Consider the following 144179-nt stretch of genomic DNA (forward strand, 5'->3'; position numbering starts at 1 on the left):
CTTTTATTTTCCCCTTGTTTCGCGAACCCGCCGAATGAACAGGAGCCGAAAATGAAATAAAAATAAAATTTTATTTTATTTTATAGAAATAGAATTATTCGGACAGTCAGTCAGCAATATATCTTGAAACTTTGCAAAACACTTGGGTTTTTTCCAATCTAGACTTGATGACGGCGTTGTATTGGCATGCCCACAATTGGGATCATTCCATTATTTTGCTAGATGCGGGTAAAACGCTGTTTTCAAAACGACACGCGTTGGTTGCCATACATTAACAGGTTATACTAATATTGTATATGCATTCAAAATGCATTCAAAGTGTTATTATAAATTGGTATAACCATCTGAGTACACTGACATAGCGCAATTTACAAAACAACTCTAGAGCCTGAGTAACCCCAGGTATTAATGAACTCGTCGTTAGTGGGAAGGCTCAAAGTAAAGTTTCTTAGCATTGGACGCGCTGCAGTTTCGCGACAGTTTTTTGAGTCAAACTAAAAGGTGTTTTTACATTACTGGTGCATTATGTATCAAATTCAGATTTTATACTGAGGTGGATACACGGACGGACAACTTGATTATAAAGGTTTGATGGACTATGTCAAATCAAAAGTGCATTCCTTGAGTCACGGTCACCGTGGCCACTTTGAGGGACGGTGCTTGAACGAATCGCTTTTTCAACTGCAGTTTGAAAATGATGTGGGTATGATGACCGTTATTCATCTTCGCTTGCCAAGGTCTTAGTTTATTCGGCCAAGCCTCTATCTAAACAGACCTTGGCAGAACGACCATCAAATATGCGTATTCTAACAGCGCCCCCAGTAGTCAGTTGCGGCTAATCATTATCCAATCAGTTTGCGTGTTACAAATCTCTCTTTGTCGTTTAATTTTAAACAAAATGGCGGCGCCCATGAGTCGTGATATTTGTGATGATAAAATTGTTCGGTGTTGGTGCCCTCGAGCCTCATCAGGTACAGGCAATAGACGCAGTTTTTTGTGGGAAGGATGTCTTCATTGCGACAAAAACAGGAAGTGGAATTTTGTTTTATAATTTGGTACGTCCAAGCTGATTGGGCGCCTGGTTTCGAGGCGCTCCCAATCAGATCTCACTGCTTAAGATACGCAATTAGCCTATGCGATCCCGCGCGGTATTGTGTACAGGCCTATAGGTCGAACTATTCATACATCACACATGTTTTTTCATTGTTTTAAATTTCAAGACTTTTAATGACTCATTGAGGAAGACCGAGAATTGGTCATTATATTGTCCAACCAATGATGGAATCGCTATCAATAACACGAAATATGTAACAAACTCTTCCGTGATGCCAATTCGGAACACTAATTTATTTGAATAAAAGGAACCAATCCTTACTACAACACAAGTACACGTGTAGGCGATATAGGCATTTCTGTGATATTCTTATATTGCGTCACAGTATCTTTGTTGCTGATAAATATTACCCAGCATCATCCAGAGCAAAGTCAGTCTCCACTGACAAGTACCACGCTTGTAGTGATATGGTAATTGCAAAAATTATGGAAAGAAGCATTCCAGGCCAGGATTGTTTGTCTGTATTTCTAACCCAATCGTTTATAACTGCTGATATGTAAATGACATCATTATAATAATAAAGAAGATTGATCCTAAAAATGTCAGATGCGTGGTAATAACTCTGATATTACAGAGCTACAAATCCAATGTCCTGTTTTTCCTTGCATCATTCATTTTATGGTATTGTGAACACACACCAAAAATGAAATTGTAATTTTCGAACGTGTATCCAAGACATGTGCGTGTTTCGTCTTATATACATTCTTTGAACACAATTTGCTGATAATTTAACATCCATGAAATTGAATCCGTCGACATATGTACGACATGTATACATCGGTTACCAACTTCGGAGGCAATCCAGTTAGTGGCATTTGCATAATCCGCAACTTGACGAAATCACCAAACCTACATGAGAAAAGAGATCGTGCATGCGTTGCAAAGTTACTTATGGAAGAGTTACGAATATTGGAGGTTGTAAAGAAAATACTCGAATTATTCAGATTTATTATACTCGCAAATACTTCTTGGAGAAATATATTGTAAACTACTCCCAGGAGGAGGAGTGTATTGGAGTGATTTCTATAACTCCACCCGTGTTCTATTCTTATTTGTTGCCCCCCCCCCCCCGATGATCATAGTATAAATTTAAAACGTTGAAATTTGATTGTTGAAAGAAACTTTTATCCTCGTAGCAATTATAGTAATCGAACACCGTTTTCTTTGTCTAGTCTAGTCTAGGACTCCTACGGACTCAGAAAGGCAGATGACTATTGCGAGATTGCAGGAAATATTCTGTGGTTTTAATGAATGTATATCGGTGTCGGTTTTTTTCTTTCTTCATTCTCTACATCAAAACGTTATTTGATAATTGTGATCTCCTTAATACATGTAATAACCTGTTTATCTGACTCTCAGACAGGAGCTGGCAACCTGCAATCTATATTTGACTGTGGCACGATGACGATGGAGTGTACTTTAACACGTCAAAATAAACTTGAAGATTCGGAGAATTCATTCTTTGATTTAACCGCTGCGAGTATTACTTGTCGGTGGCAAGAGGATTAAGACTTGATATTAATCCACGTATGTATATTTTAACACCTACTGTATATATTTTCGTTTTTGTTATTCGCAACAATTCGACGCCGGAGTATGTAAGCTTTGGTAACTCGCTAACTGCACGTTATTTTTAACTGTATTTATCTAATTTTCTGTAGCTGGTAAATTGCGTAAACTCTAACAGCATAAAGCAATCTATCTGATATATGTTATGTAATTTACTTGTTTAATTTTCCGATTAACAACATTGTTGTATATATCTATTTACATGTAATGGAGAACCGAATTAAATGATGTCATGCCCGAATTAAATGATGTCATACTCGAATGATATTCTGACTCAATGTATCGTATAATCGGGGTTGTAGGAATGGTCAAACACGATACTTGCGTTGTTCAGTAGCATGCATGCCCAGGCATCAGTATCAAACTGGGAGAACGGAAATCAATCAATAATAAAATTAATATACCATGGTAAAATACACTATTATTTGAACTATTTGTATCCATTTTATATTAATTAATGTATTTTCCATGAAATTCGGTCAGTATACGTTGCTCGCAAACAATCAATGCCAGTGTCTCCATTGAATGGTAAAAAACAAACGTATAAAATTTGATATACAGTAAGATCTTCACAAGGGGAACACTAACCATCTTCTTATTGTATGTAAATAGCAATATAATGCTCCGTTTCTAAAAACTTTCCTAAAAGCCTGAATTCAGTAGTATCGGCGTATGTACCTTTGTGCCACGTAATCAATACGTCACAATCGGCTGTCTCGCAGTACGGGGGATCCTGGAAGCAGCTTTTTGTATCACCACATCCGTCGCTGTCCACAAACGCCAGTGCCTACCATTGTGAATGTGTATTAACGTGAATGTATATGACATTAGATTGACACTCATTCATTCATTCATTCATTCATTCATTCATTCACAGAATCACAGGCAGTCAGTAATCAGCAACATACAGCATTCCAGAAATTGGTGCAGATTTGCTAAAAAAAATTACAAACCTCTGAAATATTATGATGTTACAATAAGTAAATTTACAACAAGGGGTTGTCAATTTGAAAACCTGAATAGCCTGAATAATTTTGTGAAAAATAAGTTGAAGGTAAAAAAGCTGAATAAAAAATAATTAGCATAATTTCTTTCGTCCAGGTTATATAATAGATTCTCTTGCTATCATTAAATGATATCGTACATGTGTGTACTGTACATCTACAGTACGCATTGCAAAACAAATTCCGAGTAATTTCGGATTTGTTAAAAACTGACTGTCACACTGTGACGTCATATGTTTACATTTTCGCCAGCTAGCATGCTCACTGATCAACACTGAATCGCAATCTGCGGCGACAACATTACATATAAGTTGTTTTATTAACAGGAACACGTACATGTATATTCAACATATTTTATCTTTGGAGCGAATGACTGGTTCTTGCCAATCATTCACTGCGCGCGCATGCGCACAAAACATAAACAAGTGCAAGGGTATACAATTGTTGGTGGAATTATAAAGTCAGTTATAAAAGATCTAAAAACTGTAAACTAATGTTTTCGCGAGCAGCGGTGATCGCAAATGACACCGATTACGAAATACCTTCTAATATCGTAACAAATAACTATCAACTTGAATATTTGATTTTACTGTCTCACCTCAAAAACCGAGAAGAACAAAAGAGAGAATCACAGCATAGTCGCAATAGGTGAAACATCTGCAAGACAAAGGAAATGAACAACTACTAACGTGTTTTCATGCGTAGTCATGCAATATTACCATGAAGCACTTTGAATATATTCCTGTTTTCAGCAAAATTAGACCACGATGACACGTGAATTCATGAACTGAATAAACTTAATTACACGGTCGATATTGTGACCTCTAAAACATGTTATTATTAAAGTTATGAGGCAGTTGTTTGCACAATTGTAAAATGGTTATAGATGACCTTGTTAAAGAGATATGTCTAATTGTTTTAAGTTGTCGTTTTTTTAATTTTGAATTATTTTTGGACTTGTATATCATATATATATAATGCTGAGATAGTACTTGATTAAAAACAGTTTATCACAGCTCTTTCATATATTTTCAAAGATCGCATTATATTTTCACCAAAAACCTGAGAGATATCAAAAGTGCATATTTGATAATTGTCTACAAGTGAGACCTCCATCGAGTAAACCGAAAAAACGGAATGAGAAATGACCGAGTTATTTTAACTTTTCGTAACAAAAACAATGCTGTATACAATGTAGTTATGATATTACCTGTACACCTAATGGAATGGCTGACTAACCGTGTATACCAATAGATAATAAAGTGATATGCGGTCGTTCACCCTGTTTGGTTTCTCAATCATCCGAATGTTGTCTGTTTGTTCACAATAAAGAAAACCTCATTGCAACTTTGCGCAATATCATATGGCTATTCGTGTTGTACATTTGTGCTCATGGTGGAAATATAATCCGATAGTTTTTGAAAGTTGCAACAACTATTATTTATCTCTGTATGCAATGTATGTGACAATCCAATGCCAAATTAATTTGAAACAATTCGATAATATCCTCCTTACAAAAGAGAGGCTCTGTGACAGAACAAACGTTCTTTATAAGATGGTAATAAACGTAAGTAAATAAGTTCCACTCATTATCGGCAATCTTTGCTTGGCCAATGTTACCTTACACAGTTGACTTTGGACACAACGCATATGCAAATAGAAGATCACGGGAATCCCATGTCGAGGACAGTGACCCTATGATATGATATGACCCTAAACCACACTATCATACTATCAGGTGGCAATGTCCGACTTTGGAACCCTGTGTACTTTAAGATAGCCGTGTAGTGGGGCCGCTCCACTGATACAGATATACAGACAGTCCGGACTGTGAGTGAATGCCATGAGTGACACGTCATAAATAAAGTGGTGCATCAGGTTTGCCATATCATGTACATCCGGGTATTTTTGTTACACTGGTCATCCATTATTTATCTCCACACAAATGTATCATAACACATACCGTGTATGCAGACCAATATCATAAGGAGTATCGATTATTATTACTGTTAAAATAAAATGGCTAAGTATCAAGTGAGTAACTCATTGTTTAGTTTATGTATACGCATGGTTTAAGAACGAAGTACCACGTGCACCCTCCTCGAACATTCTGGCCTAACAATCCATGGGTTACATACCATATACATTTATTTACCTTGCCCGTACTATCAAAGATGAAAGGGAAATGTATATTAAGGGGAAATGTTTCTGTCCGGCGTTGTCATTGTTGTTGTCGTCGTCGCTGTTGTCGTCTTTAATAATTGTTATTGTGTGCAAAATAACTTTACTAATTCTATTCCAAACGTAATCAAACTTGGTCACCTTTTTCATCAGTATAAAGTCCTGTATGAAAATATCATGCAAAAATTGAGAAACTCCGATAAATTATTTTGATTGTTTCTACTTGACTGATCACTGGTGATACACATTCAAAAGTCACTGATCTCAGTGGAAATATGCATTGTTGTATGTGTTCAATGAAGCTAATCTTTTATCTTGTAATAATATCGGTGGTAATGTATCTCCCAAATCTCATAGGAATACTAGACTGGGTTTCAAAACCAACTCATAGAGTGAGTTTTTGCAAAGTCTGATACACATTTGCAAACCCACCTATAACATCTTTACATCAAGATCTGTACCAAATAGAAAATCTGTTTAGTTCAAAGATATTAAATAAAAAACAATACATAAAATATACATAATAAGTAAAACGTTGCATCCACATTTTGAAAAGAATTTGTACTAAAAATATGTATTCTGTATTTGACAAACAGTTCATTCGACAAATGAAAATTCACAGAAATTTTTTCACCTATTAGAACATAATGATAGAGCTTTTATAATACTAAAACAAAGATTGTAGTGTTTGAAGATGTAGATTCTCAGGAAGCAACAGTACTGTTGACTTCTCTCTCCACTACACACCAACTATTTAAGTTGATTTGCATACAAAGCAGCGCTTGCAACAAGATAGCTATTCATAGAGGGCGTTTTTTCTTTTCATATAATACAGTAGTCACACAAAATATAATAAGGCAGTTCATATTTGTCTCAGTAAATCATAAATTTTTGACAGACACCTGGACAAAGGCCAGCTAAGATTTTCTGCTATATTGCATGTTTTATGAATCTATTCACGTTTAAATGCGGCACTTATTTTTCTGAGATGAGACATTTGTTTTTATACTAAAATATCTTTGAAAATTACTTTGAATAAAGCTGGAAATTATGTCCCTTAAAATAATTAAACAAATTAGGCACCAATGTTTTTGTAAGATATTTACAAGAACATTCAGTAGATTGATTCCCCACTGTTGTTTCAACCCCGAAACTTGTTTGTATTCAAAATTAATTATGACAGTGCATATTCATATTGAAACAAACTATGATAAAGAGAATAATATTATATAACAAAGGGCAAGGTCACCAGAGTTCAGCTATGTATTGTATTTGGGACAACCACACCGTAGATTGGCTTCAATCACTTGTTAAATTGACACGACCAAGTATCTATACTGTGTTTTCGAATATTTTCTCTCAATGTCATTTTGTAGTATGAAGTTTTAGGAGATGTTTTCGTATTCAGGTAGACGTTTCTTCAGTTTGTGATTGATAACGATGGTAACAATTTCGTATATTTTTTGTGTACATATCACTGTGTAATGACCATAGTAAAATCCTACGAAATATAGTATAGGCTTCGTTTTTTAAATTTTTATATATTACTTATTGTTTTTTTTTCGATACTCAACACCACGCTGTCCCGTGTGATGATACCTGTCCGGGGTGTTGTTACCTGTACTAATACAACAATCCACATACAACTAATTGAGTAATAAGGTAGCAGCTTCACCTTTTTCTTACAAAGTTGTGAAATAATCAAAATACAGTTGTGCTGAAAGTGGCTACACATGCTATCATTTTAGAACATAAAAAAGTCAACTGCAAAATTCATGACAGAAGCGGTGATTTTTCCTGTTGTCACTGGCAATGTTTGAAACGGTGAACTGGACGATAAAACCTTGCACTATCAGCACCACTATATTTGATAACACACCATGTGCCATCTCGCTTAATTCAACGATAGCCTCATATTCCTCATTTCGTCATTTATTCAATGCAATCAGATACACAAATTGTTATTTTGTAATTATTGATACATACAAATTACATCGATAACAACAGTAGAGTTATCACTCAATGATGACCAAGGACATCAGTTGGTAATAGTCATTATTATATCATGTGCGTTCATATATTCAGTTCAACTTTTAACACGGCTGTATCAATACATACAAGCAATGAATGCAAGACAAATCAGTGAACAGAACAACACAACTCCATGGATAGCTGCTACTGGAGCGCCACTGTATATATTACTTGTAAAGTCGATGAGACCTGGAGATACTATTGGTGTCACTGTGTGCTTGTCCAGCTTAGCTGTATAATATAAAGCAAATACAATTAAACATGCAATAATCATTGAAAACAAAATTTTGAATACACGTAAATAATTTGCGTGGTTGATTCTAAATAATAGTGCAACGGCGTGGGATTGGAAAGTGCGAATGTGAGGTCGCTATCATAACAATAAACTACACGTTGCATTCAACCACAAATCACTTACTAAACTTTTTCAGTATGACCAGTGTATCCACCTAGCTAGTGGATCTGAAAGTCGATGTTATGAATTCAGACAACAGAGACACAGATGCTTTGAAAGGCCCATTTTCTGCGCAATAGGGCTTAACTTATTTAGTGGCGAAACATAACCCTTGACCTCGCAGTGTACTTTATTAATCTTATTTATTGAGACATTTGTAAAATTGTTTTCTGCCGAGAATATGTCAGAAAAACAGACAAATCAAAATCAATGTTCTCATTAAAAGTTCTACTTACGTGGATCGCTATCCAATCTTGGTCCTCTTGCGACTTGTAGATAATACGAGTTTCCAGCTAAATCGGCGAAAGGGTCTGTGCCTGGATTGCTATGAAGTCTACTGAACGTGCACTCTAGAGTATTATCAGCAAACGTAGATACTAAATTGCCGGCACCTGCCTTTTTGGAGAGATAAACTTACTTAATGAAGTATATTAGCATATTTTGGTACATTATTTTGGCTAGCAAATCGCATGAATGAAGAATTTTTGAATAATCAGTATATGCTTCCCATCCCAGCTTTTCTTGAAATATTTGGGCAAGTTTCGTACAACAAGCAGTGTGCCGCCCTTTATTTACTGCATAGTCAATATCATCATCATTTATCAAACCCCCTCGCGGGGTATACTAATATATAATAAAGCCGTGTTTTAAAACACAGGAACAAATGACTCGCGATATTTGATAGATATGCTTACTGTAGATAATTGCTCGTTGTAGTAAAAGGGGTTGTAGGAATGGTCCAGGACAATACTTGAATCACTGAGACCCATGCATGCCCATACATCGGTTCCAGGCTGCAAATAATCAAAACTAGGTATATAGAAGAACATTATACATCGTAACATTCAATACAGCGAAGGTAAGACATGCGAAGCCTAAGCTGAGTTTAACATATGCAAATATATTCATGTCCACTTACCATTGATGCATCAATTGAGAATCCAATAGCAAGGTAATGTTCTAAATCTGCCAGTTTTCCGAAAAGTCCAAATTCAGTACTATTCGATGATTCTTCAGACTGCCATGTAATCAAGAAATCACAGTCTGGTACCACGCATCCTGTAGGGTTTTCCCAGCAGTTTTTCGTTACACCGCATCCATCTTGGTCAACAAGTGCCTGGAATAATCTCCGCACAGTAAATATCTTTACTGATTCCTGACAATACTTTATTTATTTATTTATTTATTTATTTATTTATTTATTTATTTATTTATTTATTTATTTATTTATTTATTTATTTATTTATTTATTTATTTATGTGTGTCTGTCTATTCGTCCCTCCGTCTAACTATGCAAAATGTTTGATATAAGTCTTGTTGGACCTCATAATTTGAAAACTTATAGTATTGATTTTCAAAAAGTCAGCAAATCTATAAGAGATGCTTAAGATCTTTAGTAACATCATATTCGTTATGATATAAGTGTTTGTTTAATGTTTATTCAGTTCTTCCTTCTTTTCTTTCTTTTTTAATCTTCAATTTGGAGATCGAATCTACCTACTGTAAAACATGTCTTTTTCGCGAGGATGTATTTTCAGCAAATTTAGCGAGAGAACTGATTCGCTAATTCAAGAAGTCGCTAATGACTTTATTATAAATTCAAAATGGCCGCCAAAAAACGTATATTTTCTCCACACACACTTTGTAAACATAAAAGAAAACGTACCGACATGATAGATACACTTTATTGAAATGTAAATTAACATACAAAAATAAACGTATTCATTGTGGTCATTATTTCAATGAAAATAAATAATTAAAGTGATACTTACGGAAATTATTAGTACTTAGTAGTTTTTGAGTCCCAATATAAAAGGTCATATTCTGAATGAAACGCAGCAACAATACAAGCTTTTTCAAATCCCTGTTGAATCAGTTTTTTTTATGATTGCGAACAGAATCAAATTACACTTTTTCATTGTTTTTAAGGAGGTGATAACTGCGCATTTGTTTTGGCGCGCGACAGACAAGTATTGTGAGAACAGGAAATCAACCATATGACAAGAAATATTCGCTAAATCATTTCAATAGCATGTCCCTTTTTCAATATGTTTTACAGTATCTAAACTATTAGATGAGTGTTCGTTGCTGTGATATCTGATACTAATATTTGTTGCTCACCTGACAAGTGGAGAGGCACAGGACAGACATTATTAGTGTGGGTAGGTGGCAAAGTGTATACATCTGTAACAAAAGACATAATGATGTAACAGTTGCGACATTGGGTGTCTCAAACAAGGCATCGATACCCGAAATGATGTAACCAGTGTGACTGTAGTAACATAATGCATGATAATAATATCATAACAACATGTGGTAATTCATTTTGTGATTTGGTTTACAAAATGGTCTGTGAATTAAAGGATTACAATTTGCTTGAAGTCGAGAGTTGTAAATCTATAACGTAATCATCATCACTGTCATAGCGAACCTTGGTTACATAGGAGCAAGGAACTCTGTCATAAGAGTTGTGTGTGGGGATAAAAAATAAAAGTCGTGTATAAAATATTATTCATGAAAATATATTCCCTGTAATTATATGAATCAATTTAATCTAAGAAAATGTGTATGTATCAGTCACATTTTTAAAATTTATTATAACTATTTCTAAAATGCATTATAAACAGATATATTATATAGAGATATTGTCTCATATTACATTGATTCATATAATGAAAAATATGTGTACACAATATCATTGACAGTAATTCATTAATTCGAAGTTAACAAGGGATCAATACATTGATTTGACTCACTGTTATAGTGTATGAATTCACACATACCAACATAAAAATAAAATTTAGTTACAATCGACAATAATATGCACACCACATCATGTTTGTCTAAGCATGAAAGTGATTAAATATGCATGAGCTTGAATGACCATTATAAGCGAAATTAATCCACGTGTTTAACTTTAACTGTTTACTATTAGAGACTGCTTCTAGACAGTCTAATTGTGTATTGGTCACTGCTCATTCCTTATACTTTTTAACTATAGTTACATAGTTGTCTAACTTTGACAAGAGCGGGAATCATTCGACATTACAAGATTTTTTTCATTCATCGCCCGACCCTCGATGCTAGGCATGGGGGGGGGGTGCCGAGTAGAACATGCATTCACATTAGTTAGCTCCAATTTCTCGCACAGAGGGTACCAGGTGATGCGAAAATAGTAGTCTAATAGCCAGTGTCTGGAAACTTGAAGGTAGTGCATGTAATAGCCAGTGACTAATAAACAAATGCCCCACACTGCAATACTACCGATAGTGGTGAGAACTGAATTTTAATATTTTCCGAGTTACTAGTACGAATCTGTAGTCGCGTGGCTGAGAATGGTTCAAGGACAAAGATGACAACCTGGCTGGCATCCTGTAAACCTACGTCAGATTAAAACATGCTCAGAAGGCCAAAGTAGCCAAAGAATCAATGTTGGTGTGAGTTTGTAGCCTTCTGCCTAGCTACAACCGGTCTCAGTATAGGCATGGAGGTCTTTTCTATCTCCATGGTATAGGGTAACTGGCGCTGTCGGTGAACAATAAATGTGCTATGAGATTTCCAATACCGTGCTGAGTCAGACCTTGCTCGATGGCGATTCCACCATATAATACCGGGGAGTTAGTTATAGCTTGCAAATAGTGCATCTGAACAGAATAAGTCTCCTGAGAGGAGCGGTGCACATTTGATTATTTCAAGGTTTCATATGGATAGTTTGGCGCAGATGTCTGACAACTGTTGTTTACTCACTGGTTGTCAATGGCGTATTTGAAGCTGAGTACCTTCGTGGACGTGTGCATGGTAATGGCAGACTGTGCACATATGATGTGTTGCTTATTAACAGGGGTAACATCATGCTAGTACCATGTATATGTCGAGATTGTAAAAAACCATGGATACCGCATTTCGTGCAAGGGGCTGGTTGGCATGTGTACGATGTCACAAACACTGGTATTCTTGTGTTCAGTGGTGTGGGGTTCTTGCAGAGATAAAACTATTTCGTTCTATTCTGTGAAAATTCTTCGTGGTGTTAAACTTGTTAATGTGCTTGCATTCTATATCTTATGTACAAATTCAAGGTTCTTGTACGCAAAATGGGTGTTAATTCCCCATAAAAACGTGCTGAATGATGGTATTTTCACGGTTGCACGAGATCTAGCTGAATGCCGCGGAATTGAGATTTGGTCATATGAAATTAGTTATGCATGTAGTTAGGGTAATAGAACTATACAGCAGTCCGTATATGATTAAGTTCATTATCTATCTAATTTGAATACATGCAGCCATAGTATACTATGACACTTTCCCAATTCATAATTGACTATATATGTGATAGTGCGTCATAAAAAGTACAGAATAACTCAATTCGAGTGCACGCTGACAATAAACATACTCAACAGTAACACTCACCTTGATTCAGTGTGTCGCTCTGTGTGCAGACTGGCAAAATCTTACCATTTACTGGCGATATCAATCTGTGCATAGATTAAAATAACCATTAATCATAATTACGTCAGTCCCTTTTTTAAAACAAGTAACCTATTGTGTGATTATCTATCTAGGGTGGTCATAGTTCGGACAAGTATTGAGTGATTAGGATGACAAAGTTATGTTATACCCCAAACCTCGTCGTCATGATAACCAATTGCAATGAACATTTATGAATAAATGAATAACTAGAAGGGTACGTTATTACGGTAGATACACACTGGGTGGTGTATACTCTAGTCTGCCTGTCTGTCTGTCTGTCTGTCTGTCTGTCTGTCTGTCTGTCTGTCTGTCTGTCTGTCTGTCTGTCTGTCTGTCTGTCTGTCTGACCTTAGTACGTGACGTAGTAACGTTCGATTACCTGATATTTTATTTGAAGGTAATGTCGAATGACCGAATGTATGTGCTCTGTGTTGCTTTGTTTTTGTGTGTAGATGAGTGTTCGTTGCTGTGATACTTGATACTAATATTTGTTGCTCACCTGACAAGAGGAGAGGCACTGGACAGACACAATAAGAGTGGGTAGTGGGCAAAGTACTATTACCTGATATCTTATCTAGGGGGTAATGTCGAATGACCGAATGAATATCCTGATTGTATGTGCTTTGTGTTGCTTTATTTTCGTTTGTTCGAATGTCATTTGTAGCCATTTTATTCAACGCGAACTATATCAATGAATGTCATTTCCATGAAGGTCAGTCGCTCGTTCACTATCATGAATAATAACGCATAGTTTGTCGCAATTGAGACACACATGTATTAAAGCTACTAATAAGGGGGTACCCAATTGATGGTATTGCGGGTCAAGCCAATATTTTAAAATGCAATAATTGTTATAACAAATTTTAATTTTTATATTGTTTAAGTTCTCAATAGTATAAAAACACCACACAATGGCACACATGTTTTTGTGTATTATGTTATCTGTAATTTCTGTTTTTAGGATATGATTTTTTAAATATAGTCTTAAATAAAGTCTTAAACTAAAAAAAAATCTGTTTTGAGTTAATTATATCGCACGCAACTAGACACACTGTTTATCATTTCAGGGTTTCCCAATATTTGTCTAAATTAATAAAAATATCACATTCCCATAAACCTGGCGATAAATCTGTTCCCATTCTCGGTTCATCACAGCAGATGTCATAACAAAATATCAGTTACCGAGCTATGTATATCAAAAGCGGTTTATATTGTGAGTTCATATTGTCATGTGTAAAATGAATCACACAACTGTAACAACTTCATCAATATGTCACCCGATTCACGTGCACACATACTACGTATGAGGGCGTGAATCTGGTTATGCGTCAATTGCGCAACTGATTTGAATGACAATGACAAAGGAATCGCGCAACGGATTGGAATCCCGGTTTGGTGGGATAAAGGAGGAGACGGACGGAAGAGGGTGGAGTGGAAGGAACGAACTGGAAGAGGAGACTGGAAGAGAACACAGCGAACGAAGAGCTCCCCTAGCCCACTTTTTAGTTATTTTGAATAGGGAACTTAGTAGTAATGGTGATTTATTGATCTTATTTACTAAATGTTTGAAACGTCATAATTCGATGTATTCACTGTCTTGCGTGATTGGAGTGTATGTATATATCCAAAAATACCTTTTGCAAGCGAGTTTAATACCCGAATTATCCCCACATAGTATTCCCCAATCATTTTTTTTTTCTTCATATGGCATATCTAATAACAACATAAAGCGATCGGTTTCATAATTTAAACAAATTTAATCTGCTTAATAACACGCCCCTTTTCATGATTTTTATTTCAATTTCGTGGGTATGAATATTGTATAGGTGGATTGAACATGAACATGTATCCGGGTGAAACAAACATACGATGACGCATTGTTTTATTCTTAGTAACCATCTTCAATGATTCATAGGTGTATATGAAAGCTGCCCATGCTACCATTTTAGAACATAACAAATCAACTGCGAAATTCATGACAAAAGCGGTGACACTTCCCATTGTTACTGACAATGTTTGAACAGCTGACTGGTCGATAAACCCTTCCACTATCAGCATCATTATATTTTATAAGACACCATGTATCGTTCCGCTCCTCTCACAGAATTCGAAACACTATTTAAGCAGTATACAACACTTCAACAATAGCCTCATATCCTCATTTCGTCATTTATTCAATGCAATCAGATACACAAATTGTTATTTTGTAATTATTGATACATACAAATTACATCGATAACAACAGTAGAGTTATCACTCAATGATGACCAAGGACATCAGTTGGTAATAGTCATTATTATATCATGTGCGTTCATATATTCAGTTCAACTTTTAACACGGCTGTATCAATACATACAAGCAATGAATGCAAGACAAATCAGTGAACAGAACAACACAACTCCATGGATAGCTGGTACTGGAGAGCCACTGTATATATCACTTGTAAAGTCGATGAGACCTGGAGATACTATCGGTGTCAATATGTGCTTGGCCAGCTTAGCTGTATAATAAAAAGCAAATACAATTAAAAATGCAAGAATCATTGAAAACAAAATCTTGAATACACGTGAATAATTTGCGAGGTTATTAGGGCTCGACATTCTATGAAACGGCTAATCTTTCGGGGCCGATGTCTGGTAAGAACCCGATGCTCCAAAACTGTCCGTTAATTACCAATAGCGGCATGGCAGGAGTACTTTGACATACTGCAAATTTGGCGTGTTTTTCCTTCAGCTCTATCACGAGTTGGATGTTGTCACAACGTACGTGTGTTACGTAACTCGTTTTGTCTAGAAAGACAATGGGCCATTGTCCTGACTCAAGTACGTATCATAATAATGTTGTGAACACTAGCGTTGTGTTCAATGAACAGGGAACTTCGTCTCGCTTCGTCTGATGTCACTTACACGTAGAGATACCGGATTCGACCCAAATGAATACACATTAATTCATTACAGATAGTCCAGCTTTATTCACACAAGCAGTCAGCCAAGGTAAGCCCTAGCGGCGCCGTTCTCTCGTTCTCTTTCGCCTTACAAAAGTTTACAAGCTCTATATTAAAGGTAAAGTCTCTAAGGCGTGGCAGAATAATCATGCGACCAGCCAATCGCTGCAGTCGTTGGCACGATCACGTGATTACCAGGGATGTGTCTCACTGTCAAAGTCCTGCAAAGTTGCCACTACTAAATACAATAACTAAACTATCTATTTATAACATTTCTGTAATATATGTTTATAATCTCCACCCTAAACATGCAAGTTGTTGATTCTAGACAATAGTGCAACGGCGTGGGATTGGAATGTGCGAACGTGAGGTCGTTATCATAACAATAAACTACACAGTGCATTCAACCACAAATCACCTACTAAGCTTATTCAGTATGACCAGACCATGCATCCACCCAGCTAGTCGATCTGGAAATCGTTGTTACGAATTCAGACAACAGAGACACAGATGCTTTGAAAGCCCCATTTTCTGCGCAATAGAGCTAAACTTATATAGGATAGACGTACTGTGATCGATAAATACCGCACTTCCAGTTTTAAGATGTTTAAGATGCAGACATGATATTTATTGTCGGCGGCGTCAACAAAAATCACATGGACCAACAAGAGAAAATCATGCTATCACTTATGCACACCATTTAGTGACGAAACATAGCCTTTGACCTCATAGTGTCAGAAAAACAGACAAATCAAATCATTGTTCCTCATTAAAAGTTTTACTTACGTGGATCGCTATCCAATCTTGGCCCTCTTGCGACGACTAGATAATACGAGTTTGCAGCCAAATCGGCGAAAGGGTCTGTGCCTGGATTGCTATGAAGTCTACTGAACGTGCACTCCAGAGTATTATCAGCAAACGAAGATACTAAATTGCCGGCACCTACCTTTTTGGAGAGATAAACTTACTTAATGAAGTAAATTAGCACATTTCAGAACATTATATTAGCTAGTAAATCGCATGAATAAAGAATTTTCGAATAATCAGTATATGTTTCCTACAGTCAATCGACCATAGGCGTGAGGCAGTTAGGAATGTAAGAGCTGTCTAGCACCAAGTTCCACACAGTGTGAGTAACAAATTCGTAGATATTTCAGTATAATATAGTTTGAATAAAGCATCTCAGTTTATACTATTGTCCGAGTTTTGCTTAAAATATTTGGGCAAGTTTCGTACAAAAGGCAGTGTGCCGCCCTTTATTTACTGCATAGTCAATATCATCATCATTTACCAAACTCTCCTCGCGGGGTATACTAATATATAATAAAGCCGTGTTTTAAAACACAGGAACAAATGACTCGCGATATTTGATAGATATGCTTACTGTAGATAATTGCTCGTTGCTGTAAGAGGGGTTGTAGGAATGGTCCAGGACAATACTTGAATTACTTAGACCCATGCATGCCCATACATCGGTTTCAGGCTGCAAAGAATCAAAACTACTTATATAGAAGAACATTATACATCGTAACATTCAATACAGCGAAGGTAAAACATGCGAAGCATAAGCTGAGTTTAACATATGCAAATATATTCATATCCACTTACCATATATTGATCAAACGAGAATCCAATAGCAAGGTAGTGTTCTGAATCTGTCAGTTTTCCGAAAAGTCCAAATTCAGTACTATTCGATGATTCTTCAGACTGCCATGTAATCAAGAAATCACAGTCTGGTACCACGCATCCTGTAGGGTTTTCCCAGCAGTTTTTCGTTACACCGCATCCATTTTGGTCAACAAGTGCCTGGAAGAATATCAGCACAGTAAATATGTTTACTGATTCCTGATAATACTGTATTTATTCTATTTATTTATGTGTTTCTGTCTATTTGTCCCTCCGACCGTCCATCCGTCTAAATATGCAAAATGTTTGATATAAGCCTTGTTGGACCTCATAATTTGAAAACTTATAGTATTGTTTTTCAAAAAGTCAGTGTCTGTTATTTTCCATGTAATGACAGTGTCAGCTATCATTAATGTGCATATGTTTAGAAATGCCTTAAAATGTGTCAGAAAATCTATAAGAGATGCTTAAGAACTTTGGTAACATCATATTTGTTATGATATGTTATGTTTTGATATATATGTGTGCTTGTTTAATGTTTACTCAGTTCTTCCTTTTTTTCTTTCTTTTTTAATCTTCAATTAGGAGATCGAATCTACCTACTGTAAAACATGTCTTTTTCGCGAGGATGTCGTTTTAGCAAATTTAGCGAGAGAACTGATTCGCTAATTCAAGATGTCGCTATTGACTTTATTATAAATTCAAAATGGCCGCCAAACAACGTCTTTTTTCTCCACACTTGTAAACAACACAAAAGAAAAACGTACTGACATGATAGATACACTTTATTGAAAAGTAAATTAACACAAAAAGATAAACGTATTCATTGTGGTCATTATTTCAATGAAAATAAATAAATGAAGTGATACTTATATATTATTACGGAAATTAGTAGTACTTTTTGAGTCCCAATATAAAAGGTCATATTCTGGATGTAACGCAGCAACAATACAAGCTTTTTCAAATCCCTGTTGAATCAGTTTGTTATGATTGCGAACAGCATCCAAATACACTTGACAGTTTTTCATTGTTTTTATGGAGGTGACAACTGTGCATTTGTTTTGGTGCGCGACAGACAAGTATTGTGAGAACAGGAAATCAACAATGACAAGAAAAAATCGCTAAATCAACATTTCGCTATTACGTCATTTTACCACAATTCGCTAAAATAGCATGTCGCAGTATCTAAACTAGTAGATGAGTGTTCGTTGCTGTGATATCTGAGAGTGATATTTGTTACTCACCTGACAAGTGGAGAGGCACAGGACAGACACAATTATAGTGGGTAGATGGCAAAGCGTATTCATCTGTAACAAAAGACATAATAATGTAACAGTTGCAGTTGCGACATTGGGTGTCTCAAACAAGTCATCGATACCCGAATAGATGTTACCAGTGTGATTGTACTAATATCATAATACTAGTATATGATAATAATATAATAATAACATGTGATAATTCATATTGTGATATGGTTTACAAAATGGTCTGAATTAAAGGATTAAAATTTGCTTGAAGTCAAGAGTTGTAAATCTATAACGTAATCACCAAATAAGCTGTCATAGCGAACCTTGGTTACATAGGAGCAAGGAACTCTGTGACACGAGTTGGGTGAGGGGATAGAAAGGAAAAGTCGTTCATAAAATAGTTTTCATGAAAATATATTCCAACTCCCTGTTATTATATGAATCAATTAGAAAATGTGTATGTATCAGTCACATTTTTAAATTTATTATAACTACAACTGTATATCTAAAAGCTTTATCAACAAATATATTATATAGAGATATTGTCTCACATTATATTGATTCATATAATGAAAGATGTGTGTACACAAAATCATTGGTAGTAATTCATTAATTTGAAGTTAACAAGGGATCAATACATTGATTTGACTCACTGTTATATTGTATGAATTCACATATACCGACATAAAAATAAAATTTAGTTACAATCTACAATAATATGCACACCACATCATGTTGGGTCAAGCATGGAAGTGATAAACTATGCGTGAGCTCGACCTTAAAAAGCGAAATTAATCTACGTGTTCAACTTTAACTGTTTACTATACAGTCTAATTGTTTATTGTGCACATAGGATGTGCTGCTTATTAACAGGGGTAACATCATGCTAGTATCATGTATATGTCGAGATTGTAAAAAAAACCATGGATACCGCATTCCATGTAAGCGCTGGTTGGCATGGGTACAATGTCACAAACACTAGTATTCTAGTGTTCAGTGGTGTGGGGTTCTTGCAGAGATAAAACTATTTCGTTCTATTCTGCGAAAATGTGTTCATCATGGTGCAAATCTTGTTAATGTGCTTGCATTCTATATCTTATGTACAAATTCAAGGTTCTTGTACGCAAAATGGGTGTTAATTCCCCATAAAAACGTGCTGAAGGATGGTATTTTCACGGTTGCACGAGATCTAGCTGAATGCCGCGGAATTGAGATTTGGTCATATGAAATTAGTTATGCATGTAGTTAGGGTAATAGAACTATACAGCAGTCCGTATATGATTATGTTCATTATCAATCTAATTTGAATACATGCAGCCGTAGTATACTATGACACTTTCCCAATTCATAATTGACTATATATGTGATGGTGCGTCATAAAAAGTACAGAATAACTCAATTCGAGTGCACGCTGACAATAAACATACTCAACAGTAACACTCACCTTGATTAAGTGTGTCGCTCTGTGTGCAGACTGGCAAATTTTACCATTTACTGGCGATATCAATCTGTGCATAGATTAAAATAACCATTAATCGTAAATACGTCAGTTCCTATTGTAACCTATTGTGTGATTATCTATCTAGGGTGGTCATAGTTCGGACAAGTATTGAGTGATTAGGATGACTAAGCTATGTAATACCACAAACCTCGTCGTCATGATAACCAATTGCAATGAACATTTATGAATAAATGAATAACTAGAAGGGTACGTTATTACGGTAGATACACACTGGGTGGTGTATACTCTAGTCTGTCTGTCTGTCTGTCTGTCTGTCTGTCTGTCTGTCTGTCTGTCTGTCTGTCTGTCTGTCTGTCTGTCTGTCTGTCTGTCTGTCTGTCTGACCTTAGTACGTGACGTAGTAACGTTCGATTACCTGATATTTTATTTGAAGGTAATGTCGAATGACCGAATGTATGTGCTCTGTGTTGCTTTGTTTTTGTGTGTAGATGAGTGTTCGTTGCTGTGATACTTGATACTAATATTTGTTGCTCACCTGACAAGAGGAGAGGCATTGGACAGACACAATAAGATATCTTATCTAGGGGTAATGTCGAATGACCGAATGAATATCCTGATTGTATATGCTTTGTGTTGCTTTATTTTTGTTTGTTCGAATTTCATTTGTAGCCATTTTATTCAACGCGAACTATATCAATGAACGTCATTTCCATGAAGGTCAGTCGCTCGTTCACTATCATGAATAATAACGCATAGTTTGTCGCACTTGAGACACACATGTATTAAAGCTACTAATAAGGGGGTACCCAATTGATGGTATTGCGGGTCAAGCCAATATTTTAAAATGCAATAATTGTTATAACAAATTTTAATTTTTATATTGTTTAAGTTCTCAATAGTTTAAAAACACCACACAATGGCACACATGTTTTTGTGTATTATGTTATCTGTAATTTCTGTTTTTAGGATATGATTTTTTAAATATAGTCTTAAATAAAGTCTTAAACTAAAAAAATCTGTTTTGGGTTAATTATATCGCACACAACTAGACACACTGTTTATCATTTCAGGGTTTCCCAATATTTGTCTAAATTAATAAAAATATCACATTCCCATAAACCTGACGATAAATCTGTTCCCATTCTCGGTTCATCACAGCAGATGTCATAACAAAATATCAGTTACCGAGCTATGTATATCAAAAGCGGTTTATATTGTGAGTTCATATTGTCATGTGTAAAATGAATCACACAACTGTAACAACTTCATCAATATGTCACCCGATTCACGTGCACACATACTACGCATGAGGGCGTAAATCTGGTTATGCGTCAATTGCGCAACTGATTTGAATGACAATGACAAAGGAATCGCGCAACGGATTGGAATCCCGGTTTGGGGGGATAAAGGAGGAGACGGACGGAAGAAGTTGGAGTGGAAGGAACGAACTGGAAGAGGAGACTGGAAGAGAACACAGCGAACGAAGAGCTCCCCTAGCCCACTTTTTAGTTATTTTGAATAGGGAACTTAGTAGTAATGGTGATTTATTGATCTTATTTACTAAATGTTTGAAACGTCATAATTCGATGTACTCACTGTCTTGCGTGATTGGAGTGTATGTATATATCCCAAAATACCTTTTGCAAGCGAGTTTAATACCCGAATTATCCCCACATAGTATTCCCCAATCATTTTTTTTCTTCATATGGCATATCTAATAACAACATAAAGCGATCGGTTTCATAATTTAATCTGCTTAATAACACGTCCCTTTTCATGATTTTTATTTCAATTTCGTGGGTATGAATATTGTATAGGTGGATTGAACATGAACATGTATCCGGGTGAAACAAACATACGATGACGCATTGTTTTATTCTTAGTAACCATCTTCAATGATTCATAGGTGTATATGAAAGCTGCCCATGCTACCATTTTAGAACATAACAAATCAACTGCGAAATTCATGACAAAAGCGGTGACATTTCCCATTGTTACTGACAATGTTTGAACAGCTGACTGGTCGATAAACCCTTCCACTATCAGCATCATTATATTTTATAACACATCATGTATCGTTCCGCTCCTCTCACAGAATTCGAAACACTATTTAAGCAGTATACAACACTTCAACAATAGCCTCATATTCCTCATTTCGTCATTTATTCAATGCAATAAGATACACAAATTGTTATTTTGTAATTATTGATACATACAAATTACATCGATAACAACAGTAGAGTTATCACTCAATGATGACCAAGGACATCAGTTGGTAATAGTCATTATTATACCATGTGCGTTCATATATTCAGTTCAACTTTTAACACGGCTGTATCAATACATACAAGCAATGAATGCAAGACAAATCAGTGAACAGAACAACACAACTCCATGGATAGCTGGTAGTTGGGCGCCACTGTATATAATACTGGATGGTGCACTTGTAAAGTCGATCAGACCTGAAGATACTATTGGTATCAATGTGTGCTTGGCCAGCTTAGCTGTATAATAAAAAACAAATACAATTAAACATGCAAGAATCATTGAAAACTAAATCTTGAATACACGTGAATAATTTGCGAGGTTATTAGGGCTCGACATTCTATGAAACGGCTAATCTTTCGGAACCGATGTTTGGTAAGAACCCGAGGCTCCAAAACTGTCCGTTAATTAACAATAGCGGCATGGCAGGAGTACTTTGATATACTGCCAATTTGGCGAGTTTTTTGTAGTTTTTCCTTCAGCTCAAACATACATCCAGCGAACTCGTCGATCTGGAAATCGTTGTTTCGAATTCAGTGCTTACGAATTCAGACAACATAGACACAGATGTTTTGAATAGACCTTTTTGTCCGCAATAGAGCTAAACTTATATAGGATATGCGTACGTACTGTGATCTATAAATACCGAACTTCCAGTTTTAAGAAGTTTAAGATGTAGACATACTGATATACTTATTGTATGGCGTCAAGAAAATCGCATGGAACACCAAATTGAGATGCAGCTAGATGATTGGTCATCCCGTTAGATGTAAAAATATGTTAAATAAAATATTATGATCTATGTTCCATTTACACAGAGAAATCATGCTGTAACATATGCACACTATTTAGTGGCGAGGTGATATATTAGTTTTGACCATTTTTGTACATAGCACTCTTTTATATTGAATGACAATGTAAAACATAAGCTTTGACCTCGTAGTGTGCTTTATTAATTATAAGTGACATGGAACACAAACGAAAACAAACTTTCATTTATTTGTAAAATCGTTTTCTGCCGAGAATTTGTCAGATAAAGAGACAAATCAAATCATTGTTCCTCATTAAAAGTTTTACTTACGTGGATCGCTATCCAATCTTGGCCCTCTTGCGACGACTAGATAATACGAGTTTGCAGCCAAATCGGCGAAAGGGTCTGTGCCTGGATTGCTATGAAGTCTACTGAACGTGCACTCTAGAGTATTATCAGCAAACGTAGATACTAAATTGCCGGCACCTACCTTTTTGGAGAGATAAACTTACTTAATGAAGTATATTAGCAGATTTTGGAACATTATATTAGCTAGTAAATTGCATGAATGAAGAATTTTCGAATAATCAGTATATGCTTGCGATAGTTAATCGACCATAGGTGCGAGGTAGTTAGGGATGTAAGAGTTGTCTAGCGCAATACTAAAGTTTCACACAGTGCGAATATCTAATTCGTTGATATTTAGGTATAATAAAGTTTAAATAAAGCACCCCAGTTTATACTATTGCCCGAGTGTGCCGCCCTTTATTTACTGCATAGTCAATATCATCATCATTTACTAAACCCTCTCGTGGAGTATACTAATATATAATAAAGCTGGAACAAATACTTGATAGATATGCTTACTGTAGAATATTGCTCGTTATAGTACGCGGGGTTCTAGGAGTGGTCCAAGACAATACTTGAATCACTGAGACCCATGCATGCCCATACATCGGTTCCAGGCTGCAAAGAATCAAAACTAGGTATATAGAAGAGCATTATACATCGTAACATTCAATACAGCGAAGGTAAGACATGCGAAGGTTATTGGGTTTAAGGTAGAGATGCAGCTTACTTGACAGGTATTTTAATTAGTTAATTAGGAAACCAAGATGACCTCCCTTGTCCACACAACTATATATTTTCGGAAAGCTTATTGTATGAATTTTAATTTTGTTATGGTCACTGTAGTTTGAAATATGCACAAAAATGTGCTTTTTTATTCAAAAGTGATTTTAAAAAATTAGCTCCTACACGATGCTTCTGTTTCCTGTCAAAATTGGTTCATGGGTACATCTATTTACTATGAAGAAAGTGCCGTCTTGAAAACTGTCTACCAGTTGTCAATTTTGCAGGGCAGCAGCCCAAATTTCACTACTTCAAGTTTATGCATATATTAACACCCAGGCTAGTTGTCTGTACGATTGTTGTAAAACTGTTCAACCAAAAACAATGCCCCGACGGCGTTTTGAAGATAAACACATTGTCAATCATTTGTGAAAATTTCAAAAGAAAAGGTTAAAGAATCTAGGAGCTTTTTTTTTTTAAGTTATGGGATGTGCACTAAAAAGAAGCTGAGATAATTGCTAATTTGCATAACAATTCACTCAGTAGAAGTTTGCTAATGCTCATAATTAAAATGGCTGTAATAGGTCCAAATTCAAATGTATTATCGTTTTGTTAAAAGTTAAATATAGTGCATAATATGGAAATCTCGTCATTTCTTTTTTTCACCATGTTTCTTTTTTATTATTTATGTACAGCCTTGCTAAATCTTGCTAAGCATTCAAAAGAGAGAATGTTTGCACCTTTTTTGAGTATTTGAGTATGTTCCACTATTCACAATTCTACCAAATTTTAACAGTCTATAGCCAAGACTGTTTGGATAATAAAAAGCAAAAAAAATCACTCCCAAGTGCCCACGAACCTGCATCTCTACCTTAACATATGCAAATATATTCACGTCCACTTACCATATATTGATCAAATGAGAATCCAATAGCAAGATAATGTTCTGAATCTGTCAGTTTTCCGAAAAGTTCAAATTCAGTACTATCCGATAATTCTTTAGACTCCCATGTAATCAAGAAATCACAGTCTGGTACTACGCATCCTGTAGGGTTTTCCCAGCAGTTTTTCGTTAGACCGCATCCATCTTGGTCAACAAGTGCCTGGAAGTAAATACGCAAGTAAATAATTTCTGATAATATTGTATTTAGTTTATTTATTTATTTGTATCTGTAACGTATTTTTGTCTATTTGTCCCTCCGACCGTCCATCCGTCTAAATATGCAAAATGTTTGATATTAGCCTTGTTGGATATCATAATTCAAAAACTTATAGTATTGTTTTTTCAAAAAGTCAGTGTCTGTTATTTTCCATGTAATGACAGTGTCACATTGTCAACTATCATTATTGCCTTAAAATGTGTCAGCAAATCTATAAGAGATGCTTAAGATCTTTGGTAACATCATATTTGTTATGATATATTATGTTTGATATGTATATGTGCTTGTTTAATGTTTACTCAGTTTTTACTTCCTTTCCTTTCTTTTTTAATCTTCAATTTGGAGATCGAATCTAACTATCTAAACTAGTAGATGAGTGTTCGTTGCTGTGATATGTGATAATACATAATATTTGTTGCTCACCTGACAAGTGGAGAGGCACAGGACAGACATTATTAGTGTGGGTAGGTGGCAAAGTGTATACATCTGTAACAAAAGACATAATGATGTAATAGTTGCAGTTGCGACATTGGGTGTCTCAAACAAGGCATCGATACCCGAAATGATGTAATCAGTGTGACTGTAATAATATCATAACATACTAGTATATGATAATAATATCATAATAACAATTTATTTTGTGGTATGGTTTACGAAATGGTCTGCGGATTAAAAATACTGAATGTGCATAAAGTCGAGAGTTGTAAATCTATAACGTAATCACCAAATAAGCTGTGATAGCGAACCTTGGTTACATAGGAGCAAGGAACTTGGTTACAAGGAGTTGGGTAAGGGGATAGAAAGTCGTTTATAAAATAGTTTTCATGAAAATATACGCCAACTCCCTGTGATTATATGAATCAATTTAATCTAAGAAAATGTGTATGTATCAGTCACATTTTTAAATTTATCATAACTATTTTTAAAAAGCATTATCAACAAATACATTATATAGAGATATTGTCTCACATTATATTGATTCATATAATGAAGAAAGTGTGTACATAATATCATTGATAGCAATTCATTAATTCGAAGTTCACAAGGAATTAATACATTGATTCGACTCACTGTTATTTTATGAATTTACACATACCAAAATAAAAAGTAAAATTTAGTTACAACCTACAATAATATGCACACCATATTATGTTGGGTTAAGCATGGAAGTGATAAACTATGCGTGAGCTCGACCTTAAAAAGCGAAATTAATCTACGTGTTCAACTTTAACTGTTTACTATACAGTCTAATTGTTTATTGGTCACTGCTCAGTCCTTATACTTTGTAACTATAGTTACATAATTGTCTAACTTTGACAAGAGCGAGAATCATTCGACATTACTAGATTTTTTTCATTCATGGCCCGACCCTCGATTGCTAGGCATGGCGGGAAATGTCGAGTAGAACATGCAATTAAATAAGTTAGCTCCAATTTCTCGCACAGAAGGTACAAGCCCCAGGCTGGTGATGCGAAAATAGTAGTGTAATAGCCAGTGATTGGAAAGGTATAGTGCATGTAATAGCCAGTGTCTAATAAACAAATGCCCCACACTGCAATACTGCCAATAGTGGTGAGAACTGAGTTTTAATATTTTCCGAGTTACTAGTACGAATCTATAGTCGCGTGGCTGAGAATGGTCCAAGGAAAAAGATGACAACCTGACTGGCATACTGTAAACCTCCTACGTCAGATTAAAACATGCTCAGAAGGTCAAAGTAGCCAAAGAATCAATGTTGGTGTGAGTTTGTAGCCTTCTGCCTAGCTACGACCGGTCTCAGTATAAGGTAACCGGCGCTGTCGGTGAATAATAAATGTGTTGTGAGATGTCCAATGCCCTGCTGAGTCATACCTTGCTCGATGGCGATTCCACCATATAATACCGGGGAGTTAGTTATAGCTTTCAAATCGTGCATCTGCACTAAATATTAAAGTCTCCTGAGATGGGCGGTGCACATTTGATTGTTTCAAGGTTTCTTATAGATAGTTTGGCGCAGATGTCTGACAACTGTTGTTTACTCACTGCGCGTCAATGGCATATTTGAAGCTGAGTACTCCCTTGTACGTGTGCATGGTAATGGCACACTGCGCACATAGGATGTGTTGCTTATTAACAGGGGTAACATCAGTGGTGTTGCTAGTATCATGTATTTGTCGAGATTGTAAAAAACGATGGATACCGCATTCCATGCAAGCGCTGGCTGGCATGGGGGTACAATGTCACAAACACTGATATTCAGTGGTGTTGGGGTTCTTGACAGAGATAAAACTGTATCGTTCTATTTTGCGACAGTGTGTTCATCGGGGTGTTGTAAATCTTGCTTACATTCTATATCTTATGTACAAATTCAAAATGAATGTTAATTCCCCATAAAAACGTGCCGAGGGATGGTATTTTCACGGTTGCACGAGATCTAGCTAAATGCCGCGGAATGGGAATTTGGTCATATGAAATTAGTCATGCATGTAGTTAGGGTAATAGAACTATACAGTAGTCCGTATGTGATCATGTTCATTGCCATTCTAATTTGAATAACACAAATACATGCAGCCGTAGTATACTATGACACTTTCCCAATTCATAATTGACTATACATATGATGGCGCGTCGTACAAAACAGAGTAACTCAATTCGAGTGCACACTGACAATATACATACTCAACAGTAACACTCACCTTGATCAAGTGTGTCGCTCTGTGTGCAGACTGGCAAATTTTACCATTTACTGGCGATATCAATCTGTGGTTGGCTTAAAATAACCATTAGTCGTAAATATGTCAGTTCCTATTCGACAACAAGTAACTTATTGCGTGATTATCTATTAGGGTGGTCTTAGTTCAGACAAGTATTAGGTGATAGGGATGACCTAGTTCTCTTATACCACCAATATCTTCTTCATGGTAACCAATTGCAATGAACAGTTACGAATAAATGACTAGAAGGGGTACGTTATTATGGTAGATATACTGGGCGGTGTATACTCTAGTCACTGATAAAACAGCTACATATCTAATACGCGAATAAATATGGTATCTACTCGACTGAACAGTGTACAGGGCTGTGTCTCCCTAAAAAGTATTTTTTTTCTGCTTAGAATCGATCTAAATTATTGAAATATACTGCACGTAATGATTGCGATGTCTTTCTAATTAAACAAGCTACAGTTATCAGTATGATAAACTGGTAAAAACATATTATCAGGAGTACGTATACATCGGCTGATATGTGACATTGAATAGACATTGCGTGTGTAATGTCTGTCTGAACTTAACACGTGACGTAGTAAAGTTCGATTACCTGATATCTCAATCTGGGGGAAATGTCGAATGAGCAAATGAACATCCTGATTGTATGTGTTTGTTCGAATTTCATTTGTAGCCATTTTTATTCAACGCGAATTATATCAATGAACGTCATTTTCATAAAGGTCAGTCGCCCGTTCACTATCATGAATAATCACGCATATTCTATCGCAGTTGGTTCCAGTTGAGACACACAGGTATTAGAGCTATTAATCAGGGGATGACCAATCGATGGTCTTGAGGGTCCTGCCAATCAATGTGTTTGAGTGAATTATGTCACACGAAACTAGACACAGTGAGATAACATTTTAGGGTTTCCCATTATTTGTCTAAATTAATAAGATATATCACATTCCCATAAACCTGACGATAAATCTGTTCCCCTTCTCGGTTCAACACAGAACGACATTATGTTTAACAGAATAAGTAAAGTAATAGGTATACCGCCAGATGTCATAAGAAATTTAAAATATCAGTTACCGAGCTATGTATATCAAAAGAAGTGGATTATATTGTGAGTTCATGTTGCAATGTGGAAAACGAATCACACAAATATAACAATTTCATCAATAGACGCAACTGTTTGTAACTGTTTCAAAACATGGTGGCGTTTTTCGAGATGTATTTGGGAGGTGGTTGTAATCTGTAGAATAAGAGTCAATACAATAGTCATTTCACTAGATATGTGGTTATATTTATTATCGATGTAAATAAAAGTCTCTGGTGAAATTGTTATTTGGCAAGACGATTAGAAAAGACAAATACAAAAGCGAGGTTTGTTTTTTTTAGGTTAGCAACGTCGTGTTATCTATGTTTTAGGTATATTCTGTGCAGTGCGGTGTCAAGCACGTAAGCTCGTCGAGACGAGACAATTGATACAGATACGATTTAAGACAGTGTACAATTATCCAAACTTAATCCATTCAAATCGCCCATGTTTTTCTTGAAAACTTAATACGATGATGATATGATGGCCAAACACTGTAATATGGATCAATTAGTTATTTTATTTGATGATATTGGATGTATACATTGTTGACAAGGCAACGAATTTAAGAAACGTGACTGATTAAAACCAGTATCCACCATCGTCCTTTCAGCTTCAAGTGTTTTCCCACATTAAACATGCGCAGTTCGCTCATAAACCATATTATTTTACTGGTAGAGTTATAATGTTTGAGCGGTTGACGACATTTTATGTGTATATTTGATTAGATATATATAATCTATTATATTTTTAACCACAAAGACAGATAGATAGCACAAAGGCAAGCTGAACAATACCTGGTCTCACTAAAACCAAAGACACTAGAAAAAGAGGGACGTGCAACTGTGGTGTTTTCATTGATCTCACGTATGTTGGTGACCGTTAGAAGGATTAAAATAACGGGTTGAAAATCCCGATGTTGGACATCCTGTCGCTATTCAATCCGGCCCTGTCTTTGCAATGACGTCAGGAAAAAGTCCTTGAAATCCCGCGGTAATCCTTGTTTTCACAGCGTGATTATGCAAATGACACACTTATTTACAAAATGGCGTGTTGTATTTTTGTTTTTTTGGAACGTTTTTTTTTTAGTGCGATGATGTATTACTAGTAATGTTGCAATGGAATGGCCGAGCACGATTTACCTCTCAATTGAAAAGATTTTGTTTTTGTCAAAGGTGTACTTAAAGTGTGGGGTGTTAATGGATTGTGACTAAACAGGACACAGTGTGCTTCTAAATGTATGAACTAGATTTTATTAAGCGAAACATGGAGAGAAGTTTTCCTGCTTCTATGTACTTTCGTGTATGCAGATTGTGTATAATTAATCGACATGATTAATGTTATAGTATATTATTATTAACCTTATTCACTAATTGGTACTAATTTTTGTTGTAAAGCACGTCCTTTGTCTTTGCTAAAACCAACATTCTTTTCCACATATGATAGAGGGCGCTGTTTTCACTGCAGTAGAAATTATACAAATCCTGGTTGTCAAGCAGTTCCTAATAACATTAACTAAACTTTGCCATGATTGGTCCGTCAACCAGCCTCACAGTAACTACAAGTCGCATCATTTTTTTTTAATTTAAACCAATACATTTCGCCATATTATATCACGCCGTAGCTCAACTTCGCATTCGATTACACATGGAAACTCCTACACTACAGGCGACTTCGTGTTCAATTTACCGTTAAAACGCATCACATCACGTGTCATTGTGTTTGAGAGTGAGGACAGGTTTACGGTAGGCATTCTGCAAAGGAATAATGGTGAAGCGATGGCCGAAGTAATGAACCTTGGCTTGGGAAGATGAGGAATGTATCATGCAATGACTTCTCAAATTCGATTGCTCACGGGGGAAGCGTAATGCAGTTACATGCCAAATAAAATGTATTGATCATAAAGAAGTATCGGGAACTGAAAAAGGTAATATATAATGCTAGTCGAGGTGTTAGGAGAGTTTACCCTGCTTAGACTCAGTTATTACAACCTTAGGTTCTCTGATATCTAAACCTGTGCGCGTCATTTTGTTGTGTGATTTGTATTCCAAGAATTCCCTATCTCCATGCTGTATTTGGAATTTGTTTCATTCATTGTTTACTATGAGTGGCTACTTTATTTTGCAATGACTTATATTTGCATTTCTGGTTATACAGCAACTTCATAAAAAATAAGCTACTTACATTGACACAATTTATGTACATACATTTAAAAAAAATATTCGTTAAATATGCATACAAAAATATCCAGATATTTGAGAGAAATTGGTGTGATGAGTCTAAAGAAAGAAATTAGTAATAATTTGACAACATAGTAAAAAGTATAAAAATGTTAGTTGACACAATTATTTGAATAATAATGTAATCACTTGCATGCATTTGTGTCGGCTAAATAGAAAAACATTTAGGGCATTGATAAAATAATATATATTAGTGTATTAATTACCGTATTGCTCAAATTCTGTGGTTTTAAACACCGTCGTGGCATAGTGTATTAAAATTGGTTTACAATAAAAACATTTGTATAATTAAAAACATTATAATTGCGACAGTGATGGTGGTGTACAGAACAAACAGGAACGTTCTTCCTCTGGAAGCCTGGAAAAGGAAAAACATAGTAGATGAAATATAACAATCATTGTTATTTTTACGATACACTGACAATATTATACATTATTGTGTTACGCGTTTATTGTAATGTTGTGTGTTCGTCGTCATAGTAATCTGTCAGGGTGTAAACAATGCAACAATGATTCAAATCGACTAGGAAACGCACCGGAGGCCGTGGTTTTTCGTCTGGGTTCAGTCCAGGTTCAGAAATCTTCATTCCGTCTGAAATATTAACAAATCAAAGTCACGGGGATATATATGATAATAAATACATATAGCTTGTGATTTGAACTAAAAACTACGGCAAATGTTCCTCGCTACTGTAAATGGACTCACTCCCCGCTCGCCATAACACATTGCCCCCACAAGAGAGAGCTCGAAAAAGCGTGTATGGAAAGCGAACTTGCAGTTACAAGTTACTAGATGGAAATGCGCAATGCGATTTTCTGACGTCACAAAAAACATGCAAAATAGATTTCTGCACACAAATACAGCCTTGACAACAAGGCAGAAGCCGTGGTTCGATTCATGGGCGAGAACCAGACCGAGACGAGAACTAATTTACAGAACAAAATTTCCGTGACGAGAGCAACAGAAAACAATATATACTATACTGTACATATATAGTACGCACAGTCCACCCACGCCATACCTTTAATGCACTGACAACATTCAAGGACAAGAGCAAGACACGTAACATTTGTGAAACACCATGGCACGATTACGTCCTCATTTGCATATATGTAGCTTGGTATTTGCATGGAAGGTACTAATGGAAGGAGCCACTAACTTTATCCCATGATCGTTTGTCAATGTTTGTTCACAAACATTGGTTCTTGTTAGCTCTTGGCACTTTCTTACAATCAAATATTATGCAAATAGTTGTTCAAATATTTCAGGAAACAACGCTTACCGGGATGGCTACTGTCTGGATTATCCGATTGTCCTGGAATGTATAAAGTACATGTTGCATTAATCTTTCAAAGTCAACTTTTTCCACCTTTTTCATAACTTTTTTAATATTTTCCCGAAAATTGTGAATAAGAACTGTAGTCAATAGAATAATATGTCTAGTTGGTTCAAAATTAACAAGAAAATTGAAGAAACATTTATAAAAAAATGCGCAAAATGTTGCGGGGCAGTGTTTCTTATCTGGTCAGTATTTATACGTCACTGGTGCAGCACAGGGAAAAATTACCATAACGCGATACAATATACTAATATGTTCAATACATGTTACATTTCTACAATAATCGAAAAAAAGGTTGTTTGCAAATAAGACTTAACATCAAAGATTTCACATGTTATGGTACTTTGACGTTGTTCTGAATTTGTAAGTATCGTCTTCATAACCTTCAAAAGTTGAGTGTGCTCTATAGTTGAACTGATGCCTTGAAATTGGAATCGGATGACGAGTTGATATGATAGCACAAACAACGCCGTGTTGATTTATATGGTTGGTGAGAGGGTTTGAAGTGAGGTGTAATTAAGCGAGTGATTGTAACTGTGATGCAGTAGTGTTGTGCGAAACGTGACTAGGAAACTTACTTGGGGTAGATAACTTCGAGTACATTTTGTAAGATAGAAATCCGTCTGCAAAATAAGAACGTGTTTATAACTTTTCAAGTGAAACTTTTTCCTTTACGTTGAAAAACCTGTAGGAATTGTATGCATGACAACCTTGTCACAGAGAAAGATAAACTCCGTTCGGGATGTACGTTATAGGATACAAACACAGATTTGTAATGCAATGTTACTGAGAGACCTGTTTGTGTATTTGAACGGGTGAAACGAATAAAAATGCATATTATCTGTCAGGTATGAGAACGAGTATTTAAGTCGGTTACTATATTCCCAAAGATTTACAGCAGTTTTAGCACCACTATAAAAACTGTCTTTTGCCAGACTTTAAAGTAAATTTAGCTTTCCGAGCACAGAATGCAAAACTTAATTTTAAAAACAAATATACAGCAGACCCATTAGGAGTTTATTATTAAGTCCCAGAATGGCACCAATGGTACAAATCATAGTAAATTATGGGTAATTTATATTGCTGTGTCACCCGACTCAACTCAATTGATGAACTCTCGTTTTTCAAATATGGCAAAAGGAAAATGATACCACGGGATATCTCGTGAGTTTTGAAAAAGAGGTAAATATTCAATCGAAGCGTACTTACCGAACTCCCGATTAACACAGTTGACAAGTTCTAGGCATATTTGCACGCTAAAATGGAATACGATCCAAACGATGAAAACCCATAGGCAGTAGTCTGGCATGCCTAATAGATCGATACCAATGGCGATGTCAACCACTACAATTTAGCAAAGATCATCAAGTATTGTCAGTTTACAATAATGAGCCAAATATTATGCTTAAAAAGTTATTTAGGTAAACATTTCTTTTTTACAAACTGTATCATGTCAGTCACGATTTCAAAAGTGTTCACCGTATTCCTTCACACAGATATTCCACATATAAGGAGATGCCGTCACTATAGCAACCAAGAATACACATTCTGAACCACCTTTTCAAAATTGACAGCGTGACTGCCAGTACTGTATTCTGAACCAATATTTCAAAATTAGAAACGTGACCCTCATCATTGTATTCTGAACCGCTATGTTATCTGGGCATGTTGATGAAAAATAACGTCTTAAATATGAACTTACCGGCTAAAATATGCCCGGATGTACCAACCGACCAATGAGCCCAATTAAAAATTACGCGGCTGCGAAATAAATAAATAAAAACACGTCAACTACTAGTATCGTATTTGGCTCGTCATCAAATTCTACAGTTTGCTCACTAAGCACAGAAAAAAACAAGATCGAAGATAGAGGGGGCAGTACTTACTTAGGCGTGCCAGGCCCAGGTCTGAATAGAGCCATGATTGGATTGATCAGCGCAAGCGCAGTTACGATTATACCAATGACAGCATGCACATTTTCCAACTGAAACAGAGCACATATCCATACTTAGGTAAAGTCATCGTACATTTGAACGTATTTTTCAAGTAACTATCGTATAACTATGGAAGACATGACTCACCCTGAGACTGTTTTGCAGCATATGGTGCGTTGTGTTTTAGTAAACTAAAAACATATGAATTCTAAAATTATGAATGGTTAGGGGACTAAATTAAACGAAACTTACAATAGATGTGACCCATCCTCCGACAGTGATAAATATAGCGATAAATCCGGCGCATGTACAAATCGTGGCACTGACCATGAGGGCGCGATGCACCTGGAAGATAGTGATATAAGTGGGTAGACAATAACTTGTAACAAGTAAATATTAACTGTTGTCGTTAACTATGACAGACGAATGAATGAAAGTTGATATAAAAAAAGGGAAAAGAAATTAAACAACAAGGTAAACAAGTTAATTTCGAAGAAATGCGACAATATTAAAAACTGGGCGTACCTGGAACCATATTGGTTTGCCAAATATCTTTGTATTTGGCCACATGGGTTTGTAGTATCGAGCCAATATGAGAGCACTGCTGGCACAAATCACCCAACCAAGCATCATGAATAGACCTTAATAGACCAAAATAATAGTATGATATGTACGTGAAGGTGTATACAAGTTTAGAGTTGGCGCATATATATCTCTGTTATATATTAGGAAATAAAGACTACATGTGTACGTCGACCAGTCACGTGTACGAAAAGTGTTGGCATTTGTCTACATTAATTAAATTTCCAAAATACTAAGCCAACTTATTCACAGAAACATGGGTTAAGATATACATGTCGTGTGAGACCGGGTCTTGTTGACAACAGGATAGCGCAGCAATTGGCGATGAATGTCAACAACAAAATAAATCAACATACCGTGAATCTTCTTGCCGGGATTCCGGGTGCCAGCACTGACTATTGTCGTCTGCGTTAAATCAATTTTGCTCTTAGATGCGACTGGAATGTCGATATGTTCACCAAGTACATGTATGTCTGACGAAAATGGAATATCATGTTAAAAGTAAGCAGCAGCGTAAATTAATATAAGTAATTACATAAATTAACAACATAAATGCATAATCAAAGATTGTGAAATCAATTAGTAGTTGGGTGTAAAACAAGTCAATTTCTGGACGTCACAATCGTTGAATGCAATATTACGTTGCTAAAACGTTTAAAGTGTAAAAGTACATCCACAGGCCTGACACATAACGGTTTTATTCAGACTCACTATATTGTGCGAGGAAACTCGTGGTAAGTTTGACGGAAAAAGATTTCTCTATTGCTTCCCTAGTTTGCTGTCACAGTAACGTACATGTTTTGCCATTCACATATATTGTGCTCAATAGCCAACAAAATGTGTTTTTGTTTGTTTTGTTTTGTTTTCGCGTATTTGCGCTCGTGTTATCCTTTTACATGTGTATAAATCTAAATATATGCTATAGACACTTGCTATTCGCAAGGTAACGTACATTTCACCACACAAATTAACCACCAAATAATGTTAAATGACGTTAGTTTCTGGAGCAAATTTGGTTGGATACCCAAATTATGACTTGATTGACATTGATCATATTTATGGAGCATACATTTCACTTAACCTTGGGATAGCGATATGTCTACGACTAGTAATAACAAATTGCAATGTCGTAGTAAATTGGTCCCATAAATTAGAAGGTTATGTATTCTTGATTATATCAAAAAAACATTTATTTTTTTCCTTGTAATTAAAATGCTTTTTAAGGGTTGTTTAGTTGCAATGTATTTTGTAATAGTATTATATCATTACTGTGTGTACCGCCAATGAGATACACGAGTTATATAGTATATGTGGCATCAATCTGATTAAAATGTGATGTAATGTACGGGCTTTAATTATTTTGGCTATAAACTTATTTTAATTTTATTTTTTTATTACTTTTGTTATTAATGCCCTTTTATTTTATTTTATTATTTTACTTTGATTTTGTGATTTTTTTTTAATTCCGCCCTACCTACATCTGACCCGATGCCTATGTAACGAGATTTCAACGAGACCCACTATCGACGATTTTAGTCAACGAACCACAGACCTCCTTCTATAGCGCACATGATGACGTCACCGGGCGGAGTCGGGTGGCAAACACACTCAAATAAAATGGCGGATTATACCGACGTTAGCGACCGAGAATAACACGGCTTTTCGGTAAGTTTATCATTGTCAAATGCAACGAAAGTCATTTTTATGTTAATGTTGTGGCTCGAATGGTTCGACTTTAGATCGTTATTTTGCATAGTTATTCTGGGAGTGACGATTTTGTTTCCACCATTTCGACCGAACACCAGTGTCTTTTTCAAGTTCCAGTCGCCAGCCCTGGAGACGGGTGATGTTTTGTTGACGATCGGGCTGTAAATATTCATCAAATTGTATCAACATTTTGTACATTATACAATAACTCTTTATTAAAGTAATTGAGCTGATTTGGACTGGAATAAAATATTGTTTATTGGAACACATCGCAATTGATCAGGAAATATTGTTTTGCTCCAACTTTCTGCGTCGATGCCGTGGGCCGGTGACCGTTATACAATTTAAAATCAGTTTCATTGCATTGTTTACTATAGCTGTTTACAGTGTTCTAATCATTACGATTTACTTATTTTTTTGCTTCCATTCTAGATAATTATGCTCAGTGATGTAAAATTGAAGCGATGACTGAATGAACGAACGAACCTTGGCTGGCGAAGATGTATCTGGAAGTGTACACATTTGTTGAAAGTGAAAAAAATATTCAATGTAATGACAAAAATTGTAAAATGCTGTGGAATTTCTTTTGCAAATAAGAAATATACTAGCAATTTTCTATTAATGGTTTATTCAAGTGGGCAAAATATAATGTACAGAAAGATTGCCCGTAGAGTATCGCTACACTGAAAAGTAAGCAACCGACAGCCTGTATAAAAGGGGGGGCTGTGATTGGCTGTTACTTACGCGAGATTTGAACGGGACTTACATAGGCGTCGGATCAGATGTAGGTAGGGCGGAATTAAAATAAAATCACAAAATCAAAGTAAAGTAAAATAATAAAATAAAAGGGCATTAATAACAAAAGTAATAAAAAATAAAATTAAAATAAGTTTATAGCCAAAATAATTAAAGCCCGTACACTACATCAAATTTTAATCAGATTGATGTGGCATTAGCAATGTCTGGAGCATGGATAGTGCGCGTGTATTAGTTGTTTGGGTTACTTAGATTGCAGATTAGACTAGGGGTTATATCTACCATGCATGGCTTTTGTTATATGACATAGGAGTTGTAGTTAATAATGATGGTATCACTGATTAATGCGACATGACATGATTACCCATCGTTTAACACTACCGATGTGGCAAATATTATAAATAATAATTATTGTATAGTTACTCACCAGATATAGAGATTCTTGGGCCAAAACCAATCAATAGGTAATAACTTGATGTTGTTAAATCATAGAATCTATCTTCTGATCCGGGCATACTGTTGTCCCGAGTGAAGCTACATTCCAATACTCCATTAGAGTATGAAGACGAGAACCCGGATGTCCCAGTCTGAAAAAAAGGCAAGTGTGTAGCTTACACAAATAATGATGATTCCTCCATAATGATGTAGAAAGAATGTGGTACAAGAATGTGAAATAAATCTCGGTCACAAATTGCCGATGAAATCTCGTTGAGAGTGAGAGAGTGTGCGTTCACTGTTCCCCGATATAACAATGGATGACGGGAGCACTATTTCGGGGCAAAAGAAAGTCTTGCAGCTCTCTCGCCTTCAGTGAGATCTCGTCGCAGGTCTATTTGCAATCGTAATCAGACAAAAATTGATAATCGTAGACAATAATTCCAATGGATCGTTCATGTTATTGAACGTTTTACAGTGATAAGGAAGTTGGCTGCATTAAGGAGCTGGCTTACCGTATCCCCCTGTGAGTTTTGCTGTCCTATGTTCAGTGAATGGTCCAAGACAATGCTGGAATCTTGGAGCATGAGGCATCCCCATACGTCATCATCGCCCTGCAATGTTGTAGAATATTTGCAGTTCAAAGCGATATTGTACGAATTAACTACAGCATGGGTTTAGGTAAATATCGGTGAGAACCCGGATGGGAACACGTTAAAGCTGCTGTTTGTGCTGTATATAGATGTATAAATATCATCATGAAAAACAGATCTAGCTCAAGTAAATTCGCAGTCGCCCATCCCACAGCTTCTAAGACAGCGAATAACAATGACAATATTACTGTGTTTTCAAAATTCCAAATTTGTGAATCGCACTAGAATAATTCATGTTTCTTTAATAAACAGCAATTTGAAGTTGTCGGATAATCTGCATAAATAAAAATGGACACACTGAACACAGAATGGAGCATGCGCACAAAGCAAATGCACTACGCATTGTGAATAGATCAACACATAGAATAAATATATGCAAATTACGAACGGTTGAAAATCGCGAATAGAAACAATATTCCGCCCACCCCGTGCTCTGAAAAAGAGCTGCGTACGAATGTGTCGCCAGCGTCGACGGCGTTTCTCAAATCATTCTTACCATTCTCGTATCGTGCGAGAGTGCGAATACCATGTAATCCTCTCCATTCTTAAGTTTGCCGAGAATTCCGAAATCTGTCGTGTCGCCAGTGTCTGATGGCTGCCAGGTGATCAATGCGTCGCATGACGTAGTACAGCCGACTGGGTCCATGTAACACCCTTTTGTGACACCGCATCCAGTGGTGTCTACTGATGTCACCTGGAAGAGAAAACAAACTTCTCATGAATTGAAATTTATTAATTAATTGCAATCTTTCACAGTATCGCATTGTCAAATGGGTTGTCTGAAATTAACTTAACCGGGGGTCCTCAGAGTGAGATTGCCTTCTGGAATCATTTAAGCTAAGTGAGGAAATAAACTGAAAATTAATTCAATATGTTTATTGAATTAGTTTATTGAATTAACCCAGCGTTTTGACTTGAACATCGGGATATTTTGATGGTTTCACAAAATGAGGCAAAAATTAGAACACGTTGTTCACCAAATGCCTGTCGTCAATTATCGTAATTACTCGTTGTTTCCGTGCAACCATAGATTGTATAGAAGATAAACATGCAGCTGGGGTAATTTTTCTCCGTTCAGGCACAGCCTAAAACGGTGACTATTAATTTGGCCTCCGTCTTCCGGATGTTCATCTACGTCTTCAACATTTTCTCAGAAATTCTGCAGCCAGGTATCCTAAATAATGTAACAATCGAATTTTTTTAAAACAATTAATTCTTGCTTCTGTTACTCAACAATTCTAAGCTGTTCCACAAATACTAATCTCAAGAACCACTTATATTGGAATTATTCCTCGTTTTATATTTACATATTCCACGAGTTCAAAAATATCTTTGATAGTTCTTATTTTTAATTATCAACTATTTTTACAGGCAGCAATAATGTTATAAACTGCTTTAATTTCGCAAAAGACGGGCTCGAATTTTCGCTAATTACACGAGGCTGAAAATTGAGGAATTTTGTAAACAGTGAAAAATCAGAGGATCCTTTGACATGTAACAAATGCCATCAAATCTTGCATTGAAAATTAAATAATTTTATAACCTTTGATATTGATTGAATTTTAGTAATATCACTGCACTAAAAGGACTTCAAACAATTACTCTTCCTACTCTATTCAATGGCGGTTATGAGCCGACCTACCCTTATCGATACTGGCTTCCTTGATTATTACTTGCTCAGAAAACTTTGCTTTGTGTTTACAACAGTTTATTAACAGATGTTGCTGTATATACAGTGATTAGATTGTAAATAATAAACCATACTGTGTTACTAAGAAATTGTATTTGTGCTTTGTAAGAATGACTATGTTGCTTAGTGGTGATATTGAAACAAACCCAGGTCCTGTTAATGTACAAAGACCTGAATTAACAAAGGGGTCAAAGAGGATATTAAAAGAACATCAAGGTTCAGATTTATGATTGGAGTTCCTTTAGCAAGTACATGTTTGAAAAAAAAAGTTTTGTTGCACTTGTCTACTCTGGAATTCTGGACAATGGAAATCTGCAGCTATGAGTCAATACTAGATTATGGGAAAATCACTTTATGGTGAGTTGTGCCCTCACAGAGTACATATCGTGGTTATTGCGGTGTATGTGCTATATACAGCCAATCGGATGGTTTGGCAACCAAGTACATTGTTGAGTAAGGACGCAACGGTAGACACCAAATAAAACCAGATTTGCATAACAACATGCTAACATATTTATTCCCTTGAAAGATGACTTTAATAAGAAGGCAAAGACACTATTAAATCAATAGTTATTATACTAGATCAGTGGAAAACATAGAGGATAACGCTGAAACTTGTAAATTAAACCTATGAACCAACTTGTAATTAAGGTAGTAAAGGGGGAAAAGAAACTAGAGGGCGTCAGGAAAAAAAACTAGAAAAAAAAATATTTTTAAAAAATGTCGGATTATGAAACATTATATTATGTACTTTCTTTATCTTTGGACCAAATTTACTGTGCGCGATGCATTTGGTGCGTAATTTCAGTTTATTCCAAAAATCTAGTATAAGTAAATATATCGAAGACCAGTAACATTTCATCTCAGTACTTTTCACCAGAATATTATTGATATATTTTAGCGCCCTTTTCTCTCGGAATATTTTCTAAACTGTAATGGGTTTATACATTCTAAAGGAAACGATCTCTTTTCGGTCATATACCGGTGTAGCGGAGATTAATCTTGATATACAGAACAATTTGAATTTCGTGAAAATTATTTTGATGAATTGTACCTGGATATACGTAGTTGTTTTACCTTGGGAAGGGTACCTGCTTCACGCAAGATCTGTCTATACGTATCTGCTTCATACCCAGTTATTGTTGCGTGTTCGTGTTGTGTCGGGAACCGTGGTACAACTGTAACAGGTATCTGCTTTCACGTTCCCTATACATTACGTGTGAATGGCCTGGCATGACCTCTTTCGGTTTCGTTGAATGGGCAAACGTCATTAATTGTCTTTGTCGCGTGAATTGGTGCATGGCACTACAGCACGACATTGCGTAAAATAATATTACTCCCACTTGATATGGTCGCGTCAACTCGAAAATTTCGCTAATATCTTAGGTGTCGAGTATATTGTTTACTGTGGATCCACACACTGTGAGAAAGTCACTGATAACAGTACACTAAGCCAAGTGCATGTCAGTTAAAGTTACCCGTATTATAGTGAATGTGTATATATGAAAGTATGGTATACGCACATCATACTCACTAGAACTAGATGATTGGACAAGGTAATCAGGGCCACAGACTAGTCATGTAATTTAGTATCAGTGGCGATATGAGCGAACGCCGCGACAACGAAGAACCAAACAAATAACAAATCCCAAACTTACCGTGTTAATACTGCAAGTGAGCACAATGACCCCGATTAAGAACACGCTTATAGACATCTTGAACACCATCAAGTCGCCGAGTTTACTACGAGAAAGACCGTGTTCGCTTTTCGATGACAATCCCGCACTGTCACGAGTCTATAAAAGTGTCAGTGTTGACAGTCGTTCACGCGTTTAGGTGACTAATCCGGGCGCTAAGAAGGGTGGTACATATCGTGTGAGTCACGGTGTAATGTAATGTCACGTGACCTTGAATTGCATCTTCGACTCACGTGATCTTGAGAACAAAATACTTGTGCTAGACGAGCTAAGAGGTTAAAGGGCGGCAGTCGTCGCGTCGCGTTCTGTTCGATATAGGACTCATAGCGACGTATACAGCGCGCGTAAAATACATTGTTTATTTACATGAAATTCGAACACGCACTGCGCGACGACCACCGCTCTTTAAACACGTTAGCTCGTGCTGAAAGAAATGTACGCGAACGCTTTGTATCAGGTATAAAGTACCAACAAAAATGAGCTTCATCTAGACCACCCGGGCCATAGAATGTGGCACTAGGAGTCGTGCCCGGGCTAACGATGTGAGGATGGACGCTTAGCCAACGCTGAGATGAAATGTGCCAACAAAACACCACTGTAATCAATCCACTTGAAAGATTTACTATTATAGTTACATTTTTTCGTTTCCTTTTGTTATTTTCTGACGTTGGGCATTCACATTATTCTCAAGAAAAACTACAGACGGTGATCCTCTGTACTACTACTCCCTATTCTTGCATAGTTAATGCTTTATATTGCATTTATGTGCAAACAAAGTCTACACTGCCGTAGTGTTTGGACTTATCACAGTCCCTCTATCATAGAGGGACTGTGGACTTATATACGTTGCACACATCGCGCTATGACAAATGGGCGTTTTAGTGGCTGACTCATGGGGTCACATAGCTGCAGCTAGGGGTCACAGCGAGAGCCTAACTTGTCAATGTTCTTTCAATTGTAGTTGTAGTTATTGAAAAGAAATGTTTGTTTGGCGTGAACTTGGGTCAGTTGCAGTTGCAGTTGTACTACTTTAGTACAATACATACAAAAAGTTGAACATACAATTTTGATAGTGTTTAACAAACAAAACGTTTGTTTGTATACATATATATTATGACGTTGCCATGGACACAAATATAGTCTTTAACCAATACAGTCAGGAATTGTACCTGTCTTAATAAATGACCTTGTCGACAATGCTAACATTCTAATCAAGTGACCCACAATGCCATACAATTTACTGCTTTCGGGGCCTTGTAATATTGACACTGGACGAAACAACATTCCATGCACAGAGTTCAAAACGAGACGAAACTAACCACGTGTGAATACTAATGTAATGGGCACACACCCAAACAATTCTAACAAAGACTCCTTCGTTTGCCAAACTGTTGATCGAATGAAAAAAACTCGTGTACTTAAGTACTCCAGGAGTTTTCCATTATTTCTGGGGGGTGCAATGGGAGTGGACGGAGGTAGATCAGTCATTCGGCTGATTTGTGTTTTCGTTCATCCTGTAATGTAGATTTTGTTTCATTGTCAGACAAACATATCTTCACCTTACCTCGTGTTCATGCGGAGTTTTCTTTCTAAAATTACTTGCTTTCCATTGAAGCCTAACTCTTACCATTGTCAGCATAGCGAGTACACTGCTGGTATATTTCAACTTAGAATACTCGAAATATAATTTGCAAGAAATTAAAGTATTAAATCCCAATTCATAAAGCCATGATTTTTTTAAAATAAATTATTCATAAACGTTTTATAAATTTCAAATGGCAGACAACTTGAGCTATCACAATGCATTGTGGGCGAATGACGTAATGGTTCAATTAGCGTGGTTTCACGATACCCGTCACGATACTCCCCCTACTACCTGCATGTTCTGTGTATAAACTATAGACTGTCGACAGTTCTCGGGCCTAATAAAGAGTCACTTATTTTCAAACGCCGTAGGTGTGTTTACGAAATGCTGAGGGCGTTACATGCTATAACAGTCTCTAGGGCCTTACGGCCCTGGCGTTGAAACGGCCTATGGCGTTTGAAAATAAGTGACTCTTTATTAGGCCCGAGAACTGTCGACAGTCTATATAAACTACACTATGTAAAATAATTATCTGGGAATGATTCATTTCAAGCGTCTTAAATAAATGTGATGGGGTCTACGTTAAACGTAATTCGGTCATGATTGAGGGAAAGATGTAGAAGGAAATAGGCTTCTCTGGTCAATAGAATCAATCTTATCAATTTGAATGTACCACGAGATACATGTTATAAAGATATTTTATACATTGCCTTAGAAAAAAAACAGTTATGCCTAAGTGGACACGATTGATGGTTTAACGGTCAAACTTGAATACATAGTTCAACATTGCTTATGAATATTCATAAATACATTAATACAACACTTTTTTTTTTATCTTTTTTCATCAATATTTTACTTATGTACACTTACACATTGTGACACACGACGCACACTATTATTGGAAATGACACATAACATCAGTGGGAGACCGTCGGAGATAGGCTTAACCTCAAATGAAAGCGACGTATTTGACAATTCGCCCGGGTCCAAGAAAGTCGTTATCTCGTACCGTATTTCCGGTTTTCGCTTGACAAAACTTGTTTTCAATAGATGGCGCCCTCTGGTGATCCTGACACCCATATTCCTCGCTATGCTTTCAGTGTTGACATTTCGGTGATAGCCGTTAAAAATTGAATGATACACGAATGATACAGAAAATGTTTTATTCAAAATAAAAATGGGAGTAAAAGATTGACAGTTACAGCTATTGCCGCTTTAATTTATGTAATTATTTTCATAGTAGTTTCTGACATAATTTTCACTTTACAGTTACATTCCAATTTGCACGCACCATCTCCTAACCAATATATACTCCATAACATGTCGAGATTGCAGATAGATAATGATGAATTTAAGCGAATCTTCTAAAATTGGGATTTGTAAACAACGTACACTTACTGAGTAAGGCTTTATTTTTTCCTGGGAGTTCAGTTTGTTCCTTTGACACAGGGCACGTTAACAATACAAAGGAAACGACCACGCTAATTTTCCCCCGGCTATTATTTGATTGTCTTTTGCAACTTACCCCAGACGGTCGTAAATGAAGTAGGTGTTTCGTACACGTAACATCTAAAACGTGTATAGAAGCGAGAAGAATGCTGTGCCTTATACATTGAATTTATGGCATGTATAAAATGTACAACTACAGCTGAAATAGAAACAAATATCGACTTCATCAGTAGAGGCCAAATAACAGAGTTGAAACACCTCTATGTTATAACACGTACTACCAATGCACCCGAGATGCATATATAATGATTAATACAAATATAACAAATTATATCTTAAAATATAAAACCATCTTCGCTGAAATTCCCAAATAAGAATGTCTAGTCTCTCAATGATACTTCCACTATCAAATACACTACGACAGCAACAGTAAACACGATGTAAATACAGAGTACAGTGGTCCGCAACACGGAATTCTGAAATGAACAAAAGAAGCAGGGTGTGAAACAGAAAAAAAAACACAGCGAGTTTACAATGACAAGGTTTGACGACTAACAAGAGTCAAGTGTCCGCATGAAGCAACCTGATCAGTGATCGTCGAACTTAGAAAGTGGAAATGGCTATCCAGATCGCATACGTGTAGAACCTAAAAGACCATTGGCTCTGGAATGCGTGGTAATCGACCCAATTGTATGCTCATTCAAAGTAGGTTAACACGCACGAGTTAAGGATGTCCATACTATTTGTGCTTTAGCGACTCCGAGTCCATATTGGGCTACATAAGCAAATAAATACTTACCAATCCTATGGTGTGATGATTATATATTTATATGCGTAATTGAGTATTTGAAGACACTGCTAGCTACGAACGAGGATGAACACGATGGTAGATTTGATAACTTACTCGAACATAAATATCGCTAGACACTGTAACATATTTAATGTGTTTACTTACATGCGGTGGTGGTTGTTTTTTAACTGTACCCATTCCGTAGTTGTCATATGGGTCAATGTTTGATTCCTGGGTATTTACAGACTGCATTTCAACTCCAGTTTGATTCATTGGCTCTGTGAAAAATAGGTCGTATTCAGATAATCTAGTGGGGGGGTTGCCGTAATGATGGACAGATGCACGCTATTAAGGTCGTGTTTACACAACCACTCTTCTGAACAAAACCACAATAGGATTTCCTGTAAATGTCGCCCCTATCAATGTATCGCTTATGTGACGAACATTTTCGCTGATGAGTGAAGTCGACATCGTTTAAAGCACGGAAATCGTGTTCAAAGCTGTGTTTGTCTTCATTGACGACTAAAATCATATATTTATATATTTTTACGGTGACGATTTGAATACTCTTGCTGAAAACATTCAAAGCAACAATAACTTAACAATAACAATAAAGGGGTCAAGAACCACCTTCAATTTCCCCTCATAATATATGAGAGTATGGGAATGTTGTTGGGCCGTGCTCCCTCGAGAGAACTAGCAAACTTGTGTGTACGGTCGGACTCACCTTGCTGTCTTTTTATTGCATCCGCTTCTGCTTTAGCTACAAATAGCAAATAATAAAAAAAATCACTACTAGTATATATCTGCCTTAAGCATATATGTATGATTCAAGTTGTAATATTTGAAATACATATGAACAGTAGCTATGAATAATTAAATTTGAATATTAATTCTGTCTGGGACAATTCTCATATTTTGCACAAAAAATGTTACACACAATTCCAATTTAAATGTACTTTGGGAGATTCTATTTTCTCGTCTAAATATACTGGTCTCTATGCAATGTCAACAGCACTAGCTGCAAGCCAGGTATGCATAAGATTTGTGTACGATTCGTAGATGCCCGTACATCTCATGAAAATTCACTTACTGCTAGCATCTGATTTGACTGCAGAATACATCTTGTATGACGTGAAGGCGGCTGGAATAGATTGGAATAATTCATAAAATAAACCCTTGGACGCCATTTTGTTTTTCGTACAGCTACATATTAAATTATATTAATGTTTGTAACGCTGTAGGCTAGATAGCCGTCTCAGTTTCTCTTTGTCTGCCGTTGTTTTATATCTACGACCAAATAACTACAGACATGTCACTGAAAATCCACCCTCTCCCGCCATCGCGTTTAGTGTTTTACTGATCATTGTATTTTGAGCAGAGAACCCGATGATGGGAGAGAAACAAACACGTGACGCGAGGATACCAATATTTTTTGGGACTATTTCAACGAATAAACTGTAAAACATGTCTTTTTCGCGCGAGCATGTCTTTTTCGCGAATTTAGCGAGAGAACTGATTCGCTAATTCAAGATGTCGCTAATGACTTTATTATCAATTCAAAATGGCCGCCAAACAAAGAATCAGCAATGACAAGAGAGATTCGCTAAATCAACATTTTACCACAATTCGCTAAATTTGCATGCCGCTTTTTCAACATGTTTTACTGTAATACCACTGACTACACACTGCTTGATGAACATAATGATGGATTTGATAACGAACCCAGACAAAAAATATGTAGCATTTAGTTTCAATCCATAGTTGAAATGTTATTTACTCTCGAATTAAATATTTGCATATACTTTTTTGTTTTTGACTTGTTTTATTTTTTTTTTAGAAAAGTTTCTATTTTTTGTTTTATTTTTTAGATTGTAGTTTGTTTGTTTTTAATTTCTTTCTGTAAGACCCTTTTTATCCTTTCCTAAGGATTTTATGCGTCTAATAAAAAAATATCAAAATATACAAACAGCCAACATGACATGACGCGCGGTTATCGTGTTCGTGATATAAAAGCTGCGTGCCAAGGTTCATTTAAATACAGCTAGTTGTTCTTGAGATATCAGCTTGAGTAGAACATGAGTTGACACAGATACCACAGAAACCGAAAACAACGCCGCCCGTGAACCTGAATTGCGGAAGTGCATCATTTTCAAGCTCTTATAATCATATTTAGATTTCTTTCATTATCTCCCCTATAAAAACACAATCTTATCTAAAGTGCCCCCTTTGTCAGCTCCAGGTACTACTTATAATACTTACTTGATTCGTTGTTGACGCAGTTCAATATTTCGTAAAACATTCCTACAAGGATATGACAGAGCACCCAAAATAGCAACACCCACGTGGCATATCTTGGTACTCTCACGTACTTCGATCCGAGAAATGTGTTGACGACTGTGAACCAAACAAACGGCCCAGATAATAAAACAATCTAAAATGATCACTGTATACTGTTTTGAATTTAATGTCGATGATATCGACTATCGATTCACGCTAATTGTGTAACATTTAAAACTGTGCTTAAATCTAACGTCTCATTTAAAAAGACATGATTGTACCGCCAATAAATTCACATTTTCTACAAGTAACGCCCTCTCGCGACGGAGCTATTTAATGGCGTCAACATGACGTAGAGTGAGCGTCGTTCCAAGCGAGAAATGAGTTTCATTGTAGTTCCTCGATCACAATAAAGAAAATATCCTATCAATTGACGAAAACCTGTATAAAAAAACAGCGGAGACGCCATGAACTACTGTCCCGTCACTGTTTACGTCACAGAGTTTTTTTAGTCGCTAGAGGGCGCACTGGTAGAAAAGTTGTTGGCAAAATCCACACGCTTGGTGAGTCACTTTAGGCAATGAAATTATTTTCACAGTCAAATGTAATTGTGTCATTTTATCTCGTCTTATAAATACCTTTCTGCATATACATTAACAAGATTATAGTTTGGAATATCTTACCTGCCAGTATATGCGTTGTTGTGCCAATAGCCCAATGGGCCCAGGAAAACATCCATCGTCTGTAAACATGAAATATACACATATGTATATCGACTTCTTGGTGTATATCACATAACAATAAAAGCTGATGAATCTCCGACATACATACTTTGGATTACTTTGTGCAAATTTTAGAACTATGTGCAAACAAAATAGACAAAAGCAAATGCCATGTTCACCGCAGAGGGCGATAGAGTAAAGTATAGCGGTGTACTTACTTGGAATGTTTGGGATCACATCTGAAAATTGCAAGAATTGGGTTAATAATTCCAAGCGATACGACTATACAACCAATAATAGCATGGATGTGCTCCGGCTAAAATTAAAAAAAACATATTTGAATATTTAAAGTCATAAGTAAACGATGGGGATGCAATTACTGATTTTCGCATTTTTTGTGATTTTTGTGTTAGAGAGGAAACTAAAAAAAGACTTACGTCATCAATGTACTCGTATTTCACCCAGCCGCCATTAACGACAAATATTAGGATAAAAGCAGCGATACACAGAATGAGAGCTATAATCATGAGAATTCGATGAAACTGAAAAGAAACAAATCAAAAGGTGAACTTATTGTTCTGTTCTGTTAGGTTAACATACATCACTTTTGAAACGTTGGTACGTTGGTGGCGTCATACATTCCCACTGCATAAATACATTGTACTTGTAAACACGCGACCCAAAGTTATTGGGGAACCAGAATTGGAATTGCACATTACAGAGTGTGGCATAGTAGGAGTGTGTACTCTGAATTGGTGTAGGCAAGCCTTACTAGGTTTCGATTGTATATAGCGCCACCAATGGCTGTTCCCGGCTCCATGTATCAACATTCCTATGCGGCGAGCTTCTGTAAAAACAACAACAAAGTTTCGTAGGAGGAAATGCTAGTATTAACAACTTACCGTAAACCATACTTTCTGTCCAAGTACTTCTGTATTTGGCCACATGTGTTTGAAGTACCTCGCCAATATCAAGGCGACGCTGGCAAATCCGATCCATGCTGTAATCATCAGGGCGCCTAGTATAATGGATTGAATTAATCAAGGTAAATACGTCAAGTATAGTGGGGGCTAGGTCAAAGTCAAATGCAAATTATTTAAGTATTGCTGCATCACCTTTTTTTTTTACTTTATTAGGAGCAATTGCTGTTACAATGAATTGCGTAGCCGGAAAAGGTCGCTTGAGTTGCACCCTTCGAGGTGCTCCAAACCCAACACATTAGTGGAGTCTGATGCCGTTCGGCCGGCGAAGGCGCCACACACGCCTACATGGCAGGCTGTGAATTACGCTGCCACGACAAAATGCGACGTCGATACACTGTAATAACCCGTGATATCGGACATAAATATATTCTTGGTACGTACCATGTGTCTTGTACGAGCCAGGCGTCCTCTCTTTCCCATACGATACGGTGATTTGATTGAATTCTATCATATCTCTTGATACAAGGGGTTCTCTGCCATGCTGACCTAATTTCTCTTTTCTCGCATATACACTATCTGTAGTTGGAAGATGGGGTTGAACTTAGTTAATGCGAAGTCTCATGTAATGTATGTACACCTGATCTCCATACATTTGGCTAACCCGAAAATGTGATATTTGTCATGGAACATTCCGGGTCCTGAAGCGTCTAGGATGACTGGTATTTTTAAAATCGAATACTCCCAGTAAACATTAGCGTTCCTAACCCGAACAAATAAATAGGGCCCTCTAACGATGGCAACGAAATGGCGTAGGTGTGTAAAAGCGAAGAAGAGGGAATGGACACTTTTGTTTCGGCTGTGAAGTGATTTGACATCAAGTCTCACAAACAAACAAAAACATCGACAGAACAAACAAATCAACAGAATAGAAAAACTGTGAACGTTTCTTCTTTCGCCGACTACACCACAGAAGCAGTTCGTAGCTACTAGAGGGCGCGCTTATAGAGTGATAGTTGACGACTTTCTCGGAAGTAGCGAGACTGGGGTGCAAAAATACTCCTACTTTGTCATGGCTGAAAATACAAACATGTCAGTTTGCTGATAGTCGATAGAAGGGAACTTTATTTTTGTAACATCGATTGGTGCACCCAGAAGCCCAATATCACGCATACAAGTTCACGCTACACCCCAAAATGACATGTGCGCGCATGCGAAACGCTGTATCTTCAACTTCCGGGAAAGTCGTCAATCAGTGATAGAATTGTTTTTTTAAGTATGTGAATTGGCACAGAAAATAATTCGCAAAAAAGATAAGAAGTCAGATATTAAAGCATCTAGACTCGTATCTCTGTAAACAAAGCATAATGTATGAATTATAACTAAAGATACGCCCCCCCCCCCCGTGCGAACTCGAGGTGAACTAGTCACGTGATGGTCACGGCTTATAAACCATGAGCGCGTAGCCGTCACGCGAACACGATTTAACTGATTCGTACCACCGTGACAGCTGTCGCCAATGGAAAGTTTTGACCAATTAGATTGTTGTTTTGAACACACGTAGCTTAATTTGTCAATTTGTTGATGTTTCAATATTTTGATCTCGTATACCAAACCATGCCATAACCAGGTTAAAGCGCGGTGTTTCATGTAAATAAAATTGTATTTTACACGCGTTGTATACGTCGCTATGAGTCCCATGTCGAACAGGACGCGGCGCGACGACTGCCGCCCTTTAAGGGAATTCTAGAACGGCTATTGGCCATTTCAAAACAGCCGTGCTAGTACTTACGAATACACAATAGACGGGGGTTCAAAACAACACACCGAGGAAGCTGTGATTGTAGGACGATCCTTTCTCCTTGTCAAGATTTTAGAATTTTATTTTTATGTTTTCTCTGATACCTTACCTCCTGGTCCCGGAGCACTTGGGCCAAATGCGGTTATCATATAATACGGCCCATCACGCAGGTCAAAAAATTGGTCGTGAGATTCTATGGAGTTCAGGCGGTCAAATGTACATTCCATTAGTCCGTTCCAGTAAGTATACTGGAAATTGCGTGCCCCAGTCTGCAATTACACAAAACAAAATTAATTATTAAAATATTATAATTATTAGACACAGGAGTAGCCGAGCTGTTTAACCACAGGGACTGTGGTTAAACATAGCATATTGTCATAATCTCGATACTCGAATGATGTATATTTCGGAGAATGACTTATAATTACTAGACACGGTGGCAGATATAATAGAACAACTCAGAATATTGTAATATATGCCCGTTGCATCACATTTATGGGACTGTAAACACTGACCAGTAAATATACAACAGAGTACAAAATGGAGTGACTGTTTCATGTAGATGTAATGTACACGCTATTTTTTCCTCGGTTGTAAACACGAGCTAAATATAGGGTGAAATCTAGCCCCTTCACCGTTCATATAGAACATGCCTTTCTCTTTGCCACTTACCTGGTCCAATTGTTGGTTCCTGTGATCGTACCTGTTGAAAGAATGATCGAGTACGACGCTTCTATTCTCCAATTCCATACATGCCCAAACATCAGTATCGTCCTGCAAAATGTTCGGCAAATGACGTGTTCATGTAACTAAATGTGTGCTGGCATAGAATATGTGCGTACAGATCTTTTGCGCAAAGTGATTCAAGTTTTACCTACAAACGCCCCCTACGGTATAAACAGGAGTATGCAGTGGCGCTTCTGTGATGTGAATGGTGATTCAGACACCGGTGATGGTGTCGATATATTATCTTGCTCGACCATAGTCCGTCAATAAAACATACTGATTTTTTTAAATGTACTTTATCACAGATCGAAAGCGACTAGCCATATAGAACTATTTATTTGATCAATGTGCGTGACTATTACGTCATAGAACAGCTCGAGGGTGCAACTTTCATAAGAAATGTAAATTGAGATCAGCGAGAAAATAGTCACCGATTTATTAAAAATCTTTGTCGTAGGTCGTGAGCAACCCCTCCCCTTTCTGATCAGATATTCACGTTGAAATGACAGTAGCAGATTATACATAAATACAAAATACTAATGAAGTCCAAAATATATATTTACAAAAAATAAATTAAATTAAATCACTGTGAAATTAAAGAAAGAAACCATGATGAAAATTCCTTTTTATATGTAGTGCATTACAGATTGTAATACATAAGTGTCTGTTGAGCGTAATAGAGATTGAAATTTGAAATAATTCGAATGCACAATGAATTGATAAGGTGGTGTGCCCTCAGCACACGCAAGAGGGAAATGAAATTCATCTTCCAAAGCTACTAAATTACACATTTTACAAAATCCGGCAGTGTTTTCAACTGTGATAAATATATTGATAAAGAAGTCACAATTTAAAAATAACTATTTTTCAGTCTTCAATCCGCTTTTAAAACGTATATATGTGCGTAGTTTTGGTTTATTACACGCGTTCTCCTGTCACTGATGGCGGCAGACATCTTAAACACAAAATATAAACTTTGAAATGAACACGTTTTTGTTCCTTTTGTGACCTTCCTTCGGAAGATTAGGATAAAAATACCCAAACTGACTCAAATTTTGTCTGTTGGATTCAAAATTAGGGTTCATGTCCTGAAATATTAACAAGTATAAGAAAAAAGTGCTGAAAAATTTGGGCAAGGAAGTCTGGAGGTAAAAAGGTTTAAATGTGAAATTTAACCGCGTGCTGCGCGGTGATTCGTGACACGTTGCAATCCATGAGAATAAAATACGTCTTACCATTTCTTTGTCACGTGATAGTCCAAAACCAACCCAGTCTTCATGTTGCCAGGTTTTCCCCCATATTCCGAATGAGGTGGCTGGTTCGCCGTAAAAAGTGTGCGTATCTTCCCACGTGATCAATACGTCACAGTCAGGTGTCTTGCAGTACGGGGGGTCATGAAAGCAGCTCTTTGTAACACCGCATTTATCGCTATCTACTAGCGCCGTAACCGTGAACTACAAAAAGAAACTATACTGTCATGAATCGTTCACTATCTCGTGTCGGGTCCGAGACAAAAAATGTAAAGGTATAGTTATACACTAGACTTTTTGACGAAAATGGCCGCCCAGATCTCATTGTGAGCGAGAGCCACGTGACTTGTTTTTACTCAGTGTTTCAAATACCCTGATTACAATAGTTACCTAACCTAATAAAACGTGTCTCCCTATTTGGCCGAAGATAAACAGCTTATTTATTATTAAATATATTCCACAACGATCTTAGTTTATAAATACACAAGTATGCAATCTACGAGCACTGTATTTCCCTGAAAAGTAGTAGACTGCCACCCAGACACTGACTTTCATCGAGAGTGAATGCTAACTAAACATAGACCCTTGAGAAGAGGCCATGGTATCTGCTTGACCAAGATGGAACATTACTAATTTATTAAATGCTCCTTTTTATGTAAAACAGCTCCAAACAGTATGCTAATTAAATTCATTTCTTTAGTTAGTTACTCAGCCTGGTTATGTAAATGTTTGGTGAACTATTTACCAGGTTTTCGAATATGAACTAACTCGTTTTTCTCCTGTCAACAGTGCAGTGACCTTACCTGTGTGGCAGCACATATGATCACGACCAGATCCAGTGTTATTTTTCGCCATGCATGCATCTAACGACAAGGTGAAAACAATTAATATCTAATTAGCAATGTAAAATAAAAACTATAACGGAATAGAACAACTCAGTGCGTGCGAAACATAGAATGGTACATGTTGTAGGGCACACGTGTCGTAATATCTCAACTTGCGTTGTATACATCATCTGTTCACAAACAAAATATTTCACTTTTACTGCTGGCACCTCGTAATGGAACAAAAGAATGTTGACACATATCGTTAATGTTTGGTAAAATATTCAAATGAGAGAGTCCTTGTATGGTATATTTCATTACAAGGGGCCTTATATAGCATGGCATTCAAATGAGAGTGTTTTTATATGGCATTCAAATAGACGGAAGGGTATTTATATGGTATAGTAACCAAATGAAAGTGTCATTATATGGTATGATATTCAAATTAAAGGGGTCTTAGATTGCATGGTATTCAAATAAGAGTGTCATTATATGGTATGATACTCAAATGAAGTGCCTATTCATGGTGGCCATGGGTCGACTTCACTGAACTGCTCTCCCTATGGGCGAAATTATTGCAGGGATTTCGGGTTAGTAATACCATAGACCCTATGGTAATAATTTCATCTTATACATTCACTAGTTCTCTGGAATATCACATAAATAAATATAAACACCTCACTTCTATCGTGAATATTTAACTGGAACCCAGCGACTAGACCGTGTGGCAGATGAAGTAGTTCACAAGTTTACCTTGTGTAAACAGCAACGATAAAATGTTGACTTTAAATTGGTGACTGCCACAGATCATACAACCTGAACTTTGACCTCATAATATTCTTTCTTTTGAAATTTATTTAAATATGTAGACTACTTATTACAGTGACAGAAATCCTTTAAACAAATCTGCTTACAAAATACAATATAATGTATATTTGCAATTTTCATAGCAAATGACGTATGAATTCAAAAAAATATGCGTTTGATTTTCTGGCGGGAAAATAATAAAGACATTCCACAGTATGCAAATTAGGGACGAACGTAACATGCATGCTCGGGAATCATACTGATTTGTTGAACGAAATTCTAGAGTTCAATGATTTTCCGACACACTTAGTTTGTTTGTTTGTTTTTCGTATTAATTCACTCCAGGTGTGTTGTACTCACACAGCCAGTCTTCAACTGATTTATTAAAAATACGCCACCCGCCCTTACTATATTGATATAATTCGCTTCACTGTGCAGCCCGCCAACAACTTAGCACGGCCCTATGAGAGTGATTTACCACTGAGAGTTAACCGTGAGAGAATGGGACACTATGCACACATGTGATTACGGAAATAAAGGACATAATTTCCTCGTCAACTTAAAATAACTTACCCTGTTCAATGATAAAAAGACACAATTTACAGTGTCGACGTCAAATCGGCTGAATTATGAATCCTTTGTCACACAAGACAATTCCAGAGCTGCCGGAGAAGTATACCTCCTATTGCAATAAATGTGGCGCGATGTAAGAAATTGTTTTTCGATCAATATTTCCAAATCTTCTTCATAAACACTGTGTCTGATGAGTAATAATGGCGGCAGCAGTCAGTATCTGTATTGTACGTTATTATTTAAACTTATCCGAGGTCAGTTTATCATTGACAGACCTTTTATCTATTTAGAAAAAAGCTCATGGCAGATACTAACAGCGGCATACGAGTGCACGTCCTCTGCGAGTGACGTCATACTAACATAGGAAGCACCGATTTGAGTGGAACTGCCATTTGTTGTATAACTAACTTAGAAATGCGGGATGTGTTGTTTTAATTTGTTTTGTTTATGTTAATGCTATTTTAACTTTGTCAATGAATTCCAGCTTTTAACCCTGTCAGTAGAATTGAATTTGTTGAACACCAACGACACAGACATATTTTATGTAACTTTCTGGTCGTCACATCGTATTTTTATTAATGTTAAATTAAAAGGTACCTGAAATGACAGACAAAAAAGAATTAGTTGTCATAGTAATCGGACATAAAACTAGAATATTTGTTCTATTGGTCAAAGGCTGAGCACGCACTAGCTAGCTTGTTCACACTAGTTAATTTCTTTGCAGACTTCCTGTGACATCTATATACCTGCAGTAGGTAATACTAGCATGGGGTAAAACGCGGGAAGCGTTAATGTATTGACTAAATTAGCCACTTTTGTGTTGTGAATATCTGTAACCAATACAACATTTAGGGGTATGATAAGCAGCCTAATCGACATATGAGAATATTACATCTTGTGTACGATGCAAGTTGATTTTTTTAACAGTGGCACGTTTGGAAACATACCAACTGTATATACTGTGGACTGGTAAGATTTTATAGGTGTTTTAAATATTTGCACAGAGGCGGAGGTTTCGTACTGCAAGTCAAGGAAACGGACGCATGAATATCAAAGCTACAATGCGCCAAATGCGCCAAATACAGGGTCAGTGGTAGTCTGCATACACAGTTTGACCAACTAGTTTTTTCTTTACTTGGCCACATACCGAAGAAAATTCTGTCAGTGTGAACTATGGAAAAGCTGCATAAAAATAATATGCAACACAGCACAACATTTTGTTGTCACATATTACGCCAACTTGGATTGGGCATATGCATTTTTATGCGAGGTGAAATACTCGGCTTCTCGGTCAAATCCTACACGGCTTCTTGGTGGATTATGTTTACATCGCTCCCGCAAAAACCACTAAAACTACTGAAAGCACACAAGGACCTAGTTTCAATATACAACCTACCGACAATTAATAAGTATGATTCTGATATTGTGTTGATCCATTTACAAATAAGAAAAGATGCACATTTGCGACTAAAGAAAAAAGAAGTTTAAATGTTTGAAGTCTTTTAATTTAAAATCAATGTTGTTGAATTTCACAGACATTGTTGGGCTTGGTTTGCGTATTTCGTGGTAAATATTTGTTTCTTCATATGAAAACGAGCAACTTTCTCACTAACAGAAACTAGCAAGTAACTGAAAAACAAAAGCAGAACCGGTTTGGAAAAAAGTTGAGATCAATTTCTTTATTATTATTTTTATGAGGTATAAAATTACATCCAAGGTATTGTCCAGCAGGTGTTATTAAATATAATACTAATTACATATAGCTATATATTAGTGAAAGTATCATTAAACGCTTTTACATCAGAGCGCTTCCAACGTAATGATGGAATTCTTCCCTCAGGCTGGTGGTCCAACCGTAATCACCCAAAAAATTTTATTATCGGATCTCTACGGATTAGTCCGGCAAAATATCTATCGTTTTTGATACGTTCAAATATCTTAAAAGTATATCAACAATATATTAATAAGTATAAAAACTCATTATTGAATTTTAGAAAACAAATTGAAAAAAAAAATCAAGAAATTGTCTATTACAGGCTGGAACGATTTTCAATATTGGCAATTGTTACATTTCCCAGGTTTCTTCATGACTATTCGGCCACTAGTCAATGTTTTGCAGGGACTTGAAAGAAAGTGCTTTTATTAACTACGCGCTAGTGATTGGAGGAAAAATCAGATTTAATTGTCGTAAAATGAAAAATTATTTACATTACTTTTCATTGACTTTATAAATTTAAAGTGATCTTCAGTGGAACAATATATAGACCGTAAAAAGGCACATATGATAATTGTTTTTTTAAAAACAAACGGGGAGCGTTCGTGTCATGATACCATAGATACATGACCAACAGCATACTTTCAACAATGGCATTCTGCTTGTGTTTAAATGTATTCATGACTGGTTAAGTTTTCTTGTTTTTATGTGTTACTTTTCCTAATTGTCTGTTTGTTGTGTGACAATAAAAAAATCAACCTTATATGTTTTGTTATATTCAAACCCGTGACAGGTATATGTGAAACCAGACAGCTGCCGGCATATTAATGAGGCTATATGTCACCATCATTCACAACTAACAACAAAAAGCCCAGTACGGCACTGGAGTATATATTTCCCACCAGTGCACGAACCTCGCGCATTAATACGGTTGATAATTGCAGTGTGTGGAAAACTATGACATATTCTGAGGCGAGTCCCATAATGCTCAGCGAATGCTGGTACCCGGAACACTCTCCATCCCAGAGTTCTTAGCGCAGGCAGTGATTTGAAGAAGCGCCACCTTGCGTGGAGAGCGTACCCGGAAGTGAGTTCACTTGAAGATTGAGATCTGTCTGTCCGTTTCATTATTGACACCCCTCTTCTCGGGGTTTCATTTATAGCCATCTGAAAACGCAGATTGGGGGTTATGTTTGGACCAATGGACACATTTCATGATCGCAGCAAAATAGGTCAAAGTTCACAATGCAGTCGAATGTGCAAAGCAATTCGCCGATAACCGTGGACTCACTGTCGTAAGTTACTAAATGAAATTGTTTACCAGTATAACCGTACCCTGTCCCAGGGGCTCATATGTTTGCTTCGTTCGTCTTTTTTCAGCAGCAGTCGGGTGAACGAAATCCTGGAGTGTGAATCTCTGAAGAGCTAGTAACAAAAATGAACTGACAATTGATTAGAACGCAATTTGTATAAATATTCATATAATCAAACGTCTGGCGTATAAATCTAGTCTAAAACATCAAAATATATGTCAGTAACATCCAAGCAAGTATGTGAACCCATGTGTACGTGTTTTCACATAATTCCGTCTCAATGGGTCTGTTATGTAGTACGTTTAAACATCCTCCATGTTTCACGAGTTTTGAAAAGGGGCGTTGTTTCCTGTATATGCAAATAACTCACGATGGAATGGGCTCATTGTCTTTACCATTATTTTATGCGTTTTGTGTGCATTGTCGAGTCATTGACCTTTCCTGAAAATCTATTCTTGGATATTTTGGTTTTATCATGATGTATTCTTGTGGTAATGCAATAATTAAAGCATAACTGTTTTAGTTCCTAGTTATATAATCTCGATTACCACTTATTTCTTACTAGATTTTTGGAATTTAAAGAAGTTCAATTATGCGTGGCCAACAGAAGAACATTCTGCCTTGTTTCGAAGCTTCCTCCCAGAAGACCTTGAAGACGAGTTGAAGAATTCTTCAATTCCTGTGAAAAATTTTATATTTGTACAAGTGGTTAATAACACCCTAGATGAAAATTGTAAGTCGGGTCATATTTGAATTGTCGTACGTCATTATCTGTTAACTGTCAATATATTAGTTAAATATTCCATTTCATACATTTTCCAGGATGTGATAAGTGCATATACTAGAGTAAATAGTATAGGATCTTTGTTAAGCTTTGCTTTATTTATTTAAGTTTATATTTCTTTCATTCTTTGAATGCCATAATCAGCATATCACCCACTTTCATGTATTTTTCTACAATATCCATAAATGTTCAAAATTTGTGAAACAAACCATGCAGGTTTTTTACCATCTTTCGATTTCGAATAAAATGATGCAGCATAATGTTTCAATATAGTATTATATGTATTCTTTCACAGAGAAATTTCTTAACGAATACAAAACTACTGTAAAATACTTTATTTTAGCTGGAATTAATTTTTGCTAAAAAGAATTTTTGGGTGGATTTGTATGGAATTTATTTTCACTGATTTTCGACAAGTTGAATGTGAAATATAGGAAAAAATGTATATTCGCTGGATTTTATTTTCACTGAATCATTCCTTCAGCGAAAATAGCAAAAATTAATTCCAAGCGAAAATAAAGTATTTTACTGTATGCAGACTGACTATGTATGGATCATCTTTTGAAAATTGTGACAAAATTCAGCCTTTGCATTCCTAGGATCAAAACTCTCAGAAATCCTACCCACCAAATGCCCCTCGACGCATGCAATATATTAATATATTTATGTTAATGTAAAACAACATATTTATGTTATTATTATTTCAGACTGGATCTTTGATTTAGCCCGTAAGCACAGCAGTATAGTTGGAGTTGTGGGATGGGTAGATTTATCAAAACCCGATGAGGTAAGCATTTGTTTCATTCCAATAACCAATGTTGCATTATTTTCTCACTGTTTACTCAGCAACCACTGGATAATAACATGGTGTTAATAAAATAAACATAATGCCAGATAAAACAGCGATTACTAGTATTTGTTTTGGGTCAGTAGTCATGTTGCAGAAAAAAACAGAAATTCTCCAGGGCTATGCATTCGTTGTTTCAATTTGCTGTGGTCTTTAGGACCAGAGGCGAGTCTTTGTGAATCAACAAGCGTTTGAATACTATTCAAAGGGGTGAGCGAAGGGATTTGAACACACAATTAAATGAGAAATCAAAACAATCGCCTCCTTTCAGACATGAAAAACATCAAAATTGGATTATTTATATATATGTATAAGTATATCCCACATCCGCATAAATTCATACTATCAACTATTTCCAATACCCAAATACATCTATATAAATTCTCTCTGAATAAAACTTTATTTACAATAGTTTATACAAGACATAATAACATTAACATATCTTGTCAACTGATTTATGTTTACCGGTATTTGTGATTTATGCTGTAAGCAAGCAAAGAAATAAAAACATATTTTCTGCAGGGAATCGGGCACCTCTGTCACATCTAACCTTCTTGGTTGGTTTAAGATACATCACAGAGTTCGAAGATTCTGATTGGTTGGGGCGGCCTGAAGTACACAAAAGCTTGTCAATTATAGAGAACAGAGGTTTAACCTTTGACCTGCTCATCAGGTAGTTTTCATTGTGTCACAGTTACGCCGATTGGGGGTAGGTAAAATTTGTGGAACTCTAAAATGTACTGCTACAAATATTACCAGTTATTGTAGATAACTGTCAATGGTCATTCAGAATAAACTGAAAAGTCGTGGAAGTAACCCCCAGTCGGCTTTTACTTTCTGTTTAATATACTTTAAACACAGATGGCCGTCGAGATCTCATTGATAACGAACATGCAACGATACATGTTTTTTGCCCAATAAATAGTGGTCCATTCTTTTACCTCAGCTAAGGAGAACGTATGTAAATAATACGTGTTGTGTGTTCGGGTAAATTTGTATTGGTCGCTTGCAATGCTAGATGTCTAGTTCACCCTGACGTCATACTGACGCGTGACTAGTTTTGTTTCCATTGTCGATACAGACCACCTCATAAATCACGCTACGCAGCAGAGTTAGCTGAAAAGTTCCCAAGACTGAAACTGATGATTGACCACATTGGGAAACCGGACATTAAAGATGGGAAGTACATAGACGAGTGGAAACAGCATATCAGCCAGGCGGCAAAGTATCCCAATGTATACTGTAAATTGTAAGTTTGTGAATGACACAGCGTGGCGTTACATTCCACGATACAATCGACGTATGCGTAGAATGATGTAATCTTTAAAATGACGTTAGGCTTTATTTGCTCCATGTTTAATATAGTAGGCCAATGAATGTAGCTACGTATTGCAACCATAGTTTAATTTCAACCAATGACTTTGAGATTCTGTTTCACGTGCACAAACAAGTACATGATACACACAACTAAATTGCAACTAAAAACATTAAGCTAGCTTCTTGTTCACGTGGCGTGAAACTAATTCATCCTAATATCTAACAGATGGTTATATTGGTTAGGGCAATATGAAAAAAACTGCTATTTTATGCTATTCTGTTGTATTCAACCCTGAATAAAACACTTGTCACTGACTTTATTTTTGCACAGAAATTGCTGAAACCTCCATCAATATGACAATTTTAAAGCCATTTTTCTGTTGTGTAAACTTCTCCCACCATATGTTTAACATAGAGTTACATTGGAATAGTTCCAGCATTCATTTTTCAGCGGTTTTCTCAATCAAATATTTTATTTTGGTAAGCACAATCGACAGTTGATGACTTGTCCCCCTGTCTTGAGAAGCAAAAATAAGTTGTTAGCTTTTTTCAGGCAATTTTCAAGCCTCAACTCATCACAGTCGTTGGCGGCGTACTTGAGGAACTCAGTGCCCGTGAGTGAGTGTGGCTTGATAAGTAGAGTCTCTGCCTGCGACAGCCATGTACTTGTTGTGATCGAGAGTTATATTACTAGTACTCAATGGTCGTTTTGTTTTCTAGACTGGTGAGATTTTTTTTCTTCTATTTTAATCTCATATTTTAGATCTGGGCTGGTGACTGAGGCTGATTTGGATACATGGAAGTCACATGATTTAAAGCCTTACGTTAAGGTGAGTAATATTACTATAGTATAAAGTGTGCGGAGTTTGGGTACAAAGAGTTTAAAACTTTGCACTATATTTTGTTTGATTCATATAATGAAGGATGTGTGTAAACAAATCGTTAGTACATGCACTGAAAATTGAGTAGTGGTCATAAGACTGATTTCGTTTGTTTTTATTTAACGTAGGCTTATATGGTTTCACATATGCTGGGACCAAAAAAATATATTGCCATACACATTTGATAACAACCTATCATATTATGGATACCACGGAAAGATTCCATCAACATTTAAGCAATGATCTAAACTTAGATTTTCTCTGCTGGATCTTTTTTAGCTCCGCTGTCGACTTTGTCGAGCGGAGCTTATCATATGAGTGATTGTCCGTCGTCGTCGTCCGTCTCCGTCGTCCGTCTCAATGTTTTATTTTTTCGACTTCTTCTTGAAAACTACAAGCCTGAATGCTTTGATACTTGGTGTATATGTACCTTGGGTAGACTTCTCTCAGATTTGTTCATTTCATGATGATATCTTTAATTCTCTAATTTTGGTGAATATTTTTGTCATTTTTGGTGAAAAGTGATATTTTCGACTTCTTGTTGAAAACCGCAAGTCCAATTGCTTTGATATTACATATATAAGTACTACCTGTCGACCTCTCTCAGATTTGTTCATTTTGTAATGATATCTTCAATTCTCTAATTTTGGTGAATATTTTTGTAATTTTTGGTAAAAAGTGATATTTTCGACTTCTTGTTGAAAACCGCAAGTCCAATTGCTTTGACATTACATATATAGGTACTACATGTGGACCTCTCTCAGATTTGTTCATTTTGTAATGATATCTTTAATTCTCTAATTTTGGTGAATATTTTTGTAATTTTTGGTAAAAAGTGATATTTTCGACTTCTTGTTGAAAACCGCAAGTCCAATTGCTTTGATATTACATATATAGGTACTACATGTGGACCTCTCTCAGATTTCTTCATTTTGTAATGATATCTTTAATTCTCTAATTTCGGTGAATATTTTTGTAATTTTTGGTAAAAAGTGATATTTTCGACTTCTTGTTGAAAACCGCAAGTCCAATTGCTTTGATATTACATATATAGGTACTACATGTGGACCTCTCTCAGATTTGTTCATTTTGTAATGATATCTTTAATTCTCTAATTTCGGTGAATATTTTTGTCATTTTTGGTAAAAAGTGATATTTTCGACTTCTTGTTGAAAACCGCAAGTCCAATTGCTTTGATATATTATACATATAGGTACTACATGTGGACCTCTCTCAGATTTGTTCATTTTCTAATGATATCTTCTGTTCTTTAATTGCCATGTGCATTGCTAACAGCGGAGCTATCTCAGCCGACAGGCTGCTTGTTTCATAGGCGATGGGAATTTACGGACAATACACCCCACGTAATAAATTTGTGATTTTAATAAGGTACTATCGCAAAAGTTACATAATACAAAATAACAAATGCTTCTATTCAATATTTCATGTCTCATTATTCATTCTCTTTATAGTTTTGTTTGGATTGTTTCGGTGCAAGACGATGTGTGTTTGGAAGCGACTACCCCGTGTTTAGAATGGCCAACACTACATACGAGGGGGTTTATACAGCGCTACAAGAATGTCTCGACGGATGCACAGAAGAAGAAAAGAGGGCTATCTGGGGTGAAAATGCTGTGGAATTCTACAATATCAAAGTACCCCTTAATTACTAACAATGTAGATATGCATGTTTAAACTGACCAATGTACGGCAAATTACAACATGTTATATATTATAAAATGTAGATATTCATGGTCTTTTATAGTTTCCTTATTTAAATACAATGAAATATATACCGGTTATTCCTTTTTGTCAAAACTGGAAAATAGATATTCAATTAATAAGATACAAATAATTGTTTTTCGTTTAATAACGTAGTATTAAAACGAAATGTCGCCACTTTTTAATCGGTGTTAACAATAATGTGAATACAAAGACAGTTCTTGGTGAATGTAGGAGGCTATCATTATGTTGTGCATAATTCAAGAATTGCATTTAATTGGTTATTGAACCAAATTAGTGCGTATGAAAAATACTCAATATCTCAAAACGTGTTATATTACTAGTACGTTAAAAAAAATGGATGAATGCGGTAGAACACCGTGGGTTTCCTGTATTGCGAATATGCTTTTCAGATATGGTTTCAGTACAGCCTGGCTCGAGCAGTAGGTCGATGACCCTATTCATATTTGTGAGCTATTCTTTTTAAGAATAAGCTATTTGCATGGTCCATTAACGCAATTGCATAAAATATGTACTTATGTTACAATCAAGTCAGCTCTGGAATCTGAGAAATATTTATCATGTTTATCTAACATGTATTTTAAAAACATATAATAGTTAGTTTCGGTGTTTTTAGGGATGTAATTAATATAAAAATTGACAGGCCTAGATGATTACTAAAGGAGAACAGATGTTGCATATTTTGTAAAAGTATTTTTACGTACGTGGTGGGGGAATTTTACTTTTTTTTCTAAAAATGCCTTATGCATCACAATAACATGCAGAAATGCTGTTTTGCCTCATTCTTTATACATAAATTGCAATATATCGATATTTATAACCTTGATATCTTCCAAAATTACACATTAGATGGTCTTATTTCTATATAATACATATCAATGAAAAATAATAAACGTTATTCTGTTACCCAATAATTGTCACTTGTATTGTATGATGGCTAAGACCCTTTACCGCAAATAAAGAAATAAAATATATACAAGCTAAAAATAAGGTGCCAATGAAGTGCAATATTAACAGCAATTATTTAAGATACTTTGTGTAATATTATTTAAATTAATATTTCTAATTTAGAGTCAGAAATATATAGCTGAATTCAACTTATAATAAAATGTAGTGCTTGGCATCATCTTTTGAGGCATGTGGATTAATCAAAATTCGGTTCCTCTCGACATGTCTTGAATTAGAGTTATTGTCTTTATGGGTTTTCTTTTATCTCATCTTCTTAAAGTTTAATGTGAAAAAGAAGTCTCCATCTTCCTCCATCAAACACAATTAAACTGAGAGCCTGTGAGGGCGCTATAAGCTGATCATTGACATTCAATTAAAAACTGAATTCGGGACGAAAAAGAACTAAAAAAAAACATATGTTCCATTCCAGTTCATCGCTGTCTCCGCTTTCTTGTTTCACCTCGGGTCCAAAGAGCCGCTTGCCGTGTATTGCGGTTTTGTTTTAAATGCCTCGATACCTGGCCACTGAGGTAAATGTATATAGACTGAACAGCCAGATGAGGGCACGACTAGAAATCAAGTCCAGTTGCAACACAAATCATATTCTATGTTTGAGACTATATAACATCACCGCTGATGTTATATAGTCTCAATCGCTGTTTTTACTATTCGTGATTGAACCATTTTCCAAGCCACTGTTACTGTTTCGCTTGTGCGTGTGATGAATATTTTTTTATATTTATTATACATGGGACATTTATTGGAACGTTTTGTGTTATTTTGGCTAGAATGAGTAGCAATGACGTCATTCATTGATTGATTTGATGACATTCTTCAATACGTCATAGAAATTAACTTTGTTACGTCCACGGTGCTATTGTCATAACAAAATGCCATTGTTGTCATGTCAACGGTGTTACACCAACAGTGACTTTGACATGTCGACAATTTAGATTTGTTAATATGTGGTTTTAAAAAAAAAATAACTACTTTAAACGAACGTTTTCCAAGGGTTTATTAAAAGCCTCGCCCATATTATGATGATGCAGTGGATATGAGGTGCACTCGGCGCCTAGGGTCAACGACCACTTATTGGAGTTCAACTCTGATCGCCTACCAATCCTGGGTCGATGCAATTATTAGACGGTCATTACATTATATTCATTACATTATATAATATTCAGAGACAAGGGGGGGGGGGGTCTTGGTAAAACTCGCGTATGCAATCTTGAAAGATAAAAACGCACAACGTAATTTCCAAAAAGTAGCACCTTCCAGCGAGGAGACCCAATTTAATCTTACTATTAGTAGTGAAAGCGATAAGTAAACAAAAAAAACGTAAATTCAGCCTTACTGGTTTTACCTACTAGATGTTGCAATGTTAAACGTCGTAGACGTATTTTGATTACAACTATAGGAATAACAGTTTCCAGTGATCAGCTCATGAGATCAGATACAAGAAACTAACAAACTTAATTATACTACATGTAGTATATTATCCTAACAATGTGCAAACAGTATGGTTTGAAGGGCATTAGAGAAATCAGGTCATTTCGTACAACATGCTGTCAATAGTTGTATGTGATGCTTAAATCTTTTCAACATATACATCTGTGTAAACGACCTGCGGTTCGCATGTTCATTTGTGGCGTGGTAGTCACGATATCCCTTAGTACTCAGGCTATTATAACCTGACAGTCATCAAACGAGACACGACTGCACTCAAAATTTAATGGCAGCATACTGTCACAATGGTTCTTAGTTTTATTATTGCAATTGATATGCCCAATAACTAGATCGTAACTAGGTGTTTCATTTCATTGGCAACGCTTTTCCACGCGAAGCAAATCGGGAGCTGATTTCACAAAATTACCAAAACAACATAGAACATTAACCAATAGCAAATGAGAATTTTTTTTTGTTAGTTTACTCTCAATATCGATTGTTATTATTTAAATCACGTGACATTTATATCATAGGTGTGCGGTTATCCGTGCTAATGGGGGAATTCATCATTTTGTATTCTTGGAACACTACAGCAATAAAGTTTTAGAGCCTACTTGTGTTTCCTAAGTCAATAACAATTTCGAGTCAAGGAGAAGCTATACTTACAAGATTGTACTTGTCAGACCAATCAGAAAATGGCTTGTTTGCTGACATCCTTTTTTTTTTTGACGTATTAAATTCAGCCTACATTGAGATCACGTCATGCTAAAAGAAAAAAAAACACATTCTGTACCCAACACGTGCTTCAAACACAACCAATTGAATGGTTGAACCACCGAACTCGGCCTGACAGATTATACAAATGTAGTTGTGCGTTCCAGTCTTAAATTTATGCAAAATTGGATGCCAACAGGTGCGTCCATTGAACTCACTGTTCGATTACGTAGCGTCGGGCACCGGGGTCGGGCAGCCACGTGGCGTCGGGCAGCATCAGTTTTTCTGCCAAAATCATTGTAAAGCTTACCGAATGTTGTTCCCAACTTGAATGCGCACCGACGCCGTTGCTGCCCATGCAATCTGTCTTTACTCGACTAAAGTCGGGTACGCAACGCAGTCTTCATTAAAAGAAAAAAAATGTACGTTTAAGTAGTATAATTTGAAATCAATAATAGCATTTAGAAGAATATCTTGCTTCGCGGCCAAAAATGTCTGAAGATTCCCCTGTAACATTCGCTGGCAACAAACACTAGAATGCCACGGGGGTATTGTTATATTTTATAAACGCCACCATGAACCGTGTTTAGTGTGTAACTTCATAATGTTTTGTGTTTAGCTCAACCTTGAACCTGGAAGGAGGTGTGAATTTCTCTCTACTAGAGCGTGCCAGACTCGGGTACCTAACTTAAACTCATCCCCCAAGAGATCTTCCCGGGTCTCCTATCTGTATTTGTTAAAATGCCGTATTTCTTATGCAAAATGCAGCTATGCGACTAAGGGCATAGAAAATAGTACGATGTAATCGACCTACGAAAGTTTACATTCGGCATCATATACCGCTGCGTTCCTGTACCAGAAATGTACCCTGTGATCTCATTTTCGTACCTTCAAACAAATTACCGTTGAGGGCAGCATACAGCTAGTGAAAAGCGTTCACCTGCTTCATTAATTACGGCTTGGTGCGTTATGGCACTCGAGACAGGAAACAGTCAACCAGAAGACGTTACACATCACGCCTGAAGCGTCAATAAACTAATAAATTAAGCCTACTCTTGAGCGTGTTCTGTAGAGATAGAGTTAATATATTTAGGACATAGTGTTTTTATGTGTAGTCTTAAAAACAAGTTTTAATCAAAAAAAGTTCATAAAAAAAAGTGCATTTGGTCATAAATCGAACACCGCATCAGTTTATAGGTTAACAACCATGAAGTAGACAAAGTTATTACATTAACATTTAACATTTTATTTACGCGCATGTTTTAGGTTGAATGTAATTACTCAAGATACCAACACACGTTTCATCGGCACTCTAAATACTAGTAGGTACGTACCATTAAAACAAATTATCGGAAGATACTATTACGTTACCGTATGGTGCAAATACAGTTTATTTCGTGGCTGTTGTGAAACATAGTAAATGGCTTGGTAGTTGACCTTTACAGTTTTAAAAGGCTACCGTTTCAGTCGCTAAATATAAATATACTTGCCAGGAAATGTAACCTTTCAGAGAAATACGAAAGCTCCAGACAGCTGTCTCATTGATTCTTTCGGTTCAAGGTAGAATGCGATTCGGGAGTTTTTGTACATGTGTACATCATGATATTTTAGCGAACATGGCTGTAGCAATATTTTGTGTCAAAATCTGTCTAAAAATATTTGTCTTAGTATTAGTGAACAGCATGTGATTGTTTTATTACTGTCAATCTGTTTTTTGAGAAAAAAAAAAACAGTACAATAATATGCACAAAATGCAGCTACTTCAGCAGCAGTTTCCATAGACCACAATAAAAAACATTTTCCACTTAAAATATTGTATTTTTTAAAAATATTTATAAATACTAGACCCTGTATGTTCATTCCATTCTCTCCATCCTCGTGACATGAAATATCAGTCAATATGTAAAAATTGAGAAAATGGCAATATTTGTACTTCTGTGTAACATTCTACCTTAAAGGGCGGGGTTACGACAGGACACGTGTTCGCTCGCCATGTCATTAGAGGTATAGTCACAGTGATAACAGGATTGTCTTATATATCTGTAAACATTAATAATGCAGCTCAAATACCGTATTTGATTCCCTAAAAGCGCATCTCCAATAAAATTGCATATACCCCCCGCTAAATTGTGTACACTGAATCATTAAAACATTACTTATATTGACAGTAGAATCACCTATGTAATTTTAATGAGCGCATGCGCTAATATAGCAAATGTGGTATACATATATATTAGTATTAAAGCGCGGTAGTCGTCGCGCTGCGCATGTGCGAGATATATAGGTCTCATATAAACAAAGATGGCGACTTTGACTGTTGCGCAGATCAACGAGTACGAACTGACATTTGAAGAGCGCATTGGATTGTGGGAAAATCAATGTTAATCAACACAAATGTCGAACATGCGCAGCGCGACGACTACCGCGCTTTAACGTTTTATAACGTGATATGCTTGAAGCGTATTTAATTGAAACTTTATAGAGATTTGATTTCTGTATCCTACGGTATCATCGCGTTTCATTTTCTTAAGCTGTGCATGTTTATATTGAAGCAGAGAACACACCAGTGTTGTACATAACAAGCAGACGTCTGGACCTTGGACACATAAGTAGGTCGTAACCTTGACCATGGAAACAGTAGACGAATATTCCATTTATCTGACGGGGATATTGATTAATTAGGCCTCTTTGTTTCGGAAGCTGGTCAATGGTATATAGTTCACACAGATACCAATCTTGTGTTACTCTTTGGTACGTAGGGTTGGGGGCTGATCAGATTTAAAATAGGGACATCATTTGTCAACAAGTTCAGTGATCGATTTCAACTCCGAGGAATACAAGAACATAAATGATATAAGTACGTGTTTGCCATGGCGACTGTCAACCTTCATTTATTTTCATAATCCATGTAATATTGAACTAAAATTATTTCTATGGTACCAAATGTTACATAGCATCCATTATTGACATTTACGGGAAATGACTTTTCAGCTATTCAATGGAAGGTACTAGCTCCTACCATGGCTAATTCATGCGTGTCTAATTTCGCCCTGTCATAACAGATCACTATTACATTGAACATGGAGTTAAGAATATTCTTAAATCCATGCATGGATTAAGAAATATAAAAAACCGACAACAGACTCAGCTGTGCTCCTTCAAAATTGCAATCCGACTTATAGATCAACAACACAGGTTATTGTGATCCAGAAAACTTGCCTGTACTGAATGAAGGCCACATGTCTAATCACCAAATCAAATACAATTGTCATTGATGTCATCACCCAAGGCCACTTTACTAGTTTTTAGAGTAGTAACTAATTTATATTAAAGGGTGAAATATTTGAAATCATGGGGGTGGGGTGGTGGTGGAACTAACACCAAGGCGACAGCCAACAACATGATTTTTTTTTTCATTCCCAGTGGAACACAGACTTGTTTAGATTCCACTGACTTTATAAATTTAACTTGTCAATATGACCTTTGACACATATTCCCCTAACTTAATTTTAGATTTTATTATTTTACACATCACATTGTTGTGTTCCTTGGATAGAGCAGATTCATTTTTTTTTACGCAAGCATTATATTTACTTTTGCAGATGTTCAAGTAATATAGTGACAGCACCAGTAATATAATTACATCCATTGATCAAATTGTGGATTTTGAAACTGCAATTACAGTATTTAGCAGTTAAAAGGAAATTTCAATCTTCAGAAGTGAATGATGCCGTGCGGGTCAATGTCGTAGGTGTATACATATATCACGCTATGACTGAATCCAGACAGGTGTCCATAAAAATAGTTCAGATTCCAGTTGACCCCACATTATGTATGTTAAGTCTGACGGATAAAAACAGTTGCATAACAATGTCAATTTGAACACTGCATTTCTTTACTGCTAGGAATGGTCCTGTATCAATTATTTATTTTGGAATTCATTCAAGACTAGGAAAGTTCACAAACGTCATTTCAAGACCAAGGGCAAGTTTTCCTGCTACAAAATTTCCAGACAACGACCCCCACCCCATAAAATCCCAACCACACCCACCGCACCCACCCAATGCATTTTACAGTATCCTGATATACCATTACGAAAAGTGAAATAAAACGCAAACCACGTGTCTAAAATACGATTTATTACCCGTACATACAGTCAATTCGGAATCAAGAATAAAAAGTCCAAATTAGTTACTTTTATCCAAAACAAAAAAATGGGATACATGAACAACTTATCACCAGGTAATCTGAATAAACTAAGGAGAAGCTGCAGAGAATGAAGGAGAAACACTAACAGGGTGGTCATTTATTGATAAAAAATCTCCACAAGAATGTACAATGTACCTCTACTGTGGCAAAAACAAATGAAAAACAAAGACCACCGCTATAAGTAAATCAATAGCATACAGTTGATATAAACAGTCCCCCCCCCCCCCGCACACAATTTATCGTTAAATCAATCAAAAAAATTACCAGGATAAGTAGGCTTCATATTTACATAGCTAAAAAAAAAAAAAAAAAAAAATTGTTAACTGATTTTTTTTTTTATGTCACTCCAATATTATAGATTGCCTGCACAGGGAATTGGGTGTTACACCATGATAATAATGTAACAGATAACAACAAAATTAATGAGAACTAATTAAAAGCCAGAATCGCTGGACAGAGTATCCAATCAGAATTCATGGTTCTTTCAGAGAACCAATCAGAATTCATGGTTCTTTCAGAGAACCAATCAGAATTCATGGTTCTTTCAGAGAACCAATCAGAATTCATGGTTCTTTCAGAGAACCTATCGGAATCAACAGCCTCACCAAAGCACATGCAAAATGGCTTTTCCTGAGAAACTGACCACTAATCATGTACTTGGCTGTATTTCATTTGTAATTGACACATACTGACTGTTTGAAAAAGCAATCCAACCAACAGAATTGCAATATAGCTCGCTGATTTGTAAACTAAGGTGCAATGTTGTTCGTTCAAATGCAACACCTTAATGGTATCACTATTGAGCAGCGACCTATATAAATTGTAATAATTTTGGTCTGGTTGCTTTTTCGTTCACATTAAAATACAAGCACTGTAGTCCATTGCTTTAACACAACCAATGTGCCATTGTCTGCGAGAAGTCACTAAACAAAAACTACACTCCTGTGAATCCAAGAAGAATGACACATTGCGACTGCCTCCCTCATCAAAAAAAAAAAAAAAAAAAACTACTACAAATGGAATTTTCAAAAAAGTTTACTTTTCAATGCAAAGAGAATATCTAAATATATAAAGAGATTTATCTGCAACGTATACAAGTTTTACTAACATTAATTGGCTCAGGAAACAAAAACAACTTGAAATCGAAAGTAAATGATTTAATTCATTTAGTGAAGTATAAAGATACAGCTGGGATCTACTATGGTGCAAAAAAATATAAAGCTCAAAGTATGTATGTATATATATATATATATATATATAATATATAATACAAAGGTCTATTATATTTATATTGAATATTCCACTTTTTACTGACACAAAGATAACATTGAATTTAGCGTTACATTTTGGGGGGTTACAATTTATGTTACATTTTTAAAATACAGAATGTATGGTTCACATTGGGGGAATAATCACTATCAGTAATAGTTTAAACAGATATATTGTATGCAAAAGCAGAGTTAAAACTAAAAGGGAAAAATGTGCACAAGCCAGTATCAAGATTATTAACCTTGTTTGCAAATACAATCATGAAATCAACAATTTCCATTGTCTAATAATTACAGACGTGAACAAAGTCATTTTCAATGATTCAGTATTCAATATATGCAACTCTCTGTTTATAAGTGATTCTAATAGACTAGATATAATACTCTGGAGTGCAAAATTTGAGCGGCTTTTGCTAATATACTGTAATATCAAACTTTTTTTTTTACTGCTTGTTAATTATTTCACTTTTTGAATGCCATTATTGTTCCTGCCATCAATTTGGCACATTATTATTATTTTATAATTTTTGTAAATTCGGAACAAAATAGATATACAGTGAACGGCATAAACCTGGGGTAGTTTTAGAAATATTAATTTTTACAAATCAAAATGGCTGTTAAAGACTTTAAATTGACCAATCGAGAAATGGTATTGTACCATCATCGTTTAACGAGTTATAGTTCAACTTTATCCAATCAGCAAATGCTTCATTTTGAATCGGCAGTTGCTATGTCACATGAAGGCGAGCGAGTGTATCATGAATGTAGCAATGTTAAGATCTTGAGCCAATCACTATTGAATATTTGAATTTGAAGGCTCTTAATGAATATTTACAGTTTTCCATAAATATATAGCACTTTTAGCCATTCACAATAAGGAAAATTATGCACGTTCACTTAGTGAAAGTTTGGCAAAGGATTAGCGATAAATTATCTATTTCTGTCAACAGATAACAAATTCCAGTTTATTGAACCATCTAATAAATTCCACAATAAATTGAAAGATAAATGAGTGATAGTTTAAGAAATGTAAAAACACAACCGCTTCGGCGGGTTAAAAAAAAAATTAAAACCAATCGTACATTACTAATTTCTGCTAACATGATAGACCAATGAGAGAAAAGTAAACTAATTTGAATGTTGAGGGCGCACTAACATTTTTGTGCCAAAGAGAGGCTCTGGAGGTATGTTAACCCGAATGACAATTTTGAAAATGATGTTGACTCTAAATGTAAACTAAATAAAAGTTTATACGCGAGGAAAGCGTGGTTCCTTTAACACTGAGTGCAGGCTATATACACATGTAGTGATTCACAGAATATACAAATCAGTCATTTTATCATGAAACTTTACATTTTCTTTGACAGACAAATCAACCTGAACAATTGATGATAGTTAACAGTACATTTTTAGTAGAACATTGTTTTGTTTTGTTTTTTTAAAAAAAAAAGTCCATTTCAAAACCTATACTTTTCACCCAAAGCTTGTAATTAATCTAATTCTTAATGGTTTAGGCAAAAAATACAAACAAACACTGTCACTGGAAATCTAAAAGATCATGGATCCAGCTTGTGTAAACTGTACTGTGCAGATTGCTCAAGATAATGAGCAAACTTTTTCTAATGAAACATATTTCTCGTAAATCCACACAGGAATGTTTCCTTTCTTTTGTAATAATTACAATTGTTTTAAAAACATTTTTTCAAGTTTTACTCTGAAACCCATCGACTATAAACAGTGACAGAATTTCCCTGAAAAAAGATAACTCAGGCACTTGGATTACACAGAGCTTCCACAACCAACATAATGATATCACCAAGCATGTTTTCAATTTGGCTTTAGCCCAATTCATACACATTCCTATAACAAACTCAATATAGCGCCCCCATCAGTAATATTTACAATAATTTATTGGCCAGCATTTCTACGCAACTGTGTGAAGATGTTTGGATTGTGTTTTTTTTAAATAAAGGTTTCAAGCTTACTGACGGAAGCAGGAACTGTTAGTGTTCACTTTTTGAGCAACCAATTTCACAGTTGACCTTGGCTAACAGGCGAGTATGATGCAGAACAGGGAAAAACACACAAACAGATTTACGAAAACCTCAAATGTGCAGCAATCCCACATGACACTGACGGTTTGTAAACATTTCAGAAATACGAAGCGACCAATTTAAATCAGTCATTTGTACATTGGCATGCCATCAGACATCACAAAATTCAATTCTTCGTTTAAAAAAAAAATCAACTCAAGCTACATATACAACTTACTCAAATTTGATACTAAATTATATCAACACCGTATTATGTAATCACCCCCACATAAAAATGGTACAAACCATAGTGATAGAAGTTGGTTCAAACTACTACAAACACAGGGGTGACAACTGAGCACAAGATGTGGAGGGAACACATCAAAAAGTATGGCACTGTATTTTCACTGCCAGCTCTTAGCCAGGGAAATCTTTTAACCCCTTCCACCCCTATTTAAAGTGGAATACTGCACATAATAAACCACTAGATATACACCGATTGGGGTGAACAACGATTTTGTATGACAGAAGAAACAATTTTGAGAAACTAAATTTAAAAAAAATTAATAAGCAGACATGTGTTTTATATATATATATTGTATCTTTCAATTGCTGCTTGGTGCTTCCAGCATTTCCATCAAAAACGTATCAATTGGTGTGTCACCGATCAGTTTGAAGAAAAATAAATGTTCCAGACACTTGAGGCCAATTGATCGCAGAGCTGGCAGACGGAGAAGAAGTTTGGCAAATCGACCAGGTTCATCTGGGTAAGTCTTCCTACAATATTCTTCCAGCGAAGCATAAACTTTCTCTCGTAGCTCTTCAACCTTCTGAACAGTTCCAAGATTCTTAGCATCTATAAATAATTAACACAAAAAATTGTTAACAATGACGACGACGACAACGAGAGACGCACAAGATCCCTCATGTAACCAGTCTGTACATAACATTACATGCAGTAAAACTAGAAAGCTTCAAGAAGAGTATTATTTCGATTGGCATTGCAATGAAGTGAATACTATATGTATTTTTAATTTAGACAATCAAAAGACCAATGTGAAGCAATATCTGTGATGTTTTTCCCAAACAAGATGTAACCTGGAACTGCATTTTTTGACCTGATGGGTCAAGCCTGTAGTTGACCATCAGAATGCAGTGTGGTATTGGCCCAAAGTATACATAAATATTTTGACATTAATTCAGGTGAAAAAATGTTTAAAGCGGGGGAGTCGTCACCTGCGCATGCGTCAGATGGCCATAGCGTGTCATTGTTCACAAACAAGCGTCTACCCGTGAGCCTTTGTGTTTTTAGTGTGTGTTATCGTCGCTTGGGACTCAATTCCTGTGCGTGCGCAGGTGACGACCCTCTCGCTTTAACAATTTTTGAAACATAAAATGATGCAGTATTTAACATTCGTCATGGTGATAACAGCTCATTGTCAAATCAAAGAAAGCTTAGAAAGAACTCCCATGTGCTGACAGTATTGAAGACACATTAAATATAATTCGAAATTACTTAGCTGAAAACTAATTATGCAAATCAGAAAATTAATATGACCAGATTTGAGTGTAAAACTAATGAGGTCTGCGCAATGTAACAGAAAATCTATGTCTCCAAGTTTAATTGAAATGAGATTAGAACCAAAAAATTATGAATTATTATGCTTATTAGGGAATTAATATGAACAGATTTTTACCCCAAACTAATTAGGTTTGTACATTGTCCTAGAGCATCTTTGTACTAAGTTTCATTGAAATGGAATAATTAGTACCGTGAAAACTCCAAAATTTTGACCCCTCTAAAAATTCGACCACCTATTTATTTGCCGGGTTTCGGTGTTTTATTTACCTCCAAATTTTCGACTCCACTAAAAATTGCCGACTCATTCTTATTCGAAAATTGCGACCAGTTTTAGTTTTCCCCCAAACGAAAAAAAAACTGATGTGAGCGTTCAAACGGGACCTTCCTCGAAGGCATGAATCCGGGTTTTTGAATGACTGAGAGATTTTTATTTTATTGGTAACGAAAATATATTCTAAATAAACGAAGTTTCAAATAAAAATGAACACAAAAATCTCGGCATGCTGCGTTTCTGAATTGTTGATTATTACTGTACTCAGTAGTGATTATAATAATGTACACAAAATAAATTTGTTGAATGGTTATGAAATACAAATAAAAGTCAACTTAGTTTCATCGTAAGCGAATGATTCCGGTCTCATATAAACGTTTGATGCTGTAGGATATCCGCCATGTTCTCTTAGGTCAAATAGGTCAAATCGCTAATTAACCAATCAAAAAGCTGGATGATGCCAACGTGTTCAAATTACGATAGCTTATTTAAATATGTTAATGTTATTGAACGCAATGCGGAAGAGATTGATGTTGTAGTACGATATTTTGGCTTGGATTTTGATGCGAAAACGGCATGATTTTTTTTAAATAAAAAAATTAGTTGTTTTTAAAAAATAAACTGGTCATCTGAAGAATAATTTAACATTGTTCACAGTGATAACAGCTCATTCTCGAAAGGAAGCTTACCCGCTCACGCTAGTCACGATAAAAATCATACACGTGTACTCTTGAATAGACAGACGTCAATGACTACGGTAAAACTTAGACTCTATTTTAGCCGGCAGGATTGATTGAAATGTCCGAAAAATGACGCCAAAATACACCTTAAAAGTCCCATTTTATTTTCTTAAATCCCATTTTAGTTATCCAAGGGCGAATTTACGGCAGAATTTGGTCCCTCAAATAAGGGACACGTGAGCTTTGATTCTAACTGGATACATTGCACTGGGTCGGGGAGATAGTTTGCTAAACTTCCATGTATCTTTTGTCCAATGGGTACCTGTACTTCGAACATTCGCAAGTTTTCCTAGGTAGTGCGAGACAGCTTTGTCTTTTGACCTATTAGTTTTGTGCTGACCTCTTCTCCGCGTCTTGATGTTTTGTTTTGCTTGTCATAATACTGATTGATGACTTTGTTTAGATTTTGAGTTACAACTCGGCCACGACCTTTGCTTTTACCGTGAAACATGAGGAAGTTTACGTCAATTGACGGACATTGCATTTTTTAAAAACTAATGAAGCACACTGTCTATCATCCCCATTTTTTTATTTGCTGATTTCTATTCTGAAAAATTTGACCGTCCGAAAATGCACCTTAATTTTGACTCTAAAAACACGTCACATTTCTAACACCAATTATTTAAAACCGGTCGAAATTTTGGAGTTTTTACGGTACTTTAGATATCAGTGTGAAAGCTTAAAATTGGTTAATTATGCAAATTAGGTAATTAATATGTACAGATTTTAACCCACAATTATTCAGGTCTGTCTATTGTCCTACAGCATCCATGTACATTCATTGATATGTGATGTATAGTACCTGAGATATCAGTGTGAAAGTTGGTTAATTATGCAAATTAGGTGATTAATATGCACAAATATTTACCGGAAACTAATTGGGTTTGCATAATTCTAGATTCATTGAAATGTGATGATTAGTACTTTAGATATCAGTAGAAAAGCTGAAAATTAATTATGCAAATTAGGTAATTAATATGCACAATTATTTACCCTAAAACTAATCAGGTCTCTGCATAGTCCTAAAGGATCTATGTACCAAGTTTCATTGAAATGCGATGATTAGTACTTGAGATACCCGTGGAAAAGCTGAAAATTAACTAATTATGCAAATTAGGTGATTAATATGCACAAATATTTATCGAAAACAATCAATCTCTGCATAGTCCTTGAGTATGTAAGTACCAAGTTTCATTGAAATGTAATGCTAACTACTTATATCAAATGCTGAAAATTAATTTATTATGCAAATTAGGTAATTAATATGTACTGATATTACCATAAAAACTATCAGGTCTGTGCAGTGTCGTATGACATCTATGTACCAAGTTTCATTGAAATGTGATGATTAGTACTTGAGATATCAGTGGAAAAACCGAAAATTGACTAATCATTATGCAAATTAGGTAATTAGTATCCACGGATTATTACCAAAAACTAATCAAAACCTAGCATTAGTTCAGAGCATCTATGTACCAAGTTTCATCAAAATCCAATGAGTGGTTGTTTAGATATCAGTGGAACAGTCATGGAACCACTAAAAAATAGCTAATTATCATGCAAATTAGGTAATTAATATGCACGGATTTTTACCAAAAATTAATTAAATCTGTGCATATGTTCAGAGCATCTATGTACCAAGTTTCATCAAAATCCAATGAGTGGTTCTTTAGATATCAGTGGAACAGTCATAGAACAGCTAAAAATTAGCTAATTATCATGCAAATTAGGTAATTAACGAGCATGGATTTTTCCCAAAACCTAATCAAATCTGCGCATTGGCCAAGAGCATCTATGCACCAAGTTTCATCAAAAACCGATGTATGGTTCTTGAGATAGCAGTGGAACAGTCGGACACACATACACACAAACACACACACACATACACACATACAGACACACTAACTGCAAAGACTCCCATTTTGTGCTTCGCACATGGGAGTCAAACACTGCTTAACCATTCTCTCTACTCAGAAGAAAAAAAAAAAACAATGAATAGGAATCAGTGCCTAAGAAAAACATGACTGACTATAATCTAGGTGTCCAGAACGATTATGATATTTATTGTACATTGATATGAGGCTGTAAACAAGTGCTCCACCAATCTTCGCCACTGGTTGCGAGATTTGCTCGTGATCAATTTAACGTTTTGAGCATATGCATTCAAGAAATCTTTGATTACTGACATCCAAACAGTTGGCATACCAATAATAACTACTCACCTGGGTTGAACAAAACAATGGCTCTTAAGCATCCTAACTCTGTCTTATCCATCTTCATTTCTCTCATTTTTGCCACCAGTTCGGTGAGTACACGGTCAAAGATAGTACCTACTCCGGCACTGTGTGCGCTGTTTCTGTGCACATGTAAACCAGTAGCTAATAAGATTCCATCTTTAACAGCGATAGAGCGATGCGAAAAAGCTGCGATTAACAGTTCATTCCAACCTATGACAAATAAATCCATCAAAAAGTATTATTACAAGCATTGAAAATGTACAGTCATTGTTCTATATTCAATGCCAAATCCCATCACTAGCAGCGAATAGCCTGATGCGATCAGTCCTTGCAGCCAACGTACTGTAATGAGCTGTACATATGTGGTTAAATCACTAAAAAGTGTAATCCAGTAAAAATCCAGTATATACTGTAAAACATGTCTTTTTCACGAGCATGTCTTTTTAGCAAATTTAGCGAGAGAACTGATTCGCTAATTCAAGATATTGCTAATGACTTTATTATAAATTCAAAATGGCAAAGCTTGGGGATTTGTATAAAGTTATTTGGAACATAAAAATCTGGGGCGCTTCCTAATTACACTTGACAGTTTTTCTTTGTTTTTATGGAGGTGATAACTGCACATTTGTTTTGGCACGAGACAGACAAGTATTGTGAGAACAGGAAATCAACAATGACAAAAGAGATTCGCTAAATCAACATTTTGCTATTACGTCATTTTACCACAATTCGCTAAAATTGCATGCCGCTTTTTCAACATGTTTTACTTACAGTAGAATCACTGTACTGAACAAAATCATGCAAGCCATCTCAGAGAAACAGTTATTAAAATTATTTGCATCTATAACAAAGTAAGTATGATCCTGATACAAAGCCATCTTCATCTGCTGAAATGATTACAAGCACATTTACAGACTGTGGATTTTAAGACAAAACAACACAACCTATGGCATTACATAAAAGTATAGTGCTTCTATGCAAACTTTCAACAGATCAGGCTGAGATAGCTCAGCTGTTAGCAATGCACATTTCAATTAAAGAATTGAGGATATCATCACAAAATGAACAAATTTGAGAGAGGTCCACCTGTAGAAGCTATGTGTATACTATCAAATCAATCAGACTTGCGGTTTTTACCAAAAATGACAAAAATATTTATAATGAAATGAACAAATCTAAGTGAAGTTTCCCTATGGTACATATCCACAAAGTATCAAAGCAATCAGGCAAGTAGTTTCCAAGAAGTTGAAAAAGTAAAAAGTTGATGCAAATGATGGAAAATTGTCTGAGAAATGGCTCTTGATGCACCAATGAACAAACAAACAGAACCAACATTAAAAGTTCTCGATTTCAGACTACACACAAAACAAGGACTAACAACTTATCCATATTCCGAAAAATACATTAAAGTAAAACTTACCGCCATCTATTTTTTATTAAAAAAGCAAAAAGGGTAAGTACCTGCCCGTAGTAAAATAACTTGATCATCCAAAGGAAGTTCTGTAAAGTGTGGAATTCTCTTTGCCCATTCAACCAAAGTGAATAACTGTTTATCTGCTGCTTGGCATATATTGGTGACTGGATCGTTCTGCGGAATCAGAAAATATGCATTTCAAATTATAATCATGCGTAAAAGCATGTTGTTGTGGTGCCACATTTTTCCAACAATCCAAACCTGATCCTGTTTTAGAAAACCCAAGATTAGTGTGGTACGTTTGGTTAGATGTACAATCAGCCTGTATCAGCAACTTAAGGAACAGCATCCATATATATATGGCATATACTGTAAAAATTATTTTCTCATTGTAGTAAAAATAATTTTGTTTTTTCTTATGCACAAATAATTAGAATACTCTTTGGTCGATTCAATAAAAAGTGATTGTTTTTTTTTTTTGGGATGAACATTGATACAGACAGACATTTGACATGATATGATCCACCCATGTCAGGTTTAGCGAGAATTTCACACAAACACAATGGCCATGTCGGGGAGCTTTGTATAAGTATGCCAAATCTGTGAAAAAACAAGTCATTGAAAATGACACAGTCCCTGTTATACTTTTGAAAGTTCTCTTTGTGCTCGTCATATTAAAACGAAGGGGTTATCGCGAGCGTGTCCTTGAAACTTGAGTTCCAAGTGGCGTATACAACAGATTGTTTATTTACATCAAAACACGTGTTCCATGTAGTAGTAATATGGCCAAAAATAAAAACGGCCGTTATTCGGCCATCTTTGATCTGATTATGAAACACACTGATATGTATGATGTATGTGCTAAATACAAATGAAAATGGTACATAAATTGTGGAAATATAGCAGTAAGGCCAAAAAGTCAGATTGCTGTCAATCGGCCATCCTTGACCAGATTTTGAAACAAATTGTCATGGACATGCATCCTAACATGTATAAAGTACATGTATGTGCCAAATTTGAATGAAAACTGACAGGGCACGTCCAAGATACCGCATAAAAAAACAAAAACAAGATGCCTGCCAGTCGACCATCTTTGATCCAATTGCGAAATAAATCGTATCTTAACATGTATAATCTATGTACCAAGTTTGAATGACAACTGACAAAGCATGTCCAAAATACAACATTTTCAAAAAAAAGATGGCTGCCAGTTGGCCATTTTGAATTGAATCGCTAAACCACTGCATGTGCATATGTCCCACATAAGGTACTAGGCACATGCAAAGAATGAACGGAATCTGTCCATAGGATTCTGAAATATGACTCTGGACAGACTGACGCACGAACGGGCGGACGGACGGACGGACGGACGGACGGACAGACAGACAGACAGACTCAGGAACTCACGGACGATCGGGACATGTATTATAACATGTATGATCTATGTACTAAATTTGAATGAAAACTGACATAGCATGTCCAAAATAAAACATTTTCAAAAAACAAGATGGCTGCCAGTCGGCCATCTTTGATCCAATTGTGAAATAAATCGTCATGGACATGTATCCTAACATGTATAATCTATGTACCAAGTTTGAATGAAAACTGACCAAGCATGTCCAAAGTACACCATTTTCAAAAAATAAGATGGCTGCCAGTCGGCCATTTTGAATCGAATCGCTAAACCACTGCATGTGCATATGTCCCACATAAAGTACTAGGCACATGCAAAGAATGAAAGGAATCGGTCCAAAGGATTCTGAGATATGACTCCGGACGGACGCAGACCGAATTATAAGTCCCCGTTTTCGGACTTCGTGGGACATTCAAGTTTCCTCAAAAAATGTATAATGCATATTCATTGTCAGATTAATTTAGAAACACTCAGAAATTCAAAATTACGCCACTGAGAGCTTCTTCTATCTGAGAAGCTTATACATACAGTTGTGTATACTGACAGCATCAGGTAGCTATCCAATCTAATATGTGAATTCACGTATTGAATCACTCATGGCAACCATATATAGTAGCAATGAACTTTTCAACAACCTAGAGCTAACATCATTCAAGCTGTCAGATGAGCAATGCTTTCTAATTCTATACATGTTTACTGAGGGAAAGTTCTGATCTACATGTATATGCATTGCTTTAAAACACTTTCCTTGCGTAAAGTTAGTTACATTTATGTCACAAATAAAATAAATTTCTGTTTTGTAGAAATCATCGCTGGTAGAATGTTATAGTTACACCAGAGATGTAATTTAACACATACATGAGATGTTAAATGTTTTCTTTTTCAATTTCCTTTATAACAATGATTTCTGAACTATGACTTGCACATTTTAGAGGACCATGAATTAATAGGTACATTTAATAATTAGTTTTGTAAAATGAATTGGGTTTGTAAATATTAATAGTGTTTTTATAGCAGTGGAATTTGATTTGTTCCAAGAAATGACAGTAACACATTACCAGAGGGCATACTTAAAATGCAGCACTATGTTATTGTCCTTTCAAACAAAGTAGATCACTAGGGAGACGAATCTTGGCAAGCAATAATCAACAAGACTTTTATGTAATCCTATCCTATTTCATCCATCTCATTTACAACCTACGCTACTTTCTGTGTGGTCAGACAATCAAGACAATGAATTCAAAAGAGCTGCGCATTTCACTTGCTTAACATTACAATCTGTCATAAATCAGGTATCCATCTGCTCTTCAGATAGAAAGACTCACCGGTGTATCTACGTATGTATCTGTTTTGGGTTCGACGTGTATCTCTGCCTCCAGGATCTTCTCCACCGGCATGTCACTATTAGCATTACTTGTGCTTTCTACCTCACCATCACCGCCTGCTTTATCTTTGCGCTGCCGTTCTTCCTGAACAGCTGAGTGGAAAATAACAAGATACAGATTAAGAATGCAACCCTAGTCAGGGAAATGTCAGGGGATTGAACTTAAGTTAAAATGAAGACCTGTCCACCTGTCCCAGACAGGTAGGTTTTATATGGGATAGGCATGCTAATACTTCTGGAAATGACCTGGGAGCTAAAAATTGTTCTCTTGGCATGCCCACAGCAATAAAGTGATTAGGAGAGTTGTGTTAAAATATCTTCAAAATAATATGGATTTGAAGAGTATTAATTAGCTCTCCTGGGTCTTGATCTAGATAATTGTTAGGCGAGAGGAATGATCACTGTCCATAGAAAGTAATTAAGGTCCAGATAGATATATACAATAATTATCTGTATCTACAGAAAGTTCACAAGTCAGATTAATGAAAATGTTATGTTTTCATGAATTTTTCAAAAAATGTTTGGCACTTATAGCCAGCCACGTTTTTCAAGAATTCACATTATCGTCTATGGGAGATTGATTACCGGTAGTAGTGTGAGACCAATACACTTATCTATGGGAAGTTTAATTAGTAGTGTGAGACCTACACATGCAGAGTTTAGTTCATGTACGTGTATACTGTTTGTTGTTAATGAAAAAGAACAAGTCATTGTCAATGACACGTCCCCGTTCCGTTCATATTTGAGTGACATATACATTCAAAGCAGATCATGACCGAAATGCACCTGCATATGTACAACACATTGTACTAAATCTGAACAAAATCCATGCATGCATGACTGAGATCCGGTTCTGGAATTGTGAAAATACGTGATTTTAATGCATTTTCGGCCTTAAAATGGCCATCATTCAGCTATTGCTAAGCGGATCATGAAACAAATGCACATATCTATTTGTGACATGATGCACCATGTGTGTGTGAAGTTTGAACTTGATCAATCCAGACATGTCTTGGATACGGATCCAGAACTGAATTCTTTAAGAAAATGGCCGCCAGTCGGCCATTTCGAACTTGATCCGAAAAAAAAAATGACGTGCATCAAGGTCCTATTATGTTTAATGTAAGTACCGAATTTGAACAAAATCCGTCCATGCATAACTGAGATCCGGGTTCGGAATGGTGAAAATGTGCGATTTCAATGCATTTTCGGCCTTAAAGTGGCCGCCATTTGGCTATCGTTAATGGGATCATGAAACAAATGCACATACATATTTGTGACATGATGTACCTTGTGTGTGTGAAGTTTGAACTTGATCAATCCAGACATGTCTCGGATACGGATCCAGAACTGAATTCTTTAAAACAAAATGGCCGCCAGTCGGCCATTTCGAACTTGATCTGAAAAAAAAAATGACGTGCATCAAGGTCCTATTATGTTTAATGTATGTACCAAATTTGAATGAAATCCGTCCATGCATAACTGAGATCTGGGTCCTGAATGGTGAAAATGTGCGATTTCAATGCATTTTCGGCCTTAAAGCGGCCGCCATTTGGCTATCGTTAATGGGATCATGAAACAAATGCACATACATATTTGTGACATGATGTACCTTGTGTGTGTGAAGTTTGAACTTGATCAATCCAGACATGTCTCTGATACGGATCCAGAACTGAATTCTTTAAAACAAAATGGCCGCCAGTCGGCCATTTCGAACTTGATCCGAAAAAAAAAATGACGTGCATCAAGGTCCTATTATATTTAATGTATGTACCAAATTTGAACGAAATCCGTCCATGCATAACTGAGATCCGGGTCCGGAATGGTGAAAATGTGCCATTTTGATGCATTTTCGGCCTTAAAATGGCCGCTATTCGGCTATCGTTAATCGGATCATGAAAAAAATGCATGTGCATATGTCCCATATAATGTGTGATGTATGAGTGAAGTTTGAACATAATCGGTCCATGCATGTTCGAGATACAGGTGATCACGGACGCACGGACGCACGGACGGACGCACACAGGGCAAAACATAAGTCCCCGTTTTCGGACTCCGTCCGAACGGGGACTAATAAAAGGAGACAGTCGTCAAGCCATGCATGACCTTCACATTGTCGTCTACAGGAGGAGGTTTAGTGCGAGACCTTCACATTGTCGTCTGCGGGAGGTTTATTATGTGACCTGTACATTATCGTCTATGGAATTATAGTTAGTAGTGTGAGACCTGTACACTCATCTATGGGAAGTTTAATTATTAGTGCGAGACTTTCACATTGTCGTCTTGGTGATTTTGACGATTGCGCAGATCTACGAGTACAAATTGAGACGTTTCCAAGCTTTAATTAGGCATTTTTTAGGTGATTGGAAGGTATCGAAGGAGTCACCGGCGGTAATTAGTGCTAGTAGCGCCCAGGTCAAACCTTATACTTGTGATTTCCATTAGAAGAGAGTATGGATTGTGGGAAAATCAATGTTTATCAACACAAATATTGCACATGTGTAGCCTGACGACTGCCGCCCTTTAACAAGACATGTACATTGTTGTCTACGAGGAGTTAGTATTGAACCATTGAGCTATATCAAGCGCTTCTGAAATCCTGTTTAAAATAAAGTATTGAACAGAGTCTATACTAGATTTTACCATAAGTCCAATATCTTAATGGAGAGAATCAGTGATGCAAAAATAAAGAGAATAAATGCAAATTGTTTACAAAGTCTTTGTGTTTCCATTCAAGCACCCACTACATGCACATAAATGCAACAGTAAAACACAATTGTACATCCATTAAAGATTAGTGATCATAAACCCATAAAGGATGAACAACGTTAATTTCACTTTTACTCCCCATGCAAGATACAATTCCCCAAATACAGACGTGGATGGTGTTATTTTGGCTCGTCACTGTTTGTCAAAATTACTAATCACTAAGACGTGTTATGTGAAGTACACATTGTCACTGTGATACAAGTGGAGCTACCAAGCTCAGCCTGTACGAATTCAAATTCATGAATTTGTCAAAATTGTGTGTACTCAAGAATATGCAAATACTTTAGAATTTATGAAGTACAATTGATCTTAGTACTGTAGAATACTTTATTTTCGCTTGGAATTTATTTTCGCTATTTTCGCTGAAGGGATGATTCCGTGAAAATAAAATACAGCCAATATACTTTTTTTCCTATATTTCACATTAAACTCATGAAAAATCAGTGAAAATAAATTCAAAGCAAAACGCCCAAAAAGCCTTTTCAGCGAAAATTAATTCCAGCGAAAATAAAGTATTCCACAGTATCTTGAAGCATTAAACCGGGTGCACAAAACATGTCTGTTTGACACTTAAAATTTGTTTAAAAAATGTTGATGCTGTCTCCCAAAACATGTTTAAATGCATATTATCTGGGTATTTTGATCGGTTAAAACTCAGCATTTCACAGAAACTTTAAGACTTGAAAAATGGATGATTTGGATAGGAGTCAAATGGACCATTTGAGAGAGAGTTTAATTATCTTCGTTAGGGCCAAGATCTAAACCCAATAGCAAAGGTAAATAGGAAGCAAAAGTGGCAAAATGAATCTTATCTATATATACGGGTAATGTTATATCCTTATGATAAAAAAAAATAGATAAGGGTGATTATAAAACCCCAGGTAATACACTAGTTACATGAAAAGGTACTAGTCAAAGTCAAGTCCAACTACACAACAACCATCATGCATATACAACCTCTTTGTCATAATTGTAAAAGCAACTTCATTGCAATTTCTTTTTTTTAAAATTCATATGCAAATTAAAACGACTCCAAACGGGACAAGATTTAAAATGATTTACAGTTATTAACAAAGAGGTTACAACTTAAACAAGAATTTCTTATCTCCATCCATATAAAAGACAAAACAAGACAACACTAAGAAGTACCACATTTAGCTACATTGTATACACCAAATAACTAGTGTTTTACCGCAATGTAGCAGTGTTACCTCCGAGCGGGCACGGTTATTTTTCTTTGCATCTAAAACTTAATATGACTAAATATTTAAGAAAACAGATGTACACATCTCTCGCAAGGAGGGAACACTGCTACACTGTTAGAGAAAGAATTTTTTTTCTACTAGCGTCACAAATATAAACGCACCAGTTGTATAAACCAGTGGTCAGAGACTCCCCCGAACTTTGGGAGACTTCAAATATTAGAAATGAAGCTTCCCAAAACAGAATTCAAAGCAAAGTATTTCTACTGCACTATGATGAAAAGTTTATTATTATATAACAACCCTTTCTGTACAGTTATTTTTCCCACCAAGATTTGAGGCAACTTTTTTTCTATGGGTCATAATTTGCATACCGATTTTTGATGACAAATTCCATCAACGGATATCCCTGAACTAGCCTGAAAAACTAGAAGTGACTTCGAGAAAAAACAAATTGATTTTAAATTATAATAATCCCAAACTATTTTATGACTTACGCCAAATACAATATTTCAAGAAGGCCACAGGATTGATTTCGATCACTTCTCGAAATTATAAAAATATATCTATCGCCCCTCTGCTCTGGTTGTAAGTGGGGCATGATTTTGACTAGTAGTACCTCACTCTTAGTGGAAAGTACCTGCATGTGGTCTAGCTCGTAAATTTTTGGTTGGTACAATACCTTCTCGGCGCATCCCCATAGCAATGCATTTCTGATATCGACAATATTGGCAACGGTTGCGCTGTCTTTTGTCAACGATGCAGTTCTTCTCATCCCGGCAGGCGTAATGCAAATCTTTTCGAACTGTTCGTTTGAAAAAGCCTTTACATCCTTCGCAGCTATAGACGCCATAGTGTTTCCCTGTAAAACAAGAAGAAGAATATTGCGTTAAAACACTGCTAAAGATTCCAGCATGAGGTGATGAGGACACTTAAAATTACTTTTCAATATCTGAAGAAAATGACAAAACTAAGATATAAGCAATATAGACAAAGATAAGGTCAAAGTTTAATGATCATACACACAATTCTGTCTACAACAGATGTAGATAATCTGATAGTTCCACATACAGTATGGACATTGAAAATATTCATTACAGCTCTGTGTGAATATATAAACACAATGAAAAATACACCAACACACGAGTCAGGTTCTCAACAACTAACAAAGTTAAGAATGTAATCACTTAAAATTAAATGCCAGTAAATTGCATAACACGTCTTTGCTTTAAAAGTGCATCTCCAAAAGAAGTGCACTCAAACCGAAAATTTCCATTTTTGTATACTGGATCATAAATAAATAAATATGTTTGACCACAGACGAATGTCATTTACATATATGTGCATGTGTTGCTAATAGAGCAAATGATGTACTATTTATTTCGAAAGGCCGAGAATCATGTCCAAATCATGTCCATGAACAAGTTGCTGGTATGTATAATTTCCAAAAGCGCAAATTCATTTCATTGTTCAATGTAAACAATTTTTGATATTTCTATTTGTAGATACTGAGATGCCAGCCTTTAGGGGTATCATGTCATTGCAACAAAGGTCAAGTACATTGCTCTGTCATAGTCATTGTACGCAACACTATTTATAGACATACTTTTGAATGTCAATGTAAACTGAAACTCAGACCCATTGTGGCCTTCGTCACACACAGTGACAAACATAAGGCTAGATCAATCAGTGGACTAAACCTGCATTCATACGTTCTGTTCAAAGGTAGTTTATATTTAGCATTAAAACCTAGGCTAGCCGATGTTTCAACACCAAAACCTTGTTCAAACACATATCTAGTCTTGCATCTCGCCTCAATGTTAACAACAATTTAGGCTAAGAACAGCCTTCCGATTCGGAGATGGGTCGGACTAAGTTAATATGTTCATCCATTTTTTTTTTCAAAATTGGATTACAATTAACTCTAGGTTACATGCCACGTTTTGCTACATGTGAAAGCGTTTTTAATCATCGCAACAGTGGAGATCTGTCAGTTGCATAATACAGTGTAACAAGCCACCATGCCCAAATATGGCAACAGTATTTGTATGTACGATATATAAACATTTGAATACGATACAATTTGCATAATATAGTAACCTTCACACCTCACTGTACATGCAGACTTACTGAAATATAAAATGCAAGATATTTCTTCTACCAATTTAATCAATCATAGAGACAATGTTTGCAATAGTGAACCTTCTTTGTCAATAGATGTCAGTAATCTGTGAAACATTTCATTTCAATTATGCGATTCCAAATTTGTTTTCAACAAAAAAATATTATAAATGAAGTGGAGAAAATATCTCCACAGGTAATAGCAACATCCTCAAAACTGAGAACAGGTTTCATTCATAGTAGACAGTGTTTTATTGTATTTTTTTTTCTATTTTTTGTAGCAATCAGATATTTTTATGTTAAAAAAAAGAATCACTGGTAATAATAAAAAAATATTCAATAGTCTGCGCATTATTTGTGTGTAAGAGCATTAACAACATATGGTGGGGATATGTAACCATAGCAACAAGACACATTTATCTCAGATGACATTAGTGGCCAGACAAGTGGTGATAAAATTGAAATGACAAGATAATTGATTATTTCTTAAAAGGTTAAACAAATGCAAGGAAATATCAGAGTTAAAATAAGGGTACATTATGACCCGGCAGTCTTATGAAGATTTGGTGCGGGCAAACTGAAATATGTTCGCATTGTAGTGACAGGCTGCATGGTTTGTAAAACTCAATGGTCAAAATTTGTGAACTCACCAAATATATTGCGAAAAAGCAAAATACACTTTATACAAAAATGATCCATTATTGAAAAAACACAATGTAAATGTAGACAACAATGTATCTCACAAAAATCCAGGTAAAGTGTATAGACCAGTCCATTATAATTTTTATTGAAATTAAAATTTGCAAATATCTTCAAGATACAATGTAGCTGGAGCATGTAGTAGACTCCATGTAGCTACAAGTGTATGCCATGTTGACTGTATAGAGGGGGGTAGCTGATACAGTTTTACAGGAAATAAAAAAGGCTTTTTACAATTTACAAGGAAAAAAAAGGACGTTTTTACAGTTCACAGTGAAAATTGAATTTTGCAGTGAATTGTGTCATCTAGTCGTTATACAGTTTCGAAAATGTAATTTCCCTGGATTATTCTTTACTTTTTTTTTATTTGGATGTATATTCTTGTACGTACCGAGAAAAATGACACATTTTTACAGTGTACGAAAAAAATATTTGATTACGTTGTACGTCTAGCCTGTGATTACAGAATTACAGAATTTATTTTTTCAATTTACGTTGTACAAACAAAAAAATATTGCAATTAGGTTGAACGAAAATAATCCCAGCCCCCCCCCCCCCTCTATATAAACTCCAATCTAAGAAATCCAATACTACTTCTAATACACCACATGTTTTGAAAAATCACAGAACTTGTAAATACCAACAAGGGGATAAATTATTGCAAAATCAGCCACAATATGGTATGGATGAAATGTTTATGCGACTCAACCCTGTGAATACAAAAGTCAAATTTCATCAAAAGTCACACAAAAAAAAACGTGAACAATACTTGCAAGGCAATACAAAATTATGTCTTGTTTGGTTCAAAATGATTAAAATCAATTTACAACACCTGTTGCGAATGGTTGGCGGTATCACTTCTACCATATCTAAGCCCCTATATAAGTCAGCGTAACATGTTCACACCTGTTTTTAATCCAGTGCAAGTATTACCCAGAATCTTCTAGTAAATCACGACAATAAGAATTACTCATCTTTAATATAACAATGAAATATCACTGTATCTGTATGATATTTTCTTTTTCCTATACAAAGACCAATGTTAAATGGATCAAACATTGCTGTTTTCATGGTTTTTGTTTCTTTACGCAAAAATTAGTTCTGTGACTGCATGTGTGTATGCAAGTTTTGTGAACAACGTAAAATAAAACCATAGTGCAAAAATCATGGATATTTAAATACCCATTCTACCACCCACAGTTTTCGTAACACGTAAACAAAGATGGCAGCTTTGACTATTACACAGACCAACGAATACAAACCGAGAGGTTACTAAGATTTAATTAGGTCATTTTTTTTAGTGATTGGAAGGTATCGAAGGAGTCATCCGCAGTAATTAGTGCAATTTGCTCATTGTCAAAATTCGTACTCGTGATTACATTGGAAGAGCGCATTGTGAGAAAATCAATGTTTATCAACACAAATGTTGCACATGCGTGGTATGACGACCACCGCCCTTTAAGTCGTTTTGCGAGGACTAGCTTATTCACATTCTGTTTTTTTCTTGTGCCCTACAACAGTGTGAAGGGACAAAAAATACAGATGTGGACCGAATAAAAACCAGACAGTACAACACGGGTGATTTACACATTATATTGTTACATAAAATAAAGCTATGACATTTTCCTGAAGAGAACAGAGTGCACATGGGCAACCTTGAGTTGCAGTCATTCATGTCAAATAGTTTGGATTTCAGTCACAAGTGAAGTCTGAGGGGAGCACTTCAAGAGTCATTAAATTAATCACTGTCATTCACTTCAGTAAACAATTTGATAAAAACCTTTTACGCCTTGACAAGCAAATAACCTTAGATTTGACTTGTCTAGAACAGGTGCCCGGAGTTTTAAATAATATAGGCTTCTCAAGATATCACAGTGTTCAATTTACTACTGATTTACTACCGTAGTAATTCAAATTACCCATAATCCTGTATGATTATTTAAAGCACAAATATTTCTTTTTGTAATTTCATCTACAATATTTGCTTTACAAATTATTAGAAGAATTCTATGGTCAAATTAATTAATTTTAATAATCTAGCATATAATAAAAGCAATTTTACGATTATAGGTTTTAGTACACTATTATAAAATACAACAATTCATAAACCACAGCACCATTGTAATACCCAAAGAATACATGTACCTCAAAGTACCGGTAAACGGAGTTAAGTCCTAATTGAAGCACTTGAAGTAACTTTGCACCCATGCCTTGTTTTGAGGGACCAATCACATGGCTTGTACCAATAAAGATGTGCAGCGAGTGATGTCAATATTTTGCATTAAAGCATTTCACGAGCAACAAACATTAAATGGTTGAAGATGTATTTTATTGCCAAACACAAGCTTAAAACGATGAGTTCATTCATTCAACCTGAAACAAAATGTGACCAAATACAGGAATTTACTCGAAAATATTCAAATCACAGCTTCCAAACAAGTCTTCACTCATGAATATTCAAATCACGGCTTCCAAACACAAGTCTTCACTCATGAATATTCAAATCATAGCTTCCAAAACACAAGTCTCCACTCATGAATATTCAAATCACAGCTTCCAAAACACAAGTCTCCACTCATGAATATTCAAATCACAGCTTCCAAAACACAAGTCTTCACTCATGAATATTCAAATCATAGCTTCCAAAACACAAGTCTCCACTCATGAATATTCAAATCACAGCTTCCAAAACACAAGTCTTCACTCATGAATATTCAAATCACAACATTCAAAAACAAGGAATATATATACTTGTAAAACTACCACAGATTCTAAATAGTTACAGCATGCCATGTGCCGTCGTACATCTAGAGCACAGTGGAAACAAACATGACTTGCAATATTGGTTGTAAGTCACTTGAGTCATGGCAAGCCTATTTCACAAACTGAGTGATTGCCAAATTTTCAGTGGTACAAACCTTGTGACTTAAGTAGTGTTGTCATAGATACAGGTAATATTTTAATGATTCAGTAAATAAATGCGTGATTTTTGGCTTATATACACTTCTTTTGGAGTTGTGCTTCGAATGAATGCAAACACAGTACACATACATGTAACAGCTAGTTGAGAACACATTAAATGAATGCAAACACAGTACACATACATGTAACAGCTAGTTGAGAACACATTATTAAATGAATGCAAACACAGTACATACATGTAACAGCTAGTTGAGAACACATTAAATGAATGCAAACACAGTACATACATGTAACAGCTAGTTGAGAACACATTAAATGAATGCAAACACAGTACATACATGTAACAGCTAGTTGAGAACACATTAAATGAAGCATCAATCAATCATCTCGTCTCGTCTCTTCTGTTTTTTAATCAGATATGTAGCCTTCTCAATGCATATACATGTAGCAGTGACACAAATTAGTGTCAAAACCCGTTTCAAATTCATCATTTTAGAAGTAATTAGGGGTGTCAATCTGTTCAAGAAAACAATTTCAAATAATACTCATTCATCTTTGGCATAGAAACATGACCAGATATCAGTTCAGTTCAGTTTCAGAAGCAAACTACCAATATTTTGATTCGCACATTTATCAAGTTAAGTTGGGAGCGTTTAGTAATAACTGTTGTGTAGTTTTGGTAAAAGGGTAATTAAAGCTTCAGATATATATATTTTTTCCTACTGGCTACATTTCCACACTTCGTAGCCCTAAGCTACGATACACAAGACAGGTGGCATTTTACGATGATTGTTTAAACGATCAGTTTAAAAAAAAAAAAATTAATGGTGATTTCAATAAACCACTTTGCCACAGTGATGGCTATTTATCTTCATTTTTCAGGACTTTCCAGGCTACTTTTCAAATTTCGTAATTTTCCACCTCTATACACAGTTGTGTATATTATACCCATATAAAGGCAATGGCATACCATGTCAAATGTATCGCTTTAAACTCAGATGAATGTTTCCAAATTTATTCTGGACAAGACTTTGTTATATAAAACTACTAAGTTCAATTTAAGTATTGATTGAGTGTCAGGCACAGACAGATTTGCATGCATGATGGTAAACACTTATTTGTTTGACAGCACTACAAAGAGTGAATGAAACTGCAACAGCTGTGCAATGCACTAAAGGTGTTCCCAGCAATTTACAGTGATATTAGAAATCGCTATTATCACATAATATACTTGTGGACAGTTGTCTATCATTATTACAGATAAAGTAACACTCAACTATAATTTACATACTTTTATTGAGTGGGGAAAACGACGACAACTTGTCATAGAAGTCTGGAAATAATGAACTGATTTAGCAGCACTTTGGAGACTAATTGTCACCAGGAAACTACTTGCTCACTGACAAGTAAAAATCATTAGTCCATCCACACGAATATGCAGTGAAATCCACTCATTATAAATGTATATCTCTGGTCTAATTTAGACAGAATGACCAACATTTTCATTTTAATACAACTGATATAAAAAAAAATTCAAAATGGCTGCCATGATATTGGACATTGTATTATAAACGCGAAAGAAAATATAAAAATATAGAAACATAATGCATTAGATTGTCAACCTAATTATGCCAATATCATTAATATACATGAAGCAGAATAAGCGTGGTTTCGAAAATGTATGCATGCCTAGTAATACAAATGAATAATATTGGATTTTGTAAATACATAATATTTCAAATAAAAGAATTAGCATACAAATTGCAAAAATAATTTTGTATTCGAGAGGCTCCAGAGATATGACAATATAAATATGATATATAAAAACATAATATAGAATGCAATATTTATGATATAGGATAAAAATATCTGGGGTCACAGATCACATATACATGACAAGCATATGATTTTACATACATGTAACAAATTTGCCAAAATAAGTATCTATCGACCATATTTACAAGACAATGCATGTCATGAAATTATTGCAGATCTGTTGGCAAAGATTTGGTTCATTAATAACTGCCATAGTTTTTTTTATGACCACAAACTTTGTAACAACTGCCATAAAAATATGTAAATTAATGACAAAATGAAATGTGAAATTAGGTTAGAGTAAAAAGGCTCACGTGAAATGTTTTTAGGAAATAGAACCAATTTATTTTTATTACACAGGACTAATAATGTTGTAAATTTTTTTTTTATTCATTTAATATAAATTCAAATATCAAGGACATTCACAATTAAAATATCATTCACACCATATGATTTACTTTAATTTCATTAAAATCTTGCATACACGTCTGTATTTATTCTATAATTTCTTTGTTAATTTTGGACAAATGGACATACGATTCCATAGGTACAGTTATTGATCAAAATGTTGAAAAAAAATATTAGGCAGGTTACTTTAAGTGACACAACATAGTGACTTTGGTAGTCATTAGGTAAACTATAAAAAAAAAGATATTTTAACTGGTTATTTGATTACCGAATTGGTAGTATCCCATTAACCAATCTGGTGCACACCTGATCAATTTACTTAGCTGATACTACACTGCCTTCGGGTGACAGTAAGGCCAAAAAAAAAAGAACTTATGTTGCCCTCAAGTCGGAATATTGAAAAATTGGGTCGGTTGGTCGGATTTTTTTTTTTGATTTTTTTTAAATTCATGAAAACACTTTTTTACTGCTTGAAATGGTGAGTTTTTAATATTTGGGCCTATTAAAAAAAAAAAAAATGCGACCTGATATTTTATATTTTTCGGTCGGTTGCCGAGGGCAACAATTTTTTTTTTATTTTTGGCCTAATGCATGTCCACCGAGCAACATCAGCATATAAAGCATGAGCTTTGCAGCACAGAGGAGGTTACCACAAGGTAATGCAATATGCCAAGAATTCCCACTTGCAATCATGAAAACTAATTCCAATTCTGTGTAAATCTCAGGACATTTCTGCCCACGAACATACTTTACATTAGGCATAATGAAGAGCCTACTGGCAAACTATCATAGCCTCAGGCATGCAGTCACGCTGTCTGTCATTGGCCAACCTCACACAAGGCCTTATAGGACCAGACTCTGCTCAACCAATCAAAAATAGCCTTATAGCAACTATAACATTTATTAGAGAGATAATGCACACACTACAATATCAAGAGAATATTGTTTATCTTAATTTGACACCATGGAGCTATCTGGGAATGGAATTAGTTTAATGTGATTTATGTATTTGGAGTAAAGTTCCAACTCAACTCATGAAGTATTCTGTTTGGTGACCTTTTAAGGAGAAAGTAAACAATTTGATGAAACAGTATTGCATGAGAAAGCCAGTTTTAGACAAAATATTTGAAATGGGGGGGGGGGGGGGGGTTAATATCACAGCAAAGCAAAAATATTTGTAATCCCCTTTCTTAGGACCCCTCACATATTGTTAAGGACAGCATATATGCAAGTATACCAGCAAACACACGAATCTCATTTTATTTTCATCAACATGGCACCCGCTAAATGACAAGAACCACTATGATATGCATGTAAACAAAACAAAGAATCTCCTGGTACTGTACTAGCATAATTATTTGACACCATTTATGATACTGTCCACCCTCTATTCTCGGGAGCGAACATCCAGACATTTTCACTGCCTGGCAAACAATAACCGATGAAAACAACGGTCGAAAACTGTACTTTGGGACTCTCTTTAATGGTGTTAATAACATAATTACTTTTGGTTGTTTAGGATTGTCAAACATTTTTAAATCTAAAGTTTAGCCATCACTTTAACTAACTAACTAACTAACTAACTAACTGTCAGGAAAGAGTGAAAGGCCTTAATTTGGTTCTAAATTAGGCGTCACGAAATATTGAAAAATTATAATCAATCAAATTTAATGTAATACATGTATGCATTTTATATATATTTTTTATTTTTTTGGTAAAGAAAATTATATATTGTGAAAGAAGTTTCAAATAAAAACAAACACAAATGCATTTCTTAGTGGCAAATTGTGAAAGACAATTGTGAAAATCTTCTATGTTTTCGAAGTGTTTCAATTGTTGATTATTACACAGTAGTGAATATAATGCCATACAATGACTAAAGAAAACCTAAATTAGACTATAGATGCACAGATATAATACATAGAATGTTTTTGACATCCCCCCCCCCCCATCTCCATCTCTGAGTACACATAAAAACTGGATTCAAAATTCACAGTGGCCTTGGAGGGGATTGCCTATACCATTGCTGTCCTTCATATAGTTTTCTGAAATACACTGATATTTAATGCCCTATTTATACCAAAATGCAAGCCATGCAACCATGCAAGGTACCTGCTTTCAACACCAACACATTTCACCACACATGTTTTTTCATCATCAAAATACCACATAACATCAATCAACAAAATGTACAAGACCCTTTCTTCCCTTCCTCCCACACCCAACCCTCCACCCATGCTTGACTAAGGGTCCACACCCACTTTTGGGGCATCTCAATTTTGGGGTTATGTTTACGCAAGTGTTCATCCCTTTCAAAACACTCTAAATTTAACTGTCCAGTCAAAAAAGCTGGTCTTTGATTTTTTCCGAAAACCAGAATTGCCCTCCATGAATATCGTGAATCTGCTTTGTTTTTAAATCAAGCCACTTTTCACTGAATTCAATTCATCAATAAGTCACTTTGGCATTGCATTACCAGAATTAACACATGGTGAACATGAATTGTTATTTGGCAATTTTTTTCGAGTGGGATATTCGACTACTCGTCTATGCCACTTAAAAAAACAATTTTGTGAGCAGAGTACCCTGGGCACTAAGTCGAACAAGTGCGTAGTTTACTAATGTTACAGATATCGGCCATCTACACCTCCATCCTGTGCAAGTACTTGAGTGCACATTGTACTATGTGCACGTTGTTTTTCAACTGTGTATGTAGACCAGAAACCTGATGAGCATGCTGTGCATGTACATAATTTTTAAAATTTGAACTATTATAATTGCTAAATAAAAATAGATTTGATGATCAAAAAAAATACTCAAAACTTACAAGTTAAAATATGTCAGTCACTCATTCAGAAGTCAAAGACTTCGAGGATGCAGCAAAGTACTGCAAATTCATCACAATACCTCATATATACAAGACCACATAGTCCCAGAACACAAACTGATGATGCTATATGGCCTGATGATGACACCTCTCCTTAGTTTATACATATGGTGCATCGTAGACAAACTCTGATGCCTGTAATTCCGACAAATAACTTTCATACTACGCAAGCTAGTGAAAATTCTTTCAATCCCTTCTTCGTCCAAAACTATACCTCACAATCTTGCACCTTCTCTGGAAGAATTATGATGACAATATGAGTTGAGACAAGCCAGGATGAATCCAATAGTTTGATTGATTGTGTCTGCCAAAGCATAATACATGTATACCTACGATGTTAGAACCGATCAGTCACAAACAATGACACAGAAACTAGGGAATTATAGAGAGGTTAACTATTCAGCTGAATCAATGAATCTAAATTACGAGTACGTGTTAGTATATATCAAGGGGGAACCCCATTGTTCTAAAACCGCAAATAGTTCTCTGTAGATCTTTCAAGAAACCACAATTCAAAGCATGTGGAGCTCAGATTTCAAATGCAGACGCTTGCATGCACAGATTAGATCTTGACACAATTCACTGTGGCTACCCAGGTTGCCACGTTGGGTTGGGCACAACTCATAGGAGACCTATGTGTACAGTCCAATGTTTTGTACGCTACATGGATTAAATCTTTTGAGCGGAAACGTCCTTATGCATTACCTCGTTCCTGATATGCTACCAATCACCAGCTGACCATATTAAGGGGGCAAGCTGACACAAATCAGTACCGAATAATAAAACATTGTTTCAATGTAGGCAATGAAATTTTGTGATTCCAACAAAAATATGAAATTAATTTTTGGAGAGATTTTTTTCAAAAGAAACATTTATTATTCACATTATCGAGTACATGCAAATAAATTCATTTTATTTTGTGTATGAATAATATACATATATTGAAATGTTGACGTGTCCCACCTTTACTTACTACATGCATGAATGGGGACTTTGAAATTTAAGTTCATAGAAAATTATTTGAATAATGGAAAATTGAGATGAATAGTTGCATATTTTTATTTTTTTTTTATTTCAAAAAAATGCTTAACCTTCACAAAAATGTGACATTGCATGAATACATACGATTTAGGGTCACGTCAGTTCACGATAAATGCAACGAACTGATTTTTCTAATTGCTGTAAAAGTGATGACCTACTCTGGATGGTGTGGTGAATAGGATTTTATTTTTCACAGTGATAGTGATTCATGATTTTCCCCCAGAGTTAAAAAAAAAAAAAATACATGACAATTAATCTGTCCTAAATTTGAAGTGGTTTACAGACCATACGAGGTACAACTCATTTCAGAGTTGAATAGGACAAAGACTTGTCCTGTGATCGACAACTTGACCATACACTGCAAATTGTATATTGACTTTGCTTGGCCAATTATAAATACATTACAGACAGAGAAAAATGTCCACTGCATGGTGGTACCAATGATTTCCTTAGAACTTGAATGAGGGCTGCAGGCTAATTGTCCTTTTGTCCTTACCCCTTTGACCCAAAGTTAACTTTTGTAATCTTTGTCTGGTTTTTACAAAATAAACCCTCATAACAATATTTAAATTTTTTTTTTTACAAATTTTAATGAGACTTAACCATGCGGTCCACAATTAACAAAGACATTATTGGAAAATACAGAAAAATAACAAAATCTTGCATTCAAATTTAGTCAGGAAAAAACATTCAAAAGGTCAATGGTTCACTGATTGCCCAGTTTTACAAATACCGCATGTGAAAGTATACAATTTAGCAGCCTGCTTTCCTGATTGAGCCCTCAAATGAGAATCGGGGAAAAAACTGGCTATGAATCTGCAGACAAGGTCTTGAGACAATTTGAGATCCTAAATCCACACACGTGGTCAAAGTCATTACCTAAATTGCTAAATAATTCTATTATTTTGTAATATCAAATAAATAAAAATGTGAAATGAAATGCACTGATAACATATTTCTCATGTTGAACTCGTGTTTAGCAAAATTAAAATCTTAATATTTGATTTTTAAAAAGTTGAGATTTGTATATAAAAATCAGACAGAGGAAACAAAATTTTGTCTTTTCAGTAACGGGGCTAACAAAACATTTGGTAGTAAGGTAGCAGGTTTTATATTACTGTGGAATACTTTATTTCCACTTAGAATTTATTTTCGCTGAAGGAATGCCTCATTGAAAATAAACTTTTTCATTATACATTTCACATTAAACTGAACTAAAATCACGGAAAAATTCCACACAATACACCCAAAAAGCCTTTTCAGTGAAAACTAATTCCAGCAAAATAACATTATTTCTAACTAAAACAAAAAGAATGACCAGCAACTTATAGCGAATTTCTTTGTATGTTACCCACTGCAATCTAATGAAGTAGACCATGGCTAATTTGTATGAAACTGAAACAAAAATAAACTAATTTGCATTTTTGAGTTTTGACTCTGTTTATAATACCATTCTACCTGTTCAACAGGATACTAAATGACCTTCAGGCATTTAAGTGCACATCAGTTCACAAAATGTTTCGGAAGGAGAGGGAGGGGGGTAATATCAAGGATTTATAAATGAGGGTACATATAGTAAAATACTTTATTTTAGCTGGAATCAATTTTCGCTGAAAAGACATTTTGAATGTTTTATATTGAATTTATTTTCACCAATTTTTGACAACTTGAATGTAATATATAGGAAAAAAGGTGTATTCGCTGGATTTTATTTTCGCTGAATCATTCCTTTAGCAAAAACAGCAAAAATTAATTCCAAGTGAAAGTATTCTACAGTATATGCAGCATGTGGAATATACAGATTTAATTCATAAGTGATATGAATGACAACATGTTTTTCCCTGGTGTTATTGCATTATAATTAACTGAGTACGTTGACTCACTTAAATTCGCACAATTGAACCTTTAAAAGCAACTATAGTATTCACAGTGGTCAGTGATTAGAAATAAACTGAACATCACCAACAGGCAAACATCAAGTAGTGAATTTGGTTGTGATCGAGTTTTCAGCATCTTAAGGCGTCAATTGATGAAATCACAAGATTGTCTATTCAACGATCAAAGATGGACTATATTATTCAACATGAAGCAATTTTCCCATGATTATTTGTGATTGATGCAAACCAGATTCGTAAGGTGTTTTCTGTGCAACCATTAAGAAACATCTCCCCTTTTAATATATAGAACAACTATTTTACATGTGTTGCCATGGTGTCTGAACAAACTTCAAACATGAAACATTATGTACTTTAGCCCAGATGTGTTTAGCACACAGCCAGAAGAAGAGTAACACACAAGCAGAATTCAAGTAGCAATGCATGATGGGATTTATTCAGACAAATTATGACAAACAGCACAATATGCAAGTTTTCGCTCAGTACACAGTTTGACAATTGAATATCGACGCTGTTTGTAGTATTAATTAAACGAGCCAAAATAAAGTACCGGTAGTCTAGACATAACACACACCAACTCAAAGAAAGTCAGAGACCATCTAGTAAATGATTATTATAAACTAGTTTAAGTTGATTACTCTATATGTAAGACGTCACACTAGTCGTCGCTTTGTGTTGATATACCTGCGCCACCAGTATATAGACAGATTATTCTTGATACAATATCATACCTGCTGTACCTTTGATAAGCTTCTAATTATTTCAGTAAACAAAACAAAACGTTGCTCAATTTAAACTGCCAAGCTGAATCAATTTCTGTTGCTACTCGTAACCACCGCAACTTAGGAATTTAAATTTTTTGCCATAATAAAAAAAAAAAAAAAAAAAAATTAATAAAAAATTAAAATACATATTTCGCCTTTGTTTACATGTATATCAGAAAAATGAATGTCCATATCACCGCTATCCAGCAGCGCAGACCATAGCCCAAACATCTGCCAGGCAACATGATGATGAAAGCATTGAACTGGGTTTAAGGTAACTGGAGCATTCAGTGACATCAAAAGGTAACTGACCTCGAAAACACTGACCTGTCATATAATAACACCTACATGTAGTAAAGTGTTTTATCCAAGGAGCAGCCGATAAAAATGTGCAGTAGCCATGGGAACACTTAAAGATGATTGTTACGTCAATATATGGAGATTCCAATTTCCCAACCAAAAATGGAATGATTTATATGACTAGGAAGGTGATACTTTATTTTAGCAATTGCATTAACAAACTGCTTACATGTGCCGTTTTTTTTCCTGATTGATTTTGGCTATCTGTAGAGACAATGCTTGATCCCCATTTAGCACAAGAAAGCGTCTCATTTGTGATAAAGTTATATGGAATACATTGTCAGTTCTTATCTTCATTTTTTCATCAGGACTCTCACTATCTCTGTATTCTCTATTTTTTCAGATTAAATGAAACGCCATTTAAGACATTCTATTGCGAGCCAGGAACAGATCAGCAGCATGAATTTACCTCTTTTTAGCCCTAAAGATATAGCGGTTTTTCTGTGGTGTGTCTGAATTGATACCATGCAACATATACAATATACAACATGCGCAAAATACACACAGATGAACACATAATGACTGACACTTTAAATATGTTTTTGTAATATTTCACTATTGTCATTTTTGCCTGTATTTATTCCAGGTTTTCAGTGTAGAATCGTTGAGACTGTATTTTAAAGCTATGTTCTGTTTGGTCTTCTGTGAAATAAACACATCTTTTTTCACCAATATAAAAGTCTATTTTTTACAAATTCTATATTCAAAATGCAGCAATAGAAACAAATCTTTCTTTCATGCATACATGTTTTTATATTAGATGAAATCCAAAATGTCAAAGCAATAAAGAGTGTCGAATTAATTCCTTCATAAATATGAACATGCATGGGAAATGCAGCTCATCATGTACAGACAATGACAAATACTGAATAATAATATCCGAGTTGAGGGGAAAAAATGTACAATATAGCTGGGCAGGCAAAATGCCAGATTAGCAAATATGGTCTATTCTGGGCCAAGTACTGTACAACACTACAATAAACTGAATCGTCAGTACTCAAGAAGAAACAAATTCAAGACTGAATAAGCCTAAACTGGCATAATTTGTTGTGTATAATTTTTTTTTTTTTTGTGTTATACAACCAGCCAGATTTGTTTCCTCTATATTTGTGGGAATACAAGTACTATTAAAATGTTTCATGATTAAATCAAATAAGCATATACAATTCATTACATACTGTAAAAAATTCAGTTAATTTTTCGCTGCTTTCAATTTTCTTGATTTCAGACAAAGACAAAGTTTTGTGAAAGTTGTTGTTGTGGGACCACACATAAATTTTAACTACTACAAAATTTCGTGATTTTTCATGACTCGCGAAATTCACGAAATTTTCTTCAACAGCATAGTTCTAGCAATGTGTCTTCCTGCTTGGCAGTTAATAAAAAGGTAATTATCCAATGTTGTTTGTTCACTGCGCTAGTTTAAACATTGAGAGGTAAATAATTATCGGGACTGATGATAATACTAAAACATATTCGCTTGTATGAAATCCCTTCATTTGTAGCCAGTATTACCCGGTAGTGACTATACAACCAATTGTTGTTTCTGGTACTGCATGTATGTAAATGTGTCGAAATGGGCTTAGTGCGAGTGGCTAGTGCTAGTAGCACTAATCCAAAAAAGTACTAGATCGAGTGCTAAAATGGCACTAGATCTAGCGCTAAAATGGCACTAGATCTAGTGCTAAAATGGCACTAGATCTAGTGCTAAAATGTGCACAGTGCGAGTGGCATTGTTATCGCATTGTCAACGACGTCGAATAATAGGAGGGGCATCAACAACCACTTCCATATGCAAACTACAAACAGTATAAAACATCGGCAAATATGCGCAAGATGTCCATAATAATACTTTCTTTAATATAATACCGGATTCTGCCGTAAATTCGTCCATCCCAAAAATCGCCCTGGGGATTTCACGGCTGATGGGCGCTTATTTGGGGTTCAAAATTTAAAAAAATAATTATCAAATATTTTGGGGGGAAATTTTCATTGTATCCAACTACACAGACTTTCTATGCCGTCAGTTGGGCCACCCAAGACGAAAGAAACTATTGCAGAATCAACAATAATTAATAATTCTTGCTGAATTAAAAAGTAGACAACCTGGAATGTCATCACAGTGTCGCCCAGTGTCATTTTTCAAATACATTTGTTTTTATTTTATTGGTAACAAAAGTATATTTTAAATGACGTTTCTAAAAAAAACGAACACAACTGCATTGCGTACCAGCAAGCGATCACATATGCTCAATCCGGACATGCTACGTTTCACAAACGTTGAATATTACTCAGTAGTGATTATAATAACGCACAAAAAATAAATTCGTTGATTCAAATAAAATTCAACTTAGTTTCATCGTACGCAAATGATTCCGATTGCATATAAACGCTCGATGCGGTAGGGTATCCGCCATGTTTCTCTTGCGCGAGTTGAGCTAATAGGTCAAATCGCTAATTAACCAATCAAAATGCTGGATGATGCCAACGCGTTCAAATCACCATTATAGCTCATTTAAATATGTTTATGTTATTGAACGCAACGCGGAAGAGATTTGCCGATGTTGTAGTACCGGGGGTACACTCTTTTGGCTTGGATTTTGATTGGAAAATGACATGATTTTTTTTAAATAAAAAAATAGTTGTTTTCAAAGATGAACTTAGCATAAGAATAATAATTTAATATTGTTTACAGTGATAACAGCTCTTTGTCCAAACGGAGCTTACGCTAGTCACAATAAACACGCTCTTGAATAAAAACTTAAATAGACTGATTTACGCGTCAGGAACGATTGAAATGTCCGATAAATTACGACAAAATGTTTAAAAAAAATAAATTTAAAAACTGCCGAAAAATGGTCCCATTTTTTTAACGCGACCATACACTGGGTTTGTTTAGCTGTGAAGGGTAAAAATACGTATTTCACAACCGGAAATTCAACAGACGAACTTGTTACTTCACATGTTTTAATTATTAACGACTGTAACAAGAACAAAATTTCGAGAGTCTACAACAAAAAATCCTAAGGGCTCCTAAAAATATTTTTGCAGAGAAAGTGTCTGGACATATATAATATGGTCACGTTAAAAAATCAAAAAATCGGCGAGATTACATCATATTCCATTAGTTTCTCCATGATACAATGTAACAACAGGATTGCGTGAAAATGTATATGCCCATTCACAGGTTGCAGTACACACAAAATCCACCAAGCTTTACAGGGACCCGGGACTTAGACTAAGAGTATACCAATTATTTATTTAGTTCACATATGGCATCATAATTTCATTTTCGAAGATCTATTTTCATTAAATGTGGCGCCGACCAGAAATAAAACGGCACATCTGCGATTTAAAAAAAAAATCAACACTGAATTCCAACATTTACATAAAGTTTCCATTCGCCAAAGTTGAAAACACAAACTTCCTCACAATACCATTTCATACAGTATATCTATTCACAATTTGTAAAAATTTCGAAGTTCGACCTGCAGTTTCACTGTTTCAGCTAGTTTCCCGGCCGATCGAGTTGTTCCAACGGTCTATTACGACAAACGTGGACAATGACATTCTCAATGTTCCCACTGTAGCACATTTCCAACGAATGAAAGATACAACAATTTTACGTAAATATTAATTTATTTTCAGAGAATTACGGGATGTCTTGACGTCGTTGACAACGCGCTATCAATGCCACTCGCACTATGTACATTTTAGCACTAGATCTAGTGCCATTTTAGCACTATAGATCTAGTAGTTTTTCGGATTAGTGCTACTAGCACTAACAACTCGCACTATGTCCATTTCGACACATTTACATACCTCGGTACTGATATACTTGTATTATTGTATTCAACTCTTAGCACTAGCAGCAAGGGCAATCCCAATGTCTTTGGTATACGGGTAAAATACATCACAAACATCCCCTGGCAACAACATTGGGAATGTTCAATTCTCCAAAGAAAAGAAAATTTCACTAGGGACTGATATTTTTGTTGTTGTAAGATAAAAAGACATAAAATTGCTTCTGTAAAATAACCACACCAACATTCTGGGTGTCTATTAAAAGATAGACTCCATTTCATATTATAGAAAACATGAACACTTTTTTACAAAAATTTATAAAATATTTATAAACCATTTATCCCAGTGGACCAACATTCAAATTCAAAGCAGACGATTTCATTGGCTACTTATATAGTTACCCATGAGTCTTTGCAGATTTCATTCAATCACTGACCAATTGAAGACCATGCATGTAAAAGACATTCTATGCTGGTCATATGTTATCTGTTAAAGCACTGTGATTGGTCAAGTCATTTTCAATCGTCATTTGACATTTCAAAAAACATTTATAGTTATTTTATATATATATATATTCATGAATACAAGTATACTAGGTTTTAATGATACAGCCTAAAGCAGTTAATTCAGCCAAAATAATCATCTACCTAGTGATTTTCAATTTTAAAAAACCAATGTACATGTGTAACCATGACAACAATGTAATCTTCAAGACATGTTTCCACTCTCTTTGTAATATGCACACTTTTCCAGATTTGATTCCATTTTATGAGGATATACACTCATGTACCAGAACACATAAAAAACAAAACAAGTAATACGAATCATTCGCTGCCAGCGATATATGAGATTCTTTCTTATTTTCCTAATGTTGCTTTGTTCTTTCCTGATTTAAGCCTGCGGGAAAGGGGCTTTCTGTGGCTTATACATCACAAAATCTAATCAGAACAAGAAAATGTCATACACATGCACATAATGCAACTGAATGAATTCAAGAATATTCGTATAACGGTATAGAAATCTTCTATGCCACATACAGAGAAGGATATTTTATTTGACACGTATATTCACAATTGCAATGTTTCAGGTGCAATGGGAAAAAAAACTAGCAGCTTCTCGGCAGAGATAGCTCTGCTGTTAACAATGCACATTTCATTTGAAGAACTGAAGACATCATTAGAAAATGTACAATATGTATAGTATCAACGCAATCGAACTTGCTGTTTTCAACAAGAATTCGAAAATGTCACTTTTTACAAAAAAATGACAAAAATATTTATCAAAATTAGAGAACTGACGATATCATCATGAAATGAGCAAACCTGAGAGAGATCCACCCGAGATACTGTACCTACATATGTATAATACCAAATATCACTCTTTACCAACAAATCTAAGAGGTCTGCCCAAGTACCAAAGCAATAAGAATTGTACATTTCAATAAGAAGTCGAAAAAGTAAAAAGTTGACATGGTCGACGACTGACAATCACTTATATGATAAGCTCCGCTCCACAAAGTCAAGAGAAGTTAGGAAGCCAGCATCTCAGACATCGCCAATTTTAGAAATTACAGACCAAACAATTTTTCAATCCAAAGTCAATAAAAAATATATATTTTCAGACTAAAAATAAATATTAAGTCACTAAGTTACGACTTCTGAAAGTTGTTTCGATAACTGATGATAAACAGTGCCCATATACATTAGTAGAAAAATAGTCACATGACCATGTCACATCAACAAGTAGGAACTGATTGGCTGAAATGACAATAAATAATTAATACATTACAAGTATTGGTAGAGCTGTAAATTCGTTTGTGCGCTGTACTGAGCGGTATTTATTTTAATTGTTTATTTATTTTTAATAACAATTTTATTACAACCAGTAGATGCAAGTTATAACCTTCAAATCGGTTCATTCCGAGGTCATTCTTGGAGCTTTATCAGGGTCTAGGGACTATTATATGAAATATTTGAAGGTCTGAATTTGCACAAATTGCAGGGAATAACTGACGAGTTTCCTGGATTTGCCTTGATCTAATTTACTGTGGGCGACAGTAATTCAAAACATATGCAATTCTTCTTGAATCCGGACATGGCAACAATATTTGAGGTCAAAACGATCGCCAATGTTCGAAAGAGCTGAAAATCATTGAAATTTGAATGTGTTTATCACATATTTCCCCACACTTTGAGCAAATTGAAACTTTTAAATGTTTCATTCTGTCCTAAGACAAGTCACAATGGAGACATGTGCACGTTCATTTGTTTTTCTTTCCTTTGGCCTTTGATGCATATCATTTGGTTTCATGATTAGTTTGAAACTGGCCGAGTGGCAGCCATGTTGGCTTTATTTTATTGTACTGATGTTTATAAACCATTATTCAGATGAGTCTTGATTCAGATTTTGTTCAAAGTCAAGTCATAATGATATACATAATTGTACTTTGCTCAGTTTTTTCTTTTGTCATTTTTGTTTTAAAAAAAAAACATTTTTGAAAGACGTCAAATATTTCTCAGGCAGACTGCAGATTTCATTCAAACTTAGTATTGACATCACTTATCAAGGTTTACTCATACATGTACATATCATCTTGTTTCTAAATACAGACAGGAACTTTGTCTGAAAGTCTTTATTTATCCTTGTATGACGATTTTCATCTTATATTTCATCATATTATTATGCAATATTATTTTATACTTATTTCGGTGAACAATACATGTATTTTTTGTGATTTGGGAACTCAGAATGAACTCGCAGGGTTGCTGTCCGTATGCAGCCAGACATGAACTCTGAGCATTATGTTTAACCATTTGAGAGTGCCAAACTTTTCTCCACAAAATTAAGTGCTGCATTTTGCCATTTTGCCAATTTGTATATATATATATTTAGAAATTTTTTGAGATACATTTAGAACAAATAGACATCATTTTCTATTGTCTACAGGTCTTGATCTTCATTTTCAAACAAATTTAAAAAAAATCATGGCTTTAATTTTGTGAATGGTGCCAAACGTTGGCTTTGGCACTAAAGGGTCAAAACATGTAGTTCTCTGATATTGCAGTCATGACATGGTTTATGGTTAATTGGAGAGCAGTACATTACACACTATGTGATGTGATGTGATGTGATTCAAACGATTCAGGCTCAGACTCCATAGCACCAGCTTTTGAGGTCATTTCACACATAAATTATGAGCGTACCAAACATTGTCATCATAGGGGTCAAAAGGTCACTGTATTTCATAAAATACATCCAGTGGTAGTGTGTGCTGTACATGATCATTTCCTGTTGTACCACCACCAACCAACCCACCCACCCAACCGCCCACTCTAAAAATATAGGTTTTAAAGTGACAAGCACTCTTTGGAATTTGCATTCTTTTATCAAGTTAATTATTAGGAATTATTTTCAAAAGTTTTCTTGCATAATTTAAACCCTCCAAAAATGACACATTTCAATGCATTTCACTACTTACTTTATTTTACCCGAGTGTTAAATAAAAAAAAATATGATGACACAGACAGCAAAATAGAACTGTGTTACGAACAATTAAGGTATATGAAGCAACAGAAAAACTTCTTCTCAGTATCTGTTCCACAATGAATTACAGTCATGACGTCAAGAAAGGTCAGTGGGGTCAATAAAAAAGTTAGAAGGATTGAGTCAGAATCTCTACTAGACTTGTACAATGCGTTTTTACTCAGACTCAAGGAAATGAAGGATTGACTATAAAGCCCTCGGAGAGCACAGACGTCTGACCAAACAGGTCTTTCCCCCACATACTGTGATTTATATGCTTAAAATAACTGCCCCTACATTCATTTTATTTACAGTTTTGGATTCTTTGACCACAGAAACATACAGCCAGCATTTGCAATTATATCACCATTACTTCAATTGCTGTTTCCATGGCAACCAGATCTACTTCTCTACCAAATTGAATAGATTGGTCATGGACAAACTGTCCTGAAACTTGTATGAATATCCATTCATAATTAACTCCCTAAATTAATGTTTCCATGGCAACCATATTTGAATCTCAAACAAAATCTAAGCGATTGGACAATATATCAAGGATGATCCCAGTCCCCTCCTGGAAATTGTATGTGAATTTGCAAACAGTTTGGATTAATAATTTGATTTGAATAGAGGCAACATGCATACACATGTTCAGCACAAAACCAAAGCTGAATCTATACATAACTGTATATTCAATTTGAATGGATGAAATCGTATCCCTATGCTTATGAGATCAACATTATATTACATGCATTACTATTCCAAGTTTTTTTTCTTTGCATTATGATCATTTTGTTTGGCGGTTGTGGCGGTGGTGGGGGAGGAGGTGCACATCTAAACAAATGGATTTGATTTTCAGGCTTAATACAATGACTTTCAAAAAGTACACAAACCTACTGCAGGTGAATAGACCATTTTCCGCTCTCTGCAAGGTCCCACATTATGCGTGAAATCAAACGTAAAAACAGGACAACAAAGGTCATAGCTTCGTAGTGGCGACAAACATCGTGTGGGATTCGACAAACGCGAAAGTATTTTGGGGGATATTTCCATACTTAATAATGTGCTGTCCACATTTGATGATGGTCAATTTTGATTAAGTAAGGGTATTCAAACGCAATATTCCAATGTAATATTCCCCTGTCAAAGACCAGCCTTTCAATGTGAGCTATGAAATAAAGAAATTTTAGTTGAAAATCAAATTGTTTGATTTTTGCGGTAAATCTTGCAGTCAAACAGAAAATCACCTATTTTTGTTTGGTTTATGGGTTATTTATCATAATCTATTTGATTCATGTGTGGTTAACTTGTGTAGAAGAAACATTAAATTAAATGAACACAGGAAGAAGGCATGGCATAATGGCATGAACACAACATCTACTTGATATCAGCTCCAGAAGAATAGAGAAGAAATACTAAAGATATTGCTTACCTGATGCCCTGTCCCCACAAACAGCACAGACTGTCTTGTTTAACGTGTGCGAGGCAGGAGAGGTGGGTGTTGGTGGCGTAATCGGAGACTGTAACGGCCGTGCCATTCCCTGTGGTGTAATTATTGGCTTGATGTCCTCTTGTTGCATTCCCATGTGCATGTGAGAGTTCATTGCCATCACTGGGGAAGTCATTGACGACATGGCAGGAGAAAGAGTCATCATAGAGCCTGGGGAACCGATCACCATGCCAGGTGATGTAACTGAGCTTACAGGTGGATTGGGTATTGAACCCATGGAGCCCACTGAGCCCAATCCCACCTGGGGTACTTGTTGGGAGGTTATCGATGTCACCGACGGTTGCTGTTGCTGCTGTTGGTGATGGTGTGGGGAGTGTTGTTGTTGTTGTTGTTGGTGAAGTTGGTGTTGATGCTGATGGTGCTGCTGATGATGATGTTGTTGTTGTTGTTGGTGGTGGTGGTGTTGTTGTTGTTGCTGTTGTTGATGATGGTGTTGCTGTTGTGCCTGATGGTAAGTAACAGCATCTAAACAAGAAAACAACAAATCTAATTAGTCGCATGTCTTCATTGAAGATGGTCGAAAGTTCAACAAGTATTTTCACAACAAAAACTTCAAAATTGTAAACTTGTTTGAAATTTCCAGGTTGACATGAAAACTTGTTGCATCATTCAAGCATGACACAAGTTCAAGAAAGAATTTACTGATATTTAAAGAATCGCGAGCTTTAGGTGGTTTTTCTGAAGCCCCATCACGGATTGTGTTGTCACAGCATATGTGTTACGTGACTAATTTTGTATAGGAAGACAGTGGGCCAATGACCCGTAGAAATAGCACCTGATTCATGTACTTTTTGTGAACTTCATGTTGCAATCAACTACAAATCACCTGCTTAACGCAATCAGTGGAGTGATTATGCAACCACACAGCTAGCCGATCTCAAAATCGTTGGTTGGAATCCAGAGCTGCTCTAAATATAGCAAACTTTTAACGCAAGGGGAAAATTGTACTTCCCACTGGGGTCATGTGAGAACAAGATAGTTTTGAAGAACAGTCCTTTACTTGTAAACTGGTTGTGTTGAGAACAATTAAACTTGTAAACAAGTACTAAGTATATTGAACAAAGAAAGACTACTTTCCTAGTAAATGCTGAAAGAAAACAGTGCACTATCAAATGTCAGTGGACTTAGAACAAAAAACAAGCAAAAAAGTGTATTACTCGAGTTACTCTAACGACAAATACACTTCACTTCCCTTCCTATTGTCAGGTAATTGCGAGCTGGACAACAAAAAGATGCTATATTTGATCAAAACTGTAGCATGAAAAACAAAAAAGATTTGCAAGCTTTCAGCGGGAAGCTTTATCTAGTATTTTCATCATTAGATCTTGTTTATTGAAACAGCATGCATAGCCAGCGACTTAATACATGAATGACTCGTGAGAGAAAGGTAGCAATATCCGGTTCTTTATATAATAAAACATTCTTTTACTTACAAGTGAACAAGATGATACACAGGGACAAGACCTTTACATATATAACTACAACATCTATCAGACACTTATTTTAAGGATACATGTTGATGTTCAGAAAAATTCATATACATGTATTCTAGTATAGGGAGAGTTGCATTCAAGAATGGCCTGGTGAATCGCTATGTAAACTACATAGTCGGCACAGAATTCTGTGTCTCACTGATCGGATGTCTCCAGGACTTTAGTTACATTACCATGGGAGCTCACAGAATGACCTGTACGCAAGGCACAACAGCTCTCCAGACCAATTCAATAGTCTATTATTAATAGATATTTCAAAGTAAACTGCATCTAGCATAGGGCTGATAGTATACATATAATTATTATTATTATTAGTATATAAGCCAGCTTAGAACTTGCATGCATTTTTTTCACCAAATTAATTTGTAATTCCATGAATAAATAAGTAGTAAATTGAGGCAAAGTAAATTATATAAAAATGATATCATTACTAAAGTACAAACAACTATGCTCGCATAGTATATTTGTTGGCATCAGGGCATGGGTAGCATGCAGGGATTGAAATAGAATTTTTTCCCTGCATGCATAGTGTGCATGTTGAATTTGAAATTTACCTGCACTAACTCGTTGTGAAATGCATCATTTTTAAAGTTTAAATAAAATTTATGGGTTCTCGATTGATGCAATCATGAAAGAATTTGATTTTTTTTAGTTGTCTCACAATCTTGGTTGAACTTAATTTAGGCTTAGTGAATATAATGAGAAAATGTTGTGTTAATTTCTACATGCACAGTGTGCACATTATATTTCGAGTTTACTTGCACGAGCTAATAATCTATATGCATAGTGCAGTGTGCACCAGGGTATTTCGATCCCTGGCATGTAATTAATGTGGAAGCCATTTTTTGAGCACGTGCTCTAGTTTTGTCAGGCAAGGACAAGAAAAACAATTCAATATGGTTTATTTTATATTGAAACTCCGGAAATGGTGGACAAAATTGTCAGGATATTACATATCACATGATATAAGAGAGAAAACTACCTTTTCAGTTTCAAATCATTGATAGCTACTGTCACATAATAAATATTTTTATTCAAACCAATCACAAAATAATATTCAATGCAAAAACTAATTAAATATGCTACTTCAAATGAATATTTGTAACATGGTAATTATTAAAATAAGATATACTTTCATTGTCAGTCATCACAAACTAGTGTTCCCATTTTTGCTTATATATTGTTCAAAGTTTACTTCATTCTCATTCATCTTGCTGTCTGCTCACTAGCACTTGTATTCTGTTATTAATTTTTAGTAATTATTATAAATGTATCATGTATCTTTTTCCAACTGAAATCGTTCAATTTTAGGGACAGTCTTTTAGGATATCAATGAAATGGCAACACAACTCTTACACTAAGTTTCTCAGCAGATCTACTATAGACTGGACTGGACTGGACTGTGCTGGGCTGGACTGGACTAGACTAGATTGTGCTCTCGCTGTCGCTCGCAAATGTCGTAAATTACGAAATTTGGACAAGATTTACGAACAAAATAAATATCTATTAGTAAGATTTACGAACACATTTTGTACAAAATACCCTCGCAAATCGCACTCATTTAATTGTCAAGACTCGACTGTGATCATCACGCGTGTTACGATTTGAGTGATTGCCATTTTAAAGTTAAACAATGTCCCGTTACATGGTGATCGCGATCAACACGGAACTGCCACTGAATGTATTTTTCCACTCTAAAGTTATTTTGGTGTCATAGCACATGCGTAGTTTAGTCGACATGCGTTTCAAGATACCCCGCGACATTACTCTCAGTATGGGACAGTTTCGTGTCGCCCTTATCAAACACGTGATTTGTTTATTAAAAATGGAGACTACGTCAAAAAGGAGTAGACAACTGCTCGACGAGTATTTTTCACGACGAGATGGAATTGGAACCAGAAACCCATGGGTGTCCTAACCCTGACAGCACCAAGAAACGGAAAGTTGATCGTACTGCAGCACGATTTCAGAAATAATGGAAGGTTAGCTGCGGTTACGTAGCTCTTTGGTGCGACATACAATCTAATTTTGCCCTAACAATTTCACTCGGACGTCTTGTTTTTATTTTTGTTGTTGTATGTCGAACATGGGCCAGCCAGTGTCTGTCATGTAAATAATGCGGTCGGCAACATAGGGCTATGATTCCACAGCTAATGGAACGCGAGACAATATTAGCGAATCAATCGAAAAATACTATAATTTGTGTAACATTCTTACCGGGCATTCTTAGCATTGAGATCGAGTTACAAGACCGAAAGTTACTTTAGTTACTTTTTCACTTTAATTCAGAAATTTCGATGAAAATAAATAGTCATTTTGTGTCGTCATAAACATCAACATGCGGGTTTTGCATGATGAGCACGGGAGATTACTTCATAATAATATACAGCTTTTTGATTGGCATAGAGTTTTTTTCTGAGAAATTTCCTGTGAAAATTTATTCACAGGATGACTTGTGTTCTAGGCAGTGAACTTAGTGAACTTTTGAATGATGACTATTTTCCCCACTGTTAACAATGTGAGCTTATTATGAATATGTTTAATACTGAGTTATTCAAATAAAGGTTCTGGTGTCTACATTGCATATTTTGTTGTGATGTTTTGTTATACCATCATAAATGGTATATTTTGTGGAGCAGACTGCCTAATTTGATGTCATGAAATTACACACAAAATTAGAGCTCAGATTGCACCAGCAAGCACCATTTTCAGCATGCTGTTCTTGTTTTCGGCGGACAACAGATGGGACACCTCCCTCTCCTTCTCTCTTCCCCGTTGTGCTCGGTCACGGGAAAATGCTCCGCAGTTTCCAGACAAAGTTTACTAATACTTTTTTTTCTTGATTAGTAAATTTACTATTACCTAGCAAATTCCAGAGAGAGCCCAGGTAGACTGGACCAGACCAGAACAGACCGGACCGGACCGAACCAGGACGGGCCAGGCCATAACTTCTAAGGAATAAACACTTCACTTGGCTATCACTAGCCCAAATCAAGACCCAAAGAACCTAAAATATCACTCTCAGAATCCATATCATTATGAAGATATTTTAATAGCATAGCTCCCCTAATCACTCGCATTACCTAGTTTGGGAAAGCCATTTTAAGCTGCCAGGTCATTTTTCAATAGGACTGGTAGACACGTGACACTACCACACATCAGCTTATTAACCTTCAAATTTAGGTCAAATCTTCTCATTGTCATCACATTGCTGCCCATTTGTACAGATTTCTACTTCAATCGTTGACCATTCAAACACAAAGAGCAGATGTCAACATGAAAACATCTTATTATTCTCTGTCGTGCAAAGTTGGAAAATTAAAAGGTGCCAGATTTGTCTGACAATAGTGCCTACCTCAAGTGTTCAGAGATTTGATTGACTAAAAAAAAAAAAAGACTAATTGACACTTGTCAGGTCTTTTTACATACTGGTGTAATACCTTCCTACTGGTGGCCTAAGGTTCAGAGTACAGTGAAAGCAGCAACCAAACATTGATCACAAAACACCATCATGTGATTATTTAATTCAACTTCCCAATTACAATTACAGTATCAGTCGTGTTTGATATGAATCCCATGCCAAGTATACGTCATGTATAAAAAACAAAAACATTGTGCTTTAATTTCATCCATTTGCTAGATTTGTCTTTGAAGGCATGTATGTACACGTACGTTTACCATTTGAGAAAAAGGTAAAAGAAGAAGCTAGCATGGTCTCTGGACAAGCATGCCTTGGTCATACAGTCAAATGTGCATGTAACACGCGACTGTTATTCGCCATCAACAAGAAAAATACTGTGTTATATCACAGGTTTTTATGGTCAATGTTTTTACTCGTTGCCATAGCTGACTCATGAGAATACTGAACGTAAAAACGTGTGAATAACTATTTTATCTTACATGCAAAAGACTAGAATTTAGACGACCGACCTCAAATCATTCAAATTTACATGTGGCAATCGGGTATTTTTAAAACAGGTGCATCCAAAATATTAAAGGTTCTCTGCGCACATTTGAATGAGTAGCTAAATTGTCAAAATATCCATTATTGCGTCATTATTGTATCCAAGGCCAGCAGAGACATGACCTAAAGTCAGTAATATATTTTTCTAAGTCACATTGCATTTCCTGCTGTACTACGCGAAAGGAATTACACTTAGACGTGTTGTAAACATTCAAAACCAAACTTTTAATCACATTTTTACAGTGGTATGTATAAATTTAAATAATTGTCTAGTGCCTGTACACATTTAATTTCATTTACAAGTACACACACAAATCTCAGGGATTTTTTCAAACAAGGGAACAGCTCCCTCATGCCATGGCCGAGCGCCCACTTACCCTGGGGAGCAGAATCTCTGGCAACCATAAAATTCTGATTGACCAGAGATCACATGTGGCCAGTCTTCAACTGTAACCTGTCTGATAGTAATTTTGGCTCCAAGGAAGCCATAGAATGCTCCATTTTAACTTAGAATTATCAAAAACTCCACACCCTGGTAGGGAGAACCCTATCTCACACACTTGGTGGCGCAGCTGAATTGCAGTGCTCCCTCTTGCAGTTTTTTTCTAGAAAAACCCCTGAATCTGATAATTGTCAAAAGTCGACAGTAATACTGAAGTCCAGAAAATTTTTATTATTTTTCTCTGATTTTCTCATTGCAATTTAACTTTTTCGCATCCATATACAAAATCTAGTTATTATATTATACTTATAGTATTCTGTTATGTATTTATTAGTTACATATTTATGTTTATTTTTTTTAATATATATATATATATTTTTCTTGTAGCAGACTAGCTCGTATTGCACTGAAATAACAAATTAAAAAAATATAATAACATGGTATAGAAGAAAGCAGGTCATTAGAAATAATTCCTCCAAACAAAGCAGCAAATATCAGTGAATGACTCCCTTCTTAACAAAATTAGCACGAGGCACGACCTTCGAAACATGACTAGGTCAATAGGGTCACTGTCCAACTGGACTGGCACAGATAGCACCAAAACTACCTGTTAGAACCGTCATAGGAAAGGTACAAAGATATGATCACTGGTTATCGTCTCGCAACTGAAGTCTACTGATTAAAAAAAATGTGCATCTATTTCTAAAATACAGACATTTTAATTGACCATCCTTGGTAATTGATCATGTACGTTTTAAGTATGGTGACAATTCGCGCAAAAAGTATTACCAGATGAATCAGAAATAATCCGCAATTAGAACGAAAGAGAAGGGGTGGAAACATGCAGAATCAATCGGGCTTGCACGGTGCGCACATGTAAAAAGCCGGACAACAGCTGAACAGTTCTGCGTTTATATAACTAGCGTCTTACTTCTTTGCAACAAAAATAGCACATGGTGACAATTGAAAATGTAGTAATAAAAAAGTACACAAGAAATTAGCTTAATGTGCGATTGCCCAACAAGTTGTTTACAAAACCACAAATCGCCCGAAGACTGAACTAATGACCCCGACTAACATTTGCCATACTTTATTTTCACGACCCCCACCATTATTGTAAATACTTCCAGAAGAACGACCTTCCGAAAACCACGCTGCTTGTAATGTTTTTCTTATAAAAATTGTCTGGTCAATTCATTCGATTTGCAGTCCTCAATTGAACACGTTCTTATTGACGTTGTTGTTGTTAGAATTAAATCACAATAGATTACATAACGTATGGAAGAGCCCAAAAGTTGCCAACGACGCGCAATGAAAGGCGATGGTATGGTGGGTACAAAAAAGTGGGTTCATTTAGGGACAGCCACCATCCACAAAATTGGTCCAAAACGCGCTGCTCAACAACAAAACCTCGGTTCGTATTGACATCGTACAATTTGATACCTAGGCCTAGGGTTAATGAACTTTAAGCATGGATTGACCAACATTTCGGAAGGAAATATGCTCAAAAGGCGTCAATTTTACCTCACATGACCCCACAGAGAATTTCGCATTGAGCGATCAGCGGCTGCGTACTTCGTGTTCGAGTCGACTCAAAACCCGCGATATCGACGTAGACATGCCATGTACTCACCTAGATCGGTTATGTTGTCCATCGTGGAACGCACCTTCAAATCTCTAAATGAACTTACTGTTTCCAACGGGTGGAAATCTGGGTCGAAAATCAACCAGACTCCGTGGAAAGGCAGATTATTTTGAGACTCGCAATTCGTTTACCCCGTTCTGTGAGTCCCCGCAAAGATAAAACGCAATACTACCCACGATGCATTACGATTTTTCAAGGTCATTGGCTGATTGGCCAATCGCTTGTCTACCATGTTTCCAGACTAATTTACATATATCGATAATAGCTATTTGCGTCATCACAGGCTGAATTCTACCATAGTTAGCCATAGGCTTCCTTCTATTGTACATAATAATATTCAAATTTCTACTGCAGTAGCCACGAACAACATACAGTCACAAAGACCAAAAAAAAAAAAAAAAAAGAAACAGTATAATCTACGCCATATTTCATAACACGTCAGTACCTGGCCGGCATTTTGTTGTCACTGCTGTTAATTCGTAATATTTGTTTGTTTCGTGTATTTGTCGTTTTTATTTTAATTGCATTTAAATTTTTATTCATTTTAATATGGAAAAAAAACGAAAAAAAAATGTTATTTACTTAATGAATGCACTTTTTTGTTAACATATCTGTCACGTTTTCACCATAGTTCCCAAATTGACTATTACGCACAACAAAAAGGCTGTCAGTACGATTTTAAGTGGAGAACGACCTTTAGTAGACAATGGTCACACCGTAAACGATACGTTCCAGCATGGATGTACTAAGTACTACACACATCGTGGTCGCTATCCGCACTAACTACTGAAGGGCAGTTCATGTTCGTAGCAAAACAACGTCATGGTCCTACTACGCGGTCTGGACATTGGTGAGATAAATGTAAGTGGCAACTCGGGTAAAGCACATGATATGAAAACAACGTGACGTCACTGTAGTGCAGGGTGAAAGTCGATAGTAGGTCATATCCCGTGATGCAATGCAAATATTACATGTATACAGAACACGACTGCGTTCGTCGTTATGAGGGTCACCGAGAGGTTAAAACGAGCTGGCACATCCGTGGATATCAGCAATTACCAAGATAGTACAGTACATGTTGGTAAAAAGAAACAAAAACAAAAGAAAATTAAATTTTGGTCAAACAGAGAAAATGTCGACCCTTTACTACTGTGAGTGGATGGACAAGAAAGTGTTGCTAGTCTCAGTGCATTTCCCCATTGGAAAGATATCTAAATATCTCAACGTCCTGCAACGTGCTGATATAATTACAGGCCATTGACAAATTATTTCGCCGTTCCACATAGCTTTTCTTTAGTGTATTCAATGTTATTGGAAGCTTTAGATATGTGAAATATGGTGCGTCATAGGGGCCACATTTATTATTCGCACTATATGCGGGCAGATGCTTTCAAATTCAAGACCTAAACCCCAAATTACCGAGGATTTCCGAATAGTATCCTTTTATCGCGATTTAGCTGCTTTCAGTGTCTCACATGTGAACACATCACAAAGGCGGTGGTCGTTGTTCACCGAGCGTTCGAATTGTGTCGTAAATCAATGTATTTTACCCCGCGTTGTATACATCGCATAGAGGGACGCTAATGGGACCCAAATCGAACACGAGGCGCCATGATTAGTCATAACGATATTATATTTAATAATAGGCCCGGGCACATATGAACGTGCTGATAATATATACTGACATGTGAACATTCGACGTTCCGTTCCTTGTCCCGTCTTGCAACATTACTACTATTGAATTTCCTTTCACGTGACATACACGAGATTGGGCCAGAGAAAAGAGACAACCACTGAATGAATGTAGTTTATTAGGGCAATCTGAATACAATGACCCTGTAAAAACTCCTGCATTGAGGCGTGCGATAAAAGCGCCCTCAACGTCCATTTTAAAAGATTTGACATACGAACTACACAAGCAAATGTTATGTACTAACGCGGGCACCAACCCATTCCTTTCATTTTTATGAAGATTTTAAAATTTACGATTTAAACTGAAACGAGAGTTTTTTTTATTGGTAGATAGAATACAATTGGAATTAATGAACATTTATAAAAAGGAAAGAAATGGGTTTGTGGACCCGATGGTATTTTTTATTTTGACGCTACAGAAACGCTTCGTTGATGGAGATGTATACGACCGCTTTGTTCCTAGAGACCGCGATACGTATTACCATATTTAAGTGTATCAATTTTTCCAAATAACGCAATTCCTGGGTGTTTCAGGTGTTTGTGTATCAAAATAAGTGATTGACAATTGTTTGTTTTACTTTAATTTCATAACTGCTATATTTTCATATTTCCATAATGTGGTGGCGTGGTTTCGTCTGTCGGAGGTGTGTCATCTCTGTCGGTATCTTATTCTCCATATTTTGTGTGATTTCTGAAGTAAAACTGGGATTTTTTAACCACATTGCTAAGACTCGCACCACTGTACCACGTATTGTATTTCTATGGGCTCTGCGCAAGGTGCTGTGGTACGCCGGTCGAGGAGCCAGTAAAATAGCTAAATTTGAGAAAACATCATAAACTCAACTTTAAAGTAATCCCGAACAACCGAATTTATATATTTTACACACGCAGGTGTAATCTTGTTACACTGTTCAGGGGAGTCTCAACAACCATCCCAAAGTACCATTTTCTGAGAGATTTCGACCTTTGTTTTCACCGTGAGGGTTGCCAGGCGGTGAAAATGCCCGGATGTCCGCCTCGAGAATACCTTCGATAAGACAATGACAATCTTTTATACGCATGCGCACTGGTGTTTTGGTACGTAACAATAACATCTGATTTTTCATCTAACCAATATTGTTGTTTGTCCTACAAAAACAACATGTTTAGTTTAGGATACATCATGATAATACTACTTTCATTATGGAGAATCGAACACAATATTAAAAAATTTATGTTCTTTTACCCCATATTGCACTAATAACATCCCGCATCTTCAACATATTTATTATTCATTTGATACTTTTGCGATTGTGTTGAAACCAAATCTGTGAATTGAACAATACATGTTTAGCGTAAAATGTTCGGGAGAATGTAATTTCAACATCGCTGCTGAAAGTAAAAAAAAAAATCGAAGCAATGAATATATTGGCTCTGTCGTAGAATGATCGAATCTGTTGTTTTATGCCCCCATCGTCCACACAGCTATCAGTAATAACATATACTAGATACACTTATTTATGTACAATAGACCATTTTCCGTTCACTGCGAGAATCACGCGTTATGCGTGAAATCGAACGTAAAAACAGGATAAACAAAGGTCATAGCGTCGTAGTGGCGTCAAACATCGCGTGAGATTCGACAAACGCGAAAGTATTTTGGGGAACATTTCCATGTCAATAATGTGCTGTACACATTTGATGATGGGCAATTTCGATTAAGTGAGGATATTCGAATGGAATATTCCTCTGTCGAAGATCGGCCGGTCGATGTGCGCTACGAAATAAAGAAATTCGAGTTCAAAATCAAATCGTTCGATTTTTGCGGCAGACGTTCGACGCGCGTCTTTCATGCATCTCGCGAGATCTCGCAGTTGTACGGAAAATCACCTATTCTAAGCTTAGAGTCACCAAATTATACAGGTGGAAGTACACTGCTCCAATAGAGCACTCTTCCGATGAATAAAGTACATACATTCAGACTTCGTGTGATGGTAGATAACATCAAGGTCTGAGCCATATTCATAGCAAGCATTAACAATAGTTTGTAAACCGCGAATGGACGGGCTCAAGTCATCGGCATACATCATATGGTTGATACAAAAACACACCCACGCAACAGCCCGCTTTAGACGACTTTAAACGACCACTGAAATTATCAATATAGACACTGAAAAGCAAAGGCGAAATAATGCTATCTTGCTGAACGCAATTTTTAACAGAAAACAATGTAGAATTTCCCCAAACGGACAGTAAACAATAGTTTGTTGTTTAACTTTTCGGCACAATACCAGTAGGGTTATAGGCTAGAATTTGAAAAAAAAGAATGAATGAAAAAGAAATGTACTAGAATCATAATTGATGTGAGCCGTCACCGGTGCGAGTGAACAATGTTTTTGTTTTTACTAATCTCACCTGTTGTACTGGCGGATCGCAGAAACGCAATGTTTCACGGAAAATTCGTGTTGAACAGCGTTGAACCAGCTATATACCCCCCCCCCCCAACCCATTATCATACCCACACACAAAACAGTGCTCCAGTCCCCAAGATTTCAAATTAAAGTGTTTTTATAGTACACCATACTAAAAATACATGATGAGTATGACCTTTGTATCTTTGATCTGTCCAACCAGCAAGACGCTGAATCCTAGTATGACACGCCCCGCCCACTGTAAAGTAATTGAATAGATCCACGTTCAACAGTGTTCATTACGTCTACGACGATCGTAGCTCATGGTTGTCGTTTGTTGAGCTACTGGATCTGCAAAATAGGTGAGAACAAACTTTTATTTTAATCTGTCACGATATGCTGGATGGCCACTCATCATATCAGTTTAGATTTCTGTTCAAAGTTTGTTTTATGCCGACGGCTCGAATTCCGGAATATAATCTTTCGTTTTGGAATACTAGTAGATCGTAGAGGTGTATTTCTATTTCGTGACGTATGCCCGGCCATGGAGGTCAATCTTCCCGGTGGCAAAACACTGTAACACAAGGTTAAATGCACTAGCACTTAAATCACTAGCCTGAGTGCCAGTACTGTAACTGACTATCCCATGTGTCAACCGGATGGTAAGTGGGGGGCTCATTGTGGTAAATATTAGAGGTTAATACAGTCTGAGATAACTGTGCACGGTCACTAAAATGACATGGCACAATGTCTTTCGATTTTGCTCTGCATGACTGTGCATGTTCCATGGTATTTCTGTTCTGTTGTCCCTATTTATTTATTTATTTATTTATTTATTTATTTATTTATTTATTTATTTATTTATTTATTGCTTCCCTTTTGTAACAGGGGCTCACTATGTAAACTAGGAGCTGCATATTGCCTTGATATAAAAACGTCTTTACTGCCTGTGCCAAAGGTCACACAGCTTGGCGCCAATATGGTTTATATTCCCTGTCCTCAATATGATTAATTATTTACTGACTTTAAGGGATAGACCAATATAAATATTGGGAGGGGGAGTGAATTTATAATCTGCATATAATAAGTATACACCAATGAATTATTCCATGAATATAATATTACAAAAACTAAATTTAATACAATCTGTTGAAAATTTACAGTCAAAATATCATTCAATATAATTCCAATTGTTTTTTTGGGGGGCATTTTTGGTCCCAATGGAATGAAACTAATGACTGAAAGAAGGAAATTAAATTTTTAATTGGTCCCAATTTTTGCGATGTAGTCAAAAATTTAAAATACATTATAATACTATGAACTAAATTTAGTATTCTCATTGGTAGATCAGGATCACGTGCATACCACACAGCGTTATATTGGAATTGGAGAAACGTCTAAAAGCGATTAATTGCGATTATCTTGCCATAGACTTTTTTTGGGGGGGGATTCATTATTGCTTAAATAACATGCCTCAGACTGTCACAGTTTCACCAATTATTGTGCACATCTCCATTCTTGCCCTGTTATCATGCAATAATTGGTGGAGTGTCTGCTTTTATTTCCTAATTGTATTAACGACTTATAATATATGCAATGCTGATCCCATGACACGATTATGTCAGTATGGGTAAAACATTTGCAGTGCCTTCCCAGATCTCACCTGCTGATTCATCAAATAAGTTTGTCACAAGACTTATTCTACATTTTATAGTAAATACATGTATCACACAGACAAGACTGATCACCTATTTGAACAGGAATAATTGTATTTGTTAATGCCAAGCCAAGGTAATTCACCATAAAAAGTATATTGCTACGTATAATATTATTTTCTTTTTATTTATTTATTTAAAATTTATTTATGTTATCATTATGTAATATGTCCTTAATATAATATTTATTCCAACTATAAATTTATTTAAAATGCTTCCCAGCTTTTATCACTGTCCAAGGAAAAGAAGGCAGAAATGTACAAACAAAATTGTAAAAACGGCTGTATAGATATTTAATTTCGCTATGACTATGACAGCACTGCCATTTCATGTGTTTACAGCGTTTTAACACTATAATGTACATGATACAGGCACACATAAATTGGTGTCGAATTTCCCATTATTATTTCATTACATCACAGCACTTAAAGAGAGGGGGGGCGTCGCACAGATGTTACCAAGCACGTCGTCCCAGGTCAAGAGTCGTACTTGTGATTCCATTAGAAGAGCGCATTGAATTGTGGGAAAATCAATATTTATCAACACAAATGTTTCACATGCTAAGCGCGGCAATGACATCCTTTGACACTGATATTAAGGAGACACACCACTGGAAATTAACCATGTTAAAGTTTTTATTATAACATGTGATATTTGACAGGATGATGAAAATAATAGGCCATCTTGCAATATTCGTAAAAAGCATGTGTTCAAAATGGAGAAAAAATTCATAACATGTTATTTTTTTCTACCAAATGTATGACATACTCTCTAGTATTAATGAAAATTACGTGGATACTATTTGCTTTTTTAATTAACATGGTACTGTACAATGATTTTTTTTAACCATCCCTGAATTCTCCAAAATTGGTTGGGACACTGTCTATTTTCCATTCTATGTCCATATGTTGTCAACACAACAACATACTAGTAGTAATTTCCATGGTGTGTATGTCTATTATTACCTCAATTCATTTCATTACCATGGAGGATACAAACTCAAAACTCTACAGTATTTGCTCTATTAGTAGCACATACATTTATATGGTCAAAATAGGTAAACATTATTGATTTGTTTACAGCAAATGCAATTTTTCGTTTTTATGTGCTTTCACTAGAGATGCTGTTCTAATAGAGCAAATACGGTACATAAACAGATAACTGAACTTGTTTCCATGGAAACAATGATAACCCCTATCTTGACAGCCATTTTGAATTGAAAATTAGTCAAAATGCATACATTAAAAAACTCGTGAAAAGATAATTACTGCAATTTCTATCTTCAGATATTCATCTAGTTACAGAGAAAAAATTACCATACTTCCAGTATCAAAAGTGTTGGCTCCTTCAGTGTATCTAAAAAGCAAAAATACTACTGTGAAAGGATTAATTATTCACTGGGTTTTAATTTTGCTCATTTAGCTGATCGGAAAATGCGCTAAATTAAAACCCACTGAATATGTAAAATTAAGCATAGAACTCATTATCTTAATGATAAAACCGTAAATTTAAAACCCACTGAATATGCCTGAAATGGTAAATCAGCGAAATTTAAACCCAGTGAAAATTATTCATTTTACAGTAGTTCATAATATATAATCCATTGTAATATTTATGTGCACTCTGTTGTCCTAGTTAATCACACATGTTTTCACATTCATTCATTTACAGTGTCCAGTGGAAGTACTACAGATACACATGTAAATAATAAAGTTGAATAATCAAGTTGTGTAAACAGGTATATTCAAAACCCCAAACTTAGATTATTAATATTATTACATTGATACTGAAAAATCTATAATTGATTTGTAATCAGGTAATTTTTGCAAAAATTCACCAGAGTATACAGTCAATAGAGATATGTTTATGTATTTTGAAAAAAAAAAAGTTGTTGTACCTAAATGCTAGTATTTGTTTGTGTTCGTTGAATACAGTTTTGTGAACAATTTCACTACTGTAATTATTCATTGAACACATTAAGTACCACTTAACTTATTCTAACTTATTACAGACCCCCTAGTCCCAGCAATCTTAGATACTGTATTTATTCTATTGCTCTTAACATTGTAGCAATCCACAATCAAACTATTTGGTGTTAGTAGACACATTGTGTTCATCTGAAAACAAACTCGCTGCTGAATAATTTAACAACAAAAATTTTTTTCACAAATTTGTTAACATTTTTGTTGGAGAATTCTTTTCCTCAGCAAATTAATGCATATTCCATATACTGTATTTGCTCTCTTAGAAATGCATCTCCATATAAACCAAAAGTTGCATTTATTTTTTACTTTGTTATTAAAATATTCATACTTTAACCTTTTTACATGCACTTTTAATAGAGCAAATATGGTATCAATGTGAATTATGGTAAATTATGTTATATCAGTCTATATATATATATATATATATATATATATATATATATACAATGTATATATATATATATATATATACCCGGTAGTATTATAAATAACTATTTTTATACATAGATATATTTTGAAATGTTCTAATCAGATTCAATCTTATTGATATTAAAATATAATGTAGCTCTAAGCTCTATTTTGTCGAGCCGAGCTTATCATATGATTGTTCGCCGGCGACCGTCGTCCGTGTCTACTTTTTGGTAGAAAGTGATATTTTCGACTTCTTGTTAAAAACCACAAGTCTGATTGTTTTGATATTACATATATAGGTACCGGTATTACATGTGGACGTCTCTCAGATTCGTTCATTTTGTGATGATATCTTCAATTCTCTAATTTTGGTGAATATTTTTGTAATTTTTGGTAAAAAGGGATATTTTCAACTTCTTGTTAAAACCACAAGTCTGATTGCTTTGATAATACATATATAGGTACTACATGTGGACCTCTCTCAGATTTGTTTATTTTGTAATGATATTTTCCAATGATATCTTCAGTTCTTAATTAACATCAAATTTTAATCACATTGGGTCAGATTATATCTGATGCCAAGGTTCAAGTACGCTATGGCTTTTGCCCATCCTATTCACACATTGATTCATATTATCATATTTGCATCACCCATCTTTTGTATTCACATTGTCAATTTATCGTATTCCCATCTCTAAGTTATTGCACACTTTGCACGCTTCAATCGTGTTTTCGCAGTTGTTTAAATAGATTATCCTGGCCATGGTAATTTTATTTCATTTATGACCTCGTACACGTAACAATCACAAAAATCAGGCAGCATTTATGTTTTCCTTTCTCTAGAGTAAGGCTAGATTGCTACTGATTAAGATGATTAAGATTTGTGATGCAAGCATAAATTAATGTGCGATGCTAATGACATCCAAATGCGGCACACATGCAATAAATGCAGGACCCTTATGCGATATATGCGCAACCCCAATGCGAAAATTACATTGTGCACATACAAAACAGTGACATGTTGCATGACATCTGTACTGTGTCGGTATATTCAATTTTAACCCAACATGATGAATCTTTTATCTGATAATCTGTTTGGGTATAATATCATACATTTTATTTAATTAACATAATTTATTAAATATTTTAACTTTTTATCTGAATATCTGATTGAATATAATTATTATACATTTTAGTTAATTAACATAATTTATTAAATATTTCAACTTTTTACCTGAATATCTGATTGGATATAATTATTATACATTTTATTTAATTAACATAGTTTATTAAATATTTCAACTTTTTATCTGAATATCTGATTGGATATAATTATTATAAATTTTATTTAATTAACATAATTTATTAAATATTTTAACTTTTTATCTGAATATCTTATTGAATATAATTATTATACATTTTAGTTAATTAACATAATTTATTAAATATTTCAACTTTTTACCTGAATATCTGATTGGATATAATTATTATACATTTTATTTAATTAACATAATTTATTAAATATTTCAACTTTTTATCTGAATATCTGATTGGATATAATTATTATAAATTTTATTTAATTAACATAATTTATTAAATATTTCAACTTTTTATCTGAATATCTGATTGGATATAATTATTATATGTTTATTTAATTAACATAATTTATTAAATATTTAAACTTTTTATCTGAATATCTGATTGGATATAATTATTATACATTTTATTTAATTAACATAATTTATTAAATATTTCAACTTTTTATCTGAATATCTGATTGGATATAATTATTATACATTTTATTTAATTAACATAATTTATTAAATATTTCAACTTCACTACCAGCAGATCTAGTAGCCAAATGGAGAGGAGAATGATGGCACCTCGACCTTTAATGGTTGCAATAGCAGTCACTTCTGCTATCAGCTTTTTCAGTTATTTAGCTGCATGGTTGCTAAGGAAATCAAAGAAGGAAAAACCAAGATTTGGGCAAGAAATTCGAGATGAGGAATTTCTTCTAGGGGATGATGTCATCCAATGTAACCATGGTTCCTATGGTACTGTGCCAAAACGAGTGCTTCATGCAAGAGGAGAGTAGGTGATATTTTGTTGTTTTTTCTAATTTACTGGTCCAGACCAAAATGGTCTTCATACTTGTAACAGTACATGTTACTGTCATTAGTTATAAAGGTTTGAGCTAAATTAAAGTTTAAGTTTTGGAGGAAAGAGTGTTTGAATTGCCCTGGAAAATGGCACAAATTGTATTTTGTATTGTATATACTGTTGAAGCATTTTGAAAAAATTGATATTTAATTTATAATAGTGAGTTTTCATTTGTGATAATAGTTTTCCATTACTGTAAAATACTTTATTTTCGCTATTTTTGCTGAATGAATGATTCAGTGAAAATAAAATCAAGCGAATATTTTTTTTTTCTATATTTTCATTTAACTCATTAAAAATCAGTGAAAATAAAATCCATACAAAATTAATTCCAGCTAAAATAAAGTATTTCACAGTATATACAATGGGTAGTTCTATCCCATAATGCATTGCATATATCTGCAGTAACATGCTCAGTCAAAAATTTGAATTTGATCCAAACACCAAATTATTGAACATTTGGATCATTCTCATTTTTTAATTTGTTTTGGTTTCTATGGTAACAGTACTTATTTAGATGTATATGATTTATTTAATGACATGAACTGAAATTTCAGTATGCCAGTGTCCCATAATGCAACAGGGTTCTCTATTCTTCAAATAAGATTTGGTTCCATACACTGATATAAACCATGTTATTTTTATAATATATCATTGTCCATATATGGGCAATGCATTATGTCATTGGCATACATTATTTATACAATAATGAATCTCCCACAATGCCTTATTGGACAAGGAAAAGGGTCTACGGCAAGATAATGATATTAACTATAGTGACCCCTCTTTGAATCCAATATGACACTGTGGGGGGGGGCATTATTATTATAAATCACTATCGCTAGAATGCATTTGTTTATGATCCAATTCATTATGGCCAAAAATGCATGAAAATTACACATTTTCATTATTCTGCATCTCAGTAATGTGTGAACAATTTCTATCCAAACTTAATTGGTACATGCGTTGAACATAATTGGACCTTGACTCTCATCATTATATTTTCGCATTGGGTTACAAATTATCATATGCATTATTATGCATTATCACAGACATCACGGTATTATCTTTTGATGTAGATTCCTTAAAGAAGCCGAGTACTCTCCTGATGAATTCATGAGATTGAAGAGTCCTATTTATTACGAGGAAGCGCTTCTCAGTGTTGGTGATTTTGTTGGCGCTAACATTGAACATATGGTGTTTGTGGAGAACACAACAACAGGTATAATTAATATAAAAATTGTCAGAATTTATTCCTGCATTTGCTCTATTCTATCATTTGCTTTAGTGTGATATATGTGACATAAAAAAAGTTAATTCAAACGGAAATAGTGTTGTACCCCCCATCACCATAGCATTTAATAGGTGCATTGTACACCTATATAAGTACTAGGTACTATAGGCCACCACACTTGTTTATGTTCTGCGTTTGTGCACTGTGATTCATTCGCAAGAAACACTGTTTTGTACTTGAAGATAAAATATTGGTGTAATTTCAATTTCATTACAATATTATTTCCTCCATTTGTTGCTGTATGATTTGACCTGCAACAATGTCTTTTCACCTGATTGGTCATTAGTCTGATTTTATAACCAATCAGATATAAATATGGCATTTTAAGGGACTATATTCTAATTATCTTGGCGCCAACAAGGCCTGGTCTGAGACAAGTACCTGTGGTTCTTTTTTATTTAATTGTATTATGGCCTCCAGCCCATTACAATCATACAAATTAATTATTGACAAGAAATAAATTTATATTACAAAATATGTATGAAAATATAAATGAAGAGGGTGTCAAAAGATAATATAACCACTATATAATAATGTGATGGGGATTTATTTATATTATTATAATATTTATATACATACAAACTTATTAGGTTATTCACATTTGATCTTTGATTAAAAAACATTTAAATAGAGCTAATGAGTTAATGATTTGGCTGTGAATGTTATCCAAGGTTTCTTCAAAGTTGCATTTGTCACATTAAAAATATTGAAACTTATGAGTATAAAAAAAACAAACACTAAATCCAAATCAATCTTTGTGGGGATGCACCTTTTTTGCATGGCTCGATCATGTTTACACATTTTGGATAATTCTCAAAATGCATAAAATCAAGCATTTCTGCAATTTTTGAACAATCTTGGTAAAAAATACATTGGACATTGGAGGACCTTGATATACATCACTTTATTTTACAGATAAACATTTGATAAAAAAGTTATAAAAAACAAAGTAGACAAAGTGCGCCCTCACATGGCAGAATGTTATTTTCCTTGTTTGAACAAAGGAATTGCAGTTCTGGAGGGAAAAAAAGCCAAAACTAGCACTTTCTTGGCAGGCTGGCAAAAAACAAAAAATTGAGGATAATATCCTCACTGTGTTTATAAATTTGATCATTGGTACTCAAAAAAAAGTCAGGTTTTATGATTGGAAAGTCAAATTTGGGGCAGTTTAGAGGGAATGGCCACTTAGCCGAATGTGAACCCGAAAATGGAAATGTCTCAAAAGTTAGGGGTGAGCGCTTAGCTGGGCATGGGATCAGACAGACAAAATGTGACGTCCATTTTACAACTTTCCACATTTCATGTGGGAAAGAGCAAACTATAAAAGAAACTATTTTTTGAATGGTGCCTGAAGCTCTGCTCAATGGGTTAATGTATGCAGATTGACTGTTGATAAGTTTCCTGTATGCTGATTGGTTACCATGCTGTTTATATCTTTTCAAGGCATTAATACAGTTTTAAAGTCAATGAAGTTCAAGAAAGGCGAGAGTATCTTGATAACTAATTTGACGTATCCCGCTGTAATTAATACAGTGAAAGATGTTTGCAGTGATCCAGAATTAGGTGAACATTTATTTTTAACTTATTTATTAGAAAACACATTTGTTACTATTGATTTATTTTTTGCTGATTTATATTTAGTCTGCAAAAACAAAGTGTAAGTGAATATAAATTGTATTTTTCATCAGAAGATGAGATGCTTCTGTTAATAATTGTCAAGCATTTATAAGGCAAAGATTTAGGCAAATATTCTGATATGAGATGAAGATTCCATTTGAAGTTACACGAATTGTGAGATGGTCAAAAATTTGCAAACAATATTTGTACATTTTTTGAAAATACTAACTGCAAATGAGTCTGCAAAAAAAATTAGTGTGTGTTTCAGTTTTTTTTTCTTCTGGTTTCGATTCACATATAGCGGGAGTTGGATGATAACACACAATCTATTCTGTTAACACAATCAAATCTTTCCAAGTGTCCACTGTGCTCTATTAGTCACAAATAAACTGTATTAGTGCTTACATAGAAAATTGAATGGATTATTCATCAAAAATTTCATCTGCAACTAATATTAGTGGGTTAAATATTAGCATAAATATATGCAAATCCTTGTACATTCAACTTGATTTATATTGGATGCTTTCCTCATCAGACTGTATTGTATTGATAATACTGTAAAACCATTTATTCACCATATTTTTATACTTTTAACGTTATTTTACATGAATTTATTTTAGCAGATTTTACTTATCGCTGAAAATAAGGAAATTATAGACCAGCAAATTTATAGTATGGTGAATACAACAAGTGTTGCCACTAGAGGGGGCTATAGCAAAACAGGTTTTAATTAATATTTTGATTAAAAGGGCAATGGCAGTCAAGCCACGCATGTGTGACACATAGATCTTATATAAACGAAGATGTCAAATTTGACTGTAATGTGTAGACTAACCAGTACAAACTGGTACCAGCTTTTACTATGTAATTGCTTTGGTGATTGAAAGGTATCAACGAAGTCACAACGATAATTAGTGTATGTCACGCCCAGGGTAAAACTTGAACTTCCGATTTTGATAATACTAATGTCGCATAAGCATGGCACAATGACCACCGCCCTTTTTGAAACAAGTCTATCAAGATTAAATCCAGTTATGCCGTATTTAAATAAACCTCCTGCAACATATTGGGGCCATGATGCACCTGTCATTCTTAGGTATTTTCACTATGTCATTGGGTATTCACAAGTTTTTTAACCTGTCTAAGAATTTGACATGGTTAAAATAACTGTTGAACTTTTCTGTGTATTTGGTACTCCCCCACCTAGTGGAAAACATTGATAAATGTATAACTACCGATATATACATAATGTGTTAGCGAAAAATGTTACATCCCTGATTGAAAATTCTTTGATATGTATGTTGTGTATCTTTCATCATAACAGGAATGTCCGTTGTCACACTAGACATAAAATTCCCGATTCGCAGCAAAGAAGAAATAATACAACAATATAGAGATATCTTGGAAGACAATCCATCTGTCAAAGTCGCAGTCATTGATCACATCACCAGTTCATCCGCCATGGTAATGCCAATTAAAGAACTCATAGTAGTTTGTCAAAGTAGAGGTGTACAGGTGGTAATAGACGGGGCACATGCACCTGGACAACTACGACTAAATCTGGAAGAGCTTGGTGCTGATTATTACATCGGTAAGTTAAATAAGAATATTTGGTTTGAATTAAAGAGGGCATGTCGTCTTCATGTTTTCATTTTTGTGGGTTTATGCCATTAAGAAATCGAAAATGCAAAAAAAAAAATTGTGATATTGAACAATTTGCTGCGAAACAATGTGCCACAAATTTGGTTACTGTGGTGAAATTACTTCTTCATCTAAATTTAGCTGGGTGACTTTGGATGAAAAATTGTTACCGTAATTGCTCTATTAGATCATATTTCTTCATATATACATGTACCAAAAATCATTAAAATATTACTTATTTTGACCATAGACACACCCATCATTTATGTAAGCTCAGGCATTACTAATAGAGCATTTTGAAATGAAAAAAATATGTCGAGTTTTCAGTGTAATGATATACATGTGAAATGAGAAGTTCTCTCCCATAATGCAATGCATGCCTTTATTCGACTCGTAGTGTCTACAATCAATATACAAGGTTAATTTTATATATTTTTTTCATGGCCAATCTTTAGCTTCTAGATTTTCTGCTTTTTCAATAATATTAACATATTCAAATTATATTCAAAATGTGTCACATGGGACTCACACTGAACATTATGTCCTGTGATGACTGGTGCTTAAAGCGAGGAGAGTCGTCACCTGTGCATGTGAGAGATGACCATAGTGTGTCATTGTTTACAACCAAATATCTACCCATGATCCTTTGTACGGTTAGTGTACATTGTTATTGTTGATTGGAACATACATGTATGCACAGGTGACAGGTAACGACTGTCGCTTTATGTCATGCTGAAATTAAAGTTGAGGTGCGATTCAACAGTATTGAAACTTAAGAGATATATAGCACCTGTATGACACAGCAAAGTATGCCTAAATTTTTATGGCACTTACGTTTTTTCTTGTTTGCTTCTCTAATTTCTTGTCTTTGTATAAATATTTAAATATATATGCAACTCACACTAGTGACATTCATGATGACATCTTGAGACAGATGTTAATTGGCCATGTGGAGCCAAAGCTGAGGCTACATAGATACTCCACATTCTCCAAACAAAAAAAGGGGAATTGGTAGGGTTTTTTTAAACACAGAATGTCACAGAGTAATTTGGTCGTTTCATTCCTGCTTACTGAGCTTGGATGCTTGTATCATTTGTGGATTCCGGATTTGCTATTTGTTGCATGTAATTATAAGCTGACCTGTGTTACATATTCATTACTGTGTCACTCGCCTGCACTTGTTGCATTAACGGTACTCCACCAATATTCACGCACTGAATTGGAGGAACTGTGGCTACTAGTTTATCTAGTAAACTGTCACATTAATTACATTCTCACTATTTCTGTAGATGGTATCTCGCCTCAATTTCCATACTCTGTATGGAACTGTAATTGTATAAACAAATTGTAGATTTGGGCTTAATCTTTACCTATCAGTATATTTATAAATCTTTTCCAAATAGAGGGTGGTCTGCGCTTCTGATCTAGTGGCTAACTACAAATTCGGCCTGGAGAGGGTGTAAAATTAGTAACCCAATTGGTTAGCATTGTTACCATAGTGACGAGAGAACAGAGAACTAGCAGAAGCAGTTCTACTGGTTCAGTGTGTGAACATTGGTAGAGAGAGATAATTATATGGGTGTAAACAGATCTCTCCTTTTCTCCCAGATCATCTGCCCATATTTTCTTCTCTTTCACTTCATCAATCCGCTTGAAACACAGCAGTATCTGTTTCTCTGATCATCAATGCACCTGTTTATATTTTTACATACCAGGTAATTTGCATAAGTGGATGTTTGCTGTCCGAGGGAGTGCGATATTATGGGTACATCCAAAACACTACAAGTCTATCAAACCACTGATTACAGGTCACAATTATCAGCAAAGTTTGTTCAATCAGTTCTTCAATCAGGGCACACGTGATTCAACTCCTTATTTCTGTGTGCCAGCTGCTATACAGTTCTACGAGGAGATTGGTGGATTTGTAAGTTCACATTACTTTTCTTCTCCATCACATATAATATTTACAGGCATAAAATTAATTTCAGTTCTAAACATTAACATGTATTTACTTGGGTAAAATAAAAAATTGAAAAAGAAACCCCTAATAAGAATGATTGTGTCCAGGAGCGGCAGTTGTTAGGATTGAAAGTACCAAAACAACACCGCTTTGTTCTAAGGCAACTGATATCGATCAAAATTTATTTCGGGTTCTACTGTAAAGTGCTAGTCGGCAAAATTTTGTTTGAAGGTCTTGACTTGTCCTGTAAATTACTTTATTTTCACTTGGAATTTATTTTCGCTGAAGGAATGAATCTGTATCAGAAGTTACTTGCTAATAGTCAAACATCAATAAAGCAGTTCTGCGGATTAAATTTGTGATTTAGTTTTCACCATCTTCAGTAATACTTTGTGTTTGAAGGTGGACTATATTACAAAATTAATATTTAATGTAAAACATTTCCATTAAGATTAGTCTGAGATGCACCTCAGAATCTTGTTTCCTGTACAGCCCGTTCAACTCTGGTTACCGCTGCATTTGGGCAAACATTGAACCAGTCACTGGTAGCATAGTGGTTGTTGCTTCAGACTCGTGATCAATAGACCCAAGTTAAAATCCTACCTTAGGCTGAATATCAAAGGATCGACCCCTACCCTGGGTGAGTGTGCCACAGACTCAATAGGAAGGCCAATTCCACTGGCCGGGATTCATTCACTAACGAATGCGACTTTGGGGGAAGCTTGGTTAAGGTTTGCAGGTGCTTGTGTTTGACCGAGCCTGTTTGACGCCAGGATAGCGCATTAAAATTGCCACACAGCCCTGTCATGTAGTCCCAAACATGAATATGACTTCTGTGGCAAAAATGCACTATGTGTCAGCACTAGCACTTGCAATTTGCACATACAAAAAAAAGGCAGGAGAGACAGCAGTGACACTCAATGTCCAGAAAAATATTTAAAAAAAACATTGAACGTTATATGCTTCCCTAAGTTAGTGAAGTTAAATTCAGCCAACTCTTGTACCAGAATATAAACAGCAATGCATGATGGGATTTGTTAGGTAAGATTTTTTATATTTGATTTTTGGTAAATTTACAAGGAAATGGGCGGAGGGCCTAATTCTGTTAACAGTACAGCTGTAAGATGCTTATATGTAACCTTGTATTTCTAAATATATTTTATTTTTGTAGGAGAAAATCACCAAATACAACACAGAATTACTTCACTGGGCAATGGAGTTATTGAAGGAATCATGGAAGACAGAAAGTTTTCCAATACCTGACAGCATGAGGGCGCCCTTTATGGGAATTATTGCTTTGCCAGAGACCAGTAAGGGACCTATAATGAATACAGATTCCAGGGGAATTGCTCAGCTAGTGGACAAAATTTATGAAAAATACAAAGTTCATGTTGTTATTGTATATCACCAGGAATGTCTCTGGTGTCGTTTGTCAGCCCAGGTTCACAATACTAAAAAAGATTACCTGAAACTGAGAGATGCTGTATTAGACATGTTATAGACAGTCTATTCTCTTTTCATTGTATGCCTAATATGGTAGGGTTTCTGAATCACATGATCAACTATATGCCTAATATGGTAGGGTTTCTGAATCACATGATCAACTATATGCCTAATATGGCAGGGTTTCTGAATCACATGATCAACTATATGCCTAATATGGCAGGGTTTCTGAATCACATGATCAACTATATGCCTAATATGGTAGGGTTTCTGAATCACATGATCAACTATATGCCTAATATGGTAGGGTTTCTGAATCACATGATCAACTATATGCCTAATATGGCAGGGTTTCTGAATCACATGATCAACTATATGCCTAATATGGCAGGATTTCTGAATCACATGATCAACTATATGCCTAATATGGTAGGGTTTCTGAATCACATGATCAACTATATGCCTAATATGGCAGGGTTTCTGAATCACATGATCAACTATATGCCTAATATGGTAGGGTTTCTGAATCACATGATCAACTATATGCCTAATATGGCAGGGTTTCTGAATCACATGATCAACTATATGCCTAATATGGCAGGGTTTCTGAATCACATGATCAACTATATGCCTAATATGGCAGGGTTTCTGAATCACATGATCAACTATATGCCTAATATGGCAGGGTTTCTGAATCACATGATCAACTATATGCCTAATATGGCAGGGTTTCTGAATCACATGATCAACTATATGCCTAATATGGTAGGGTTTCTGAATCACATGATCAACTATATGCCTAATATGGCAGGGTTTCTGAATCACATGATCAACTATATGCCTAATATGGCAGGGTTTCTGAATCACATGATCAACTATATGCCTAATATGGTAGGGTTTCTGAATCACATGATCAACTATATGCCTAATATGGTAGGGTTTCTGAATCACATGATCAACTATATGCCTAATATGGCAGGGTTTCTGAATCACATGATCAACTATATGCCTAATATGGTAGGGTTTCGGAATGACATGATCAACTATATGCCTAATATGGTAGGGTTTCGGAAACAAACCACATGGCCCATGAATATGGCACCTACCCTTCACTATGTTAACTTGAAATCCAGCAGTATTATTTGTTGTTTGAAATAGTAAAATGAGTCATGAATTAGAATCTGCAGTGTATGTAGGTTATTCATGACAAGTTTTTTTATCTGGTATACTTAAAATCCTGGAATTCAACACTGTTTTGAAACCTTCTTTAGACCATGTTTATGTTTATTTTGGTGCAGTGACATTATACAAATTCAGAAAGAAAGGGACTACTTGAGAAGCGGGTCCTCTAACTTGCTTATCTGATTTTGAATAATAATACAATTGTTGGACTTGTTGAATCCCTAAGATGTTGAAAATTCGCTCACAGCTGAATCTACATAATTGCTCGCCAATGGTCAGACATTTGCTGATAGTTTTTGACCCAGGTATCTTGCTAATACCGTAATTGTTACATTTGGCACATACCACTCCGTACGAGAAATGCTACAAACAAGATATATTCGATAATACAGCTTTAATTTTTTTCATGTAAAACTGACTTTGCATATCTTCTATATTGGTACATGTACTTGCATATTAAATTCCAGAGATGTGTGCATGGATAGCTAAAATTAAGTTGTATTGGAATGATCAATACAATATACAATAAATGTAATTTTGTTTTATGTGCATTTGTATTAAAGCAAATACAATACGCATATAGATATTATGCCTATGTGTACACAATTTTTTGTGGTTGAATCAATAATAATTTTATTTTTTTCAAAATTATTACCAATCAATTCTGTGATTATTTTAAAAAATAAATCTGGCAACATTTTTATAAGTAGTGATGGAATTTGTCTATGCAAATGGTTATAAATAAAGGAATTTTATATTATAATATCCATTGAAGTTAGGGTTCTTCATGATTTGATAATGTTATGGCATTCATGAGACAAAATTTCACTAAATTTAAATAAAAGGTGCCGTCCCTCACCGAATTCGCAGTCTCTCAAAATTTCACTAAAGTCGGCATCCCTAAAAAAATTCACCAAAGTTGCCTTTTCTCACAATTTCACTAAAGTCACAGCCCCTCAAAGTTGCAGTGCCTCTAAATTTCACCAAAGTTTCCGACACTCATTGTTGTAGAATTTTCACTGCTACAAAATTTCAGAATTTTTCAGACTCTGATATTAAAATGGTTTACTGTATTTCCAATCTTAGTGGGATAAATAAGTTCAAGTTTTGTCTTTTGTGTATAATTTTCACTTTATTTTTAGCTCATGGTTTGACTGAACCTGTTGTCGTTCGTCCGTCAACTTTTTACATTCAAAGGACTTCTTCAAAACTGTCAGCTGGATTGCCTTGCTATTCATACCACACCTACCTGGGATGGTTCTTTGTCAGAGATGTTCATTTTACTACATCACATGTAAACCTGTTTTAAGAATAATATTTTTGTCATTTATGATTAAATTTTTTTTGAAATTTGTGATAACTATGGTTTACCTTTTTCCCCCTGCGAACTTTATCTATGGGACGTCCCTTATTTCCGGAGCTTTCCGAAGACGTTCGGGTCGGACTGGAGTCGTTATGTTAGTGTGTGTGGCGCCATATTTGTTTTTGGTGAGTTGCGTTATATTTCCGTGTTATTCTCGGTATTAATGACTTATTAAATGGTAGCAGAGCATAAACATGGCAAATAATTACAAGAATCCACCCGTGTTTGCTTCCGATGCGGTTTACGAAACATGGAAAAATGAAGTTAAAATATGGAGACTGATGACCGACATCGAGAAAAAGAAACAGGCGAAAGCGGTAACTCTGTCACTCACTGGCCAAGCCAAAGCGAAGGCGCTTGATATAGAAGTAAGTGAGCTTAATAAGGAAGATGGTTTGGATATTTTGCTTAGAGAACTGGATTCTTTATTTATGAAAGAAACAGTCGATCTTGCGTACGATGCCTATTCAAAATTTGAGTCTTACGGAAGAAAGGAAAACATGCCGATGGCGGAATTTATCGTTGAGTACGAACGACTGTATACCCAATGTCAAAAGTACCAAATGACCCTTCCCGATGCTGTTCTTGCCTTCAAGCTGTTGGATAAAGCCCAATTAGATAAGACCGAGAGGCAAATGGTGTTAACAGCGGCGTCTGATTTAAAGTTTGCATCAATGAAATCGGCCTTGAAGAGAATTTTTTCCGGGGATCACGTGACTGGGGAAAGTGATTTGAGCGGGAATTGCGCCTCTGGCATCACGATAAAACAGGAATCGGCATATGTCACTGAAAGATTTAATAATTCCAAGTTCTCCAGTGGCAAAAAGGCCTCTCCATCATATAAGCAACCCAAAAAGTACAGAAATTCGGATAACTCGGAAACCCCTAGAGGTACAAATCCATTGGATAGATATGGGAAGAGAACCAGATGCATGGTCTGCCAGTCAGTATTCCACTGGGCTAAGAATTGCCCAGACAAAGATGAACAAAAGGCATGCATGGTTCAAGAGAATGATTCGATTAATGAGACATGTAATATAACTTTACTTACTAAAGAACAGCCTGATAATGAGATTTTAATGACTGAGTCATTTGGGTGTGCTATAATTGACACTGCATGTACACGCACTGTGTGTGGAAGGAAATGGCTGGAAAATTATGTGGATGATCTCGACACCATACAGAAAAAGGCGGTTATCAGGAAATGCAGTAATAAAGCCTTCAAATTTGGTGATGGTAAGAAGATAATTTCAAAGGAAAATGTCATACTACCGGCAAAGATAGGAAACAATATTTGCAAGATTGATACAGAAGTGGTAGATGTAGATATACCTCTGTTGCTGAGTAAAACATCATTAAAGAGAGCTGAGACAAAATTAGATATTTGCAACGACAAAGCAGAAATGTTCAAAGAGCCTGTTAAACTAGAATTCACATCAAGCGGACATTATTGTGTTGACATCAGAAAATTCAAAGAGAACAAAATTACTGATCAACAAGCTATGGCCTTGATGGCTGATGATACAGAGCCTGAGGTGACTGAAAGTGAAATGGTACTGATTGGTGAGAATATAAACAGAGTGGATCAAAAGAAAATCCTGGTAAAACTGCACCGCCAATTTGGGCATGCCTCGGCAGAACGATTAAGAAAATTATTGGAGAATGCTGGCACAAAAGATAAAAATGTCTTTCAGAATCTGGTGGAAGTGATTGACAACTGTGAAGTGTGCTTCAAATATAAAAAACAATCTCCCAAGCCTGCAGTTGGTTTTCCATTAGCTTCTGATTTTAACGAGACTGTAGCTGTCGATTTGCATGAGTTGGAAAGTAACCTATGGTATTTACACATCATAGATGAGTTTTCTAGATTTAGTGCTGGATCCATAATTACCAGTAAGAAACCGTCTGTTTTTGTACAGAACTTTATCCAGCATTGGATTAGCATTCATGGGGCACCAAGGAGATTGTTCAGCGACAATGGTGGTGAGTTTAACAATAAGGAGGTAATGGACATGTGTGAGAATTTTAACATTGAGTTCAAAACTACTACAGTCCATGGAGCAATGGGCTTCTGGAGAGACACAACCAATCGTTAACAGAAATTCTGAGAAAAGTTAAGTCAGAAAAAAGTTTGGACTGGGAGACGGTGCTTAGCTGGGCTTTGTCAGCAAAGAATAGTTTGTGTAATGTACACGGATATAGTTCATATCAACTTGTTTATGGAAAAAACCCAAATCTACCCTCTACACTAGTTGATGAACCTCCTGCTCTAGAAGGGATTACAACAAGTGAAGTTGTGGCTAAACACATTTCTGGTCTGTACAATGCTAGACGTATATTCACAGAATCTGAATGTTCAGAAAGAATTAGACGAGCACTAAGGAAGCAAGTAAGACCTGCTACAGAATCAGTGAGGATGGGGGACAAAGTCTATTACAAAAGGCCGGGTGCTGCTGAATGGAAAGGACCAGCAGTAGTAATAGGATGTGATGGTGCTGTGATATTTGTACGTCATGCTGGAATGATAGTTAGAGTTCATCAGTGCAGATTAAAAAGAGAAATTTGGTCTGTAGACAGTGGTAAACATGAAGGCATACAAACTGAAAGAAATGCATGTATTCCTGCTGTGACAAAGACTCAAGATATGGAACCAGATGATGATATGGAAACTAGGAATGAAGAACCTGATGAAAATCTTAGTCCTACAATTGCTGACACGACCAATACCTATCTGGCAATTAAGCCTGGCAACACCATAGCATATAAACACAAAGATACAGGTGAGCAACTTACTGCCAAGGTACTGAATCGTGGTGGCAAAGTCACTGGCAAATATTGTAACTGGTATAATCTAGAATACTTAAAACCTACACAGCTAGAAGGTGTCAAACAATCTGTAGATCTAACACAAGCTAATGAACTTCAAGTGATAAATCCTACCAGTAATGATGAGAGCAAGAATGACGAAGATGTGTTGGTTTGTGAGAACTTGTCATTTGAGGAGGCCAAATCAAAAGAATTGAACAACTGGAAATTAAATGCCGTCTATGAGGAAATTCCAGATGATGGTCAAAAGTGCATATCGACCAGATGGGTGTGCACTTTGAAAACTACAGAGCAAGGTGTACAAACCATGAAGGCTAGACTTGTAGCACGCGGATTTGAAGAAATGGAGAGTAATCAGATACTTAAAGATTCCCCCACCTGCGGAAAGGAGTCGTTAAGACTGATTCTGGCACTGTTAGCACAGAATAAATGGAAGCCATATTCAATGGATATAAAAACAGCATTCCTACAAGGACAAGAAATTGGAAGAGAAGTATATATCCAGCCACCCAAAGAGGCAAATTGTACTAACGTTATATGGCATCTTAAGAAATGTGTGTATGGGTTGGGTGATGCATCTTTACACTGGTACCAGAAAGTAAGGTCGGTGATGAGAAGATTAGGTGCAACAGTGTCAAAGGTACATTGTAGACCCTGCAGTTTTCTACTGGATGGATAAGTATGGTTGTCTCGTTGGCATATTAGCAAGCCACGTTGATGATTTTATATGGGGCGGTACTAAACAATTTGAATCCTCAATTGTTGATCAAGTGAGAACTGAATTTTCCATAAGTAAAGAAGATAGTTGTGCATTCCAATACATAGGAATCGGGCTAGTTAGTGAAGATTTTGGAATAGCTCTACATCAGACTGATTATGCAGATAACCTAAGACAGATTCATATTGACAAATCCAGAGCTAAGCAAAAGGACCACCCTCTTACAGACAAAGAGATAGATTTAATGAGATCAAAAATTGGACAGATATTATGGATAGCGCACCAAAGTAGACCAGATGTGTTGTATGATGCATGTAGTTTAGCATCGCGAGTCAAGGACGGGACAGTAAGAGCACTTCTT

The 144179-nt window shown here is 35.5% G+C and overlaps 7 protein-coding genes and 1 pseudogene across 10 annotated transcripts; 2 read left to right on the plus strand and 6 right to left on the minus strand.

The window, feature by feature from the left end:
* Positions 1-7784: 7784 nt before the first annotated feature.
* Positions 7785-10025, minus strand: LOC144342060 (DOMON domain-containing protein FRRS1L-like). The gene is made up of 5 exons (XM_085491958.1): positions 10020-10025; positions 9273-9470; positions 9049-9147; positions 8590-8749; positions 7785-8130 (listed from the first exon to the last, which is right to left on the minus strand). The coding sequence occupies exons 1-5, from the start codon at positions 10023-10025 to the stop codon at positions 7976-7978; spliced, it is 618 nt and encodes a 205-aa protein (XP_085348084.1). The 3' UTR covers positions 7785-7975.
* Positions 10026-14969: 4944 nt separating this feature from the next.
* On the minus strand, positions 14970-17229 carry LOC144342111 (uncharacterized). Of its 2 annotated transcripts, XM_078005459.2 has the most exons (3): positions 17149-17229; positions 16551-16710; positions 14970-15320 (listed from the first exon to the last, which is right to left on the minus strand). In XM_078005459.2, the coding sequence occupies exons 1-3, from the start codon at positions 17221-17223 to the stop codon at positions 15166-15168; spliced, it is 390 nt and encodes a 129-aa protein (XP_077861585.1). In that variant the 5' UTR covers positions 17224-17229; the 3' UTR covers positions 14970-15165. The 2 variants fall into 2 exon arrangements, 1 of the variants encoding a protein (XP_077861585.1); XR_013418699.2 differs by lacking the exons at positions 16551-16710; positions 17149-17229 and adding an exon at positions 15727-15901.
* Positions 17230-22245: 5016 nt separating this feature from the next.
* On the minus strand, positions 22246-25799 carry LOC144341999 (DOMON domain-containing protein FRRS1L-like; annotated as a pseudogene). The gene is made up of 5 exons (XR_013418693.2): positions 25770-25799; positions 25092-25289; positions 23983-24081; positions 23446-23605; positions 22246-22603 (listed from the first exon to the last, which is right to left on the minus strand). The product of XR_013418693.2 is annotated as a DOMON domain-containing protein FRRS1L-like (transcript).
* Positions 25800-31250: 5451 nt separating this feature from the next.
* Positions 31251-42375, minus strand: LOC100370941 (ferric reductase 1-like). The gene is made up of 14 exons (XM_002731652.4): positions 42131-42375; positions 39279-39476; positions 38645-38743; positions 38122-38281; positions 35588-35704; positions 35175-35290; positions 34902-34994; positions 34602-34699; positions 34418-34476; positions 33925-34059; positions 33294-33338; positions 32659-32691; positions 31912-31967; positions 31251-31733 (listed from the first exon to the last, which is right to left on the minus strand). The coding sequence occupies exons 1-14, from the start codon at positions 42197-42199 to the stop codon at positions 31641-31643; spliced, it is 1371 nt and encodes a 456-aa protein (XP_002731698.1). The 5' UTR covers positions 42200-42375; the 3' UTR covers positions 31251-31640.
* Positions 42376-44900: 2525 nt separating this feature from the next.
* On the minus strand, positions 44901-54747 carry LOC102801107 (ferric reductase 1-like). Its single transcript, XM_006812574.3, has 14 exons — positions 54496-54747; positions 53678-53896; positions 52389-52490; positions 51826-51985; positions 50360-50494; positions 49898-50013; positions 49433-49537; positions 49214-49311; positions 48957-49015; positions 48256-48390; positions 47087-47137; positions 46721-46756; positions 46159-46271; positions 44901-45679 (listed from the first exon to the last, which is right to left on the minus strand). The coding sequence occupies exons 1-14, from the start codon at positions 54553-54555 to the stop codon at positions 45584-45586; spliced, it is 1485 nt and encodes a 494-aa protein (XP_006812637.1). The 5' UTR covers positions 54556-54747; the 3' UTR covers positions 44901-45583.
* Positions 54748-56096: 1349 nt separating this feature from the next.
* On the plus strand, positions 56097-65409 carry LOC100371093 (uncharacterized). The gene is made up of 7 exons (XM_085491959.1): positions 56097-56118; positions 59489-59656; positions 60415-60504; positions 61077-61227; positions 61636-61803; positions 62635-62701; positions 64225-65409. The coding sequence occupies exons 1-7, from the start codon at positions 56097-56099 to the stop codon at positions 64423-64425; spliced, it is 867 nt and encodes a 288-aa protein (XP_085348085.1). The 3' UTR covers positions 64426-65409.
* A 6314-nt stretch (positions 65410-71723) lies between these two features.
* LOC100329058 (retinoid X receptor-like protein) lies at positions 71724-119616 on the minus strand. Of its 2 annotated transcripts, none has more exons than XM_078005452.2 (7): positions 119407-119616; positions 111797-112339; positions 88767-88988; positions 84097-84248; positions 81405-81531; positions 79929-80153; positions 71724-75969 (listed from the first exon to the last, which is right to left on the minus strand). In XM_078005452.2, the coding sequence occupies exons 1-7, from the start codon at positions 119426-119428 to the stop codon at positions 75719-75721; spliced, it is 1542 nt and encodes a 513-aa protein (XP_077861578.2). In that variant the 5' UTR covers positions 119429-119616; the 3' UTR covers positions 71724-75718. The 2 variants fall into 2 exon arrangements, with proteins under 2 accessions (XP_077861578.2, XP_002731697.2); XM_002731651.4 differs by having other exon boundaries at positions 88809-88988; positions 119407-119612.
* Positions 119617-123754: 4138 nt separating this feature from the next.
* Positions 123755-137787, plus strand: LOC102800903 (uncharacterized). The gene is made up of 7 exons (XM_085492107.1): positions 123755-123862; positions 129457-129705; positions 130854-130996; positions 132512-132631; positions 134010-134276; positions 136042-136250; positions 137458-137787. Exons 2-7 carry the CDS (start codon positions 129473-129475, stop codon positions 137785-137787), a joined length of 1302 nt encoding a protein of 433 aa, XP_085348233.1. The 5' UTR covers positions 123755-123862; positions 129457-129472.
* The last annotated feature ends 6392 nt before the right edge of the window (positions 137788-144179 follow it).

The sequence above is a fragment of the Saccoglossus kowalevskii genome, chromosome 17 (assembly GCF_978046115.1).
Source record: "Saccoglossus kowalevskii chromosome 17, keSacKowa6.1, whole genome shotgun sequence".
Classification (NCBI taxonomy): domain Eukaryota; kingdom Metazoa; phylum Hemichordata; class Enteropneusta; family Harrimaniidae; genus Saccoglossus; species Saccoglossus kowalevskii.

Bases quoted from the DNA above. Each gene is read 5' to 3' on its own strand.
- LOC102801107 (XM_006812574.3), bottom strand. From the start codon at position 54,555: ATGCATGCATGGCGAAAAATAACACTGGATCTGGTCGTGATCATATGT. The intron at 51,986-52,388 runs GTAAGTGGCAAA...GTGTAATTGCAG, and splicing joins GGAACCAACAATTGGACCAG to ACTGGGGCACGCAATTTCCA. The intron at 48,391-48,956 runs GTAAGATATTCC...TTTGGTTCACAG, and splicing joins AACAACGCATATACTGGCAG to TCGTCAACACATTTCTCGGA.
- LOC100329058 (XM_078005452.2), bottom strand. From the start codon at position 119,428: ATGGACAACATAACCGATCTAG. The intron at 81,532-84,096 runs GTGAGTCTTTCT...CTGATTCCGCAG, and splicing joins ATACATACGTAGATACACCG to AACGATCCAGTCACCAATAT. The intron at 75,970-79,928 runs GTGAGTAGTTAT...AATTATTTATAG, and splicing joins CATTGTTTTGTTCAACCCAG to ATGCTAAGAATCTTGGAACT.
- LOC144342060 (XM_085491958.1), bottom strand. The intron at 8,750-9,048 runs GTAAGCATATCT...CTCTCCAAAAAG, and splicing joins ACAACGAGCAATTATCTACA to GCAGGTGCCGGCAATTTAGT. The intron at 8,131-8,589 runs GTAAGTAGAACT...TATATTATACAG, and splicing joins AAGATTGGATAGCGATCCAC to CTAAGCTGGACAAGCACACA.
- LOC100371093 (XM_085491959.1), top strand. From the start codon at position 56,097: ATGGCGGCAGCAGTCAGTATCT. The intron at 59,657-60,414 runs GTAAGTCGGGTC...TTATTATTTCAG, and splicing joins TAACACCCTAGATGAAAATT to ACTGGATCTTTGATTTAGCC. The intron at 60,505-61,076 runs GTTTCATTCCAA...TATTTTCTGCAG, and splicing joins ACCCGATGAGGTAAGCATTT to GGAATCGGGCACCTCTGTCA.
- LOC102800903 (XM_085492107.1), top strand. From the start codon at position 129,473: ATGGAGAGGAGAATGATGGCACCTCGACCTTTAATGGTTGCAATAGCA. The intron at 129,706-130,853 runs GTAGGTGATATT...CTTTTGATGTAG, and splicing joins GTGCTTCATGCAAGAGGAGA to ATTCCTTAAAGAAGCCGAGT. The intron at 134,277-136,041 runs GTAAGTTAAATA...TTTACATACCAG, and splicing joins TGGTGCTGATTATTACATCG to GTAATTTGCATAAGTGGATG.
- LOC100370941 (XM_002731652.4), bottom strand. From the start codon at position 42,199: ATGGTGTTCAAGATGTCTATAAGCGTGTTCTTAATCGGGGTCATTGTG. The intron at 38,744-39,278 runs GTAAGAATGATT...ACAACATTGCAG, and splicing joins TCTCGCACGATACGAGAATG to GGCGATGATGACGTATGGGG. The intron at 31,734-31,911 runs GTGCGTTTCCTA...TTCCTTTTCCAG, and splicing joins ACGAAAAACCACGGCCTCCG to GCTTCCAGAGGAAGAACGTT.
- LOC144342111 (XM_078005459.2), bottom strand. From the start codon at position 17,223: ATGGGTCTAAGTAATTCAAGTATTGTCCTGGACCATTCCTACAACCCC. The intron at 16,711-17,148 runs GTAAGCATATCT...CTCTCCAAAAAG, and splicing joins GCAACGAGCAATTATCTACA to GTAGGTGCCGGCAATTTAGT. The intron at 15,321-16,550 runs GTAAGTAAAACT...TTTATTATACAG, and splicing joins AAGATTGGATAGCGATCCAC to CTAAGCTGGCCAAGCACATA.